Source organism: Tasmannia lanceolata, unplaced genomic scaffold, assembly GCF_043159265.1.
Source record: "Tasmannia lanceolata isolate RefF3 unplaced genomic scaffold, GAP_Taslan_0.1 ptg000044l, whole genome shotgun sequence".
In the NCBI taxonomy this organism is placed as follows: domain Eukaryota; kingdom Viridiplantae; phylum Streptophyta; class Magnoliopsida; order Canellales; family Winteraceae; genus Tasmannia; species Tasmannia lanceolata.
In genome coordinates this window covers 21,506,240-21,650,116 of record NW_027518721.1, presented here as the reverse complement: position 1 = coordinate 21,650,116, position 143,877 = coordinate 21,506,240, and the positions used below count along the sequence as shown (strand labels likewise).

Genomic DNA, 143,877 nt, shown 5'->3' with positions numbered 1-143,877 from the left:
TTCTTACTCTAAGGGCAACCTTTTTCAAGAATATTTTGCTAAGTCCTTCAGAGTTCACTATCATAATCCTTGAACTAGGGGCGTTCCCCTATGCGAATCAGTAATCATGGTCAGTACAATTGTTGAGTCCGGTCTTACATTTCAAGGTCAATGCCTAGTCCAGGCAAGATATCTTCTGCTTCTCTTTTTTATTTAGAGTTGTGAATCCTAAGAATGTTCAGGATAGGTCATCAGATGTAATAGCCATTTCTTTAAATAAAAATTTCAGTTCCAAAAGTTCATTGGTGTCTGTTTCTTAAGTGTGCTTCTGGTCTTAAAATAAGACTCCCTCATCAAATGAGGACAAAATTGACGAAACTCCACTTGAGTCACAACGATTACTTGAACAAGAGGAGGAGCGTCAATCTCAGCCTTTCAAAGATGAAATTAAAGTGGTAAACACTGGCACTGAAACCTTGATCCAGTAAATGCCGATTGAAAATACATTACCCTCTGAAGAGTGTGAAGAATTGGTAAACCCATTTTGAGGATAAAAAGATGGTCCGGTAAGTGTTACCATTAATGCCAAGAGAAATACCCAGATAGAAGGTTCAAGAAAGAATGAAGTGAATATCATATGCTATGCAAGGGGCATGGAGTGGAAACAACTTTCATATTACCAATCAATGACCTTGGTTCTCAAATTCATAACATGAAGCCATCAAATTCGAGATAAGAAGTTCAAGAGCAAGCATTGAAAAGTGATCATCAGATATCAAGAGTTACAAATCCATAGATGGAGGATGTCGAAGAACAAGTTTCGCTCTATGAAAGTCGAAGGCACGTATTAGAATCTTGAAAGAAGAAGATTTATTATCTCTTACCTGGAAATGCCGTCAAACTCCGTAAAAAAAAGAAAAAGAAAATAAAAAAATAAATAATCAGTACCAGAGGGACTCTAGTAAACTAGATCGACTCCCAATCTGAACATCGGAAGGCCTCCTTTGGCCGAATAAATCCCAAAATCAGAACCCAACGTCAAAAGAATACTGGTTTGCAAACCCTTCGAGCCTAAATGAAATTTTCTTGAAAACCCATCAAACTAGGGGCATTCGCCCCGAACTACGCGAGACCTGATCCCTACACTGGGGTACGTAGGCAGCTCGGTTAAACTGAGTTCGGTCAATTCAAAAAAGAAAAGCAATTCAATCAATCCAAAAAAAAAAAGAAATTCAATCCTTTCAGAAAAAAAAAGGGGACAAGTTCCTAAAGAAGAGAAGTCAATCATTCCAGAAAGAAAGAAAAAAAGGGAAAAATCAATTAACCTTCAAGCAATTTATCTTCAAACTAGGGGCATTCGCCCTGAACTACACACGACCTGATTCCTATCTTGGGATATGTAGGCAACCTATTCATAGGTTCGGTCGAAATCTTTGTCGAGCCTTAAGCCATTCTTTGAAAAACCCTATCCTACCTATAAAGTCCTTCCGGTGTTCAGAACTAATGATCTAGGTCCCGAAACACAAAAAGAAAAAAAAAATGATGATGAATAAAAAAAAAATGGAGTTTGAAGATCTGCTAGACTGAAAACCTGAAAGGGCGGTTTAGGCAAAATTTAAGATCATTCCCCTGCTAAGTTGAAAACCCGAAAGGGCGACTTAGGCAAAAGCTAAGGGGATAGCCTGCTGGATCGAAAACCTAGAAAGGTGGTTCAGGCAAAAGTTAAGGCTAGCGCGGTCCGCCAAGTCAAAAACCCTGAAGAGGTGACTTGGTCACGGTAAGAGAATCATTATAAGAAGGCTACAGCCAGTATCAAGACTGAAGATCAACTGAAGTTCAAGCAAATTTATAAGAAGGTTACAGCCGGTATCAGGACTGAAGATCAATTGAAGTTCAAACAAATTCAAGTGACATCCTCAAAACTGGGGGCATTGGAGCTAAGCAATCCTAGGAGTTGTAATTAAATCATTGAGGCATTACTGTTTTAAGGAAAAAGTCCAGTGTTTACCAATTGAAAAAAATATTCCTTGAAAGGATAGACTTACCAAATAAAACGTTAACTAAGTCAGAAGCATTACTGTGTCTGTCAGTGTAGTTAATCAATCGTTGTTATTCTATGTTCACTCTTTTAGAGCTCCTCAATCCTTTGAGTAGTGCCTTTTATCTAAGTTTTCTATTTAAAAAGAGTCAATCGTCATCCATATGTCCAAATGATGCAACTGTCTCGGTGAAGGAGGCCCGGCCTCGTCAGCTCCCTGCGATTGTACCTGAAAAAGTTCGAGAATCTAGTCAAACAGCTATATTTCAAAGATGATCGACCCAGAAGAATTCAGAAGTAGAAACATCAGAAATCCCAGCTTCCGTAAAAAGATCATACCCCAGGAAGGCATCTTAAGCTTGGAAGAGCCTCAGATGCAATGATGGTCGAGCCAATTTCTCAGAAAGATGAACCGTTAAAATTCAGAATTTCCTTCCAGTTAGTTAAATACTTTCCTGGTCAAGAAATGTTTATCTAAACACCTATCAAGAGGCAAGTCCCACTTTTCCATGATTATATCCAAGAGAGCCGTTGTTCTAGATTACCAATTTCAAGTGTCTTGTTCAAGGTTTCAGTCATCCAAATCCCCAAAGACAAGACCAGCAGTCTCTTTGAGAAAAATCTTGTTGAAGTTTCATAAAAGTGTTTCTAATCCATTCTTGTTAGTAATGGTTCTTCGGTTTGCCGTTTCATCATTCGTCAAAGTCCTAGTTTCCGATATCTTTGTCAGGCACGATCTATAACATCCTCGATTTCATTAAGTTCAAAAAAAAATCAAAAATTCATCAAATCCAATCCTATGTCAAATTCAAGTTCATGAAAAATCTCTAAATTCTTCGTTATTGAATTCATCAATCAAAGCTATCTTGTTTCTTTGAGCCTGTTTGTGAACGGTGCCTCTTTTCTCGAGTCCATTTGTAAATGGTCTCGTCTTCTCCTTGAACCCGTTTGTGAACGGTGTCTCATTTTTCTGAGTCCATTTACGGTCTCATGTCCTCCTTGAGCCCGTTTGTGGACGGTGCCTTATTTCTGAAAAATCAAAAATTCATCAAATCCAATCCTATGTCAAATTCAAGTTCATGAAAAAACTCTAAATTCTTCGTTGTTGAATTCATCAATCAAAGCTATCTTGTTTCTTTGAGCCTGTTTGTGAACGGTGCCTCTTTTCTCGAGTCCATTTGTAAATGGTCTCGTCTTCTCCTTGAACCCGTTTGTGAACGGTGTCTCATTTTTCTGAGTCCATTTACGGTCTCATGTCCTCCTTGAGCCCGTTTGTGGACGGTGCCTTATTTCTGAAAAATAAAAAATTCATCAAATCCAATCCTATGTCAAATTCAAGTTCATGAAAAAACTCTAAATTCTTCGTTGTTGAGTTCATCAATCAAAGCTATCTTGTTTCTTTGAGCCCGTTTGTGAACGGTGCCTCATTTCTCGAGTCCATTTGTAAATGGTCCCGTCTTCTCCTTAAGCCCGTTTGTGAACGGTACTTCATTTTCTGAGTCTATTTGTGAATGGTCTCATGTCCTCCTTGAGCCCGTTTGTGGACGCTGCCTTATTTCTGAAAAATTAAAAATTCATCAAATCCAATCCTACGTCAAATTCAAGTTTATGAAAAATCTCTAAATTCTTCGTGGTTGAAGCTATCTTGTTTCTTTGAGCCCATTTGTGAACGGTGCCTCATTTCTCGAGTCCATTTATGAATGGTCTCATGTTTCTTTGAGCCTGTTTGTGAACGGTGCCTCTTTTCTCGAGTCCATTTGTAAATGGTCTCGTCTTCTCCTTGAACCCGTTTGTGAACGGTGTCTCATTTTTCTGAGTCCATTTACGGTCTCATGTCCTCCTTGAGCCCGTTTGTGGACGGTGCCTTATTTCTGAAAAATAAAAAATTCATCAAATCCAATCCTATGTCAAATTCAAGTTCATGAAAAAACTCTAAATTCTTCGTTGTTGAGTTCATCAATCAAAGCTATCTTGTTTCTTTGAGCCCGTTTGTGAACGGTGCCTCATTTCTCGAGTCCATTTGTAAATGGTCCCGTCTTCTCCTTAAGCCCGTTTGTGAACGGTACTTCATTTTCTGAGTCTATTTGTGAATGGTCTCATGTCCTCCTTGAGCCCGTTTGTGGACGCTGCCTTATTTCTGAAAAATTAAAAATTCATCAAATCCAATCCTACGTCAAATTCAAGTTTATGAAAAATCTCTAAATTCTTCGTGGTTGAAGCTATCTTGTTTCTTTGAGCCCATTTGTGAACGGTGCCTCATTTCTCGAGTCCATTTATGAATGGTCTCATGTTTCTTTGAGCCTGTTTGTGAACGGTGCCTCTTTTCTCGAGTCCATTTGTAAATGGTCTCGTCTTCTCCTTGAACCCGTTTGTGAACGGTGTCTCATTTTTCTGAGTCCATTTACGGTCTCATGTCCTCCTTGAGCCCGTTTGTGGACGGTGCCTTATTTCTGAAAAATAAAAAATTCATCAAATCCAATCCTATGTCAAATTCAAGTTCATGAAAAAAACTCTAAATTCTTCGTTGTTGAGTTCATCAATCAAAGCTATCTTGTTTCTTTGAGCCCGTTTGTGAACGGTGCCTCATTTCTCGAGTCCATTTGTAAATGGTCCCGTCTTCTCCTTAAGCCCGTTTGTGAACGGTACTTCATTTTCTGAGTCTATTTGTGAATGGTCTCATGTCCTCCTTGAGCCCGTTTGTGGACGCTGCCTTTTTTCTAAAAAATCAAAAATTCATCAAATCCAATCCTACGTCAAATTCAAGTTTATGAAAAATCTCTAAATTCTTCGTGGTTGAAGCTATCTTGTTTCTTTGAGCCCATTTGTGAACGGTGCCTCATTTCTCGAGTCCATTTATGAATGGTCTCATGTTCTCCTAGAGCCCGTTTGTGAACGGTGCCTCGTTTCTCGAGTCCATTTGTGAATGGTCTCGTCTTCTCCTTAAGCCCGTTTGTGAACGGTACCTCATTTTCTGAGTCTATTTGTGAATGGTCTCATGTTTTCCTTGAGCCCGTTTGTGAACGGTACCTCGTTTCTCGAATCCATTTATGAATGGTCTCGTCTTCTCCTTGAGCCCGTTGGTGAACGGTACCTCATTTTCTGAGCCCATTTGTGAATGGTCTTTTTATTCTCCTTGAGCCCGTTTGTGAACGGTACCTCATTTTCTGAGTCTATTTGTGAATGGTCTCATGTTTTCCTTGAGCCCGTTTGTGAACGGTGCCTCGTTTCTCGAATCCATTTGTGAATGGTCTCGTCTTCTCCTTGAGCCCGTTGGTGAACGGTACCTCATTTTCTGAGCCCATTTGTGAATGGTCTTTTATTCTCCTTGAGCCCGTTTGTGAATGGTACCTCATTTTCTGAGTCCATTTGTGAATGGTCTCATGTTCTCCTTGAGCCCGTTTGTGAACGGTGCCTCGTTTCTCGAGTCCATTTGTGAATGGTCATGTGTTCTCTTTAAGCCCGTTTGTGAATGGTACCTCATTTTCTGAGTCCATTTGTGAATGGTCTCATGTTCTCCTTGAGCCCGTTTGTGAACGGTGCCTCGTTTCTCGAGTCCATTTGTGAATGGTCATGTGTTCTCTTTAAGCCCGTTTGTAAACGGTACCTCATTTTCGAGTCCATTTGTGAATGGTCTCGTCTTCTCCTTGAGCCCGTTTGTGAACGGTACCTCATTTTCTGAATCCATTTGTGAATGGTCTCTTATCCTCCTTGAGCCCGCTTGTGAAAGATGTCTCATTTTCTTTTTTCTTTTTTTAAAAAAAAAAAAAAAAAAAAACCGCTTGAGAACGATCTTTGTTCTTTCTGTTCGGAATCCATTCGAAAGTGGTATCTCATTCTCTCGTTGCCCGTTTGTGAACGGCACCGCATCAGGATTTCTTATTATGTTCTAATTCTAGGATTTAATTTAGGGCCTTGCATTAGGTAGTAAATGTTTGCGTCTAAGTTCCGTTTGTGTAGAGTCTTTTGTCGATTAAAGCTACGCAAAATGGCTCTGTCATTTTGACTTTGGTATTCGATGACTACGTCATCTCTACCAAAGAGGGGCATCTGTAGACACCCCATTTTGCTCTACCTTAATCGATAAAGAAATTAGGGTTTGTTTTCCGTCGGTTTTCCAATGTCTTTCTTTCCCGCATCCGTTTGTTACATTTCTAAATATTTTTGGTCGTTTCCGTCGTGTTTCGTATTTTCCCGCTAAATGTTGAGAATGATTATTCAGAAAAATCTAAACCAGAGAGAATTGGGACCCGTTTGGTGGGCCCGCATTGGGTGCTTCGATTAAATTTGGATCGAGAAAGTTGGACCCATTTGGTGGGGCCGCATGATGCATTTTGATTAAATTTGGACTCGTTTGGTGGGCCCGCATTGAACATTTGTTTAAAATCGAATCAACCGAGGGCCCACATTGTGGGGCCCGCGTTGTGGGGCCTCAGTGGGGCCTCTTGTGAGGCCTCTTATGAAGAGCAATGATGGTAGCTCTCCACTAAGAAACATGATGAGCCCTCCACTAAGAGCAATAATGATGGACTCTCCACTAAGAAACATGATGGGCCCTCCACTAAGAGCAATAATGATGGACTCTCCACTAAGAAACATGATGGGCCCTCCACTAAGAGCAATAATGATGGACTCTCCACTAAGAAACATGATGGGCCCTCCACTAAGAGCAATAATGATGGACTCTCCACTAAGAAACATGATGGGCCCTCCACTAAGAGCAATAATGATGGACTCTCCACTAAGAAACATGATGGGCCCTCCACTAAGAACAATAATGATGGATTCTCCACTAAGAGGGACAACATGATGAGCTCTCCACCAACATATCTCTCTCTCTCTCTTTCTCTCCCTATATATATCTCCCTTCCCATCCATAAGAGAAAAGAAAAAAAAAAAAAAGAAATTTATCTTCCATTATCTCTTTCTCTTCCATTATCTCTTCTAATCACTCCCTCCAATCCCTTTCCTCAATATATTCTTCCATCCCTCTCCCTAATATTCTTCTTCCATTATCTCTTCACTCCCTCAATCACTCCCTCTAAACACTCCAGAGAAAGCGAAAGACGGCGGAGCGGATCGGCAGCGGCAGGATTTTTTATATATTTTTGGATTGGGCGGAGATCTTCACCACAGGTAGGTGCATTGTTCTCAAAATATTTCTGTATTTTTCCGAATTTTTCTGATTTTTTCCGCAAATTGTGTTTTAAAAATGGAAAACTCTTCAAAAAACATCTTTTGACGAAGAAAAATTAAATTATATACCAAACAGATTCTAAAATTAATGAAATTTCGTGGGAAAATAATATGTTACTGATTCATTTTACCATGAATTTATAAAGATTTTTGGAGTTTATTTGGTATATTATTTAATATTTTCTTTGAAACTTATCAGATTTTAGGAAAATTGTTACTAACATCAGATCATCATTAAAATTCATAAAATTTTTACAGTAGTCTTATCTTCCATATTACTTGTTACTGTAAAATTTTCGTGTTATTTGGATCTGTTTTAATATGGGATGTAGTGTTAATTTATAATCTGGTCTGGAAATTGTAAAATCCGAAATTGGTAGTAAATAATTTCTAAAATTCATGAAAATCTCACTGCATGCTATTTTGATTCATATAGTATTTCTGTAGAAATTTCATAGAATTTAGAGTTATATTTCTACTAGTTTATGTGTTAATTGTGCAATCTGGACATTTAATGGTTTAATCAAGATTAAATGTGAATTTAATGTAAAAATATGCAAAACTCATCCTGTAAGCTACATACATTTTCATCTTGCTGCTGTAGAAATTTCAAATCATTTCGAATTTATTTGCAACAATTTCACTTGTAAAACCGCTCATATGCTTAAAATTGATAAAATCCATGGAAAATTCGAAATTAATTGAAAATCATATAAAAATTCCTAAAGAACTTTAAAATTCTGTCACATGTTCACTCCTTAATCCATTGAAACAGAAATTTTAGGATCTTTAGATTTTCCTGGAAAAATGGCCCGTGCATCCATAATCGTATCCCAATTGCAACTTGATCTTTGACAATTTGAATATTTAAGTTATAGCATGTTGTTGGCTCCGAGGTTAGTGTCCACGGAAATCCTGAGATTCTGCCAGGCAATAAGATGCTATAACCTAAGTATTAAATTGCACAAGGAAAGAGCGCACGATTCCCTCCTTTGGATGCCATTCAAGGCCGAAATTGGTGAACCCTAGAACCATTGGTAATCCTTAAATGTCTAGAAACTGAAAATCTTCGAAATCTGAAACTCATTAACCTCGAGAACTTAAATCGATTTATCTTGTGTCTTTCGGAACCATTGGATTATGGTTTCCAATCCAAGAACCATTAGAGCCCAATTTAGGAACACTGGTGTCGTGCCGTGTCCTAGGTTTTAGGGAGTCCTAGAGTTAGGAGTCCAGCCTCATCACGGACGCTTGCTATGAATAGCAACCGTACCATAGGTCTAGTTACACTAGTCCGGACAAGCCTAGTAAACTAGGATGTAGGCAAAACCTGCATTAGTCTAAGGGACAACTTGCATTCAGATAAGAATCATATAGCATCTTAGATGAAATCCTAAGATAATAAAATCCTCAACTTGAATTAAATAATTCCTCTTAAAACTGTTGAAACAGTCAAATCCGTCTAAGTCGGTGTCCTAGTTGAGTTAGGCATATGTAGCTTAGCTTAGGTGCACCGAACTACGTCGACTCTGATCCCAGTGAGGCTTGGGTACGTAGGCAGCTTGGATGTCTGACGGCATACCACCCGCGAGTCGGCACCACAACAAATTGTGGTGTTTTGTATATTAATTTTCTTGTAAATACTTAATCAAATCAGTTAGGGTTTTCCATGAAATTAGAATTCTAGGAGAACTTTCACTTAGAATGAATCCAGACAAATTAATAAATCAAGATACACATCTAGGATTCACATTGAAATTAGATTCTAGGATGCATGTCACTTAGTTCGCACATTAACATAGAGTTGAATGAGCCATTTAAAATAAATTTAAAAGAGTTAGCTTTTGGAATCGAAGACCGATTATCGGACAAGAATGGTGCATGTGGTGGATAACTCCCCATACCTTCCATTCTCGTAACCAGGTAGCGAGTCTAGATTTCTGGTTAATTATGGGTCCTAGATCCCACATCTAGGTGGCGACTCTGTCAGTCTCTTTCGTGTGGAATTCGGATTGCCTTAGTGATCCCAAGTCCACAGGAAAGACGAATTCAAATCAACAAATAAAATGCACACGCCAATCGCGTGGGTACGAGAGACCACGAGAGAGGCGCGGCGGCTCGCGCCCCACGCCCCTCTCGCGGGATCATGTCCCACACATATATGGGCTGATTTGAATCATCAATAAGATCGTCATCATTTTCTTCATCACCAAAGGCTACCACTTGCCTCTTTGGACAATCTTTATAACGATGACCAACTTGACCACACTTGAAACAATTATTTGGATTGTTGGGACGATTGGACTGATTTCCAACTTGATGTGTAGGGGCTGATTTTTAGAATTTTTGTTGAAATATTCGGACCTTGACTTTGCACCTCCACCATGTGAAGATTCACCTTTGGAAGAAGGATAGAGACTACGAACATCCACATAGTTTTTGGCACCACCACGAGACAGCTTAGTCTCTACCTTCAAGGCTAGTTGATATGCATCATTGACACTCAATGATCGATGCATTTCTACCTCATCACGAATAGAAAACTTCAAACCATCAACAGACATTGCCACAAGTTAATCTTCACACTCTTGAATATCATTACGATCCATGAGTTTATAGAATTCTTCGGTGTAGTCCAACACCCTCTTGGATTTTTGGCTTAGGTTGTTGAATTGAGAAAAGATAATTTGGGAAAAACCCAACGGAAGAAATTTCTTCTTAAGCCTTGACTTCATTTTGTCCCAAGAAGAAATCTTACACTTTCCTTTGCGGATTGTCATTTCTTGAACTTTATCCCACCATGTTGAAGCAAATCCACGAAGCCTTGTAGCCACAAGCTCCACACGATGGCTTTCGGGTGTCTCATTGTAATCAAAGAACTTCTCAATGGCACTAATCCATTCAAGAAACTCTTCGGGCTGTAGATGACCATGAAACTCTGGCAAGTCAATCTTGACGGTGTCCGAATCACGATAGAACATTCCCAACCTAGCCTCCTCACGAGTATCGGCGAAGGGATTCACATCGGATTCATCACAAGAACCACCATGGCTTAATTCACCACGCTCACTACGAGCCTCTTGGGGTTCAAGTCGCATGGTAAGTTGCTCAACCTGTCTTCGAAGTGCTTGAAGTTCATCATCTCTTTCATCTCTCAAATCTTCCATCATTTGGTTACCGTCGTGCCGCCATGAAAATCAAATCGAGGCTAGCCTAAGAGAGTAACATTGGCTCTGATACCAGATAATGTGGGTGCTTAAGAGGGAAGAAGAAGAGAAATTAGAAATCAAGAACACAAAAAGAGAAGAAGAGCCAAAATGGGAGCAATGCTCAACCCAATTGATATTCCATCAATTACATAAGTTTATCAACATCCAAAATCCCCCTAAAGATGGATTCTAACCCTTTAAATAAAAGAAAACCAAAAAAAATTTGTTCAACCTTCTCCACTAGCTAACTTAGGGACTTACATAACATTAATTGCATTGAAACTCACTAACTTTGACTGTTTTGGGAACCCACAAACACAGTCCACTAGAACTGCCATAACTTTCTAACCACCTGGCCAATTTTCTAGCAAAAATACTTGTTGGAAAGATCTCAAAGAGACCTACAACTTTTTAGTTTACTACTTTTCATGATTCTGCCATTTAATAGACCAAAAACGTGGTTGAAAATCGGTCACAAGCTTTAATGCGGAAATGAACCTTGGAACTCCACCAAATCCACCTAGGCATGACGTGGCTGCCATGTTGGCACTACATCAATAACTTTCTCAAATAATGTCCAAATTGCATGATCGTGGGCTCATTAGATAGGATGATCAATTCTTAGTTTGCTCTAGATGGATGAATTTGTATTCTGAAGTGTGCCAAAAAGCCCTTGCCCACTCACTGTGAAGGAAATGTAGAAAGAATGAATGATAGTGTGGTATGGAAGCCTCGGTTCAGAAGGAATTTCTTCGATCGTGATTTTACATCCATTGTTAGGCTTTTAGAGTGCTTGAAGAAGGCTACATAAAGCAAGATTGGGAGGGTATTAGGGTTTGGATCTGGAATTTATCAGGAGACTTCTCTGTCAAGTCTTTCTATCAACATCTAATGCCTTGCCTTATGTCTTCCAACGTAGCTAGAGTGTGGTCATTCCAGGCTTCGCCTAAGGTGTGCACCTTTGGTTATGCTGCTATTCTCAAAAGGATTCAGACTGTTGACTTTCTGTGTAAGAGGGAGATGCTCATCATTGACCATTTTGCTCTATGTTTAGAGATGGGGGAAACCGTGGATCACTTATGCATTGCAAAACAGCTAGAAAAATTTCGAGCAGATTATTAAGTAGATTTGCCATTGCTTGGGTATCCCCTGCAAAACGTATTGATCTCCGTATGGAATGGTCTGAGGTCCCGTGGAAGAAGAATAGAAAAGTCTTTTGGAACGTGTCTTTCTTAACTACTATTTGGGTGATTAGGAAAGAAAGATATGCCAAAGTCTCTAAAGGTGTTTCAAAAACCTCCACTTTCCTTTTCATCAAAGTGATTGCTCTGATGATCTCATTGGTGAAGTCTCTCCCATGATTCAAATTTGTATCTACCTATGATTTATTCAGGGGAGGGGCATGTGTTTCAGTGTGGAGTTTAAGTAAAATAAGGCGCAAGAGTGTTCTCCCCCTACGCCTAGATTCTTGAAGCTTAACTTTGACGGTTCTATCTTGGGGAATTCCAGTATGGCTGGTGTTGGAGGTGTCATGAGGTATGAGCTAGGGGAGGTGAGTTGGGCCTTTGCAGTCCCATAGGGATGGTGGATGCTACTAAGGTTGAGGTGAGAGCAATTCATTAATATTTAAAGTTGTTAGATAGAGATCGATTTGATAATGTGGTGGTAGAAGGGGATTCTCTGAATGTCATCCGATGGCTCAATGGTTCGCAAAAACACCCTTAGAGATTTGATCGGCTTTTTGATGAAAAGAAGTATTGGGTGGCATCTTCTTCTATTGTTTTTAGCATATTCATAGATCCGCCAATGTGGTGGCAAATAGTCTAGCTAGACAAGTTTCAAATGAAGCTTTGGCGCTGTTTGCTCTCTTCCGCCTTGATTTCTTTCCATTTGTTGTTCTAATTAGCCTTATTCTGTTATGTTTTTGGTATTCTTGAATATCAACCAACTATGTCCTCTTTGATTGCAATAAAATTCGCTACCATTCAAAAGAAGAAAAAAACACTTAGTTCCATGCCATGCATTCTCCATCAATATCAGTACCTTATTTTATAGTAGCAAAAGTAACAAAGTGTTGCTGTTAGAATATGTGAGATCTCAAAGTCAGATTATGTTGAATTCACACCGTTGGATCACCATGGAGCTAGAATAGGCAAGTGGGTTGAGTGGGGTAACCTAGCTAGATTAGGTAGCTAGCTTAAATTAGCAATTAGGCTAATCTTAGTAGGTAGGATTTCTAGAATTATCTCTTGCCTTGGTTATGTTTATTTCTTACTATGTTTATCTTGTATGCGCTCTATATAAGCACACCTTGAGATCCATTGTAATTTATTCAAGAATAATACAAATTCTCTCAAATTCTTCATGGTATCAAAGCCAAAGGTCTCGAGTTCAAACCTCCCGGATAGCAAAAATCCACATGCGATGGTCGGCCCAAAGTGGGACCACATGTGCCACATGTTTTCCAAGTGGGCCACACGTGCGGGGGAGTGTTAAAGTATAAAAGATAAATAATGCCTTTCTCCAACAACTTAAGCTTTTGGAGAAGTTGGTAAGTTAACATGGTATCAGAGCCATTATTTTTCACAACCACTAATTGTCACTTTTCCTTTCAAATCTTAATTTCCTCTCCTAATTTCATTTTTGATCAATTTCAGTTGAGGTACCTTTCTCAAGGTGAATGCCTGAAATTAATCACTCTACTCAGTTGAGGGGCCTCTGTAAGTGTTCATCATAAAAGGAACACGGGCAACGGATCTTTGGCGGTCCAACTTTGAGAAAATCACAGTTAATCATATGGATTAAAATTGAAATAGTAAAAGAACATACCGGAAGCCATGGATATTGTCTTATTGTCTCTTGAAATGGTTCCACTCCGGTATATCTCCTTGTTCCACAACAGACAGTGATGGGTACTGTTTTCCTCTTTGCTTAGACGTGGATTCACAGAGAATGGAAAAGATTAGTTGTGTACAAGCAGGGACCGGAGGCTTCTCTTATAGACGTTTGATGGAAGGGATGCAACTCCTCATCACGTTGACCCTTCTCTCAAACGTCTCTTTGTTTACACCTGTTCGAAATATACCCTTTCACAATAAAGGGATACATCTTATTCTTTAAACACTTAACTAACTAAAATGATCTCAGTCGTTGATCTTGCTTAGGCCACATCCACCGTTAGGATTAAATCCTAACATTCTCCCACTTGGCCAGCAAGATCTTTGTGCCATACATAAGAATCATACCTTTAAGTCAGTTAAGTAATAAATAAAACATTCTGTTTAGCAAAAACTACTAACAATAAACCATGTAACCATTGGGTCACCAACTCTACCCAATAGCCTACCCCACGATTATATCATTAGTAATACTTACCAACATGAATGTAAACGCATACATGCATAAGATGTAAATATGGTCCAAAACAGTCTACAGACATTCTACCTCTTACTCACAATCCATTTACGTAATCTGCACAAAATGGAGCGATAGAAAATAATATATATCAGAATCATAAAATAAAATGTGATCACAACATTGTATCTCAATACCTAATGCAGACTCTCACTGTCACAGGCAATCAAAAGTGTCAACCAACCTTATGCGCGCTACATGCTCTCTGAAGAGCTTTGGTGACAAGCCCTCAGTCAAAGGATCCGCCAACATAAGTGCGGTGCTTATGTAATCTTCAGATACACACTGATTCTGAACTTCCTCACGACAATATGTCAATATATTAACCCCATTACTTGATTTGTCGTTCTTGGAATTGTAAAACCACAGCGGAATTATCACAATACATTCTCAGTAACTTGTCGACTATCAACAAGATAAAACCCTGAGACAAAATTCCGCGACTTCAAAGCATAATACAAGGCCTTGAAGTACACAATAAACTCTGTACCCAAGGTGAAAACAACTGAGTGTCAATCTGACATTCTTCCACGATTTAGGACTTTCTGCAAAATATACTAGAGCAGAACTCTAGGTGTTCCGACAACAGTCAAAATTAGATTAACCAATCACACTATGGTTTTCTCATTTACTCTATGTGAGTATTAAACCTTTAGTCCCTTACAGACAATGTATAACCTTTTGGCAAATTTTCAATGATCCATACATAAATAACATTGGTACTTTCTAAATTTGCCCACCATATAGGTTATACACAGATAGGTGCAGATTTAAACATTCAATAGATCCCCAATTGCGGAACTATTAGGGAACCTCTTTAACTTGTCCTATAATGAATCGATCATGGGACTTTGGAACTGGCAGAATATATCACCCTTAACTATAGGAACACTACAAATGGAGTAATTTATCCATGTTCAATGCTTAAAGGACTATACCAATATAGGCTTTCTGCAATCTCAGCAATCCTCGAGTCCCAACTAGGTGAACCTAAACTCCTATCATGTAGGATGCTTCACCTGAATTCTTTTGTATGAATATCACTGAACATGGCCAAGTACTACTAGCAAGTAGTATACATCAACACATAACACGAGGAAGATAATATTACTCCCACTGACTTTAAGATATATCCATTATTCTGTGACAATTCCTTACAATCTAACATAGAGTACTAAATAAAACTTTATGTACTATTGTCAAGAAGTCTGCTCTAAACCTTAAGCAGAATCTCTAAGTCTACAGACTATGTGCCTCTTTCCTTAGCCTCAAAACCTTCAGGTTATAGATAACCTCAAATGGGTCACCTTTTATGAAAGTCACTTTTATTATCATTTATTGTAACTCTAGATCACAACGAGTTACAAACTTCATGGCCATTCCAAAAGAATATTTCTTAAAACATGAGAGAAAGTATTCTAATTGTTTCTTTCCGAGTGAAGCCTTTGCAATCAAATTTTCTTTATATCTCTTAATTCCACCTACGGAGTCTTTCCTAGTCGTAAAGACTATACAGCCAAATGGCTTGACTCTTAAGTCTTCGACAAGGTTTAATTGAGAGAAACTCTTCTTTCATGGCTTCGAGCCATTGAGTTTCTTGATTGCTCAGTAGTGCTTGACTGAAAGAATGAAATTACTTAGTCATTTCTCACCCACTCAGAAAGACATATAGTCATCAGCAAAAGTTGACATTCTCACTTAATGTGACCATATCAAGGATTGTTCGGTAGTCGTCACCACCAAAACATCTATAATGTGGGTTGTTAACTTATATGTGCCTTTTGATGTTCCAACGAGCATTGGTACCACCTGCTCTTGGATCACCAGTACCGGCACTACTGTAACACCCAGCCCCAATGCTTGAACTCGTTTTAACTTCTTGAAATGGGTGTCATTACCAAAAATCAAGCTCAGGATTTATTGCTTAGAAATGAGTGTCGTTACCAAATCGAGTATAAGAATAATTACTTGGAAGTGGGTGTCTTTTTCAATTTGAAGCATAATGTTTAGGCAAGAGACATTGAAAATGGTAAAGGGTGCTATTATCATCAATGGAGTAAAGTCCATTTAAACCTTCTTTTTCAAAGGCTGCTCATTTTGGAAAGCACCATAAGATTGACCGAAAATAACATCTCCACTAAAGTTAAAATTGGCTTTGAATACAATCTCTCTTTAGTAGGTAGGATTTTTTTGGAAGCTCTATCATTTCAAGATTCAAGCTTCGTAGGTTTCCTCCTATAGTTTTTCAACTAGTAGAAAATAAGGTAGCTTCTATCCATTCAAAAGGAAAATGACAGGTCAATAATTCCTTGTTAGAAATATTGCTTGCATAACAAAAAAAAAAAAAAAAGGCATGTGAGCCTCATCGTTTTGGACAGTTCCTATGGGGGACATTTTGGGTTATCGTATCTATAGAAAGGAGCTGCTTCATAGGCTTATGGGAGGTCCTTGCTTCCATAGTTAGATGGGATTCCATTCTTATTAGAGGAAGAAAAGAAACGTATTTTGTTTGTGAGAAGAGGTATGGATTTGAAGGAGCAGCAAGTAGTCTATCTAAAGAAGAATACTTGGAGGTGAAGAGACAATTCAAGAATCTCCTCTCATACATCTAGTAGCCAACGAGGTCATTGATATATGTAAGTTCTATATTCCAAACTCTCTTACTGCCATTTTAATTTGACACCAATTAAGACTCCTATGAGAAATATCTATGTAGAATTTTCATCATCCAAGCAGCCCATTTGCAACTAAACTTTAGCCACCTGCTGTCCTTGTTTCAACACTCCCATGGTTTGAAAAACCCACCCATATAAGATACAAAACAAAGTGTGATGACCCTTCGTACACACTTTCCTGATATGCTTAAAACATTGCAATCACAACACCCATCTGAAATTAACAACACAATTAGAGTGACGACTGCACATCATGCCCATAGGATGGTTCTAACCCTTCAGGGAAGAGGGCCCATAGTGCCAGGTCTTTTGGTTGCTACCTTGCAATTGTCTACACATTTTTGTTCTGACACAATCAAGCCAAATAGCCTTGTATCTCTTTGGTGAACCCTTGTAATGCTCGGATCACTAGTGTACTGTACCTTGAGTAACTCCTGGAGGGGGGGCTAGCATATGGCCAGCCCAACCTCTAAGACAGACCATATTAGAACCTATGATGTGTAGTTGTCTGGTAGGATTAGTAGCAATCTAAACAATGGTAGTTTGTTTCAATATTAAAATGGAATAGCAAGCACTTAAATTGCTCAACCTCAACCACATGAACATTACTGGTTGGTATTTGTCAACAACATGAGTGCAACTACTAAAACAGAGATGAATTGAGTGTTGACTTTTGAGTTCCAAAATTAAGGGCACCCACTCTCTAAATTTAAAAAGGATGGTATTAAAACCCTCCTACAGCACTATCAAAATGTTGCCGTGACATCTTTCTCCACATCAAAGCGTCTACTTAAAACTTTATCAAATATAGTAAACTGAACTTCGCAACCGCAACCTTGCAGGCGAAACCTGTACCTCTGGGCACTAACAGGTTGGTCATTTTCATAGGATCTTGATCTTGGGATTTGCGCAAGAGGTAGGTGATCCTACCCTATGTCAGTGTATTACGTATATTTGCATATATTTAGATTTGTTGCAAGCTTTTATTACAGTTCATTTTATGGAATTTGTTTTGAAAAGGTTTCTCACTGATATCTTTTAGCATGTCATACTAAATGGTTGAATTGTCATTGTCCATGAAATGTTTTTTTAGTCTTAACATGCTTCCTTATTTATACAAAAAAAAAAGAGTTTTGTGACTAACTTGTTTTTGGAAACTCAAATTCATGAAACACTATTGAAAAGCATTCTATATATGATATGGTTCCAATGGTTTGAAACGTCTTCAAAATTTATGGCACGGTATTGAAAACCTTAAATTGCTTTTCTCTATATTTGTATACAGTCTTGGTATGGAATGGATTCCGCCAGTAAGGTTGATCTCTGGTGGGGATCTAGTGCCCAACCTGCCAGTGGGTGAGTACACTGGACGTGATCACATTGACCAGTCAAATTTTATCTGCCCGTAAGGTCGATCTCGGGCGGCCAGTAGGGAGTCCTCTGGCTATTGATAATATTAAATTGCGCGCTTTAGGACCTGTGAGTCCTGCGAACGAGTGTTCGCCTTGGGTATGCTACTTGCCAATAAGGTTGGAAATTGGCCACAGAGAAGACTGTTAAGTATTTGATTTCTAAGTGGAAAGATGCAAAATCAAGTGTTTGAAAATATATATTCTTGTCATTGATTTCCAAGTGGAAAACTGCATAACCGAGTGGTTGGAACTGTTTTTGTAAAAACATGTATCTTTCTTATATAGCTTATGTAGAAATGATCTTCTTAATTCTTATCAATTTCTGCATTGGCTAAATTTTATGGCATGTTACTTCTTTTCCGCACCAGCTTTGTTTTCGTTTTCCTATTAGCTGGCTTGGATTTGGAAAACCGGCTGGGCTGTTAGCTCATTATGTGGTTTAACAATTTTCAGACACAGAGGAGCGGCAGTAGACTTGCTGAGATCAGGCACTTGGATTGGAGCTTAGGAAATTTCTTGCTTTCTTTCATTATTCGAGCTAGAGACTTTTATTACGTTATTAAGGTGATTGTCGTCTAATAAGAATTGTTTGGATTTAGACTTATGGACCTAATCTATATTTGTATTTCAATTGAACTCTAATTGAGACTAAAATTTCCGCATTTATTAGTTACTCTGATTGTTGAGAATAGTTGTTGTAAAGGAGCCTTACATGCTTGTGGGGGGCGACCCTATGGGCATGCGGCGGCTGTCACGTGCGCCTTACCTCGAATTCTGGGTTTGGAGCGTGACAACTACAGTCTGGTTCTCCTTAAAGGTGATTTTACTAAAGACACTACAGTCCCACTAAGGTCACCATCATTTAGAAGTCTTGGCACATTTAATCCCGACAATATACGTACTATGGGTCAACCAACAGAACCTAAAACCCTTAAATACTTTAAGATAATCTATGAAATTGCAACTTATGGTCATAGAGCTTAATCACTTTATTTGTGGGTTATAAACTTTTGCCTCATATAAACAACCCAAAGTTGCATGTTTCCCAATTTCAGCTTCCTTATAACCTATAAATCTTAAAGGATCTTAGGCACAGCCTTACTTGGATCACAAAATACACAGGTGTTTTAAGAGTTTTAACCCACAATCTTAGGCAACAGAGAGTTGCATAAATGACCCTCATTGTTTTGATCGTTTATGTCAAGTTTATTCTCGACTCTTACCTTATAGATCACAAACAAAGATAAGGCCTCCTACTTCTGATTAGAGAGACATATTTAACTATGGATAGAAAATTTAACCAAAAGGGTAACACCTTTTGCCACCAACCGTCAGAGTCAAAAGATCCAAGATGTCATTGTGAATAACCTTTAGTAGATCAATACTCTTGGTGACACCCTAAACCGATTAATCTTTATATATTTTTCCTTCAATGTACCCTGTATCATTGTTTAAATCAGTAAAATCAAGTGAATCTAGAATTCTTCTTTTACCCAACTATCCTCAGATATGTGGTTAAAAAACTTAAGCCACTGATTGGATAAATTCTTGTCCACGCGATTTTATTTATTTCTAACAATACCGATTATCTCATTCTAATGCAAGGTGGGCCAAGTCTGACCTTGAGAGAAGTGCAATCCAAGTCAATAAGGATTGCCTTGAAGAGAACCAAACTCACTAAATGGGAAATGGAAAACTAGAGAGAATCCATTATACTTCTAGACCTTGATTCAGAGCCAAATGAATCAAGTTTTTCTAAAATAAGGTTTCTAGTTCATATGAAACCAAAATTTCAGAAAAGAGTGGCGAGTAACAATGGATTCAACAACCACATTTATTCTATTTCTCGATATAATGGTATACTCTCCTCTACTAAGCACCTGACTCGCACGAAGACCTCACATAGAATTCTAAATGTGAATAGTAATGCCTTAATCTATTCACAAATCTTTTCCGAAGTACTTACTAAATAGGAATCATAATATACAAAGATAAGGTATTAATTCCAGTCCATATCGAACTTAAGGGATCCATACTTTATGTGTCATTTATTATTCAAGATAATGGCACTTGATACTAAGTTCACTCTCTTTAATTGATAATGCTAAGGCTAGTCTATATCTTCGGGACTCTAATGTTGCCATTTAGAATAACCAAGAGGTGTGTCATAAAGTAAGCACAACCAAGGTTCTGAATCTAAAGCCTTTAAAAATGTGCTCAAAACTACAACTTTGGTGAATATACTTTAAGGTTATCAAAACACATCATAAAGGTATTTGCAAGTGCTTCAAATGATCCTCTAAAATATTCACTAACTACATTCAAGAGCTCCTTAGAGTGGCGAGTAACAATGGATTTAACAACCACATTTATTCTATTTCCCGATATAATGGTATACTCTCCTCTACTAAGCACCTGACTCGCACGAAGACCTCACATAGAATTCTAAATGTGAATAGTAATGCCTAATCTATTCACAAATCTTTTCCGGAGTACTTACTAAATAGGAATCATAATATACAAAGATAAGGTATTAATTCCAGTCCATATCGAACTTAAGGGATCCATACTTTATGTGTCATTTATTATTCAAGATAATGGCACTTGATACTAAGTTCACTCTCTTTAATTGATAATGCTAAGGCTAGTCTATATCTTCGGGACTCTAATGTTGCCATTTAGAATAACCAAGAGGTGTGTCATAAAGTGAGCACAACCAAGGTTCTGAATCTAAAGCCTTTAAAAATGTGCTCAAAACTACAACTTTGGTGAATATACTTTAAGGTTATCAAAACACATCATAAAGGTATTTGCAAGTGCTTCAAATGATCCTCTAAAATATTCACTAACTACATTCAAGAGCTCCTTTGCATTTTCGAGTCTTAAAAACATCTCGAATTGCATAAAAATGGAGGTCTACCATTACTACTAGATTGATACTAACATTGAACTCCCACTATTCATAAGCATCTTTTAGATGTGGGTTTAGTGAGCCTGTCATTCAATGATGCATAGTCTAGCCTTTTGTAGTCTTGAATTATGGAGATCTATTCCATCACTTGCTAAGGTTTTTGACCCACTAAAGTACTCAACATAATCGGTATCTAGAAACGATCCAACAACTTTACCGTCACGGACACAGACTTGCAGTTCCAAACATGCTCACTTCTTATAACACCTATTCAGTCCACAAATGGAGTTTAATTAACTCATTCCACGATTTCAATCAATCCAACTGAAAAGAATGACTAAAATATATAAAATCATGATGATACATAAATGTGCTTCTAATTAGATACCATACGTGCCATCGTGGGCCGTCCGTTGGGCCGTGCCACGATGCACAATTGGTTTCTACTTTAGAAAACACAATACCATGATTATGAAGAGACACCGGTGTATCACCGTGGGTCGTCCGTTGGGGCTGCCACGGCACACAATTGGTTCTCAAATACAATACACAGTCATTCATCTTTAGGAAAAATAGTTGGATTGCCCAGAACCACAGAAACACATAAATGTGATCCTTGCGAAACATCAGACATGTCATTGTGGGCCGTCCGGTGGGCCGTGCCACAATACACAAACGATTTTCAATTCAGGCAATCACAATATTGTGATTCTGACGAGACACCAGGGGTGTCACCGTGGGCCGTCCGTTGGGCCGTGCCAAGGCACACAATTGGCTCTCCCATGAGACCAACTAGGGCCAAATAACCTAGTACTAGGGGCACACATCACCGTTGGGCAGAAGCACAATCCCAAACCGAGTTATCTAGGCCTAGCCTCCTCACACCGCATATTTGTGCAAAGCAACAGTCATCCGTTGGGCTGAGTGTTGCTCTTGGACAAACAGACGCAACTCAAAGTGGTTTCATAATTCATAAGATGTCACTATATGCGACACATTTCTCAAAATTAACCACTTAACCTTAAGCGATTCCATTTCCCATCTGGAATTGAGGTTCTTTGTTCATTTGTTCATTTGTTCATTCAAATAATGATTAATCATAAGAAGATAACAATCTAAAATCAACTAGAACTAATGAATAATATGTACAAACAAGCGTATGGTCTCACATGTGACTTCAACAATAATTTAAATCACTAAGTTATATGCAAAGCACAACGCATATAAACAATATTAGAGTCTTTTAATAAATTTGAAACCAAACGAGTCAACTGCCTTAATTAGAATAATAAATCAGTAATAAATTCATTAAAAATCAGTGCCCTATGGCATTTGGTTAAGTTCCTTAAGAGTTTGGAATCATAATCAAACTCAAGGCCCACTTAAAAAAATCCAAAAGTTATAAAATTACACTGGAATTTTAAAATCTAGACTCCGAACACCAAAACAGACCTTGGAAACGGGTTTAGAATGGTCTAAAACCATAGGAATGGTCTAACCCAAGTCTAAAACCCCAAAATATTTGACTTAAAATCAAACTTACAAAACCAAAAGTCTTGATTTTACACTGTAACTATATCTTACAATGCTTAAATACCAAAAATGACCACAAAAATAGGTCTAGAACGGTCCGTAAGCTTAGGAACCGGTTTTACCTAAGCCCAAAACCCCAAAATATTTGACTTAAAATCAACTTATAAAGTCAAAAGTTTTGAAAATTATACTGTAATTATGAAAAATAGGCCTCAAATACATAAAAGGACCCCAAAATCGGGTTCAGAAAGGTCCAAAACCCCCAGAACCACTATAATCCGGCAAAAAATATCACAAAAATGGTTCAAACCGAGTCAAACACAGATTTGGGCTGTTTGGGCCTATGGGCTGGTTCGGGTCAGGTTGGACCAAGCGGTCTAGTGGGCTTAGAGGGTCTACTGGGCCCTTTATAATTGAAAAACATGTTGCGGATCCTTGATGGGCCCGCGCGGCCCGCGAAGCCCGACACTATTCATCGTTTTCTTCATTAAAATAGTGAAAATTCCAGCAAAATCCGAAAAAACACTCAAAGTTCGATTTATTATTGCGGCTTCGTTTGAAGTCTGATTGAGGTGCATAATACGCCGTTGGAATCGTCTCTCTACAAACTTCGTAACCACGCCGGAAAATCTCCGGTCGGACAAGCTGGTCACCGGCGGCACACGGTTTTCCTGCAAGGTCCAAAACTTCCCCAAAAGTTAAAATTTTCATCTTTAAATCGCCGCCAAACGCAATCCTGATATCGGATCGACGAACCGTTTGTTGCGTTGGATTCGTGGGAACACAAGCAACGTTTCAGTGCCATTTAATCATTGATCCGACCAGAATTGATGGCGGCACTCAAAATACAAGTTTTCACCAACCCTATTTCAATCACTTTTAATGCGATTTTCTCGCAATTTCTTGCCGGAACCGTGGCTCTGATACCACATATAAGTGTTCATCATAAAAGGAACACGGGCAACGGATCTTTGGCGGTCCAACTTTGAGAAAATCACAGTTAATCATATGGATTGAAATTGAAATAGTAAAAGAACATACCGGAAGCCATGGATATTGTCTTATTGTCTCTTGAAATGGTTCCACTCCGGTATATCTCCTTGTTCCACAACAGACAGTGATGGGGACTGTTTTCCTCTTCGCTTAGAAGTGGATTCACAGAGAATGGAAAAGATTAGTTGTGTACAAGCAGGGACCGGAGGCTTCTCTTATAGACGTTTGAGGGAAGGGATGCAACTCCTCATCACGTTGACCCTTCTCTCAAACGTCTCTTTGTTTACACCTGTTCGAAATATACCCTTTCACAATAAATGGATACATCTTATTCTTTAAATACTTAACTAACTAAAATGATATCGGCCGTTGATCTTGCTTAGGCCACATCCACCGTTAGGATTAAATCCTAAGAGCCTCTATTATTTGAGGTTCGTGCCTAAGAGAGTCAAATTCCATGAGGATCGGTACTTACTGATCCATGATTTCTCGCCCATTCTTGCCCATCGTGGCTCATTTTTGCCCATTCTGGCATTGGTCTATTTTGAGCCATTTCTTGTCCCTTCCGGCATTGGTCCATAGTGACCCATTCATACTCGCCCATCGAGGCTTGAGTATCATCTAGCCCATTGAGGCTATGTCTATTGGCTTTTAAACCCTCTTCACAACACATCAACAAAAGACGTCTTCTTTGGCAATCAGTCTCGAACATCATCAGTTATTCCGCAACAACATCAGGGGGGATATTTATCATCAAACTTTGGCAGTGCGCTTCAAATCAAAAGATTATATTTTCTTATGGGGAGGAAATTTTATTTTCTTATTGGGGAATTTCATTGTAATCAAACGTATGTTGATTTTTCAATCCACATACGTTTGAGGGGGCATGTTAGAATATGTGAGATCTCAAAGTTAGATTATGTTGAATTCACACTGTTGGATCACCATGGTGCTAGAATAGGCAAGTGGGTTGAATGGGGTAACCTAGCTAGATTAGGTAGCTACCTTAAATTAGCAATTAGGCTAATCTTAGAAGGTAGGATTTCTAGAATTATCTCTTGCCTTGGTTATGTTTATCTTGTATGTGCTCTATATAAGCACACCTTGAGATCCATTGTAATTTATTCAAGAATAATAGAAATTCTCTAAAATTCTTCAGTTGCCTCTAGAAAACTAGCTATATTTTATTCCGCACCTAGAGGGTGCAATGATACATCTATTAGCCGTCGTCCTAGGTTTGGTGGTCCAACAAACCACAACATCAATTCCTCCAGTGGTTGGTGGTAATGGTAGAAGCCAACACTTTTTTGTTTGAACCACAAAATACAGGGTTGGCCCCAACATTTTATTAACACGACTATAAACAAAGTCATCGGATCACTTTTTCATTAGTAAATTAGGCTTTATCTTAAAGTTGACACCCACTAGTTAGGCACTTAGGCCCCACCAGTGTCGCTTGATTGGATCCATTGATGTGGTGCTGAGAAACAAGGGCAATCCATTGCCAAAGTGACCTATTAGGCTTTATTCACCCACGAATTGGGTCCCACCAGTGTCGGTGTGAAACCCATTGAGAAAGAGACCTTAGGGGTGTCCTCTTCCCTTAGGAAGTGATATATTCGCCACCTTTTTTGTTCTTAATTTGGGATCATAGATTTAATCGGACTGAAATTTCGGATTTCGGTTGGGTCTACTACCGAATTTCGGCCGAAATTTAGTCCTAAATTTCGAAAAATTGCATTTTTAAAAGAAAATTTATATTATCCCAAAATTTTGGAATTAATAAGAAATTACTTTTTTTCATTACTGGATTTCGGAATTTCGGCTGAAATTTTAGTTTCGGTTTTGGTAGGGCCGAAACGTATACCTAAACCGAAATTTAAAACCATGCTTGGGATAGCCCTTCTAGTGAATATATGACTAGCTACCCTTTTAGAATAGAGGGGGCTGTCCAAAGTAAACAAAAGGGTAGCTAGTCATAAATATACTAAAAGGGCTGTCCCCAGTAAAAAAGAGGGGTGCGAATATATCACTTCCTTAGTACAAACCATTAATTTGCATCTAAATAAATTTTCGTGGTACCTAAAGAACACCAAAACAGAAGAGGAAAAGGTACTGATCTGACGGTCAGAACTCGTTGGATCCATAACCCTGATACGTGTATGGTGGAATTTTATTGGGACCCAATTTGGGGTGTCTCTACTTTCTAAGAACATGTTCTTTGTCCCCATTAAAAGTTTTCCGTTCTGTTCCTTTCTACTGCATTTATTTTCTGTTGCTTGTCCTCTCTGAAGACCCTTTTTGTGGCAACGTGTTGAGGGAAAACCCATTTCTTAAATTCATGGATTAAACACAACCCATGAAAGAAAAAATCCCTTTTCACTGCTCATGATGAAACCCGGAAAATTTCTCGACAACCTCGTAAAACCCTTCAAATCCCGTTCAGATAAAGGTAACCCAGAAAGCCCCCTTCTTCTTTTTTTTTATAGCAATTTTGTCATTTTTTTATTGACAGTTTGTTGTATCAGACTCACAGAGAGAGAGAGAGAGAGAGAGAGAGAGAGAGAGAGAGGACGAGTTAGAGACTATTGTTGCTCAGGAGCAGAAACTTTTCTCTTTCGAAACCCTTGTTAATGCCACCCAAACTTTCAATTTGAAACATAAACTTGGGGAAGGTGGTTTGGGTCCGTATTCAAGGTAATTTTTTTGTTAGCTCTCTCTTTTTCTTTGTCTTCTTTTTTTTTAGAAAAATACTATGCAAGAGTTTGATAAATAAAAATAATACTGTGCAATAGTTTGAGGAATCAAGTTGCTAAAGTTTCTGTTGTGTTGAGTTTCTGCATGCATCATTTTATATTTTCTGATTAGGCCCTCTTTGGATTGCAAGAAAAACATTTCTGACAGAAATTTTTTTCTTTATAATTTTTTTTTCTTTCCGTAATTTAGAGGGAAATGATATGATTATGGTAAATTTAGATAGATAATATCATAAATTGAAGGTTACTCTGAGTAAAATTTGAATCTGATTAGTGCAAATTATGTTTTTCATGTGTAAAAAAAGTAGGGACTGAAAAATATTTTTCCTTTCCAAATTTTTCCATGAAATTTCTGTAATCCAAACAGGGCATTAGTTTATGTGGGTTTCCATAATTTATTTTTTTGGTTGGGTATAGGGAAAGTTGGAAGATGGGAGGGAGATTGCAGTAAAGAAGCTTTCGCATATCTCAAGGCAAGGGAAGGAGGAGTTCATGAATGAGGCAAGGCTTCTGGCTCGAATGCAGCACCGGAACGTGGTGACCCTGCTGGGATACTGCGCCCATGGCACAGAGAAGCTTCTCGTCTATGAGTATGTCGCTAAAGAGAGCCTTGACAAGATTCTCTTCCGTAAGCTTCTTCCCCCTCCATTTCTCTGGAAATACTCTGAAAATTTCTGGAATGTGCTAGCTAAGTGTTTAGTATTATATGGACACCATTGGTTTGCTCACCACTCACTCTGGAAATGCCACTGTTAAATATATTGAAAATTTTGTATTCTTATTTTGTTTTTGAATGGCAAAAATTTGCATTCTTATTAAGTATTTATACCATTACTGACGAAATTTCTCCCACCATTACAGAATGAACTACCGTCTAGCCATGTCTCTCATCTTAGATTTCACATTTGCAAGTACATTCAAATGTTATACAATTGAATTTCGAATTGTTGTAAGAGGCTTTCAATGGGTTTTAATTTTCAAAATTTGGGGGTTCTTGTTTAGAACTGATATGGTGACTTTTTTTTAATGAAAGTGTCAGAATTAAAAGTAAAACCATTCAGATGTCTAGAATACAATATTAGACGAAGAGCAATGTTGCAGACCTCGATTGGCCACGGCTGTTGATCCGTATGGGCTAGATCTTCAATTGTCTCTCTGGATGAACTGATCTTTGATGGGGAAGGTCTTCTTTTGGTCAGTTAGATGGCAGCATAGACCAATCCCCGTATGTATATATTGAAAAACAATTGTTAGTATTCGACGCATAATAGAACTCTAGAAATTGAAGTAACTACTAATCATGATGTAATTAAACTTATTACTACACTAAACATCCATGTATTAATGGAATAACACTACCCCTTATTGATCCAGTAATTTAACTATTGATCTCACTCATCAATATAGACCGTAGATCTAAGATCAATGATTGCCCACCTAAGATCTTGCACGAAGATCTCAGGTTATCCAATATTGCTCGATTGAACAGTCTCTGACTTGATCCATGAAATTTAATTAAACTTATGAGTACTCTAAACATCCTTGTATTAATGGAATAACACTACCCCATGGTCAATGGGTAAATCCAGTAATTTAACGCTTGATCTCACTCATCAATATAGACTGTAGATCTAAGATCAATGATTGCCCACATAAGATCTTGCATGAAGATCTCAGGTTATCCAATATTGCTCGGTTGAACAGTCTCTGACTTAATCCGTGAAATTTCTCCACCTACGAATGTAGTGCAATGAATGGTTCACCCTCTTATTTTGGTGAGAGCCTCTAGTTCCGTCCTATCTATCTAGCTATCTATCTATCCATCATGGAATGTTCTTTATTATTGCAAATAATGAAACTACAGAATATCTTTTTATCTATCTTTTCTTTTTATCTATCTTTTCATGGAATGTTCTTTATTAATGCAAATAATTTCACTTTCTTTTCCACGGACGGTAGGTAACCAAGAGTGAGCCTTAATATTGAAACTGACCAGGAATGAGCATGACCATATACTTCTATCCAGATACTCGAAGCCCTTTTACTGATGCAGCCGTTTGCTAATACGATTTAGGACATTTGCTAATGAGATTCAAGGCAACTCTAATCTCTACTAACATGTCTGAGTGTTGGTCCAACTTAGCACGAGTGCGTTGTTGTGAGTGTTGGTCCAACTTTAGCAAGAGTGTGTTGTTGCCAGGCCATTCGGGGCTGGACTCGTTCTGACCCCTGATGTGGCACAATTGCCCCGCAAACCATGGTTTAAAGTGGATAATTCGGTATAGAGGAGGAGAACCCTTTGGGGAGACTCTAACTCAAACTTTTACCGAACACTTGGGGGTTGGAAATGAATGAACACTCTAAGGGATCTGTGCTCTGATACCAATTTGGTGTAAATTGATAGGTTCACAACAACTTGCATTCCAAGATGACAAATGTTAATTTTCTTGTTTGGCTAAATATCAAGTTTAGTATTTTACGGATTGAGATGGGTTTGATGGTGTGCAGATGCGGAGAGGCGTGGGGAATTGGACTGGAAGAGGCGGTATGACGTGATAGTCGGTGTAGCACGAGGGCTGGTGTACCTGCACGAAGACTCCCACAACTGCATCATTCACCGGGACATCAAGGCCAGCAACATCCTTCTTGATGACAAGTGGATTCCTAAGATAGCCGACTTCGGGATGGCCAAGCTCTTCCCCGATGACCAGACACGTATCAACACAAGAGTTTCCGGCACCAAGTAGGTCCCTCTCCTCTCTTAATTGAGTTTTTGTCTGGTGCCCCATCAACCATTGAGCTATTGGAGGATTCATGTGGTATATGTATCGTCCAAACGCAGGCCCATCTATAGTCCCAACTTAGATGGGGAAAAATCAAACTGATTGGACGATCAATCTAATTTCTCTATGTATTCTGTTGGCCATATTTTTTTCCTAAAAGGAGTTCGAGATCAGCATTTCTGTTTGATCTATCCTATGTCTTGTTTCGAAAATCTGGTGGGTAATTTGGGGCTCCTTTCGCAATGCTTCAGCGCTTCCATGTGATCTCTCCTTTGTCTTGTTTCAAAAATTCAATGGGTATTTTGGGGTCCATTTGGATTCACCAAAAAGTGGGAAAATCAAAGTAAAAGACACATTTTCCATTTCCTAACATTATATGGTTGTCATTTATTATTCACATGGCAGTCCTTGTTGGCAGTAAAATTTTCAAATCCAGCGCTGTTTTTTACTCTTCGACTTTCCTCTTAAATTGGGAGAAAAAAGAAAGTAAAGAAATGGGAATCTATATTCCTTTCTTCCTACTTCTATATTACGGCATCCAAACGGACCTTTGGGGTTCACTTTTCCTTCTACTTCTAAATTACACCATCCAAAAGGAACTTTGGGGCTCATTTTTTCTTCTACTTCTATATTATGCCATCAAATGGACCCTTCTGGCTGTTTTTCCTTATTCTTCTATATTACAACGTCAAAATGTACATTTGGGCTCATTCAGCAAATTCTCATTCCCCCTCTTTTTGAGCAGACGAAATGAGACTGTCCAAATGAGAGAATGAGAATCACTTGAAGCAACTCAGTGCTAGTTTGTCGAATGTGTTCTTCTTGACTCTTTTTTATCATTTTCCCTTTTCTTCCCATAAAAGAGTAGCAAACTGCCGGCAGAGAATGGTTGCTGAATGTCACCTTGATCTCACCTTGATATCACCTTGGTCTGTGAAAATAAGGGTCGAAATGGTCTGCAAATTTTTTTTTGAAAAGGGTGTTTGACATTCTTCAAAATGGTTGTGAAAAAAGTGGTGAAAAACAAGTTCAATATACTTGGAAATGAATGATGAGAAGCGAATTGACATGTCTATCAGATTTTCTTTGAAGATGACGTTTTTGTGTGGATATTTTTGTATGCAAGCGTAGCGGATACATGGCTCCCGAGTACCTCATGCATGGGCACCTTTCGGTGAAGGCTGACGTTTTCAGTTTTGGCATTGTGATACTAGAGTTAGTCAGCGGCAAAACGAATTCTTCCTTCAATTTTGATCCCAATAATCAGAGCCTCCTTGAATGGGTGAGTGTAAAAATCGAGTTAGACTATTTTTACTCATGTTGTGTCAAAAGAGTAGTTATAAATTGTGTTTTGGAAAGGAAAATGTAATGGGTTATGTAAGGGGAATAGTGTTGAAAACTTTTATCTTATAGGGCCCTGGAATTATATCCTAGGCCATCATACGAAGGAACCCATGGGGGACTCCTGATTCCTTTTCATGTAACCTACGTATGAATTATTAATACATCTTCATCACTTTTCAAAAAAAAAAAAAAAAGATTAGTTATAAATACATTAAATGGGTGTCGCAAGGAAAAAAAAAAAAAAAAAGCGACTGAATACATCACTTCCCTAATTTTTATCATAATTTTATTGCCACCCCAACCCAATATCCAATTTTTGAATGTTTTACTATTTTTGCCCCAGGCCTATCCGAACCCTACCCGATCCGATTTGAAAATTTGAGTTAGACAGTTTGGGTTAGGGTTGAGAGATTTAGAGTTGGGTTGGGTTAGGGCTGACCCTCTTCGATCTGGGGCTAAGTTTGGGTCGGGTTAGGGTTGTGGTGATGCTACTTCTGGTTGGGTTGGGGTTGGCCTCAACCCAATCCAACCCTGCCCAAGTTGCACCCCTAGTACTATAGGTTTTTCCATCTCATATATTATAAGAAGAAATCGACTCCTCTGTTGCTGATGAGACTCTGTTTGGCATTGTTACAGGCATACAGGCTTTACAAGAAACAGCAAAGCTTAGAGATTATGGACCCAACTCTGTCGTCCACAAAAGCCATAGATCAAGTTGCAATGTGCATTCAGATCGGGCTTTTGTGCACTCAAGCCGACCCAAAGCTACGGCCCACCATGCAACGTGTGGTTGTGATTCTGTCAAAGAAGGCCAGCACGCTCGACGAACCAATGAGGCCCGGGTGCCCCGGCTCGAGATACAGGCAAAGACACAGCCCTGGAGGCATATCCACATCAGGCGTGCATCAACCTCTTGTACCACCTCCAGGGCGTTCGCCTTGAGGTCGAATACTTAACTTACTCTGTGCCATCAACTCTACTGCTACTTCAAGCCCAAGATCACCTGCTTACCAACAAGGCTAGCTTGGTTAACCATGTGTAATTTTGGCTTATTCATTGTTGTATACTTGTGTCATGAAGAGTGAGCCTCTTTTACAGGTGAGATGTAGTCTTGTTACATGTAAAATACGTGGACGACTCTTGGGAATGTGATAATGCAAAGTGCTTGTTTAAGTTGGGATTTATTTAGGGGTATGATACATTCACACTCCGCATTAAAGTCTGCCACAATTCACGTTAAGAGGGGTTCGTATCATCCTACAGGGGTGCGAATTTATCATCTCCCTTTATTTATTGCAAACTGTGAAAAAACTAAGCATGTCAGTTTCAATATATTCTGCAAAATTTTGGAATAAACTTGATAGTTTATTATAAACGAATTACTGATTCTGTCCCAACCAGAATGGTGTGCCTAATCTGTTTCCTGCCTTAAAAGGTGGTATTCTGATTCCACCCCAATCAGAATGGAATTTTTTTTTTAGAATTTTTTGAATTAAAATTTTTATTTATTTTTTCTTATTCGGAGTATCAGAATAGGCATGAGAATTTTTCTGTGGGTTTTCCATCTACATGGTAAATCCAAGTGACTGAATCGATTTGGTCCATCAGATCAACGGTCCAGATTACACAGACATGTCCCATGTGGGACCCATGTTGATGCAATCAACCTAGTCACTAACCCACTGCTACAATCTCGGGTTCCCTGATTCGAAGAAACCGATTCAGATTCTACAAATCCTCTTAAAATCCCCATAATCTCTCTCTCTCTCTCTCTTAATGTTCTTCTCTTTTTCTTAGTTTTCTCTTTCAAGAAGTGAGTTATCTGATCGAGATAAGCATGGCCCACTATCAGAAAGCACAGATTTTTGAACTTGGTAATGGAAGTATGGCCGTGAAAATCAGCAATTGGGGTGCCACTATCACTTCCGTTCTCGTGCCCGATGCCCAAGGTATCATCCATTTTTCCTTTGTTTCTCATTTCTTCTTCGTATCCTCTTCTTATTACCGAGAGAAATGTTTTTGATTGTGGGTGTTTTTTTCTTTTGTCTTTTTCTGCACTTGGGTCGGTGCAGGAAATCTTGCCGATGTTGTTCTCGGATTCGACTCCCTCGAACCATACCTCGTGAGTTCTCTAAGGACCCATTTCGGTTTTCATTCAATATCTTTGTTCTAGGTCTAGATTATCTGTTTTAGAGATAAGGATATGTTTTTTTTTTCTGTTGTTTTGAATGTTTTTTATTGTGGGGATGATTCTGCGAAATCAATGCTTGTGGAATGAGAAGTTCTTAGAATTGATTAGTCTACTTTGTGGATTGTGGAACTAGTTAGGTAGTTGCTTATTTGCTTCTATGTTTCAAGTGTCTTTGTTTCAAATTGTTAACATTTTTTTTTTTTTTTTTGCAAATTCAATCATGGAAAATATTGATTTTACTTGAGATTTTTGTTGTACGTGGTCTTTTTTCAAATAAGGTTCTGATTTTATTTTATTTTTCTAATCAGCTGTTGATAAGCTATGGATATTCTGTCATTTGTATATAGGTTACATTATAAAATCAAAGTCATTTTTGTTCATTTGTCAGAAATTCTCTAGTAAATCATATTTTCACATGCGATGTTCTTCAGATTTTTCTTTTCTGTCAAATGATAATAATTTATTGGTATGGATTTGATTTTTCTTTTCTAAGCTCTATTCAGATATCCTGGTGTTTGTCTATGGTTTAAGTTAGAGAATAATCAAATCCATACCAATAAATTATTGTAATTTGACAGCTTATTGGAAACTATACTTATAAAGGTTATTCATGTTCTATGGACGTTGGGTTTTCTACTATTTGTTTCTTATGCTGTTTGGAGATACTGGTGTTTGTATATAGGGTAAATTAGAGAAATATCAAATAAGGCATTTCATCATTATGTGAAATGCACTCTTAAATTATGATTGCATATGCTCAAGTTGATTATTTCTTCCCCCTGAATTCTATTTGATCAGAAAGGCACTTCTCCATACTTTGGATGCATTGTTGGCCGAGCTGCTAACCGAATCAAAGATGGGAAGTTTACTCTCAGAGGCATGCAGTATTCTTTACCCATCAACAATCCCCCCAACAGTCTCCATGGTAAGGAGCACAATTTCCTGTAACGGGAAACACTTTCATCCAATCTCATGGAATTGATATTTGAAAGTTATTGATTATGTTTAAAACCTGTGATGCTGGACTCGTATGGTTTGATCTAAATGCATCAATGAATCCTGTATTTTGGTGTTATTGCATGCTTTATAATATATCTATTTGTTAAAGAAACTCGGTAGAAATTTTGATTAGGGGAAATCAAAAAAAAAATTATTGGATGCTGATATCTTCATTGACATAAAATGGTCAAAATTCCTCAATTTCTGGTGCCTACCCCCCACAGCTCAATTTTTTTCTAACACATAGTGGATGGTGCACTCTGTGTGAAGCACAAGTTTGAGATTGTGGATTTGATGGGTTTCATCTCATTTCTTTTCTACTAAGCAAAGTTGAATCCCAAATTACCTTCCAGGAAAAAGAAAAAGAAAAAGGGAGAGAGTAATCCCTATGTTACCAACATAGATACTTTAACTGGGTTTAACAGAAATAACTGACTTCTTTCTTACAAGAAAATAACTGGGTTTATGCAGCTCAATTGGATGTTGATCTCTGGAAATCGCATTTTTGAGGTTGTGGGTTTGATCTCAGCGTTTTTCTAATAAGGAAAGATGAATCCCAGCTTACCTGCCAAAAATAAAAGAGGGAGAGAGCAATCCCAATGTAATTAATTTAAATAACTAACTCAATTCTTTTTTAGCAAGAAAATGACTGGGTTTTACATTGATCCCTTGTTTCAAATCCACTTACTGAAGCACGTTCCAATTGTTTACAAATATATTTAAATTATATGGAATAGAGAAAGGGTTCCTGGGTCATTTTTATGGTCATGGCTAGAAGGGGGGATATATTCATAACCACTTTATTGTTCAGGTATCCTAGAAAAACTTCAAATCAAGCCGTGTACCGTACAAACAGTAAGAAATTGCAAGGATATTTTTTTCATGATTTAGTTGACAATCTTTCATTGTGTGCTCTCTTTTGCAACAATTAGCCCAAATAAGAGAGAGAGAGAACAATCGACGGTAGCCTAGGGAGAGACAAGAGAAAACAACCGATCTTCGGGGGCGAAAAAAAGGCGACAAAAAAGGCGATTTCAAACGCTCCCTCCCTAGGTCAACGGTAGCCTAGGGAGGGAGGGAGGGTCTCTCTCTCTCTCTCTCCCTTCTTCTGTATCTTTTGCGCCTCGCCCTCTCTTTCTAGTCTCTCCCCATTGCTGGCTCTCTCTCGTCTCCCTCTTTTCCTCTGTATCTTTTGAGTCTCGCCATCTCTTTCTCGTCTCTCTCATGGTTGGCAAAAATGAGCCGTGGAGGCCAAATCTGGAGTATGGCTCTTTGTGGTGGCTAGATTTGGGGCCGTGAAGCTGGATTTGGAGCCAAAGAAAACCACGGAGGTTGCCGGAGGCCGTGAAAGGCCGTGGGTTGCTGGATTCGGAGCCGTGAAAGGCTGGCTATAGGCGGAACGAGGCCGTGGAGAATTTGGGAGGTTGTGGGTTGCCGGATTAGGAATAAGGTTGCTAGGTTTGGCTGTAGGAGGTTGTAGTCATCGTAATCAAGATCGTGGGTGGTGGCCTGAGGACGGGCGTGGTGGCCAGTGGCAATGGAGGTTGCCGGATTCTTGATGACGGTGGTGGTGGCTGAGACTCCCCCAGCGGAGATGATTTTTGTGGAGGAGATGGAGGTGGGACTGGAGGTGGTGCCCGCGGTGATTGGTGGTTGTACGGGATGGAGGTCGCCGGAGATCCAACGATGTTATTGGATTGTTGGCTATCGTGCACGGTGAGGGCGCACAATAGCTCTGGGCCTTCGAGCGGGATTTTTGAAAATTGAATTCGGAATGTGGTGGAGAAGTCTGTGTGACGTGGCATGTCACGATCTTGACTGGGTGGGCCCCACAATATGGCATTTTTTGTTGGATTCGATACAATTAAGGCTATTGGATAATGTAAGGGGTAATGGGTTTCCTTTGGGCCAAGGAGAATGTTCCTGGGCAATTCATACTAGGTAAATCTGGTGGGACTACTGGTCCCCATTGTAAATTTGCTGGTATGAATATATTTGTCAATTTTCAAAAAAGAGAGAGAAAACAGCCTTTATGCCTATCATTATGTTTTAGAATCAGATGCATTTAATTATTGAACAAATCTCTGTAAATTTATCATTTGAGAAACTGCATGGTGATTGTTCCAAAATAACTGAAGGTTGACCTGGTCTACGTGTTATCTTCCTATATCAATGTAGCGTCGATTCCTAGTCTAGTTATCTAGTATGCTGATCTATTCAGGTGGGCATAAGGGTTTTGATAAAGTGCTGTGGGAGGTAGCAGAACATAAAGATGGTGAAACCCCATCAATTGCCTTCAAATATCGTAGCCATGATGGCGAGGAAGGTAATTCTCCTCTTCCCTCTGCCGAAAAATAAAAGAAAATGTAAATGTATTTCCATTCACTGACTCTTCAACTTGTACAAACCAGGTTACCCTGGAGATGTTAGTGTAACTGCAACGTACTCTCTCACTTCAAGCACAACATTGAGACTTGACATGGAAGCAGTGCCTGAGAACAAGGCTACACCAATAAACTTAGCTCAACACACATACTGGAATTTATCTGGTCACAACTCTGGAGATGTTCTCGAGCATTCACTTCAGATATCGGCATCTCACATAACTCCTGTCGATCAAAATTTTATCCCAACAGGTAAAATCATGCCAGTTAAAGGTACTCCCTTTGATTTCACAACTGGGAAAACGATTGGTAGCACAATTCATGAGGTCCCTGGTGGGTATGACCACAACTATGTGCTTGACTGCGGGGAAGAGAAATCAGGCTTGAAGCATGTGGCTAAAGTGAAGGATCCTTTGGGCTCGAGGGTTATGAACCTATGGACCAATGCACCTGGTGTTCAGTTTTATACTGCAAACTATGTTGATGGTGTGGTTGGCAAAGGTGGAGCGGTCTATGGAAAGCATTCAGCGTTATGTTTGGAGACTCAGGGATTCCCAAATGCCATTAACCAGCCAAACTTCCCATCTGTTGTGGTTGAACCACGTGAGAAATATAAACACTCTATGTTGTTTGAGTTCTCAGTTGGGGATTGATGATTTTCATCAATATAATAGATGAAGGGTGAATAAGCTGCTTGCCTTTATAGATTTTCCTTGTTCATATGGGATCTGTCATCATTTTAGCTTGGACGATGGTTTTACAAGATTTCAAATAATAGACGAATGTTGCTATAGTACATAAAGTTATGACTTGTATATGTTGCTTATGAAAACAAGATTTGTTCAATGCTATGAAATACCTCCACCATTAAAAAGTTCAGCAAATATGGAGAGTCAAAGAGGGGGGGGGGGTTGGACGACGTAAAAGTTGAGGCTCGGGGGCATGGAAGTCCATTTACATTTTGTTTGAGAGCTTTAACAAGAATTAGTTTTAGGGTATGGGATGGGAAGAGAGTGGGTTTTTGCAGTGATATCTTGTTAGGGTCATGTCATTTTTCCCAGGCCTTTCCAAACCTCTATATAGGATTGGATTGAGAACTTATATGATGAAGGGCCGTATAAACACTTAAAGGTCATATGATAATGGTACCACCCTTGATATTTGATCCAACAGCAGCTCCTAAAAAAGTGAGCTGCTGTTGGATCAAATACCAAGGATGGGATGACTAGTACATGTTAGTGAGCTGCTGTTGGATCAAATACCAAGGATGGGATGACTAGTACATGTTCATAAGACCGTTCATCATATAATTTTTCGGATTGCCAGTAGGGCTGCAACTCGGGTCGGGCTTGGAGAACCCAACCCTACCCGAGAAATATCTCGGGTCGGGTCGGGTCGGGTTTTTTTTCAGAAAACCCACGATTCCCAAACCCGGCCCTACCCATGATAAATCTCGGGTCGGGTCGGGTTTTTTCACATTGATGCAATTTTTTAAGGAAAATTCTTGTTTGGCAAGGCAACTCAACTCATAGAAGCAGAAATTACACTCACATTACACTTGAATCAAACAATGATGTAATTACACTCACATTACACTTGAATCAAACAATGCCGTAATCAAACAATGTTGTAATTACAATCAAACAATGCTGAATCAAACACTTGAATCAACTCAACTCATGGAAGCAGAAATTACACTTACATATAGTAACAGTGGGTGCGTGGGTTTTCATTTTTAACTTTTAACTAACAATAGAAAAAAATGTACATACTATAACTTCTGTAACTCGGGTCGGGTCGGGCCCCTTCAAACCCGGCTCGACCTGAGATTCATGCGGGCTTTTGAATGCTCAACCCAGCTCGACCCGAAACCCATGAAACCTGAACCCAACCCAGGCTATTTTCGGGTCAGGTCGATGCGGGTCGGGTAAAACCCGGCTCGAGTTGCAGCCCTAATTGCCAGAGATAAAAATGCCAGTGATTTTTTAATCTTACATAAAATGATTGGGGGGGTGAGTTGTGTGGGATGTTACCTTTTATATGAACCCCAGAGTTTAATTGTTTTACTATCCTTGTCTGTGCTTTGAAGATGCTTTGAAGATAGATTCATTGCTTAGGCTAAGGAGGATAGAATAATTTGGACTCCTGATTCTAGAGGTTCTTTCTTAGTCAGATCATTTTCAAAAATTTCTCAGAAACCCTTCAGCTCCCCTTTGACTTTCCCAAGGGTCTAGAGCTCACTAGTGCCTTCAAGAATTCAGGCTTTCTGTTGGACGGTTGAGCTCAACAAGATCAACATGTTACCAAACTCAAAAATTTCTCAGAAACCCTTCAGCTCCCCTTTTACTTCCCCAAGGGTCTAGAACTCACTAGTTCCTTCAAGAATTCAGGCTTTCTGTTGGACGGTTGAGCTCAACAAGATCAACATGTTACCAAACAAATGCATTTGTGCTATATGAAGGAAGAATCCATGGATCATCTTTTTCTCCATTACAAAGCATCTCTCTACTCTAGGGAAGACCCAAGTGTTCAATTGGTTAGGCATGGACTTTATGATCAGTTGGTGCACTAGAGGATTCGGTTCTAATAGGATAATTCTGTGGGACCTCATTCGGAACAGGCTAGAGATAACATTTTTATCTGGTTATTAATCCCCAAAATAGGGATTTATTTGTCTTTTGGTCTCCTGTTTTTTCAAGGAAAAAGGTAATCATGTCTTCAATTTCATTCCTTTAAAAAAAATGAAGTAAAAACAAGGGTAGTGCTTCAAAGTGCAACTGGACAGAGACACCCCTTGAATGATGTTGCATAATGTGGATACAACAAACCCCGATTTGAGCCTGTCTGTCGGGCCAATATGGACAATCCGGCCCGCAAAATATGGTTCGATGATAGGATAACCCATCTAATATCAACACTAGATTTAGATCTGTTTTTTGGTGGCTAATAGACTATCTTTTGCCTTCCAGACTTTTGTTATGTTATGGTCCTGAGTGGGGGGTCTCGCCTAGTTATGGGACTGGGTGGGACCCAGCCTGGTATGGACAGGTTTAAAGGGCCTAGCCTAACACGTTCCATCAGTTCTGGAGCTTTTGGCATATTGGTTAGGCACCGAACTTTTTTCCTCTTATACCCCACTTGCCCGGCACAAACCCCAACCCGCTGTGGTTGAATCATGCCGCCGGAGGTTGTTAGGTTTTTCTTCAAAAATTTACTCTTCCAATAAGGGCAATTTGGTCATTCCGCAGAACCCAATTTTGCCTAGCAAATCCCCAAGGCCAATTCATTTAGGCCTGTTCGTTTAAGATTATGACAACCGGTTGTGAGTGCTAAACCGATTAATGGACTCAAATTTAAACATAAGTTTGAGTCCCATAATCAGTTTGGCTCTCACAACTCAAAATTATGTTTGAGTTCAGCAATTGGTTTGGGACTCGCAATCAGTTGTTATAATCTTAAAAGAACAGGGCCTAAATGTAAGAAAAGAAGCCTAACAGCCCTTGGCCTTTTAACAATTTCCTTTTTTAGACTGTCAAATTTGTAAAGCAATTTTTGTTGGCATAGCTTGGGGTTTTGTCATTATGCAAAAGGTTGGAAAGGGAGTGTGTTTACCAATCTATGTATCTCATATGTCTTTTCTGTATTAAGCTTTGTGATTTTAAATAAATTGAGATTCCAATTGCAGACATCTTATCATTAAGATCATGGCCCACCACGTGGCATGATGCCTAACCATCCTTTGAAAGATAGAAAAGGCTGTCCAGTGGGGCCATCCAATGGCCCAGAAGACAGCATCTTTAGATATGAATCCCTGACAATCTTTATCTCATATTATTACAGCAGGAAAATCATTTCTGAAAGGATTTTTTCCTGGGAAAATATTTTCTTTCTTCAATTCTAAATCGTGGAAGAAAAAAAAAAAATTTCCCAAGAGAATTTCTTACATAAAAAATGTTGTTCTTGCAATCCAAACAGGGAATCACTATTCACAATCAAATCAAAAATCACTATACTCAGCCAAACAGACCCTCTCTTTCTCTCCAAATAGCACGTAGCAAAACCAAAAGAGCCAAGCTCCTTAAAATTTGAACCTCTCATGGTCAAGGCCCAGAGAGCATAGGTACACCACTTTAAACAAATCTGCAATATGGCATGAGAAGACTTAGTAGTGCCCAACACATTTAGGACAAATGAGCAAATCTCTTTGGCCATCCTAGAATGAAAATTTATGATATCCATAGTCTCATGGGCCTCTAAACACATAGCACAATGGTTAATGATAATCATATTGCTACTTCCCACCATCAAAATTTTGTTGAGGCTAGCCATCCAGCCGAACACAAACTCTAGAAGGCGGCATGAGTCCCGCCATATCTTATTCTCAAGTGAGGAAGGCTTAACTAGAACAAGTGTTACTATATAGTATGAAACACCGATTCTGGCCAAATAATCATTGACATTGATTCTTTGACTTTAAGATAGAAAAAAAAAAATTTTGAAAATAGCACGCGCTATAGATAGGCAAACATGATTGATGCAAAAAAAAAGAGCTGTTGTGTCTAACTTTTTAGATGGTAAGAGTAAAGATCTTACATTTTTCCACCTTCAGTCTTTTCTAACATGTGTGATCAAGACCATTGATATGGTGGATCCCTATGAGACAACCTACATGGTCCTTGTCTCGTGCCTCATTAACACACGGGGAGTGATAAATCGACTCCCCAAATTGATAAATCGACTCCCCAAATTGATAAATCGACTCCCCATGTGTCTTTCTCTCTCCTCTAGGTTAGAGAAAGAAAGATGAGGGAGATAAAAACATGGGGAGTCGATTTATCACTGCCCATTAACACACCATTTGTGTATGTGTGTGGTGAGAGAGAGGGAGGGGGAGAGGGGAGAGGGGGAGAGGGAGAGAGAACTCACATTTCCCTTGGATTCACATTATCTGGTCGATTTTGGCGAAAATGCAAAAAGGACCCATTTTTCACCACTCAAAAAGAGCCAATAGGGAATCTCAAGCGATAAAATCAGGATTTTACTTTCTAGGCAACCAAACAAACGACCAAGGAAAATGTTACAAAAAAAAAGTACATTATTTTTTACCCACAATCCCAAGGAAACCCTATATTCCTTACAACCAAATAGACTCTCTACTTAATGATATCTTAGTTGCTTTACTTGAGTCTAAGAAGGGTATGTCAATGTAGCAATAGGTCTCATTTTTCCTAAAAAGCTTTGCTTCTACTCCATACCATCATGCGTAATGATAGAATAGATATAATTAGATTGTCTAGTGATCAACATAATGGCTTCCCCAACTAGAACTATGTTCTTTCCAAAATATGATTACTGATGTGAGGAACTTGATGTGATTGACTACAACACTCCTTTTTTAATTGATTTGAGCACCATCAATCTTCATCTAGCTGTGAATAGAATATTTGTAGGATGCTTAAAAAGATCATTTAGCCCATGTTTTTTCAACCCAGAATTTATCTATGAACCCAGGGCAGCACCTGAAATTTTATTGATAGAAATAAAGAAGTAGAAGAGGAGGGCATGTCACCTTACCTCTAAAACCTATACAAAACACTAAAGAAACTACACCACAAATTTTAATTTTTTTTATGACATAGGGTATCCCCACCCCATCTTAGGGCAGGACTAATCCCTATGCATGCCCACAATCACCCGTAAACCACGCGCATTGGGTTTAAGCTACACCACAATATAAAATACTTATCTAATTCGAACATTAGTAATACTGAGCGGATCACATCTAACAGCCCCCTCGTGTCTCTTTGGAGATCCAACCAGTTTCAAAAAGTTTCCTTAAATCTGTAAATATAAAATCGGACAAGATGTGAGTAGTATATATGTAAATATGTACAAGACCGCCATTGAAAATGGCGGTTAGCCCGGAATTTCAAACTCCAAATGTTCCATGGCAATATACAATTTTCAAAAAACCAATTCCATGGAAAACACATATTATTTTTATTCATATCCCAAACTCAGTTACTTTGCCACCTTGGAGACATGATGGCATTATTGAAAGGCAAGAAGACATCAAAGGGATGGGGTAGGGAGTGATAATTTTTGTCGCATTATATAATTGTGCTGAAAGAATAGGAATTGGATTGAGTGTGTGGCAGGAGATGCATGATTCCTCTAAAAAAGAAGGCAAATTTTCTACAAAAGTTTGAAAAGGAAAAACTTTTTTCAGAATTTCCTAATTTTCCATGTTTGAATACACCTAGAAAGATTTCCCTCTAATCCTAAGCTCCTTTCCGTTTCTAATACTAGGAATCATATTTCCAAGGACTAGAGAAGTAATGTCTCATTCCAAGCTCCAATTCTTTTACAAGTCCATATAATCTAAAGTTTAATTTCCACATACTTTGAATATTGAAATTGGCAAGGGAACAAAACTAACATATGGGTATGATGATTTTGACCGTTCATCTGGACCGTCCTAGCTCTGAACTTGAATTGATAGTATATAACATAACCCTTCAACTCATGCATTTGCAGACTTTCAGTTCATTTGATCTAATGGCTAGGATTGTTCGTGCAAGTTTTGGTCTTGGCCATGGTACGACAACAACAGTTCTTTAGCAATTTCTTGCCCAAGTTGCACCCATTCGAATTAGTGGTGCAACTTGGGCCGGGCTAAACCCGATTTCGGCTTAGGTTGGTATTTCCTTGGGTTAGGTTGGGTTAGGGTTGACAAAAGTCAATCCAATTTTATGTCTGGATTAGGGTTGAAGCCCTGCGCAACCCAACCCGACCCATATCCCTGTAATCTTATTGTATTTTTTGTGACTTTCAAAATCTCTGGGTTGTACTTTTTTGTATTTTTTTTATTTTTGCCCCGAGCCAACCCAACTCGATTTGGAAAATCGGGTTAGATGTGCTAATGTTGGATAAATATAGAAGATGAACCGATCTCTGGCTTACTAAAACCCAAATTTGATTACTTCAACTAAACACGGCAAGATTAGGGTTGAGAGATTTAGAGGTGAATTGAGATTGGTTTGACGCTCCTCGGCCTAGGGCTTGGGTTGGGTCGCGTAAGAGTTAAGGAATGCTACCTTGGTTTGGGCTAGGATTGGCCTCAACCTGGCCCAATCCGGCCCAGGTTCACCCCTACTTTGAATTGATCTTTTCTTTTTGTAAGGTGGCACAGTGACTTTCGAAATGACAAGATTACCCTTACGGACCATTCCTATAACATATATTTTTCTAAAGACTGCATGGGCATGTTGGTATCTTTCTTAAGCTTTTTCTTGCTTTCGGCTTTCTTGCTTTCTCAGTTCTTTGGATACCTTGAACAGCCCCTCTCTTTTGAATTTCTCCTTCTTCTTCTTCTTATTTTTTAAGATTTTCCCACAAAAATCACGTTCTTTTTCTTTTAGGTAAATAATTTAAAAACAAGTTATGTATTGATATATTAAATGAAATATAATATTTATTTTCTATTTTATATGGATAAATGGTCTGTGACCCTGTATTCTTCCAAAGAACTTTTCAAAGGAAAGAAGTGGGGAAAAGCGGGTGCAAAAAGCAAAAGAGGGGGGAAGGGAGGAATCCCACTACCTAACTTTACTTATTCCACTTCTCAAATCACTATCATTACAATCCCCATTTCTGCAACCCCCATCTTCTTTATTTCTTTACATTTTTCTTTGTTTCCACCCCTTTCTTATTCCAAACTTGACAGCTATGTTTCATCATTCCCACATTTCCTCTTGAGCAAAAAGAAAAATTCTATTGACAAAAGTAGCAGTGTTTAAATGACAATAATATCCTTATTTGTGTTCATAAGAAACCCCATAATTTTATGTGGGGCGATGATAAATCCGCACCCCTCTAACGTCAAATGACGTTAAAGTCTGCTACATACCCTTCTTTTTTTAACGTTTTTTGACGTCAATTCAAGGTAAAGGGGTGTCAATTATCCTCCGGGTGCGAATTTATCATCTCCTTTTATGTGTCTAGCCAATTTCGCAAAGAATAATGATATGGTAACCGAGGTTAAACATAGTCTAACCAAACAAATAGGATTTTCCCATTTTAGCAATCTTCTCCTCCTTTTTGCGCCTTTTGTTTCCTTGAAATGGCAAAACTACCCTCCTACGCCATGTAGCATAGAGGGATTTCACTCTTTTGCAAAAGTAATTTCTCAGCCCCTCATTTCCAAGAAAGAAGTGACTCTACAATCCAGGATTGTATAATCCCGGATTTTATATGCTAAAACCTTGGTTTTATAAGCTAAAACTTGGATTTTACATTCTTGAATGACATAAAAACAGGTTTTAGAATATAAAATTAAGGTCTTGGCTTGTAAAATCTAAGACTTTACAATCATGGATTATAAATCCGTGTATCCAGATGGCCCCTTAGGTTGCGTTTAGAATGCCAGAATCAGGAATTGACATCGGCATCCTATTCTAATTCCCCGGTAAACAATCCCCTAGAAATGGAATGAAAAAACTTAAAATAAAAAATTTAATTAAAAAATTCTAATAAAAATTCAATTTCTGCCTAAACAAACTCAGAGTACTACTTGGGCAAATTCTGACATTTCTTATCTTTTTTATTAGAATAATAATATGGAGATCGAGAGGGGGACCCAGAGTGGAACCGAACAAATAGCCATTTCCCACCTTCTAATCTTTGGTCCTGATTTTTTTTGGCTTTTTCCCCTTTAAATGGCAAAACTATCCCTTCCATGCCATGTGGCATGTACGGATTCGTGCGGTTGTACTCTTGGTTCCACTCTTGGCCCCCTTAGCAGCACTCTTTTGATTATGTATCCCTTCATTTCTTTTGAGCCAAACATTGAAATCAGAATAGGATGTTGATTCCAGCTCCTGATTCTGGCAATCTAAACGGATTGCCAAAGTTGGGCATTAGAAATGGGGTCTTGTCCTAATTTTGTCTAATTCTGCAGCAGTGTGTTAAAACGTAGTTTAGTCATTACATGTATTGTGAGGGGTATTGTATTGTACACGCGTAACCTTACTTGTGCCTGTATATACATCATATTCATGAGAGGGCTCCTTAGTAGATACTCTTCATCCTCTCCATTCCGTTCCTCTTCTTCTTCCTCTTTAACCTTATCCCCATTTCTAACAAACTCCATGTTTGGAATGAACGAACTAAGGGGAAATAATGGAAGCTTAACTAATTCATCGAAACATGCAAGGTCTTTTAAGTAAATTCATATAGATGCAGCGAATTCTAATCGTTCGAAGATACCGTGGACAGTAGAAAAAAGAATGAAAACAAAAAAGTAGGCCGGGTTATCTTATATTCTTATATAAAGATATTGTCATATTGGCATTCAAGTAGGAGCCATGGATATTTGTGTAAAATCAAATCCTATTAGTTTAAATAGACCGTTTTACCTAAACATTCTACTTTCTACCAACAACAACCTGTTGTTTGGCCATTCCTCTGTCAAACCTTCTACACATCTCTCTCTCTCTCTCTCTCTCTCTCTCTCACACACATTTCCTCTGACTTCAATATTCTCTGTTCTTCTTTGGCTGTCTCTCCTTTCTCCAATTCAAAACCGCCGTTCCTCATCAACCCAATAAAACCCATTTCCAAACCCATCTCTGCAACACCTCTGTCTTTCTCTCTGTAAATAAAACAACCCAATATCAATGGCTACCAACAAGTTTGCAACCATGTTACACAAAAACACCCACAAAATCACTCTAATTCTTGTCTATGCACTCCTTGAATGGATTCTCATAATCCTTCTCCTTCTCAACTCTTTGTTTTCCTATCTGATTATGAAATTCGCCACCTTTTTCGGCCTCAAATCTCCTTGTGTATGGTGTTCTAGGATTGATCATGTACTAGAACCTTCCAAATGTAAGAATTCTTACAGAGATCTTATCTGTGAGACCCATGCCAATGAGATTTCTAGACTGGGTTATTGTTCAAATCATCGAAAATTGGCGGAATCTGGCGATATGTGTGAGGACTGCTCGTCCTCTCAGCCTTCTCAGGGTAGAACTGATCGAAGGATTGCGTTCTTCTCTTTGGTGAAAGAGATGGGGAAGATTTCGAGCGATGGGGAATCGAAAATTGAGAATGGTGAGAATGATTTGAAGTGTTCGTGCTGCGGTGTGAGCTTAAATGGCGGATTTTATTCGCCTTATTTGCTGTTTAAACCATCATGGGATGTTTTGGATTATACCCAGAAAGGGAATTTGATTAAGAATGAAGTAAAGGAGAATTGTGATGGTTTTAGTGATGATGAGTATTTGGATCTTTTAAAATCTGAATGCAAAGGTGAGATCAGAGATGGAGAGTGGGAAGCAGAAAATCAGATTCTTTCTGGTGTTTCTGATGATAAAGTTATTGAAAAAACAGAGGAGGACTATTTGAAGCGTCTACTAAGCTTTCAGTCCGAAGAAATCGGAGATGATTCAAGAATGCCTTTAGAAGGTACTGTTACTCTTCCACCATCTGATGATAATGAAATTCTGACTCAATTATGGGTTAGAGAAGATTCATCTGTCCAAATGTTTAGTACTAATTTGGAAAGATACTCTGCTGATGACCGTTTGGTTCCTATTGAATTGATCGATTCTATGACTGTTAAGATCCAAACGTTGTCTAAAATCAGAGAAGATGAACTGTTGGATACTAAATCAGAATTTCAGAATGAAATTGGGATTGTTGTCCATACAAGGAGCATTTTAGAAGATAAAGTGATTGTACTTTCAACTAATGAAAGAGAGGATGATACAAGAGCTATAGAGATTGGAACCAAGGGTGAGGATGAAAGTGAGGATGATACAAGATCTATAGAGATTGAAACCAAGGGTGAGGATGAAAGTGAGGATGATACAAGATCTATAGAGTTTGAAACCAAGGGTAAGGATGAGTGTTCTTCACTGTTTCCTGCCCAAGAATCCAATGGAGTTTTGGTTGAAGAGGTGTGTGATCAAGTTGCTACTGCTCAAGAAACCCAAATCGCGGCTAGATATGGTGACAATATCGAAGCAGCGCTGAAGGATTATGATGAACCCCCCGGTAAATAGATCACAAAAATACAAATTTTCTCCATTTTTAAGTACTTCCATATGTCCTAAAATATGCATTTCATTGGTATATACAGTATCCGAAGAAGATAGTAAAATGATAGATGCTGAAGATAAATCAGAGATCTTCCATGAAAATCTGATGGACTGTCATCAAATTTATGAACCAATTCCTTCATTAGAATGTCTTCAAAAGGACCAGTCTTCTAAAGATAGTGATGCTGGTGACTGTACTACTTGTGATGAAGTTGTTGCTGATCAAGACCAAGGTACTCTTGCTGCATCATACTCCTAAATTTCCTTCCTTAATTATTGAATTATATGATATGAGAATCATGAATACTAGACTGGGTTTTAGTTTCTAATGTCTGGCTTATATGTACAGGGCCCGAGCCACCGAAGGAATTAGTACTTGAAATTGAACCAGTTAAGATGTTTGGACAAGGCGTAAATCACCATTTATCCACAAGCTCAGAACTTAATGAGGCAGAGGAAGAGAAAGCTCCTGAAACACCAACTTACATGGAGGGCATCCAGACTCTACATAAGAGATTATTGTTCGAGCGAAAAGAATCAGGCACGGAGTCGTTGGATGGGAGTGCCATAAGCGAGATTGATGGTTGCGAGGGCGTGTCCGTAGATCGTTTGAAAACCGCCCTGAAATCTGAACGCAGAGTTCTGACTGCATTATATGCGGAACTCGAAGAAGAGAGGAGCGCCTCAGCAATTGCCGCTAACCAAACGATGGCAATGATAACTAGGCTTCAAGAAGAGAAGGCCGCGATGCAAATGGAGGCATTGCAATATCAGAGGATGATGGAAGAACAGTCTGAGTATGATCAAGAAGCATTGCAACTTCTGAATGAGCTTATGGTTAAGAGGGAGAAAGAAAAGCAAGAGCTTGAGAAGGAGTTAGAAATGTATCGAAAGAAGGTCTTACAATATGAAGCCAAAGAGAAGAGGCTGATGAGGAAGAGGAACGACGAGGGAAGGAACAAAATCTCTTCTTGTTCTTCTAGTGCTGAGGACAGTGATGAGCTGTCTATAGATCTTAATGAAAGGGATGATAGTTTTTATAGCCTAATTCTGGATACTACTCCCGCTGATGAGGTTCTAAGCTTAGGTACGAGGCAAGAAAGTGCGAAGCAATTGGGAACACTTGATGAATCACTAGCTGATTTTGAGGAAGAGAGGCTCTCCATTCTAGAGCAGCTCAAGGCATTGGAGGAGAGGCTCTTCACATTGGGTGATGAAGAAGAGCACTTCGAAGATGTAAAAGCGATCGAAAATTTCTCCGAGTATAATGGCGAAGTGACTAGTGAGAATTTTGTACTCTTCTCTGAAAATGAAAATGGGATTGCAAATGGTTTCTCCGATGAACTGGATACTAATGGAAAGCATCATTATGAGAGGAGAAACATTGCTTCCAAAGCAAAGAGACTCCTTCCTCTTTTCGATGCAATTAGCGTGGAAAATGAAGATGGATTACCTGAAGAACAAGACCCTAAGCACGCTATTGAAGAGGAGGTGGATCATGTATACGAGAGGCTGCAGGCTCTTGAGGCAGATAGAGAGTTTCTGAAACATTGTATCAGCTCTCTAAAGAAAGGAGACAAGGGGATGGACCTTCTTCAAGAGATATTACAACACCTTCGTGATCTGAGGACCGTGGAATTTCGAGTGAAGAACACGAGTGATGCTCTATCATGACTTTCAGCTTGATTAGCACAAGGTAATATAATATGACCGTACTTTATTTCCTTCATTTTGATCTTTAATGCAGTTTTCTACTCTGCTAGTTTCTCAAAATACCAACTTTTAATATATTCTAGTGCTTCATGATAGTTGAATTCTCATTTTTTGACAATGGTGATTGACTATAAATACATTAATCAATTATTGTTAAGCCTAAACATAAAATACTAAAATGCACACCCATATACAGTTTCATGATTCACTTTGTCTTGGAATTTCTATTTATGGACACAAAATTTTGATGAATGATTTGCTTCACGTGTGCAGGTTTCTTGATTGAGCCGAGGCGATCGACGGTCTATGAAAGGCATCTGGGATGAATGCTACAGTGGTGGAGACTCATGAAAGTATTGTAATCCCTTCAGAGAGGGAAAATCATTGTTTGGTTTGGTTTGTCATTGTTGTAGGTGTGTGTGTGAGCAGACTTGAAATGGAGTCTGCTTTGATATTTTTATTCCTAGTTTTTTGTTTGTAGGTGAGCCCAATTTTTTGTGGGTTTTCTATGGGACCCATATCCTCATTTTAGGGGAAAGTGGGTGAATCAGGGATGAGTGGTAGGAAGGCCACTCTGTCATTTTAGTCTGTGGGAGAATTCCTGGTTTGAAAAGCTGGAGAAATCCAACCATGATTCCAGTGCCAAGTATGCCAACAGTTGACAGATAGGATTATCACTTTTTTTTATTTTTTAAGGGGGAGATGGGTAAAGGTGTATCCATTTCCTCTTGCATATGGGTTTTGATCAATTTGTGAGCATTGTTTTTTCTATATGATTTTCTCGACTACTTTGTTTTGTACATTAAGTGTATTCATTTGTATCTATAAATGTGTGTTTATTGTTACTTTTGGAGATTTTGGAATTCAATTTCTGCGGCAACAACTGGTCAAAAAGTTCATTTGGGGCTCTTTCTTCTTTCCCCTTTTGTGTTAGGCTGGTCTCAAAATTAGGAGAGACCACGCCATTGCTTAAAGCTACATTCATCCTTTGAGAGATGAAATGGGTCTTTCAAACATGTCCACATTTGCAAAAATGTTTTACTTTAAGCAAGAGTAATATAACTAAAGTTTACAAGAAAACGTCACCCGCCGCTAAGTGAGAACCCTATTCATATGAAAAAAAAATAAGTGCTATTATGACTAAATTCATATGAGGTAAAATAGGATTAGAGCTTAGAAGGTAAGGTATTTAATGGCTGCAAGACAAAGACAATAAAATTTATAAGGTATTTAATAGTTAAAAAATTCACAATTATAAGGGCATCCAAGTTTTCCCATACTCTATAAATTAGAAGTACAGGTATACCCCCGCTGTCTTCTTATATTTCCTCCTATACTTCTCCAACTTTTATGGGTTTTTTTTTTTTTCCATTCTTCTTTTTCTTCCCCAATTTTATGCCATTTTTATGTTTTTGTTCTTTTTTTTCATATATTTTCTTCTTCATTTTTTGGGTCAAGTAAATAGCGGAATTAGAATTCTTATTTTCTATTTCCTTAGCCTTCGATAGTTGCATCAAACAAAGAAAATATCTTTCTAAGCTTCATATCAATTTCAATCCATTGGCATATCTACTTCATTCCTCTTTCTGCATTATCAAACACAACCTTAGAAGAAAGAATGAAGAGAAGAAAACCTTGGACTTTTCCTCCTCTCCCTCTCTTTCTTCCTCTTCTTATTTAGAAAAACTTTCGATAGCCGTTGGGGGGCTCACTCACTGGTGCCCCCTGTGGCTGCATGCTCACAATGACAAAAAATTGCCATAATCAAAGATTTAGTAGTTATTTTTTCATTATTTAATAAAAAAGAGAAAAATTCCTATTTATCTAATATGACAAGCATGTTTGAGATAAACTACCATTTTACATTATATACGTATTGTCCTCAAAGTAACGGGAATTGTTGGGACTTGGGACCCAGGTAGAACTCACCCTTAAAAGCTAGCCGTTAAGGGGAGGGTGTACAAATCCTTATAAGCCCATTCACATTACCGATGTGGGATCTTTGTTTGCTTTTGCATGGAACCGAACCCCAACAGTGAGTCAAGAAGGCAAGGTATGATCATAAAATCAAATATTAGGCCAGTCGGACGATACTAACATCCAGTTAAATGAATTTATGGTCATTCCAAATATAATCACAAAAATTAAACTATGCATCATCAATGATCCACATTCAATCAACAAAATACATACTTTTGGATAGAGATTGTCTGGTTAATTTTTCAAAAAACCATTTCGCGGCTTACTTTTTCAGGAGAGAACAGTCACCTCCTAACAGATTTTTGTTTTATTCATTTAATTCATCCAATATGTTTCTTTTCTTCTATCAAAATCTGCTGGGAGGTTTGATTTTTCTCTCCTCAAAGAGTGAGCCAACAAATGACTTTTTGTGATATTGCCTAGACAATCCTTATTGGATATTAGGACTATCTAATTGGCATATTTTTGTGCCGTTAGAGAAGATATCATTTAGCATATTAAATGTCTGGGTCAACCAAGGTAGGGCCAACTATGTAACAATATGTCAATATGTACATGTATGTGTTTTCCTTCCTGTACCGACCATATGGATACATGAATTTTACAATCCAGAATTATAAAATCCTAGATTTTACAAGCTAAAAGCTGGATTTTATGAGCTACAATTTGGATTTTATAAGCTAAAACCTGGATTTATAATCGATCGATTATAAAATTATAAAACCTGGATTCTAGATTATAAAATCCTTGTATCCAAAGGGCCCAACAGTGAAACATCCCTCAAAATATATGCGTATGTACATCAGGAGCTTCTAATCTATGTGTAGGTAAAAACTTAAAAGCCTTAAAAAAAATTAGGGTAATGATAATTTCACCCTTTTTTCCATGGGACAGCCACCTCCAATGTGTGTGATAATCAGGCCCGTTGAATCCTTCTCACAGGACGCGAATCCTATTTTGATAATGAGACGAACTCACCTTGTTTTTTTTATCAAGGCTATCTAAAATATCTATTTTGATAATCAGACGAACTTGCCCTGGGAGGTTTCTGAGAAAATATGGGCACGGTCAGCAATATGTGATGACTTATTATGTGGAAAAAGTCTTTTTGTAATTCAAACCTACAATTGGGTGTTTTTAGTCATTTGTGTTTGTCCTTCTTTGGGACTTGCTTTATGCTTTTGGGCTTCCCTCCAAAATGACTAAAGTCATGAGAAATCTTTAATCCTAGATGGGAAGTGTGAGAGGGTGAAAACGGCATATATGTACTTTCACTCTCTTAGCCTTGTGAATAAGCTAGAGGTCATGGGGATCATACGCGCACGGATCGCCCACTTGGATCCGGCGGGCTTTTAGTCTTACAACACACGCGCGCCGCCCGGCCCGGCTCATGGTGTAGTGTTGTTTGAGATTCCTTAATCGTGGTTTAGTGACCGTTTGGGAAACGTCTCTCACACACTGAAAGAGTGCGACGTTTCACCTTAACGTGTCGATTACCTTTCTATAAAATCGGTTTTAGAGAAAACAGAAAGATATCCTTAACGAATTCTTCTTCTGCTCTCTTTCTTCTCTGCCTTTTCTGCTTATTTTTCCCCAACTTTTCTTATCGAGGCTTTTGGCAAATATGAGTGAGTTCTTAGGCATCAGGGCTGCGTGAGTGCACACTCTTGTAGTGAGAGTTGTTATATTCTGGAGGCAGACGCCGAGACGCTCATTTGCACTGTTGATTCGTCATAGTGGGGGCGAGATTTGCCTTAAGGACAGCAAAGATCCTTCGTGCCTCAACTCGATAAGTGGTCTAACTATTTCTCTGTTTGATTACAATTGATTCTTGCAGAATAGTTACTGTTGATTTCTGCCTTCTCAAGTTAAGGTGTTAATCCGTTATAAGGTATTCTCGAATCCTAAATTACAGATTTACACATCATTTTTCTAACAATATGGTGGCGGAATTCCTTTCTGTTCACCTGGGTTTGTTGTTCATGGTTTCTGCATTCCCCGCCATCCTGCTTGGATCAAGTCTAACTCTCTCATTGTGGTGAAAGTGCTCTTGGGTCAATGCTCCATATCTAAAAAATGTTCATCGGCAATTTCAAGAATTAACTGCCTCCTCATTGATCTCCAATAGAAGTTTCTCATATATGTAGACAAGGGAACCATTGCGCAGATTAGTTAGTTTGCTATAAATTCTATGTTTCAAAATGCAGATGCGGGTCAAAACGTAACCAAAACAAATCCTAGTCGACTCAGCATGACATGGTCGAGTACTCGGTTGAAGCAGCTAAGTAACTTGGGAGAGTCAAAGCAATCGTAAGTGACTTTGTAGGAAAAAAACCATATCCGGATAAGAGCACAAGAGCAAGGCCAAAGTAGAAAAGAGTTGACTCCCATTCCGTGTTGTCCTTATAACATGAATCAAAACTCCTTTTGACTCTCTCGAGTTATGACCGCCCAAACTGAGCACTCAACCGCATCAATCGATTGATTACTGGGTCACATCATCCATTAGGATTCGCTTTGACCACATTTTGACCAATACCTACATTTGAAGCATTCTCTTTGCATCTTGATGTAGTTGGTTGTCCAACAATCTTATTTGGTATGGACTAGATCAACGGTCCTGTTCATCACCAGAAGCACGTGCCATATGTCATGTCATTAGGGCCATTAAGGCGTAATGGACCCAACCCTTAGATTAATCTAAACAGCTCATTGTATAGATCTTGGTTTGGATCCCTTATACCAAATAAAGATTGGACACACGCATATGTACATTATTTGCACATTACTATTGCATGATTGAGGTGCTTTTTGGGCCATAGATGATCCTGCCTTTAAAATTTGACGGTTGAGATCAACCTAAGATGGGACCCACTACTATTCCTCCAATAAGAGATAAAAACCATCAAGGATTTTGATTTCAGAAAGTATCAAATCTTTAACAAAAATTGATGAATTTTAAGAGCGAGAGAGAGAAGAGGGAGGAGGCCTAAGCATTTATTTTATCCCTGGGTAATCTGCATCTCATCGCTTTTCTTTTGGTTTGTTTCAGAGACCTCTTTGTCTTTTTTCATCGATATTTATTAGAGAATTAGTATTCCTTTTCTCTCTTCATTTTCAGGTAAAATAAGCTCAACCCATCTCTTGTCTTGTGTAGATTCCTGAACCCTTTTGTCTCTCTATCCTAAAAAACGTTTTGATGCTCAGAAATCTCTGCGTTTGTTGGGATTTTTTCTTTTGTATGGTTGATGGGTTTTGAATATGGTTTTGCTTTATCCGTTATCTATTGAGGAAAAGAGAAAAAAACCCAGAAATTTTTAGCAGAAATAGTGCCTATCTAAGGTTGAAATCTTATGGAAGATAGAGAAGAGGAAAAACCCAGAAAATTTTAACAGAAGAGTAGGTATCTAGGGTTGAAATTTTATGGAAAATAGAAAGATCAGGTCTTTCAATTGAACTATCTATATGTCTTGTATCAATGATAGGGATAAACTCTGAAATATCTGACGTGAAATGAGTCGAGCTTCGTCGTTCTCTTTGAAGCTAGATCCCAATTCTAAGACAGATTTGAACTCTTTTAGGCAATGGGTTTTTGCCTTCTGTATAATTAGGTTTGATCTAGAACAAGGGCAGGTCATTGAGGAGTGTTACCCATCTGGTACTCTGACCCAAGATGAGGAACTCGAAATCGCTTTTAATTCGTTCCCCGATTCGATGTCCCAGCACAATAACCGTTCCAGCATACACGATTGTATGTTCTTTTTTCGGTTCCCAAATCGGGGTACTTATCAGTTAGACAATGTGTCTTTTGAAACAGCCCAAAACAGTAGTGGAAATCAGAATTCAGTGGTCGAAAGATCGAGCAGCCGTTCTAGTCCTAGATATATCTATGGTTATGTTTTCAATAGGCAAAGACAAGATGAGAGACTTAAGAGAGGTGGAGAACAGAAATCCGTGGTTATCTTGTCATATAGCCCTTACTCGAGCGTATTCAAACCTTTACTACAAATCTTGGGTCCGTTGTGTTTCGACATTGGTAAGAAGGCTCTCGAGCATGTAGCGTCTTATGTGTCAATATGGCCTGTCCCTGTGCTTGGTAAGTTAATGGAGCTTCCAATTGGGAATGCTGCAATGAAGGTGTATCTCCCACCTGCACATAGTTTGCTATCTCTGGGTTATAATTCGTCCGATGAATATTTCTCAATGATGGCTCCCTTTCCTCCAACGAATCAGTCAGTCCCACAAGGCCTATTCCATGACGCCGACATTTTTGGAATATTTCGAGGGCTATTATTGCAGCTTTGGATGCTGTGGGAGCTCTTGATTATCGGCGAGCCCCTTCTCATAATTTCACCCACACCTCCCCAGTGTTGTGAAGCTGTTGCTGCCCTTGTTAGTTTGGTGGCACCATTGCCATATAGTGTTGATTTTCGGCCTTACTTCACTATTCATGATCCGGATTTTGCCCGTATTAATTTGCTCAGAGAAGGAGATCCGTTTCCCCCAATGGTTCTAGGTGTTACAAATCTCTTCTTCTTAAAGTCTCTCCGAACAATTCCCCACGTTGTTTCGGTGGGTACCCCTAATTCTAGCAGGTCTAATGTTGCTCCTAGGTCCTCATCCACTGGTAGAACTATTAGGCCAGACCGTTTGAATCTCCAACAACTTTCTTTGAAGAACTTTTCTCCTTCGAGGTTGTTGAATGTTGTGAAAATGAGGAGAGATGGTCCTCTTTGTCTGATGACAGAACACAAGGAAGCCATTTGGAGCACATATGCTGCAACAACGAAACCAGATACTGCTGTTCTCAATAGACTTGTTGACACGGGAATTTCCTCAAGAATTGAGGAGTCAATGTCAGTTGTCAATAATGAGATTTTGCGTCGGCATTTTTTGGAGCTTACGATCAATTTCCTCGCCCCTTTTGGCCCATACCTGAGAGCTACTGCACCTTCGGAAGGGACTTCTCCTTTTGTTAATCCTCCGCCTCTGCTTCCATTTCATGTGGATGAATTCCTTGAAAGCTTATCGGCAAGGGGTCCTGGGAAATTTCTATCTAAAAGGATGAGAAATAACTGGCTAGACCTATACAGGTAATCCATGCTAAGAGCTGATGGATTTCAATTTCGTATGTTTTTATTTAGGATTTTTGTTGGTTCTATGGATTGACCTTATTTCACTTTTTACCTTCATTCAATTATTTGTGGCATTGGTGAGTGCAATTAATGAAATAAACTGTTGAATTTTTATTCAGGCGCTTTTTGAAAGGAAACAATTTTTTGCCTTGGTTCCAAAGAAGGCGTACTCTTGCCGAACAAGAACAACAGAGATTATGGAGGCAGGCACGTGTAAGGACTGATATACAACAATTTATATCAAAGATGTCAGAATTGGAGATTGTTGATTCTTTTAATGCGATTCAGCGGCACCTGCTTGGAGAAATACAGGTAAACTCTTTTTCTGATGTTTTGGTAGTTTTACTTTTATGTGCCCTAATATGCCAAAACATTAATAGTTGAATTTATCACGATTATTCCATGTAAGATTGGCAAAAAAGAAAGGTGATTGGTACTGAAGTAGCCCAAAGATAGATAGTTATTAAGATACTCTTTAACTTTGATATCCTTTGACTTGATCTTTACTTAATAGAACTTGTAGAGAAAGTAATACGGCAGAAAATGGTTTTACCTACTGACTTTCAAGATATTCATCCCTATTCATGTAGCAACACACTAATCTACTTAATTGAATATAACTGACCTGAGCAGTGCCATGCAACATTAAGGGCAAGTGGGTTAGTTTCAGTATTCTTTTCTTCTTTTTTTACAATCATTGAATCTTTTTTTTTTGTTATCGTTGAAAATATTATTAATATATTTCACCGAATCAAATATCATAATGCACATGCCATTTGTTGGTTACTAATTAAATGATTAGTCATGTTGATTATGTCCTTGGAAACAAGTTTTTTTTTTTTTTTTTTTTTTTTTTTTTTTGTGAATGGTGAAGCTTCATTAATTAAAAAACCTTGATTGAGCTATTAGCAAAAAATAGAAAATACATCAAACCCCTCAAGGGGGAAGGTCACCAAACACCTCCAAGGCTAGAATGAGCCAGTTGATCTACCTCACTATTAGCAAAGCGGAGGATATGCTGGAATGACGTCGCATGCCCCTCCACCATATCCAAAACCTCCACAATCGCATCAACGAATCTCCACGGGAGCCCTTTTCTATCCTTCACCCGCTGAACATCATTGAGTGAATTCCCCTCCTCCCCAAATCAAGAAGGATCCGCTAGGCGGATCCCAGTCAAAAGCCCCTGGACTTCTGCCTTGGTCAAATTATCCTCACCGATAAGGCAAAAAAAGGCCCACCTGACCTCACTCTTTGCAATACAAAGGAGGCCCCCAATGCCAGCAGCTTCATGAACCCAGAAATGGGAGGAGGTCATAGGCGTGTCGGATGATCACCGTGGATCATCTTCAACTAGATTGCATCCTAGGAAAAACTTGAACAATCGTCCAATGCACAACGAAGTAGAGAATATGCTGTTGATTACTTTGCACACCCTGAAGTTGAAGATCATGTGATTCCTCTCCTTCCAAACTGACCACAACACCATTGAGAGAGGCTCCAAAGTTTTCTCCCTCTGATGAGCCACAGCGCCAAATCCACAAGCTTAAAAAAGATGCACCACACCAAAGAGGCCAAATATAAGTCTAAGATCTCCTTGACAAAGCCGCAATCAATGAAAATGTGGTCTTCCATCTCCTTGGCTGCAGAGCACATTACATTTGCTAATGATGACCCCGTTCCCGCTACAGAGATGATTGATTGTAAGAATCTTGTCCAAGAAGGCAGTCCATCAAAAGGCATTCACACCCTCCTAGCTAGTGAGAGAGTCGGAGGCGAGACCAACTAGCGAAAGGACCGAGAATTTTTTGTTCGGGTTCCCAGTCTAAACTTGGCTGTCCTCCCTATCTCCTGATGAAGATATAGTCGAATCTGTCCATAAAAGCATCCGCCGCACCGAGCTCTTGGCTAAAGTTTTTTTTTTTTTTTGAATGGTCAAGATTTTTATTAAAGAATGGAGACCGAGATGGTCAAGTACAAAAAGAAGAAGACGTCGGAGACAAATACGGCTACATCATATTGCTCAAGAGCCTCCAGCTGAACTCCCCTTCTGACTAAACCATCTGCAGCACCGTTTACCGATCTTCTAACATGACGATAACAGATAGATGAGGAGCCAACAATATCATGAATTTCCTCAAATTACTGAGCAAAGCGCCAAGGGTATTTTTTAGCGCCCCATAACCACCGGATAACATTGCTGGAGTCTCCTTCCACCACAACCTTGTCAAAGCTCTCACCCACCAAGATTTTAAGACCGAGGAAAGCCGCCCTAACCTTCACTTCAATAGAATCAGCTACACCCAAAGGACCAGCAAAAGCCCATATCACCCTACCCAAATCGTCTCTAAGAACACCCCCTACACTCACCGGCTAAAGATGTTCTTACAAAACTCCACTTCCACCCCACTTTATCATCCTATCATCTGAAAGTCGCTTCCGCACTGACTCACCCGTCTGTCAAAGGCGACTCTATAAAGCTCAGGATAACTTCTAGGTTGGCAACTCAAGCATAAGTGAGTTTGGATAATTGGTTTTTCTCATATGATTATGCCACATTAACATCTGTTGAAGAGTATGTAAGGGTCGTATTATGAATATGATGAGGGGTATTGAAGTCTTTGTACGCATGTTGCCCTAGTTGGGCCTATATATACATCATATCCATGGGAGAGCTCATAACTGGAGACTCTCCATTTATCCATTCCTCTTCTTCTTCGTCTCTAATCCTTATCCACCATTTCTAACAACAGCATTACGGATTCTCCCAAATTTATCTACGTTCAACATGAAATCTTACAAGAGTGATGTGAGACTGATGTAGCCATTTGAAAGTAAAGCGCTTACATGTGTTGAATCAATGATGGATGAAGAACAAATATAGGTATTGCTGACCTTCCAAGTTCTTCAGCAATAAACTTCAAGCAATCAGAGCTGCTTACATTATGAGAAAATTTTAACTTTGTGAAAAGGCTAAACTTCACCTTCCTCTAGAAATTCTGGAGGCGGGATGACTGGTCCTTTACCTATCATCAACCAGTCAGTTAGCCAACATTACTTGTGAGCAAGAGGGAAAATTTTGGAAAAAGGCCTTGTGCTCAAATTATCTTGTCTGATGACAGTGGATAAACCATTATTGGAAAATTACAATCATAGTTACGAACTAACTTTTACGAATTATTATAGGGGAGAGAGATCTCTTTAAAAACTTTTTGGATGTTAGAAGTCCTCTTGGTTCTATCATGAGTCCTATTTTCGGCCATTCTTTATCTGGCTGGTTAAGAAGTCTGTACGGGGGATTTGACAATGTACCTGGTTTGCATGAGCTCACTATGGGCTGGTGGTGTGAGGTGAAGGTGCAAGGGTGGGAAGGATTCAAGTTTTTTGGACATCTCCAGTATGTTATGCTGAAAAATTGGAAGAAGTCCTCTTTTTGTCTACCAATCTAAAGAAAGAAGAGCTTGGCTGTAGAATCAAAGATTTGGATGAAGAGGTTGAATCTGGTAGTAGTCTAGACTCTAGATTTCTTCACTAGGAGACAGGGTATGTTAATGAGCAAATTCTTATATAGGAGGAAGTCAGTTGGAGACAAAAATTCAAAGCTCTTTGGTTAAGGAGACCATAATACTGCTTTTCTTCACTGTGAAACGACCAGTAACTCCACAAGCTTAAGCTAATGGAGATGGCATTATTTAATCTTTTATACTTTAACACTCCCCCTCATGTGTGGCCCCTCTTTTGCTAGGGTTGGCCTACACGTGGCATTATTTAATCTCCATTGCATGTGGATTTTTGCTATCAAGGAGATTTGAACTCCAGACCTTTGGCTCCGATACCATGTGAAACCACCAGTAACTCCATAAGCTTAAGCTAATGGAGATGGCGTTATTTAATCTTTTATACTTCAACATTCACAAAATGACATTGGCTAAACTACACAAGAATGCAATTAATTGCTTATAGATGGGGATCTTGTGGAGGATGAGAAAGTGATTGAGGACGACATTGTCAAATTCTATGTGAATCTTTACAACAGTGAGGAGGGTTGGAGACCCCTTTTAGTGTCTCCTTCAATCAAATTTTGACGGAAGTGAGTAGAGAGGAAATTACAAGGCTCTTGGTTCGGATTGTTTTATTATAGTTTTTTACCAAGATATGTGAGAAAGCATCAGAAGAGACATTATGAGGGTAGTGGAGGAATTTTATGCCTAAGTAAGCTCAATAGTACTATTAATGCTACTTTTCTCTCTTAGTCCTAAGGAGGAGTGAACGAGGTAGATTATGGACTTCAGACCCATTAGCTTTGTTTAGTTGTGTGTACAAAATTATTGCCAAGGCTTTGGCAGACATGTTAAAGAAAATTATGAGATTCATGATCTTTCCTTTTCATGGCATCTTCCTGGAGAGAAGAAAATCTTGGATGGCGTGAATTGTCAATGAGTTCAGAGTTTTGAAAAAAGGATGGATTTGGAAAGGCCGTGTGTAAGGAGGTGGATACAGAGAACACTTATGACCACATGGAGTAGGAGTTTGTGGTCTTTCTTCTTTGGAGGATTGGATTTGGAGAGAAATGGAGATGATCGATGAAGGAATCCATATTGGGGCCCGTCTTCTCCATTGTGATTAATGGTGGGCCTAGAGGCTTCTTTTCAAGTTCTAGAGGCTTCAGGCCCGGTCTCACTTTTCTCTTCACTATTGTTGGGGAGGCCTTCAGTAAAATCATGGGGGTGGCAAAAGTTCTAGGGCTGGTTGAGGGGTTATAATTTAGAGATGTCGCAGATGACACCCATTTTTGTTACAGCTTCGATGGGTCAGGTACAAAAATATCTGTGTTATTCTAAAATGGTTTGAAGTAGTTTTTTGGTTTGAAAGTGAATATGGTGAAAAGCACTATTTTTGGTTGGAACATGGAGATGTCTATGCTCTAACAATTGGCCGGGTTTTTGGTTGCAACACTTCAAAGTTCCTCATGTCTTACTTGAAGCTGCCTTTGGGGTATGATATTTTTTTGGATCTCTTTGAAACCCATCTTTGAGTAAGTGGAAAAGACACTTGTAGGGTGGGAAAGATCTTTTTTGTCCTTGGGTGGGCGATCACTCCTATCAAGGTCTCTTTGTCCAACATTTTGATCTATTTCATCACATGTCACTTTTGAAAACCCATGTTGGTGTAGCATAGAGGATAGAGAAGCTTTAGAGATTCTTTTCGAAGGGAAAGGAGACAAGCATTTGGTGAATTGGGACTAGGTGTTGTTAAAGTATAAATGATTTTGAAGGGTGGGAAAGATCTTTCTTCTCCTTGGCTGTGCGATCACTCCTAACAAGGCCTCTTTGTCCAACATTTTGATCTATTTCATCACTTGTCACTTTTGAAAACCCATGTTGGTGAAGCATAGAGGATAGAGAAGCTTTAGAGATTCTTTTCGAAGGGAAAGGAAGGGAAAGGAGAAAAGCATTTGGTGAATTGGGACTTGGTGTTTTTAAAGTATAAAAGATTAAATAACACCTTCTCCAACAGCTTAAGCTTTTGGAGTAATTGGTTGTTACTTGTTTCACATGGTATCGGAGAAATTGCCCTGAGTTCAAAACTCTGACGTTAAAAATCCACATCTAATGGCCAACCCAAAAGAGGGGCCACATGTGCCACATGTAGGCCAACCCTAAAAAGAGGGGCCACACGTGAGGAGGAGTGTTATAGTATAAAAGCTTAAATAACGTCTTCTTCAACAGCTTAAGCTTTTGGAGTATGCCCATAAAAAAAAGCTTTTGGAGTAATTGGTTGTTTCACGAGTGTGTAAGCCCAAAATTGACAAAGATTTTGGCATAAGGAAATGATGAGGAATAAGGCCTTTTGTTGTAAGTGGTTGTGGAGATACAGAGAAGAGAGGGATGCCCTACGGAGGAAAGTGGTTGCAGATAAGTATGTGGAAGGGAGGAATGGGTGGCATATTCATAAGTTAGGTAGAGGTCGTGACTCGGGTACTTGGAATTCTAGTTGTCCCATTTTGGAGAGTTTTCACCCGGGGATAAGATTTAGGCTAGGTGATGGTGAGAGGGTGTGGTTTTGGCATGATGGTCGCTTAGGTGTTTTCCTGTTGTCCCTAGCCTATATGGGATAGAGAGATTAAAAATGCTCAGATTTTTTAATCTTATGAAAGGTTTTTTTTTTTCTTAGGGGGGGGGGGGGGTGTTATAAGTTTAGAGACCTTAAAGCTTCAGAGTTTGATTATTGCATAACCTTAACCTTCTTAGTTCCCTTGAGGAGAGCTTTTTGTTACTTTATAGTGGTCCATAGGGCCGTCCGAATCTAAGTGCATGTTCTCTATAGATATTTCTTTCAGTGGCTCTTTCATTGTGGACCTTCCTCTTTTTCTTGGAGAAAAGTTTGGTGTGCCCCGACATTGGTCAGAAACTCAGAATTCAAGCCTTCTTGTCTGTGTTGCACGGATTCTTCTCCTTACTGTGCCGAATCGCGTGTCGACACATCTCAACACGGATTCGAACTCGGATACGCGTTGGATTCGGCAAGATGGGTGTCGAAACGTCTCTCCACGGTCAACTTTGAATTTAATGCGAATCCGACACGTCTGCCAACGTTTATAAATACAAATCCCTAGATATTATATGTTTTGCGATTTTTTCCCCAAGATATACACCAAAAAGGATTCTTGGGGAAAAAATCCCGAGATATTAAATGCAAATCAGACAGCGCTGGCAGACAGACCCACAATATTTTATATCTTTGACTATTCTTTTGTTCTCAAGACAGGTCTGGCAGCTTCAACCCACGACCCGTCTGCCAGCTCTTTGACTATTCCATAGAGAGGGCAACGTGCTGAGATTGTATGGTGCATTTAATGCATTCTATATGGGACCCAACAAAGGAGCAGTTTGGATCATCCTATTAAGCGGACCCACTGTTCTTTTTTGAGAGATATAACCTAGTTACATTGTAGCCCAATAAATTAGCAATTTGGATCATCCTATTCAGTGGGCCCACTGTACTTCTTGACAGACATGGGCTTTACGGCCACAAATTTCACAGAATATTCTCATTTACTGGTGGGTAGGATTTTGGTAATTCCACCATGAGAGAGAGGTAGTTTTTCATATGCTTCATACTCTGGTGGAATTACCAAAATCTGGTACTTTTTTCATATGTTTCATTTTTTAATATTTATTTTTATTTTTTAATTAATTTAATAAAAATGTCGAATCCGAATCCTTGATTTTTAGGTTAGCCGAATCTGACACCTCAAATCCGTGTCGGATTCCGACACCCGAATCCGAATCTGAATCCATGCAACATAGCTTCTTGTGGACTGTCATACTTAGATTTTTATATGTCTGCCCGTCTCTTCTTTTTTTTTTTTTTTTTTGAAAATTAACAGTAAATTTATTTGAAAAAATGGGTGGGGACAAGATGTCCCAGTACAATAGCGAAAATGGCTGTACAGTGGGACTATGCCTGCGTAGATGCCATAGAACGGAAAAGATTAAAAAAAACTCGCTAGTGATGTTCACTAATTTCCAAGGACCAAGACTTCTGCAAAACACCAAGCCATGATTTTAGAGGAGTCTCTTTTCGCACAGTCTACCATGCAGCTCACTAAAGAAAATATAGAGGATAATAGCAAAGCTCTTGCTTCAGCTTGATTTGAGTCCTTCGTATGGAGAGGTGATAAGCACTACAACCCCGACCCCGATTTCCCATTGAACTTCACTATAAATTAAGCTTGGTGATATTTGGAGAAGGTGGTCTACAAGTTGCGCTACATTTCTTCCGTGTGCAGCAATCAAGGATGAGGGCCTTTTGCTTTCTATGATGATCTTGGACCAACACCCCTCAAAGCTTTTTTTTACTCACCAATGCCCACTGATGAATTCGTTCTTGATGCCTCTAATGATCTTTGCTCATCGAATTTTTCTTCTCAATTATCCTCCTACCTCTCATTTCAGATTCCAGAAAGAACTACATATATTGATAAGGACCAAAGCTTGCCTCTAATGATTTTTCTCATCGAATTTTTATTCTCAAGTATCCTGCTACCTCTTTCATTTCAAATTCCAAAAAGAACCACATGTTGACAAGGTCCAAAGCATATGACCTTTACCTCCAAGGTGTCCTACTTTCAACTCGTTAATACATCAAGGTAGAGTCCAAGAATATCAATGAAATATCAAACAATTTAAAAAATTGGAACTACATTAATTTCTCCCTTACAATGGACAAAAAGATGCTCACCACTTTCCTCCGTGTTTCTACACAAGATGCACCATTTGCCAAACAAAACCGTTTCTTTTTCAAAACATTTCTCATATGGTCTTGCCTTCATTACCATCCAATAAAAGACTTGCAACATCAACGAAACATGGGCACACCAAATCGCCACATAAGAAGAAGTGAAGCGCAACCAACCATGAAAACATTGTCCAAGTTCTTCAAAACAATATGAGAAAGGGAGTGAATCATTTTGAAGATAGATTGTCATTTTGTAAGGGGACAAGTGTGTTAAAGTAGAAAAGATAAATAACGCCTTTCTCCAACAGCTTAAGCTTTGGAGAAGTTGGTAAGTTAACATGGTATCAGAGCCAAAGGTCTCCAGTTAAAAAACCTCCCGGATAGCAAATCCACATGCGATGGTCGGCCCAAAGTGGGACCACATGTGCCACGTGTTTGCCAAGTGGGCCACACATGCGGGGGAGTGTTAAAGTATAAAAGATAAACAACGCCCTTCTCCAACAGCTTAAGCTTAAGCTTTTGGAGAAGTGGAGAAGTTGGTAAGTTAACAAAGTGTATGATCATCAGTTCGGTGTGGGCGCCCCGCTTGTTCCGGCCAACAATCCAATCCCTAATCCGGTCCATAACAGCAGCAGTGTCTTCTCCACAATGACAGATCCGCTGTCATGTTCCTTCATTTGTGGAAAACCCTATAAATGAGTCTTCCTTTTGGGTTGTGAGGCTTCACCAACTGAGAGTCCTTGTCGCCCTTGGGGCATCCCGCGCCGTGCCGGAAACAAAAGAAATCCCTTTCCGTTTCCCTTTCATAAAGAGTCTAAAGGGAGTGAATCATTTTGAATATAGATTGTCATTTTGTAAGAGGACAAGTGTATGATCATGGGCAGTTTATACTTTATACGTACCTTGGGTTGTTTGATACCCACTAAGAGTCATGGCTTCAACCTCTCTTTCTCTCTCTCTCAAAACAGACACACACATGTTTCTGAGATCCTTTATCCTCCTTAATAGAGGCATTGTGTACCTAACTACCTCAACTCCCTATCATCTTTCTCATGGCCTTCACAAGACAACCCGAACTACTACACTTCCTTCATTTGTGGTTCAATCCATGAAACTACATTCCTCTTGAATCTCATCCTTAGTATGAAGTAGGACGAACTCTATTTGCCTTTCTTTCCTCTATCATGTTCACTTACATTGCATGACTACCTTAGGAATGAGAAACTATTTGTTTGAACCGAATTTGAGCCATTTGAGAGGGACGACATAAAACTTGACTCCCTTGCAAAAGAAAGTTGCATTTCCCTGATCAAAATTGAAAAGCCTCACTTTATGATAAACAACCAACATTATTTCTTGGAGGTCACCTTCCCTGCTATTATGAGAAGCCTGAAGTAGGTTGAAGACATTTTTAAATTTTATCAGGACATATGATAGTTGATGTCTGTGTTTTAACATGATTATCATGTGAAAATGTTTTCATGCTTTTGCAATCCTTTCATCTTGGAAGTTGTGACTTCTCATATTACATCATACTGTAAATGAACAAGGAGATTCTCGTAAATCCTCTGTGTCCTTGTTTTCTTTCGAATAGATGTCTATACTAGCTAATGACTCCTATGAACCTGTAGATAGCTAGTTATTCTTTGCGGAGTTGCAATTATTAAGGATTTATTTGTGTCCCGAACAATCTTAACAAATTTCATCCTTTGAAACAAAACACTTGCTACCAAGTGGTTGTGACAGTTTGTGTAAGAAATGGAAGCTTTGTGGAGGAAACTAATGTAACTAGTGAGAAATATGGGGAGCGATGTGGTGGATGAGAGTGATGTTAGAGGCGTGGCTGGAGAAAGAGGCTCAGTGACATAGAGGTTTATATCTCAAGTTAAAAATGGGTTTGTGATGAGCATTGTGCTTAGGGTGGGTGGGGGAAGATTTATTGTTTGGTAGTTTCCCTCTTTGAAGTGCCTATCTGAGCTTCTATATAATGTCTAGGACAGAGGGGCGAGTATTATTGAGCGTGGCTGTGTGGGTATGGATTGTTTAATATATAATTTGAATGTTTTCCTAATCTTCTTTGTAGGCTCAAAGAGGTGTTTATGTCTCAAGGGAGAAAGGATTGGAGAGTGTAGACGGCAGTGTTTGTGTCTGAAGGGGGGGAAAGATTGGAGAGTTTAGACAGCATGCTCTGGATTGAATTTTATTGGAGTCTTGGTTTGCCGTTCTTGCAGTGCGATAACCTGGAAAAGTAACTTAGGTTGGGGAATATATTTTTATTTTTGGGAAGAAACAGAGGATTAATGGAGCTATATTTTATTTATTGCAAGGTGACAAGAAGGATTTGGTGTGCTGTTTTAAAATTGTTGAAAGTGTATTATTAGGTTTTTTACGGGACCAATTGGCATTAAGGGGGATCTCATGAAGCCGGGGCAAAGAACCCTCCTTATGTGGCTGCTTGTTTTCCATAATGGAGTTGTGTGGGAAGCTATGACATTTCAAATGTGATTGCTTGGGCAGTCTGTCGTCTCTTGATAATTTTGAAAATAAAATCGTAAAAAGTAGAATAATGGATTCAAAAGTGCGCCCTTTACAAAGTAAACAAATTATGTTAAGGTACTAGAAAATTCACTTGTGAAATATACAATATATCTAATGTGGTTTAATTTGAAAATCATGAGGTTTTCCAGGCCTTTCTTGATCTTTCCCTGAAATTTTCAAACATATGCCTCCTTGAATTATTCCTTGACGAGAACTTGGAAACTATGGCAGAGGGAAGGAATTCTCCTTTGTGCACGTGCTTAGGGCCTTAGAGAGGCTAATTCACTAAGGGTCCATTTGGATGCACCAAAAAGTGGGATAGTAAAAGTATACATTTCCCATTTCCTAGCGTCATTTGGTTGTCATTTACTATTCACATGGCAGTCCTTGTCGGCTGTAAATTTTCCAAATATAAGCCGTTTTGCACTGTTTGACATTCCTCTTCAAGTCCGGAGAAAAGGTAAAGTACAGAAATGGGAATCCATATTCCTTTCCTTCTACTTCGATACCAGGTGCATCCAAACAGACCCTAAGGAGGGACTTCCAAGAGATGTTTTCGCTTTGGAGCAAGCTGTGCCCTTATTATAAATTTCCTTCAATAAATGTTCATTATTGTTGAGGGAAGAAAAAGGCTTTGTTTTTTGTGACTTATTAAGCCATATATCAACATTGCATTTGCAATTCAATTCACTTCTGTTAAACTACCAATTACTCCAAGAGCTTAAGCTGTTGGAGAAAGGCGTTATTAATCTTTTATACTTTAACACTCCCCCGCACGTGTGGCCCACTTGGCAAACACGTGGCACATGTGGTCCCACTTTGGGCCGACCATCGCATGTGGATTTTTGTTATCCGGGAGGTTTGAACTCGAGACCTTTGGCTCTGATACCATGTTAACTAACCAACTTCTCCAAAAGCTTAAGCTATAGGAGAAAGGTGTTATTTATCGTTTATACTTTAACAACTTCCATGACATGGGCTATGTTACTAAAGGGACTCTTTTCTTTGATATCTCAATGTTACCATCACATCCACTGTTTTGAATTCAGGTCATTTCTGCAACAAAGGCTATGTTAAGATAGATTCAGTCTGCTATTGGAATGCTTGCCAAAGTTTTCCTCCTTATTGAACTGTGTCGCATATATGCGTAGTTGAGTTGAGTTGAGTTGAGTTGAGTTGAGTCAATACTAAATATCAATTCTTACAACGTTTTGAATTCAGCCCTTGAATTAGTCATTCATACAATCTGAATCCAGTTTTAATAATTTTATTATTTCAGATTGAACATCTCATCTTCCTTATATGATTTTGATATGCCCGTATGGCTTACCTCACGCGTTAGTTTAATTGGCTTACCTCACGCGTTAGTGTAATTATTTGTTTAATCCCATTTTGCAGTTACAGCAGTCGGGAAAAGGGAATGCTGACTCTATGTTAACATGCCAAAAACTGAAGGGAAATCTGCAAACAGTGTTCAATGTGCTTCCCAAGGACATGCAACAACTCCTACTTTTCAACCCACAAACGGCCGCCCTTCTACAAGGCGGCCTGGAACTGGCAAAGCTTCCTGGCCACCCTTCTATGCATATTGGGGTAGTTTCTGAGATGGGCTCTTCTGCCTCACCCCGGTAAAATCCGACCACTTTTACCATTAAGACTATCTTTTGTCATGCTTTATTTCATTGTTCATGCACAATCGATTAGCGGGGTTCTCAAGTTCGAATGCATTATTTTTCTGTTTTAATTTTTTGTCTTTTTGAATTGGCATGACAATCATTATCTTAAATACGTTGGGGGTGTAACGGAGGAACGGATTTATCTTTTTCCTCTTCAAATTTAGATCAAAGAAGGGAAGAATTAGGTTAGGAATCTGCATAGGAACTTGGTAATCGCAATGTTGCGGACCCAGGTGAGTGTGAATTTACTGCTTTTGCAGAGGCTATGTACCTTGAATTTGGATTAACTTATGTAGCCAGAAACCAGACCACCCTTGTTCAGTACATGAACGGAATCTATAAGATTGTTTTTTCTTTTTCCATTGCACAGTCAGTCATTAGTCATTTTCTTTTGATATTCTAGCCCAGTTTGTAAATCTTTACTTTAGCTTAGTACAAACAAATTTTCTGCATCTTTTATGCTCATCTTGAGAACATGGACACAGTTAAGAGATGCAGGATTAACACAATCAGATGTTATGTAAATACCATAGCAATTTTGCATATCTAGTATGTGGGCATTTGGGGAATAAATGGCTGAATATTTGCAAACCATTGAATGGCTAATTACATTGGATTGAAATTATAATGCCATAGATTTCTTCCCTTGAGTTCAAGCTTTCAATTTGAATGGTGAAGTCACTATGTAGCAAAAGAACACCAACACAAATGATAGATTTCTTCCATTAAAGGGTGGCTTTGGTTGAAATAGGTGGTGCATTTATCACCAGCCCAAACAAATTACTATAATATGTACCAAATTGGCAAACATTAGTTATTAGTGAGCTTGGAATTTGCAGAGATACTTTTTAAAATTTTGAGAAAAGGGATTTTCTTAGTTCTCAGATGATGTATAATTCTGATTTGGAAAACGATATCAAGAAAAGCTTTTGAGTCATGTTGGCCCCAAACATCCCTGATAATTTGTCCAGGTGTATCAATGTAAGCTTATGAAGAGTAAGAAAAAGTCTACATTCATATTTGATTAGTGCTAAGATTGGATGATTAAGGTCATTGCATCAATGCGATATTTGGGCTGTGACTACCCAAATTAGACCCATATCTGATAGCTTGGGAAGCTAATATTCCGTGAAATAAATTTTCAAGGCTGCCAAACATGGCAAGTCCTTGAAAAGAACATAACATAAAGATTGCAAGACAAATCTCAGTGAAAAAATGGTGAGCATAAGCCCCTCATGTAGGTTGACTTTGGGGAATTCATGTTGAGCTTTTACAGGCCGGGTTCGGATTGACCCCAATTCAATTTTTAGCCAAAATTCAAGTTGATTACAATTGATTTTTTAGCAAAAGCTCAACCCGAACCGACCCAAGTTGCACCCCTGATTAGACATAAAGGTTGCTAGCATTCCACATGATTATAGATGGAAAATATACCCTTTACCATTGGTCCATTGCTAGCATTCCACACTAGAGATCAATGGTCTTGACTTCACGCACATGCCCACCCTAAGACCAAAAATATAACCTTTACCATGGGTTGTAAAAGTGACTTTCTGCATAGTTTTATTTTAGACTGATACGGAACCTTCATATGGTACGAAAGGATAGTGGTTGGGAAGAAAGCTGTGTTTGGCAATCACGAATTGGCTTTTTTCATGGAATATTAGCTTCCCATGCGTTGAGATATGGGTAGGGAGAGTGGGAGAGTAGGAGAGGGGGAGAATTGAGAGGGCATGAGTGAGGAGATGGTTCAAATGGGGCTCAAAAATAAGCAAAACAAGACTTTTTTTTAGTAGACTTTCTTTTGCCTGATTTTCAATACTTATCATCCTCTCCTAGTGTACTTTCAATTCTCTCCCTCCCCCACTCTCCTACCCTCCTTGCTCCTCTCCCACCGCTTGATAAACTAATATTCCATGGAAAAAACTTTCATGGCTGCCAAACATGGCCTAAAACAGAAATCAATCAGCATTGCCAGTGAAGAGAAAATCAGAAGTGATTTTTTACTCTTAAAAGAGTAGACAATCTGCAGTGATAGGTGCCCCTTACAATGAGAGTTATATATTGGCCCTTAGCAATTTTGATGATGAACACAAACCTATCCAATATCAGCTGCTGCTCTCAAGTAGTAGCCAATATGTGTTACCATGATGAGGCAGTAAAGCTATTGATAAGCATTGGAAAATTGAATCCATGATTTGAAATTTCTTAGTTTAAACTTAGAAAAAGCAACAACAGAAGTGATAACAAGATAACATCCGAGTAGGAGCATGTTAAGAAACCCACCTACTCCACTTCAGCCAGGTAGTCTTCGATTTCAGCCGGGCTCAGTACTCTGCAACCAAACGTGAATTAGAATGCAAATTGAGATATTACAGCACACAAATACAGGTTGAAATCCACAGTTAATGTGTTAAGAGGGGGCTTCCATACTCACAACTATATTAAAAGAGCAAAAAGAAAACTTGCCTGAAAGTACGATCAGCACCGATTATTCCAATCTCAATGTTTTTGCCTGAAATTTGGCCTTCAAACCTAAATACATGCAAAAGAAGTAATCAAATAAATATTCAAATAGATATGGTTAGTGTGCAAATAACTCCCAGAAAGAAAAGAGTTATATACCCCTCTTTTAGGGTCAAAATAGCAGTGTGGACAGCATCATCAAGCTCCATATCGTCAGTGTACCTACAGAGGTAAGGGAACTTATTAACATCCTTCTGCTTAGCCAAAAGAAGAATGAGAACATGAACGTGACAAAAAAATGAACGTGACAAACAAATATCATTAAGTAAATTACAACATACAAAGTAAAAAAATGGGCAAACAGATGCCATCATGGGCAATTTTCTTTTTGGCCGCATGGGAAAATCATCCACATGAATACCAGATTTGAACACATGAAAGGATAACTGGGATTTCTCAAAAAAAATCAGGAAGCAAGAGACACCAGGAATCATCACCATCATCACAAATAATGTAAGAAAATAAATGGGTTTGTCTCATTAATCCAGAACAGCGTATGGAGGCATACTACCAATACCCCTGATCGGCACCATAAAGAGGGAACCTGCACATGGCATCAGCTGTTTTGGTAGGCTTGTGCAGGGCACTGTATCATCTTTCATGTACTGTTATTATCTTCATTCCCAAGATGCCGAAATCTCCACTATCAAGAAGGTCCCTAACGGTGTGTTCGGTTGCACAGAAGTCAGGATGGCTTAGGAGTTTTGCTTGGCATTTGGGTGCCACATCAGAAAAACTCTTTTTTCTGTTGGCAATCTAGCAGTGAAATCCCTGAAGACTAGCAGAGGGATGTCTCACGGTTAATCATTGCATGTCTGCTGATGTGTCACCCTTGGCCCCTCCCTATAAACTCCAAGCCAAATTCCACAAAAAAAAATTGGAATTTTGCCTGGATTTCTTGGGAATGATGCCTCTCTCTCTCTCTCTCTCTCTCTCTCTCTCTCTCTCTCTCTCTCTCTCTCTCTCTCTATATATATATATATATATATATATATATATATATATATAATGATACCCCCCACCACTACAAGTTTGACAACCAAACCCTACTTACCACTATTCTTCAAGGTAAGTTCCAGGAAAATCCAATGATTGTCTCCTCCCTGTTGACTCTTAGACCACTAATTCTCAACTCAACACAACAAAGCCTTTGTCCCAAACTAGTTTGGGGTCGGCTACTTAGACCACTAATCTACGAGGTAAATACCTGCAACCAAACATGGCCTCAAGATATAGGGAAAACCCGCAAAAGTCAAAACCAACTCCACTTATGCACAACACTCAATATTCTATTAAGCTAACTTGCAATGAATAAAGATGCGGTCATTAATTCTTCCTCCATCTCTATTAGCTAGCCTTATCTTAATCTTGAACCTGTCATGTTTTGATCTTTCCCAGCACTGTCATTCAAACAAAACATTTAACTCTATATGGAACTGAAGCTTTCTTTACCCAATACCAATTATCTGCCGAGCAAGTTCTTTTATCCGCCTCAATCTGTGACACAAAGATCCGCCAACTAAAAAAAGATTCGCCAACTAAAATGTAGGTTGCAATTAGCATCAAACTCCGCATCCACAAGGTTCCTATATAAAACCCACCACCAAATCACACTCCCCAACCATTCTCACGGCACTAATTAGTTCTTCTTTAATTGAATGATAGCACGCATTAATCTCACAACCTTGTCTCTAACTATCCAATGAAGTTTTGGATAAATGTGACAAAAAGGTGATTGCCCTAACCAATCAACTTCCCACAGATACAGATACAGAAATGAGGACGCTGGTACGATAAAATAGTCTTGTAAAATAAAGGACACAGTTACAACTTACAAGTAATATTTTTTTAGATTGGAAAGTTCAGTTACAAGCAATATAATAATAATAATAATGATGATGATGATGATAATAATAATAATAATACATTTATTAGATGTGAATATATCTCACAAATTATAAAATCATAAAAGGTTACCATGTTATAGCAATTGTCTTGGAATTGTAGATAGATGATAGTGACACATTTTTCTAGTTTGATGAAGTAAATAGTCAAATAAAAACCTCTTTATGATGGGGTTGTATCTCTTTCTCATATCCAGTTCAAGTACCTAGGTATCCCAATATCATGGTCCTCACCACCCCCACCCTAAACATAATCCAATGAATGTACTCCTCCCTGACCTGACAAATAGACCACCAAGCTCCCAAGCCTCGACCTATACCTAACTTCCTACATTCCCAAAACCCCAACACTCACCATATATCCCTGTATTGACCTTTCTCCATAAGGTTTCTTTATCTGGTCCGAGGTACAAGAGGATTGCTAGGGTCACAATCATTTGAAAATCGATTACAAAAGTAAGTTATGGTGTATTAATTCACTAATGGCAGTCTTGTAATTAAAGATGATACCAAACAAAAGTACATTATGGTGTAATAATTCACTAGTGACAGTCTTGTAATTAAAGATGATATCAAGTTGAAGTATTTCTAAACATTGACCCAGCCTTCTAAAAATTGAATTAGACAATCCCCACGTGAGAGGCACCTTTCAACTGAAAATGTGCAGTTAGGATGAGAATTTAAACATGCCATATTGATCCCTCACTAAGGCCCTGTTCGTCTGGGATTATGACAACCAATTGAGGCCCCCGATCCAATTATTGGACTCAAAATTACATTAATTTTGAGTCCAATAATCGGATTGGGGGGTCTCAATTGGTTGCCACAATCTCAAACGAACAGGGCCTAAACAGTTCTCACTCAAGTACTCAGACCACTCTTACATATCCCTTGCTATTTCATATGATTACCATGCCTCATAATTCAATGGCTTACCACAATTTGAGGCACGACTCGATGAAAATGTTCTTTACAGTGGAACTGTGTGATCTGTTTAACATGTGATCTCTGGAAAGATTTATCTGAAACACTTGTTAAAAAAAAACTGCTCCAATGTGTCAATGTCCAAAGTCCAAGCAACAGTTGAACCCAGGAAAAAAAAAGAGTGTTCACAATTTTGTTCGCATCGGGCAATTGTGAAATTTCAACTGTCAAGCCATGTGTTTTTAAACAGAAAAGATACTAATGCAGCACTAGTTATGGTGTTATTTGAAAGCACATCATAATTCTACCAAACCGGATCACCAGATACAACATAGGAAGTTCCTCTTTTTCGGTCCATGCCTAGAGAAATTTATTTTGAAAGCACATCATATTTCTACCAAACCGGATCACCAGATATAACATAGGAAGTTCCTCTTTTTCGGTCCATGCCTAGAGAAATTTCTTTCTAAATCTTTCAGTCTACTAGTAACTCTTTAAGACAATTTAAAAACTATATTGATGCATGTAGAAACTTGGAAGTAAGAAAACAACTGTTTCATAAAGTGCAAATAAAATGTTGGCACCCGCAACAACTTTAAATACCTCTTCTCGAGAAATGTCTTTGCATTAGAAACGTTTTTCCCCATTGCCGAAGCTTTCCAGGAGAAATATGATCCTGAAGGATCCACCTGGAATTATTATTCATAAAAAAAACCACTCAGGAATTGCTTATACTCAATAAGGAAAACCACAAAGAGAAATAATGTCAATTCTAAAACAGGAATTACCTGATACAACTGTGGACCATTGTCATCATATCCAGCAACCAGCAGGGAAACTCCAAAAGGCCTTACACCTCTGCCAGAGAGAAATTCTCAAATTATAATTTAAATTATCATGAAAAACAATGCAATTGACAAGGACAGAGCACACACTGTTTGAAAGAATTACCAAGACAACCATTTGGCCCCTATAAGTATCCGTGAAGTATCCAGGCATCGTGTGGTGCCGGGCATACTATGTTGGGCCTCTAGAAGTATCTGAGTATCATGGGGCTCCACAAGAGGCAAAGAGGAAAGACACTTAGGACACAAACAAAACAAAGTTTAAGAAGTTGAAACCCAACTCAGACTCAATGAAGACTGGAGTATGAGTCGACTAGAAATAGCTGAATAATTGCTCAGCTTTTGAGTTTAAAAATTATCCTGTTGCCTGATTTTTGTGTTAGTCGGATTAGGAAGTAATCAATAGGAAACGGTCGTCACAATTGAAAAACCAAAGCCAAATACCGCACAGGAAGAGGAGCTAGCAACAAGGTTAATACCAAAGGCACTAAACGGATGGAGTTTAAGCTTTAATAATGGGATTAAAAAATAGAAATTTTGGCGTTCTCAGAAAACTAGAAAATTTGCTAAATACACCCAAGACTCTCCAAAGGACTTTGGTACAACGATGAGAAAGAACCCAAACAAACAGCTTAGAGCATTTTAGACTATATTCTTCTTTAAGAAAGGATGCAAACTTTTGACCTCCCATGATGGCTAAGCATTTTCTGCTTTATTTAAAAATCACATGTGGTCACAGGTTCGAGCCTTGGCGCAACGGTAAGGTTGCTCCATTGTGACCTGGTGGTCATGGGTTCGAGTCACGGAGACAGCCTCTCTGCAAAGCAGGGGTAAGGCTGCGTACATCTAGCCCTCCCCCAGACCCCGCAATGGCAGGAGCCTCGTGCACTAGGCCGCCTTTAAGAATCACATGTGTTCACAAGAAATAATAATAAATTCCACGACAGAGATTATTACCCAGACTGAGTGAACTCCTGCATAACAGCCGCTGTTTCCCTTACAAGTTGCGTAACAGGAATTGGCTCCTATAAACATGAAATAGAGATGTAAATTAAAATGTCCTCTATGCAAGATTTAGCAACTGGTAGCAACAAAACGTATTGAGTTGAAGGATCGAACTTGATCATTACTAGCTAAACAGGGAAGAAAAAACAAGAGAAATTATGCCTCTGCAAGCTTAACAATGTATCACTACATATATAGATCAATGAAAACCTAAACAAGAATAAAGAACAACAAAGCTAGACACCAAGGAAGTCTAACTTGAACGCCTGCAAAACATGGTTCCAAAAGGTACAATTTCTATGCTGACCCCATTGATTCTGACAGCACCCAATGTTTTCTTCCATCAATGGAACTCAAATTCCGACACAATGCATAACTTCTATGCTGATCTCATTGGTGTCGCGGGAGCACCAATGTCTTTTTTCCATCAATAGAACTTGATGAAAGAATTGAAATTTGAAAGATTTCTTCAGACATTCCTTCAAAATCGACTCACATAACATGTGGCCTATATAAATTAAAATCGAACACAAGTGTCATGTAGAGATGTCAGATACGAAGACCATAAAAAACCCAAAACACTGATAAGTCCATACGGTAATATGATGATACTGAGAGACATACTAGTATGTATGGGTCCATAGACGATACCCTTGGAGAGAACTCAATGTTGAAAGTTAGAGATGTAGCTGTGAATTAAGAGCAATGACGCAAGTCCGAAAAGACCTTCGCGTCCATAATGAAGCAGAAAACATTTAACCAGATGCAGAAAGCCCCGCAACAAGAAAAAAAGGGGAATGGAGAAAAATAAGTACTATTTAATTTACCTATAAGAATAGTAGAGAGACATTGTCAAAGATACAAAAATGCAGAAGTGACGGATCCCATGAAATTAAGCTATTCCAAATGATATTCAAAGATCTTGCACCAAAAACCTCTAAATCTACAACTTATCCGCTAGAATAGAAAAAACAAACATCAAGACACAGAACAATTGAAGGTAGAGAACTATTACTAATGCGTAGGATGAGGAAAAGAATAGGAAGTCAAAACAATACCTTGTATAGTCTGTAATACTGTTGTGCCTGCTTCCTACTTTTCCGAACCAAAACTCGAGCATCAGGACCCATCCCACTGCACCATAACAAGCAGATAAGAACATTATCTCTCAGTGATGAGCCTGAAACAGAAAGCAAGCAGAGAAACAACAACAACAACAACAACAAAAAAAACTTGGAGATTACATGCGCGTGAACGAGCGTGTGTGTGTAAAACAATAAGAGATGTGGCTTCATAAACAAAAAAGTGAGTTCACAGGATCTATTGACTAAATAAATCTTTCTGAACTTGAAATTCATTGAACTTAATTAGTAAGACTTCGTGTCCAGAATAAGCAACCAAGTAGATACATAACACTCCAAGTCCAACAGGCATCACTTTCTACATTTAAGCATCATCCAATACATTGCCCCAATATCTATTGGTTTTTTTAATGAGCCAAATCGAAGAAGAATGTGTATTGTCTGACACATGTTGTATCATCAGTTGCAATTTTTACATTGCAAGATCTGAATTTTAAAACCTTGTTAGTAACCAATTGGTACAAACGAACTAAAAGACACAAGAACTAATGAATGAGACAGATAATGCAAAAGAGAATGTAGTTTTAGGTCGCTTGTACCAATTGGTTACTAACAAGGTTTTAAATTTCAGTTTCAGTTACCACAGAAATGGAATCGTTTTGGTTTCGGTTGAGAATTTTGGTGGAAATCATGTAAAACCACGAAACCATATGGAAATATATGCAAATGATAGAATTTTAAGATGAAACTTCAGGAAATGCTAAAATAATCACAAAAACACACTTGGAAACTAATAAATAAGCAAGACAGCTATCCATAATGGTTTAACAGCATTGAACACCTACTTGTACATATAAATAGTTATATGTGAATTGCATTTCACACGTTATTCATATAAATAGTTATACATAATACATAACGGTCATTTCACTATTTTCAAAAAAAAAAGGTCATTTCACATGCAATTCATATAAATATAATTATGTAACACATACCGAAGAGAATGTAATTTTAGGTTTCATTCCATTAAACTCACAAGGACTAATGAAAGAGGCAGAAAATGCAAAAAAGAATGTAATTTTAGGTTGTGTGTACCAATTGGCAACCAATCACATAGTTATATAATCCTGTCTCAGTTATGGTGATGTCTGCAGCTGTATTATCATAAGTTTTGTCCTTTTGATTCCTAACAGATTCTGCTACTAATCAAATGATAATAATCAAAACCTAACGATAAATATTATATGAATCACCCACAATGTCCTACATTCATCATTCGGAAAGTTAAAGCACACTTAATGTCATCGGCAAAAATACTACAGGAAGACATGCAATATAATTCTGCATGTGTAGCTCAATTTGGAAGTAAATCAGAACTCGTCATAGATAGAAGTGAAATTTAGCATCAATAATGTAAGGTTAAGATCCTAAGGCCGTGTCTGGCCACCAGGAATTTGTTTTCATGATAAATCGGTAGTCTCCAAGTGGAGATTAGGGTAAAGTTGCTAAAAATCAAAACCAAAATCCCGGAATGGGGCATTTCCAGGGATGAGATGCAGCTAAATATCGGGAGACTATCGATTTATCATCAAAACAAATTACTGGTAGCCAAGCGTGCCCTAAATAGAAACAAATAACGGTGAAAACAACCTGTATACAACTCCAATATTTGTCGTCAAAAGCTGAATCTTTTGTACCTGCAATTAAACAACATCCAACGTCACATACAATTCCCAACAACAAGTACAGTAGAAGAAAAGCTATGACACCATGGTTTCCAAGAAGATGATGGTGAGTTTCAGATGAAGGTACTTTGGTGCAAGAAATTCCAAGGAATGCAAAACTTGGAAAAGCAAATAAAGATGTCCAATCGACAAAATAAAAGCAATTCTCCACGAACAAAAGCATTAATAAAGAGAAAGATAGCCTGATACAATATTAGATGATCTTTCTTCTTTTTCCTTTCGGTGAATAGTAATAGCAGACATAGAGAACTTAAAAAAATCTATTAGCCTATGATTTGTGGACACGGACATGGAGTGTCCACAAACTCCCAAAATTTAAAAACGGGGACACAGCTAAAATAGAAGTACATATAATCATGATTTGTGGACACAGATTTGTGTGGCCGAGTTTCAACACGGATACGAGGTATCTGACATGACAATGCCTAAAAATTTAGAAATAGTGGCACACTCATACACGAACATACATATAAGTTAGTTACAAGTTACACTTCTAGCTATACATTTAAAATTGTCGAAAGGAATGTCGACGCATGTGGATACGAGTGTCAGAAATAAATTCCAAGTGCCAGCTAAATCATAGCTATTAGCTCAGACAGACCAATAGACAATTGGGATTGTTTGCACATGCTACCCAAAAATATCGGACTGAACAAATTGATGGAACAACCGATTGAATGATAAAGCTTAGTTGTAGCAATGTGGAACTTTAAGTTGTACAGTATTGCGAATGACAACATTAAGTTTGAAGATCTAGAAGAAGAAGAAATCATGAACTTACCGAAGTCTCATCGACTAAAATGGATGGTAGTTTCTTCTCAGTCGCAATCACAACACCATTAGCAGCTGCAGCCATCACAAAACAGCTTTCAGAAATTAACACACAACAGTTTCATTTGAACAAAAAAACAATTATGACATTACTAAATAGAAGTAGAGAAGATTAGAACTAAATTAATATAACATTTTGATGGGTTTTGGTTAACAAGACGATTGGAACCAAAATTAGAGCAGATTCCAGAGACCCATTAAGGTGTAAAAGCAGATCAAATCCAAAATAAGCATATATGGGGGATGATATCAGCACAACCCTGTTTTGATAATTGCACTAACTTATCTTGTCTTTTTATTATTTAAAGAGCTGTCAGAGGCTATTACAGTACCCAAAAGCTCCCATAATCCAATTAAAAAAGTAAAGACGAGCTAAGTTTGTGCAATTATTAAAAATGGTTGTGCTAATATCATTTCCCTAAAAAGAGATAATTAGATGGAGAAACAAATAATAAAGTTAGGTCTAAAAAAGAGAATGAAAAACATAACAATAAGAAGAATAAAAGAGAATATATGAAGAGGAAAGAGGAGATCACCTTTAATGCCTAGAGAAGTTTGACCTGATCCAACGGCCATTAGAGCGTGCTCGATCTGAACAAGTTTTCCTGAAGGACTGAGGAGATAGGAAAAGAAAAAAAGTTAGAAGATCTGAAAATGGAAAGTGGGTTAGAAAATACGAGGGATATTTTATTGTTACCTGAAAGTAGTGAGAGAGAAAGAATACTGACTGTCTCCCATGGTAATCTGATTGGAAGAAAAGAGATGAGGAAAATAGAGCAGAGAAGAAGGGAAGATCGAGTTTAAGAGAGAGAGGAAAAACCCTTGCACAAGAAAAGAGCCAGGAAGGGGGCAGAACATACGTATATAGTCCCAGAATTTGATGGAATTACGGTAGTACCCTTCTCTTGTGTTTTTAACTTTATACACGGTCAGTCGAGATTTTATATGAGCCCTTGTAGTCCCAGATTTGGGAAATGATATTCACGCCTCAAGGCGGCAAACGTGCCGTGCCGGGAGATTTTATATGAGCACTTGTTGTCCCATATCTAGCAAACGTGACTGGCACAACCAAATGAGGCCCGGATAGGCCCGTCCTCGAGGCTAGTGCCGTGCCAGCCCGTGTAATTTTTTTATTTTGAATTAAAACTTTTCTGAGAACTCCATGGGGTCTACGGAGTTTCAAGAAAAAAAAAATTTGAAACAAAACATTTCTCAGAACTCAGTGGGATCCCCACGGAATTCCGAGAAATGTTCTGTTTAAAAAAAAATACTCTTTTTTTTTCAAATTTTGTGAACAATTTTCTTGGTCACCTTTTTGTCAATTTTTGTTTACAATTTTCGTAGTCCCTCTTTTGTTAATTTCATTTACAATTACTTTACAATAGTAATTTAGAAACAAATATCGATTGTGCCCGGAATATTTATCCAGGAACCCGGACGCACCTTTAAATTTTATTAATATCAAATATTATAACAAAAAAATAGGTGTTGAGCAGGACATAGAACATTGCCTCTAACCAACCAACATTAAAGGAAAGAAAAGAGAAAAAATAAATACAACTTCTAAAATAAAAGTTTTCATCAATCTTCAGATGATGAGCTTGAGCCATCCAGTCCTTGTATCCTAGCATCTGCATCAAGCCAGTCCTTCAAGCAAACACATACCTCCAATGTTTTTTATGACATTTTGGTTCTTTTGTCTTCTAAAACCATGTTACATGCACTAAAAGCGGACTCCGATACTACTGTAGACACCGGGGGATTAGTAGATCACGGGCCATGACGGATAGCACTGGATATGTGATGCAGGTGCACCTCTGCGTCAATATATTTTCTCATATGCTTTCCACCGCGGAAAATTTCAAAAGTTTCTCATTCTTCGGGATTGATATAATGTTCATTTTTCAAATAGAATGATAACTCATTACAAGATGCTTCACCAACACTACTAGGTTTTGCTCTTTTTATGCTTATTAAAGTAGAAATTGGATAATTTTAGGCCCCGAGCTCGTAGAAGAACTGAGTCTTGTTTGTCCATGTTCCACCTCATATATATATATATATATATATATATATATATATATATATATATATATATATATATATATAGCGACCTTAATAATGATTTAATTTTATTTATATTATTCCCTGAATCTTCATGATCATTACTGAGGTTGTTATTGTACTCTTTTAACAAAACTTCTAAACCTTGTAACTTAAACATATGGTCCATTACTGTACTGAAGGAGTATAAAAGTAGAATTTCATTAAAATATTTTTTAAATTTAGCATCCATGACTTCAATTATTTGTTCATGTCTTTTAGGTCTATTTTTCTTAAAAGTAAGCGTGATGTTATATAACTTACTCATAATTATGTTTGGGGTTGGTTTGTAAACAACAGAAAAAGCATTAGTTGCAGTATAAAAAACTTCAAGAAAACTCATGAAACCCTCACAAGTGTTCCAATCTGGGAGACCTACAGTGTAACGGAGAGGTTGAGGTACATTTTCATTACAAAATGATTGAATTAAAGGTTTATATGGGAGGCAATGTTTGAACATTAAATAAGTTGAATTCCACCTATGTCTACACATTTAATTTGAATTTAGAAAATTCTTTTCCATAGGTGTTGCATAATTTTGCAAGTTCTTGTCTTCTAGACATTGAAGAATTGATAAATATAATATAAGTTTTAATATTTTCTATTTATGAGTTAATAAGAGCTAAACCATCCTGCACAACCAAATTTAAAATATGGCGTGCACATCTAATATGAAAAAGTTGTCCACTTAAAATAGGTTTCAATCCAGTTTTTAATAACTCTACTGCAGAAGTATTATTACCAGCATTATCTAGAGTTATAAAAAAAAATTGTAATATTATATTCACGATCAGTATTTAAAATATATATTGATATAACATTTCCAGTATGTGGATAATCAATAAGACTAAAGCTAATAATTATTTTTTCTAAAAGCCAATTAGAGTTGATATAGTGTGCGGTTACACAAATATATGAATAACGCTTTTTGGTACTCCAAATATTAGAAGTGCAATTTTCTCATTAAATCCTTCAAAATATGAAATCAGTTGTTGTTTACGTTCATTAAAAAGTTTACAACTGTCTGATTTTAGAGTGTTTATAGGTACCTTTTAAAAGCAGGATTTAAAGCTTGTTTAGCATATTTTTCAAAACGTTTATCTTCTCAAAAAACAAATAGTTGTTCATAGTGTATAACGTATGCAGCTAGTTCTCTTCTATTATTATCATGATAGTAGGAAAATATTCCTATGAACTAGACTTGCATCTTAGTTGAGTTTGCTTAGGGTCTAACGGGCCATGCTTTTTACCACAAGCGTCGGCATGCCTTTTTAAGTGGCCCGTTCTACCCGAAACATTATAACTAAGATCCCTTTTACAATGTTTACAAATTGTCCTAACTTCTACTTTCCCATCGGGACGTCTTATCTCTTCACGAGTGAAGGTAGAGCAAATAGTTGAAGTTCTACCCCTTTTAACTTTAGAGCCAGAAGGAGCTTGGCTCCCACAAGTACTAAGGTTGGGTTCATTTTGGACTTTAAATTCAACATCGTCTTCACTCCACTGACCTCCAAAACAAGCTTCTATTAACTCATCATTGCCCATGACTTGATTGTTATCATGACCAATGGTGGGGTAGAAAACTTCTTTCGAATCGGCCATTAAGAGATGTTTAAAAAAAAAAATAGTGAAAGGAGAATTAGAATTAAATATTTAAATGGGTACCAACCTCAACCTATTTGAGCAAAATCTCACCCTCTTGTTGATTGACAATCGTCGCCCTCTTCATGAGTAGTTAGTGCTACTAACTAAAGAGAGAAGTAGATTGGAGAGAGGGAGAAGTTGAACGAGAGAGAGGGAGAACTTGATTAGGGAGAGAGAGAACTTGATTAGGGAGAGAGAAGTTAATTGGGGAGTTTAGATAATAGAGAGAGAGAGAGAGAGTGAAGGGGGTGGAAAGTTGTATTTATAGGATTGCGTGGGTTATTTTTTGACTTCCCAAAATACCCCCCAAAACTAGTTGTTGGGGGGGGGGGTTAATTTGGTAAAAGACATGAAATGACTTAAATATCCACAAAAAGAGTTATTGGAGGGTATTTAGGGAAGGTAAAACATTTAAACAATAAAAATCCAAAATACCCCCAAAACTAGTTGTTGGGGGGTTAATTTGGTAAAAGACATGAAATGACTTAAATATTCAAAAAATAGAGTTGTTTGGGAGGGTATTTAGGGAAGGTAAAATATTTAAACAATAAAAATAAAAAACTACCCCCAAAACTAGTTGTTGGGGGGGTTAATTTGGTAAAAGACATGAAATGCCTTAAATATTCAAAAAATAGAGTTGTTTGGGAGGGTATTTAGGGAAGGTAAAATATTTAAACAATAAAAATAAAAAACTACCCCCAAAACTAGTTGTTGCGGGGGGGGGGTTAATTTGGTAAAAGACATGAAATGACTTAAATATCCAAAAAAAAGAGTTGTTGGGGAGGGTAATTTAGCGAAGGTAAAAGATTTAAACAATGAAAATCCAAAATAACCCTAGGGAGGGTTTTTTTTTTGGGGGGGGTGTAATTTGGTAAAAAGCTTTTAACTTCCCAAAATACCCCCCAAAAAGAGTTGCTGGGGGGGTGTTTTCAGGATTTCATGAAAATATATGTTTTGGAAGAAAATACCCCCCAAACTAGCCGTTTGAAACAACTTTTGGGGGGTATTTTCGGATTTTTCAAAAAAAAAAAAACAATTACATTTTCTAAAGGGGGGAACCGGGCTCGCGGGCCGTTCCGTGCCGGCCTGACGGGCCACCCAACCAAGCCCGGCACGGCCTGTTTCATTGTAGCTTTTCGGGCCGTGCCAGCACGGCCCGTTTGCCACCTTGATTTACGCCCCCTTCGATCACTAGGGACACCCATTGACCGTGTACGTTGCAATCAAAGCCCCTAGATTTTTCTGACATCAAGTACATCAGGCCCATTTTTGTCATTGATACACTGACACTGGGTGTCCCTGGTGATCGAAAGGGGTGTAAATATCACTTTCCCCATATTTTTGAAAAAAGTACTGTATGGGACCACATTATAGGATGATCCAAACCATCCATGTGATGGGCCACATCGTAAATAGGTTGTTCCCCAAAAATCATGATTTTTTGCCTCCAATATGTATAGGTTTCCATAATATGCAGTTCCTCTATAGATCGGAGGGTTGGGGTAATCCTATAGAAATGATTCTTTCGGCACAACTTATTTACGGTGTGGCCCATCACATGGACAGTTTGGATCATCCTATGGTGTAGTTTGGATCATCCTATGGTGTGGTCCGTACAGTACTTTTTGAAAAATACGGGACTATAAGGGCTTACACCATATAAAAACTCGGGGTTTTCTTGTGATCCTTATGTATGTTAATCCAGACCGTTTATCTTAATCATTTTTAGAGGAATGATAGATGGAAGGACGCCCTTGCATAAAGAGCCAGAAAAGGGCCCTTGATTGAATCCACATCATTTTCGGAAATCGGTTTTATGCAATCAAGGGCTCTTTTCCGGCTCTTTATGCAAGGGCGCCCTTCAATCTATCATTCCTCTCATTTTTTTAAATTTCCATCATTTAGAGATATAAGAAAATAACTTTGATAGGGGTGCATAACTTGGGTCTAACCCAACCCTAACCTTTCAAAATGGATTAAAATGGGTTGGGATGGTAAAATCAGTTGCACATAATGACGTGGATCCAATCAAGGTCCCTTTCCCTGCTCTTTATTCAAGGTCGCTCTTGCATCTATCATTCCTCAACCCTAGAAATATTACTCCTTAAACCCTCAAAACCCTTTCCTCCTCCTGAAAAACCATTTTGCTCTATTGCTTCATTCCATGGCCGCTTCAAGGCTTTTACTCTTCAGGACCTCCTCCTTCTTCCATATTTGCAGAAAATACCCCTCTTCAGCCTCAACCCCTCCTTCTCCTCTACCTTCTCTCCCCATCTTTCCCACACTACAATATCGTTCTTGTGCGTCTTCCTCAGCTATATCCATTGATAACCCCACCACCACTGATACCTTTGTGGGACCCACCTCTCACCCATGGCTCGAATGGCCCACCTTTCTTGATTGCTTGAAGAGCAAGGGCTACTTCGAAGAAGCTTCTCCACCGCCGGCAGAGAAAGACGATGCCGGAATATCTTCCGGCGATAACTCCGGCGATGCCGGGCGTACGTACTTGAATAGCGTGAAGAGCGCTTGCCTGAGCTTTGGTCGGGACCGGTCTGATATCCTCAGGTATCATCTTTTTTTTCTTTTGGGTGATTTCTAGGTGTACGAATGAATTGGGTTTTTTTTTTGGATGAATTTTGTTATTAGAATTCTTCAATTTGATGATCCCAAGGTGGGAAAATCATGGGAGAAGTATCTCAAAAAAATGACTTTTTTCTTTGGTGAATTGGTAAGCTACTTTGATGTGTTTAGTGTAGGCATGAAATTGAGGATTTGCTGCAAGTTTGATTGTGTTCTACAGTTCTATTTTTTTATGGAACTTGGGAAAAATGTGGCAATTTTTGGTAGATTGTAATGTTTCAGGTCACTGTAAGTCTATGGTGCCGCTAATGGCGGCCTCTTCGTGTCTTTGGTTTTGATCTTGTAACAAGTTGTTATGTCAACTTGAGCGAGGGAGTTCAAGTGTAGCATGATGCATGAAGCTACTTACCTGTTTGAGAGATGGCAACTCAACTCAACTAAGCCTTTGTCCCAAACTAGTTGGGATCTGCTAATGAATCCTTTAGAAAAAAAATATGAAGAAGGTGAAAGGATCTACCTGCCTCAAATTGACTAAGTCTAATCCAGACACTTGTTGGGGTCGTCTACATGGGTCACTTTCTTCCATTCTCTCCTATCCAAGGTCATGTTTTTTGTTATGTTCCTAGCCCTCAAGTCTTTCCTCACTGTCTCTACCCAAGTTGTTTTCGGTCCGCCCCTACCTCTTTTTACTCCATCAACTTAGCATGAGTCACTTCTTCTCACTGGAGCATCCAAAGGCCTACGTTGGGCCATCCATCTAAGCAAATCGCATCTCCGCTACACTCATCTTATGCACATGCTGTTTGAGAGATGACAGAAAATATCTCAACTCAACTCAACTAAGCCGTTGTCCCAAATTAATATATAGATGACCGAAAATTTATTAAACGGAAAAAAGATACAAAGCAGGGTCAATCTGACCCAAAAACCATGACAGAAAAACAAGAAAGAAACTCTCTGTATAGGCATCAATGCTATGCAAATGATCAATAACTCTCTATCAACACCACCCTTTGCGCCACAATCTGCCATGTCATTAGCACTTCCATGCACTTGTGGCTGGTTTTAATGAAACATTCTTAAGCTTTTGGATAATTCTTCTTCCTACTTGAGGTTCCAATGAGTAATTTTTTTTCATACTCATGGTATTTATTCTCCTAGAAATCCCAGCAAAATAAGGGCAAATAAATGCCTAACCAAGTAACCCTGCCTGAACGAATGTGTACTTTACCCATTTAAAAAAAATGAATGCATACTTTATCTTATGTTTTTAATTCTTTATTGGTTTTATTTCAGATCGTTATCTAAAAAAGACATTCAAGCTGTTGTTGAGTGCGGGTGTCCTAATCTATTTCGAAAAGCTGTTAGTTCTGCAAAAAGATTGAGGGCATATGTTAAACTTGATGAAGGAAACGTAAGTTTGTCACTTCTATCTATCCTTTATTTTGAATGGTTTTTCTCTTCTATCTTTATTCGTCTGTTGTCTGCTTCATTTGTAAAAAAAATGTAAATCAGAATGAGAACAGCAGTTGTAAAAGCTACTTCTTTCTATAAAATTATTTTAGAAAAGGAGGCCGTTTTTACCATATAAATCCTTCAGAATTACGATGTTTGATCAATTGAAAAATCTTATTCCTGTAGGTATGTAGTGCCTGCAATCTACGGGGATCCTGCGATAAAGCATATGCAACACTGAAGGATGATGAAGGAGCCCGTACTGTTGATATTGTGCGTATTTTGCTGAACTATGCAATAGAACCACTTATTCTTTCAGAGGGTGTGAAATCTCAAGTTAGAGGGAATGTAGAAGCATCTTCGCGTAAACTTCTTTCTGAGTTGATTGAACTGAGTGACACATCCCCTGATCCTTCCCTCCCTAAGGATTTGGCAAATCCTTCCCATAAAAAGGAACAGCTGCAAAAGGTCACTAAGAATGATAAACAGTCTCAAAATGTTGAAATGAAGAGAGGAGATTGGATATGTTCCAAGTAAGTTTCTAGAACCTCTTCTTTTGTTAGATATAGTTATGAAATTTGTCTTCAGTTTTTTCGCCTCATTGTGATGCGACGGTACAGAAAAAATGCATATATTTTTTGGCATTGATGTGTTTCTGGCTACTTCTTTCGATAAATAGAAGATGCCATGATTAGAGAATTCAAATTATAAACTTAACTGTGTAAACTTGAAGGTACTCTATTTTCTTTGAATCTTATTAATATTTATGCTAGATAGACCACTGTTTAAAAACTCACCCGGTCAATCATCTAATCACTTCACTTGACTCTATTTTACTTTGGCTGAGTTCTCGTATGAGTTTTTCGCTACCAAGTCAACCAAAACACTCTTTTGACTTGTCTGTTTTAATTAAAAATCGACAGCATCAATCATTGACTCGTTCGACTCAACTCGTTTTTGCCTTGGCCAAATCTGCATCCAAGTTCAAGTTTTTAAGCACGGTACAAATGTATCATCAGAACTATATGTCTAGGACTTCTTTGATCACTCACTCTGATCCCATACTCATAAAATGCATATGCCACATGTGATGTAGAAGATAAAACCCAAACCCTCAAGAGTCAAGAAAACAATATGTAGCAAAATTTTCGTGAACTACAAACGGATTTTACAGCTGCTAAAATTTTGTCATTCAAAACTGATATATAACTCCAAAAATAATTTCAAGAACTCTCAAAAATCAAGTATCAATAAGTAGCTGTAATTTTCGTGTAACCGAAACTGATATTCAACTGTGATTATGTAAATTCAAGATATCTGTGTCTGTGTGTGTGTGTGTCAATATTCACAATCCAATTCAGATCTTGAAACAAAATGTGTGTGGATGAATTATTACAGAGAAATAGTCACAGCCACTACCCTCTGTACTGAGAAAAGTAAATCTATGCGCTGAAATTTGTATTCAAAAGATCCGTCCTAGGTTGACTACAACCGGAGGTTGGGTCTTCCATATCTTGTAGAGAGCAAGTAGCAAAGATCTTCAATAATAGAAGCTTCTTCCTCCAAAATCTCTACCAAAAAGAGGCAACAAAGCTGCACAGCAAGGAAACTCACAAAACATTTCTTCTTATTAGCGTCCAAAAAAACTGCCCCAAAGTGGGTTTTTATTGGTATTTATAACCCCTTTCACATTGACACCCTCTAAACCCTAATCGTAATGAAAATAAAAATCTTAAACCCCTTACAAACTTGACTATTACACATGCTGTAGCTCTTGCAATCTCTTGACTGTGTTAAGAGAGCAGTTATCTGTATGCTGTTTCGTTTAAAGTGAAGAGCACCATGTTAGCATCTGTTCGTAACAATATTGAGCATGTCTTGTGGAAATTTATGCTACATGTATTTTCTAATGTGTTCGGTCCTCAACATAAGACCATAGCTTTGCTTGGCAGATGCAGTGAATTAGAAGAAATCAGTATTTGGTTGTTGTGCTAAATTGTGTCAGATAGTCCTGAAAGATTTACAAAAAATTGTATTAAAATTAAAAAAAAATTAAGATTAGATCTAAGATTTTCGTCATACAAGATGCAGAAAAACTCCCAAATGCTCAAAAGGAACATATTTTGAAGAAAAAAAAACGTGAAGGAAATTACTGTTTTGAAGAAGTGAAGGAAATCTGGAGTAGCTCTTAAAGAATGGTTTAGGGATCTTCTTTCTTTTCTTTTTCTTTTTTTCGAGAAACACATTCTCAACGTTTCTGTCCTTTGACTTTAGGTCTAAACGGCCTGATTTTGTTCCTTTTACTTTCAAATAGTCTGGCCAGTCTTGACACTATGATGTGGTCAAGATCTATTATATGTTTAAGAGCAAGAGATCTCAGTTCACGATAGAGAAGTTCATACATTATTTACTGGCGGGGCAAGGAGATCACATCTTTATAACAGACGGGACCCGGAGGTGGGTCAGTCAAGCGGTTCGGAAAGATAAAAAAGAGAAGAGCTCTTTCATCCGGCGTACGGCTTACGGCGACAGGTGCACGATCGACTTTGCACGCTCCATCCTTTGGCCCTTTCTCAGAGAAAGAATCTATCTTTCCTGGGAATTTTTTTTTCTCCTGTGGTGATGATGACTTGGGAGACCACTGAACTGAATGGCTTGCTGCATCTCCATGCGTGCATGCAAATGGAGTTGGTGGCAGGTAGGTTAGAGTTGCCTACTGTTTCATGCGTTTTCTTGTCTGTAATCTCTCTCTCTCTCTCTCTCTCTCTCTCTCTCTCTCAATATATATATATAGAGAGGACGATGGGGATCAAGACTTAGGATTTCGAGTGCACCAGCAACAGAGGAGACAGAGACAGATAGATGACTTTGATCTGGATGGACGACCAGATCTTTGATCTAGATGTTTCGGGTCGACGATCCGACGGCGCAGATATTGTAGACATATTTCAGATGCCCGACGTGTCCACATACTTTCAGAGATGATTCAACTATCATACGAGAGATGATTCAACTATCATACGGGCCCTTTTGGATTTCATATGTTCTTTAGAATTTTTATTTTAGTTATACAGTTTTAAAAGAGTCTTTTATGATCAAGTCTTTGTTCATAAAAGAGTCTTTTTATTGGTATTGGGCCTCTAGCTCAATGGTCAAAGCTTTGTTCTTTGACCTAGAGGTCAGACGTTCAATACTAGCTTACCTATAAAAAAAAACTCTTTTATGAGTCTTTTTAAGATATATGGGGCAATAGGGCCCTTTGTACTTCAAAATAGCTTAAGTTATTTGAGTTATGGCTGTTTTAAATAGGCCCTGCATGTATTACGGGATTTTAAGTGGGAGCAAGTCTTGTAAGTCCTTAGAAAGGGGTCGTTTAGTCCTTAAGGTTTTTTATGGGTTTAATATCAATACTTTATGCTGTGTTTGTAAAAAGAGAACACTACATTCACATATTCACTTGCTGTTGATATTGAGAGCTTCTCGAAGAAAAAAGCTTCTTCTTCATCTTCTTTGGTGAGATGCCAAAGAAACTGTTGGTGTGAAGCCTTGAGATAAGTAGCATACTTCTCATTACTTGTCATTTATTGTTTTACTATTCGTTTTCTGTCTTCCGTAAACCACCTTCCTGAGAAACCTAAACCCCATTAATCTCACCTAAAACTTCTCGTGTTACTTTTTCACCTATCTTCGACTCAAAACTCCTAAAATACCCATCAAAAAATTTGTCCAACCTTAGAATCACCATCCAAACCCATTCGTGCCCTATACCCCTTTCATTCTGTCCAAAAACTAATTTTACCCCTTCCCGACATCCTTTGACAACTTCCCGAGATATGTCTGCAGCCCTCCAAACCTATCATAAATCTTGTAGTTGTAGGAATATCTTCCCAACCTAGTCACTTGTTTTAGGACCCAAACCCTTAATTTTTCACACATCTGTTTCACTCATATTCCTTACAACCATAGTCTACACCATCCTGGCATCCTTCGTCAACTTCACGGCTTGTGTCTGCATCATACTTGTAAACCTTTTATTTTTTGACTGGTGCCGTACTTGTAAACCTATGCAAAAGTTCTCTTTGAGAGGCATATTGCTATTGTATTGAGACCTTGTTACATTTTGCACGTGAGATTGGAATACATTTTTGTGGGCTGCTGAAATTTCATGATCGTGAGAACTGCGACTTATTGGAATTCTTGCTATTTGCTGCTTATGTGTAGATGGATGATATAATTAAATTTACTCAAAGATAATCTTTAAATCTCTATTGATTAACCATATATTCATGGTCGAATCCTAAGAGTTTCATGCTGTCCAGATTTGTGGTACTTTTGTTACTATCGTTCTCATATTCTTGGATGCCCTAAACTTGATAGCATGTCACCCTCGTTCGAGTTTTTAGATAACCCATCTTGTCACTTTGATCTGATGATGCAGATGACCCCCTTTAGGATGTGTGTAAGAAGGACCGTTGATCTGGTTTATCATCTAATCAAGGCGAGGCAATGACAGTGTGCATGACTTGGGTTCATCTGTCAGATCAACGAACACTGTTATATTCATAGGCACACATTGGACCCAAAGAGTGGTAGTTAGGAAAAAGCCTGATGGCGATTGTCTTTTTAGCAGTTTCCACTTCTATTTTGCTAGTCCAGCTATGCGGATGATAGTTAGGAAAGAGCCTGATGGCGATTGTCTTTTTAGCAGTTTCCACTTCTATTTTGTAAGTCCAGCTATGCGGATGACCATCATGAGGCAACCCACATGGTCCTAGTCCCATACCGAATAGACATCCCATTCGTAACATTAAGGCCTACAAAGATCAACAATTTAGCCTCTCTTGGTAGAGACATACCCGAGGCCTAATAGATCAACGGGCTAGATTCATCTGATCAAGGCATGGGCTAGACTTGTGTTCACCAGTCGGATCAACGAACCTGATCATGTTCATGTAGGACATGTGAGGCACAAAAATGATCATTAGGAATCCTCGTAATGTGTCCTTTTAGCATTTTCCTTTCTACCTGTCTTTTTTATTCTAGCCTTCTAGGGCTTACATGGTTTTAGAGCGGGTTTTGACAGTATAAAGTTCTCTTGCCCGTGGATTTGAGGAATCCTAAATCTCGGATCACTATAAATCATCAGGCTTTAGCTAAATATTTATATAAATATAACTAAAGTGGAACAGCAGAGATTTTTATTCCTTTTTAGTGCTTTAGATAATCTGCCTTGTTGTTCAGGACCTAAGGTTTGTGTCCTTGTAATTTATCTGTAGTATTACTGTAGTGGACATATAATTCTGTCTTAATCATTATGTTTCTTGATTGCAGGGGATCTCTAGTACATCATTTTATTTTCATTTTTTTGAATGGTGGGATCTCTAGTACATCATAAGGTTGAGAGTTAGCTCAATTCCTTTTGGATCCTTGTGCACAATGCATTTGTAGGGGTTTATTTTAAGACGAGGGACTGAAAGTTCGGGTGAAACCACAGAAAATGCATTTTTCTTCTTTATCTCATCACTGTTGGACTGGTTAAACTTTTAGTATGCTTGCATCAGCTTCAGTTTGGTCCAATTTTCTGAAAACATATCACCTTTTATCCTTTATTGGTTTAGAAATGCTATTTAATGTATTTGATCTTGAACCGGTTTAAGGTTTAAATTAAATTTTGGTTAAAATAGGGGCTTAATATCCTTCGAGGAAATATAGAGGGATGAATGTAAACTCCAATGCAAGCAACGATCTATCGAAAAATTAATCTTCCTACTAATCATTTGTCAATTATCTTATATTAGAACCATGACTGTTGTCTGATTGTTGGATTAGAAAATGTATCCCCAATCACACCAGCTTTGATCGCCTTCTTTTTCTTTCTATATTTTATTTTAAAAGGTTGCATGCTTAAGGATGCGGTCTGGTTTCAGGTGCAATTTTATGAACTTTTCGAGAAATATTAGATGTCTAGAGTGCAAAGAAGATGGGCCTAAGAGAGTGAGTTTTGATGATTCTGAAATGAAGAAAGGGGATTGGACTTGCCCAAAGTAAGTCTTTTATCTTCCCTCTACTCACCATACTTGTAGGAACTGTATTTATTAAGTGTGTAGATGTGAGCAGCATGCATTAATTTGTTCTTCTTTGCTTGAATTTACAGGTGCCAGTTTATGAATTTCTCTCGTAATGCAAAGTGCCTGCGTTGCCAAGAAGCAAGGCCCAGGAGGCAGCTGAATCCAGGGGAATGGGAATGCCCATCGTAAGAATCCTAACTCTGCATTTGTTAGCAACTCAGGTCGATTTTTTGAGATTTCGGGAAATTGGGTCCGGTTCGGGCTGTTTCAAATTCATTTGTTAGCAAAAGCTCAACCCCGACGCGACCCAAGTTGCACCACTTGTACCTGCATGTTTGTATATTGCAATTGCAAAGCTGATAATTTGATTCAAACATAAACACGGTTTTTGTAGATGTGACTTTGTGAATTTTAGAAGAAACATGACCTGCAAGAAGTGTAACTGCAAACGTCCCAAGGACGGAGATACAGAATATGAAGATCAGATGCAGAGAAAACCAAAAGTGCATTCTCATTCAATAGATTTCGTGGATGATGTCGAGGTATCCGATGATGAAATTTCCTCTCTGAAAGAAAAGAAAAGATTTGCAGTCGGCAAACGAAAAACGCCTTCGGAGACTGCTAAGAAATGGAACTAGTCTTCTCAGCGTTGAAATGGAAACTGCCTCAACTTTAGCAGTATGAAGTGGCCTATCTGCAAATGTGATTGTTTTCATCTAACAAGTTTCACCATTGCTATTCATATGGGTTACAGTTCCAGAGCTTGAAAAGAAGTGGCCTATCTCCAATTTTGAAAGATCATAGAACTGCCTGTATTATGCTTATTATCTTCACTTTCAATTCCATGTACGCCTGTCAGGAGCTTGTTAACATGGTCACAAGGGCATTTGTAGAAAAAGCAAATGAAACCATTAAGCAAATATGCTCAGAAAGTTTTACCAGCATCACATCAATATTGAGAAGAAATTAGCAAATCCCATATGTAGACAACATCCCTAGAGTCTAAATTCATACATAGGACCAGAAAGACACAACAAGAAAGAAGACCGACGGCCAGAGACTTTCTTCAAAGGAGAAGGTGGACCGCGAAAGAAACTGAGCAAAACGTGAGACCCAGCAATCCCAGAGTATAGAATCTCCTGCAAAAGAAAAAGAAACAAAGGAAATGCCAATCAAGAACTTGTTGGGCATTAAATGCTCCTCTTTTGATGCAATTCACGATTTTAGAACTTAGTAGATTAGATATATAAGAAAGGGAGGCGAAGAAGGGCTTTACACAATCTTCAATCTATTGGCCGGAATGCCGGTTGAGTATTCCTTGAAGTAGAAATAGCGAGACACCAAATAGAAGACCCCAAATCCTGCAGAAATGAGAGGATGCTGAATACCCCCGAGCAGCAGCAGCCCAGAGAAAAATGGCATCATCTCCAATGAGTTCTGGTGCCCTCTCTGCCCAAAACCCAAAACCCAAAACCATAAAATGTTTGTATAAATGATTAAATAACAACTCTAACAGCTTAAGCTTTTGGAGTAATTGGTTATTTCACATGATATCAGAGCTATTGCCATACGTCCTAGGTTCAGAAATCAGAACCCAACAACTCCTTAATAGTAAAACCATAAAATGTCGAAGTATAAATGACTAAGTAACACCGCCAACTCTAACAGCTTAAGCTTTTGAAGTAATTGGTTGTTTCACAATCGCAGCTCAATCTAGATAAAAGAAGCAAAATTGAAACTGAGAAGATAGAATTTAGATTGGTTTAATCTGTCAAGAGCAAACCTGGATGCAATTAAAGAGCTTGGCATCCTTGTTTTCAGATTCTAAGGCGTAGAGGGTCGGGTAAAAGACATTATACCTGCAATTCAATGGAGAGATGGAAAAAAAGAAGTAAACATGGGTTGTTCATTTCTTTTCTACAACAAAGAGGAGAGAAATTAAAAACCAAGAAGAGGGTAAGGGGATTTTTACTTTTTCCTTGCTTTGCCAACTTGAAAGGCCATCCAGAAGTTGAGAAAGCCATACAAGACAAAGACCAGCACCACATATCCGTACTCATTCGGCAATTCTACACTTGCCATTTTCTTCTCCTCTCAGTAGCTTGTCTTTCTCTTAGTATTTGCAAGAACAGATTCCTTTCCTCTCCAACTTCTTATATAATGTTATTATAGGGGTTTTACTTCTTCTTTTTTTAATATTTTCCCTTCGTTCCTGGAAAGATATTAAAGATTTTCCACAGCTTCATTCCCAAGGCAAAAATATATAAATATCAATTGTTTTGACTTCAATATTGCTAATGGTTTTGGCTTATAAAATCCTTATCAGTTTCTTTGACCAGTAAGCATTTGGCTCTAGGGGTGTAAACGAGCCGAGCCCGGCTCGGCTTGGCTCGTTAAGCTCAAAAGCTCAGCTCGGTCAGGCTCGGCCAGGCTCGCGAGCCTTACCGAGCTCGGGTTATATTATGTTCTTACCCCTCATCTTCCCTGGACAGCCCTACTAGTATAATTTGACTACTTTTTTTACACTATCGGGGGTGGTCCTAGTAACAAATGGGGTTCCAAAAATGAAGTGACATATTTTGCCCCCACTTTCACTCCCTGGACAACCCTTTTAATGTATAAATTAATATATAATATATAATATATATATTTAAATATATTAAATTCTTAACGAGCCTTAACGAGCCGAGCCTGGCCTAAATTGGGCTCGGCTCGTTAAGGATTCGAGCCGAGCTCGAGCGAGCTTCCGAGCCCGAGCCAAAATTGACACCCTTATTTGGCTCTTTGTCAGCTTAATTGGTTCTTATTTGCAAACAAGATTATTTTTTTGCGTAGGTAAGCTGGGATTGAACCTCTGATAAGGTTATAGAACAAAGTCTTATCCAATCGAGCTAGAGGTTCAACCCTGCAAACAAGATTATGTTAATCTTTCGCAACGAGATGCGTTTAGGAAATAAAAAAGATGGTTAAAATGATGAATATACCCTCACATATGGGGTAAATTTTAAAGTAAAATGCCACCATCACAAAAGCCAACCAGTAAGTGGTCTCTGAAAAGTATGATCGAATGGAAAAGGAGAAATTACAGATAGTGGACACAGGAATTGGGGGTCTTACTGTTGATCAGAATAAGAAAGTTCCAATTTCAAATGAAGAATCTGTTCTTGCAAATCAGAACGGTGATGACGATCCAAAGGATTTAGATTCAGCCACTACTTCGATGCTCGATGCCTTGACCTGTGGGGCCAAGACCCATACTGGAAAAATACCCCATTGCTCTTAGCATTCTTGGCACGATGGTATTTTATCCACAGGGTGGAGAAATATATGATGGGAGATGATAAATTCGAACTCGCTGGAGGATAATTCGCACCCCTTTACCCTAAATTGATGACAAAAAGCATAAACAAATGAAGGCTATGTGGCAGAGTTTAATGTTGTTTGACGTCATTTGATGTTAAAGGGGTGTGAACATCCTGCAGGGGTGCGAATTTATCATCGCCCTTGCATAAGTTTGCTTGGAGGACTTTAGTCCACATTATATGCATCTAATCATCCGATGTGGAGAGATATTATTGGAAAATTTTTCCACCAGAGTAGGAGTCTCTTGGTTATTTCTTCCTAAGTTAATCATAGGAAAACACTATCAAAATGGAACCCCAAATGGTATCAGAGCCGAGTTAATCTATCTTCCCGATGAAAAAAAGTTGGCTGCGTTGCGCGGGAGGTTCCTGTGCAATGCATTAAAATACACTAAAAGCTGGTAATTTACTGCATTTTTGGTGGTTTCTTGAGATCCAAGGCGATTGACACCAGAGCAAACTCACCTTGCTGTAGATGTTTTAACCCTCTGTCAAAGGTTGCTGATATCAGTTGCCTTAATCTATCAATTACAAAACTATATTGCACATTATCATATTCAACTTTGAAACCATGTATACGTAGACTACAAATAATTTTTAAGCAATACAAGGTAGACATTTAGACACTACTGTATAAACTAGACTGCCTCAGAATCGCCGAAGTTAGAACTAGTTTTCTCCAATAAATCATGAATATGAATGTTTCTAAGACAGAATTAAAGGTCTCGTCGGACATTTACAGCAGCTTTGCTAGACGAGAAAAGAGAAAAAAGAGGACATGTATGAGTGGCATAAGATCTACCATTGGACCTTGAATCATATATTCCTTTCGATTTTCGACAGTAAGAAATAGAATCCAGTGTAAAACACAGATGAAAATAAGTATCTTTTATCGTTTCGTTATTAGGTGGGATGAGAATATAGATCAAAGTTGAATACAAAAAAAATGGTAGTGTCATTCAATGTATGCCCATCCCTCTCCACTCATTCAGAAGAGTTGGTCACTCGTAGAACCCGAAAGAAAAAGGAGGATCAGGACAAACTAGTTTAGTATCTAGGTTAGAACTTAGGTTTGTTCATCTCAGAGTATTCTTTTATATATATATATATATATATATATATATATATATATTGGAGGTTTCCAATAGTGATAAGATCATTTTGAAATCAATTAGCATTAAAAAAATCAAGTCTTGATATGATTTTAAGGAGAAAACAATGGTCTTGAATGCCCACAGCCTTTAGAGTCAAACACAAAAAAAATAGCCATACAGTTCTGGATTTTGTCAGTTGGGGAACATTGAAGCAGATTGTTTCTGGAGAATGATTGTTACCATTCCAAAAAAAAAAAGTTTGCAGTCAGCTTATAGAGTTGGCAGGTGTTAGCCTACCTCGCCCGATCATCGCTTGGTCTCTAGTTAGAATCAAAGTTTCTATATCAAATAAGTACTCAAATTTAAAGAGTTAAATTTCTTCAGACATGCTCTAATCACTTAAGGAATTAGAAAATCACTGAGAAGAATCTTGAAACGATTTTATTGATTCAATGAATGGGACCAAATAGCTACGAAAAATCACGTGTCGTTTTGGTAATCGAATAGTTTAGTTCTTTACAAGAAATAACCAAATGATTATATGTGAATATGATTTCGAAAAATTATAAAATCTTCGATTTCACTTCCAGTTCTTAGAATTTTCAGGATTCCTCCATTTGAATGAAGGAAAAGACATATTTACTCAATTAAGCACCATGCAATCATCACGCAATAGTAAAAATGGACTTCAATCAAATACATTCAATTTAGATTGTAAATTTCTGCTATAAGACAAACTTGAACCTTCTTCTACGCAAAAAAAAATCTCCAAATTTTGAGTTTATCTCATATATGAAAATTGAAAACTTACTCACATGCCAGGATCATGCCTCAGATCTACAACATAATTATATAAATTAGATGGAAATGCACAAATGATACTACATGCTGTTATGGAAAAAAAAGAATTTGAAATCCCTAAAATCTACAAGTCGAAATGAGAATGGAAACAGCTTATAATAAAAATTCAAGTTGAACCAATAGAGAAATGCTGTCATTCCAAAAAAAGAAAAAGAAAAACAAACAAACAAAACAAAAACAACAGAGAAATGCCAGATATGTTTTACTTTTATCTTATATGCTAGATCAAAATTGAAATTTGTGAATTTCAAAGTAAATCTAAGCTATTATGAAGAAAATTACAAGAGTTTATGAAAATTAAAAGGATAAATACCTCAATTAGGAAGGTTGAAGCCCGAATATTAGAGTGGATCCTTAGCTTCTCCTCAAAAGCTTGGCAACTATAGAAATTCCAGTCATTTTTATAAAACAGACCTAAAAATTTCCCTTTTTAGAATTCTCTTCAGATTTTCTCTCCGCCCCCCACCCCCGCCCCCCCAAAAATAAAATAAAATAAAAATAAAAAAATAAAAAAATTGGAGAGAAAAGTATCTCATGTAGTTTGAATATACCCTTTAATACAGGGCTCGGAATTCATGATCAAATTGTTTTTGGCTGATGTGGTACTAAAACCCAGCTAGAAACTACTAAATTTTTTTTATAAGAATGATTAAAATTTAATTTGAAAAAATCAAGGGAACCTATCCCATGGAATAAGGTTTTGAAATGAACCATATGGCTCCAAAAATTGGCACATGGTTGCAATTTGGTGCAGCTAGCTGACATTTTGTCTTTGGTTTTTCAAGTGATGGCTGGGCTAATTCTGCAAATTGCTTTGGCAAGATAGTTTGAAACAAGTTATAAAACAATTTTTAATCAAGGTTTTGAATGTGTTTTCACTGTTTTGGAAGAATTTAAAATATCCCTTTAAAAAAGCACACAGAAAGATGTATATCAAAAATATTCCCAAATATTCCTAAATATTCCCAATATAACAGCATTTCTGATCCCCTCCTATACCGGGCCGACATATGGCAATATTTAAATTGCTCCCACCAATCAAAATAGCGGAGTACAACAGTGTGGAAGTTGTGATCCACCATCTCCATTTATTAAGAAGAGAAATTTTTTCTTCCCCACCTATATTTAATATTTCCATTAGAAAAGGAACTGCATAAATAAGATTAGATGATTCTACATTAAAAAAATATTCTACATAATTCTATTAGTGTAGTAGTAGCAAAAACATATGTTAACACTTCAGTCTTAAAATACATATATCACGGCATAACCATAGAACCGAAAGATGAAAGGAGAAAGACCACCAGAGACTACTCGTTTTTTCGACCGAAGCTCGGCCCAGCCCTGTGGGGGCGACGGGGCATTGGCACCTTTAGAAGAAGCTGGATCCCGGAAGAAACCGTGCATGATAAAAGACCCAGCAATGCTAGAAGATTCCATTCACTGGAAAAAAAAGGCAGAAAAAATCACATCCAACATTCGCAGCAGATCAGAATGTTAGGTTTCATTTGGATTATCAGTTTATTTTATTTTATCTTTTAGTGAGTTGGTAGAATCCTATTGGTAGTTGATTGTTATCAGGTATGTTTATAAGAGCTTTGAGTCATCTAGGACTCTAGTTTGAGTCAGATTATTTAGGGCCTGTTTGTTTTAGATTATGACAACCGATTGTGGAGTCCCCAACTGATTATTGCACCAAAAGTCATTTAGGACTCTAGTTTGAGTCAGATTATTTAGGGCCTGTTTGTTTTAGATTATGACAACCGATTGTGAAGTCCCCAACCGATTATTGCAACAAAAATTAGTGCAAATCAGTTGGGGACTCCACAATATGTTGTCATAATCTAAAACAGACGGGGCCTTAATTGTTATGGACGGTTCTGCAGAAATAAGAGAAGATTGATATTTTTCAGAGTATTTTCTCTCTAAAAGGAAGCTTTTTCTGATTTCTTTTGTGGGATTCCTCGCAATTGGTATCAGAGCAGTTCCCGGTCATGCCTAGGAAGCAACGACAATCGAAAAACATGGATGGAAAGAACGTTGAACCCAAGGACCCAATCGAGAGAATGGATATAGTGGAGGAGAAGTTGCAGCAGCATGGCAAAGGTTGCAGGACACGCTCAATGCCCTCTCGCTGACCGTTGATTGTTTGGATGGTCATTCTACTACAATTAGCGAGGGAACGAGTAATACTTCGGGCTGAGTTGATATGGAAAACCATGGAGGAAGAACAAGGGTGCATGATAGAGATCATAGATTCCTACCTTGTTTTGCTAAGATTGACTTCTCATTTTGATTGAAGGGATCCTACCGAGTGGAGAACAATTTTTCACATAAGAAAATACCAGAAGATCGACGGATCCCATTGGCCTCATTCCACATGGATGGTGTTGCATCCAGTGGTTCCAATGATACCAAAGAATTCATAAAACCCCTTCATGGCACGAGTTTGGGGAAGCCTTATGAGCCATATTCAGACCACTTGAATATGAGAGCTTCGATGGGGCTCAGGCAAATATACGACAACAAGGATCCGTCACAGATTACCACCAAGAATTGGAATGTCTTGCTAATAGAGTCGAAGGATGGTATGAAGAAGCAATGCTAAAAAGTTTCATCATAGGCCTGCAAGATGAAATCGGTTCAGAGGTGATAGTGTTCAATCCTACGACTTGCACGACGCCAGGAGGAAAAGCTTGCAGGTCAAAGATGAGTTGACAAACTAGTGGTACCCGTCCTACGCCACCAACACCAAGCACAGGTTCTGGGAACGATGGTGCAGGCCTCAAACTTGTGGCCGGTTCATCTATGCCTACGAAACGACATGTTGATGTCTGTCTTATGCTAAGATAAAGGAGTGCAGAGACAAGGGTCTTTGTTATAATTGTGATGAGCAGTTTATGTTAGTCTAAAACATTACTTTTGTGATCCCTTTGGATTTTTGGCAATGAAATCAAAGAAAAATTCAAATTCAAGTGAGATGGGTTTGTAGTACCTTGTGCCATGGCTTCTCCTTGAAAGTGTGTAATCCGACGAACCTCGTAGCTTTTCTCAGCACGGCGAAGGCCAAGAAACACCTCTGTCTTTGCACACCACTCGGTCTATGGAAAACATTTATTTGAGCAAACTTTCAGTCTCTTAATTGCTGTCAAGTTTGTAGTGTGTAGAAAGAGGGACCAAGAGTCTCCTTTTATAGGCAAAGCTCTCATAATGCCCAATTCAATTAGAGCTCCTGAGATTCCTCACAAACGAGGGAAAATTCAATTAGAAGCTCTTCCTGATTAAACCCCAACTATGAGAAAAGAGATAAATAATCAAATAAATTGATAGATTAGATAAATAAAAAGGGAGTAAAGAAGAGATTACCCAATCTTCAACCTATTGTCTGGATCCCCAGTCGAGTATCCCGTGAAATTGAAATATCGATTCACCAAATAAAAGACGCCAAGTCCCTTAGAAATCAGAGGATGATGAAACCCACCGAGCAAAAGCAGGACGAAGAAAATCGGCATCTGATGCCCTCTCTGCTCAAAACACAATACCCAAAAAACCCATCTCGAATCAAATTGTTACACAAAAAATTACATAAAAAAAGGGGTAAAAAAAATGAACATTTACCTGGATGCAATTGAAGAGACTGGTGTTATTGTTTTCAGATTCTTGGGCATAGAGGGTCAGGTAAGGGACGTTATATCTGCAGTTCAAGTCAAATGGGTCATTGAATTAATGAATTGTTCTCTCTGCTATGAGAAAAAATGAAAAGAAAAAGGAAAGGGGAAATGGGAAATGGGGTTTTTTTTTACTTTAGCCTGGCCTGGTAGACTTGGGTGATTATCCAGGTGTTGAGGAGGACATATAAGATGAGTTTCAGCACCATGTATCCCAACTCTCTCAGCAATCTCACGGAGGCCATTTACTTTTCTCAGAACCAAGTTTTGTCTCAAGCCTTGGATGCTCGTTTCTTATTCTTCTACTCTCTCTTCTAAGAAACAAAGTTAAATACCCCAAATCTCTAAATCTCTCTCTCTCTCTTCTAAGTACTAAAAGTTTAGGTTACTGATATTGGCACGACTAAGTTTTGATAATTTTACTTAAGCATCTTTTCTTTTATCTTTTAGAGGAATGATAATCTCACAGGAGCCCTTGGAGAAACCACACACATGGGCTTCTCCATTGGATCCACATCACACTTAGTGCATCTATAATGGCACTGATAACGTAAAAGCAGGTGACCTGGATCCAAGGGAGAAGCCCTCGTGTCCGGTTTCTCCAAGGGCTCCTTTGAGTTTTGCATTTCTCTTTATTATTTAAAGAGCTATCAAAGTGGCGCTGATTAAAGAAAAGAAACAATGAGTTAGAGATTATCCGACAATAAAAAATTGTAATAATTGCATGCCTAGTGACGTGGCATCACTTATTTCCCATGTGATATATCTCAGAAAAGACAAGATTTCATAGGTAAACCTCCTCTCCTCTCTCTCTAACCTTTTCTCTCTCTATCTCTCCCCCTCTTCTCATTAACTTGCATCCAAACATGATAAAGCTCACGGTTTTCCTAAGGTTCACATAAGGCACGTTTGGCTGATAGGAATTTGTTTTCATGATAAATCGGGCATCTTCAAGTGTGAAGACCCTGAAAATCAGGAAACAATCATTGAATTTCTTTAGATGTTCATGCTATAACTATAATTGGCTGTTGAGATGTTATCAAAAGGAAAAAAACAAGTATAATAGGTTGTAATGACGCTCATGAGTACAACACCACATGATAAGAAAAAATATGACAAACAAAATGCATTTACATTTAAGCAAAGAAATTAGACTGACAACAGAAAGCCCACCAAAGCAACAAACTTTTACAAAACAGGAGCCAAGTACAGTAAAGGCACTCTGCAACATGTTTACATTTTGGACTTCTTTTTCAATATAAAATATATAAAAGAAAAGGAAGACAAGATTTACATATTGGAGTTTTCATGCTCTCTTCATCCACTTTGAAGAAAGTTCCAGGAAGGGCTGACGTTGCACCGAAGATAAGGTCATCGAGAGAAGCAGATTGAACATTCTAATGGACTGTAAATAAGTTACAGGCTTCTAGCAACACCAACCAAACAATGAGGCAATTCAATCATGATATTGAGGCCGAAGAGAAATCATCAAGTTATTCCCAATGAATTGCAGTTAAACAATTAAACAGTTAAACCTGTTAGGGCCTTGAACAAAAACTGGAAACTAAGGGGCAGTTTGGATAAGCGGATTTTAGAATCTTGGATTTCCTCAAAATCATGGATGGGAGACAAGAGAAGAAAGAGACCGTCCGTTTTGCTTCTCTTTAGAATCTTGGATTTTAAGTAAGAAGTCCAGGTTTTAGAAATCTCTCCCTCATCCTGAGATTTCTAAAACCTGGAAACATAGGATGATCTCCTACGCTCTTGCTAACGGAGAGAGGGGCGAGAAATAAGAAAACAACGCCTCTTGTCTCCCATCTACGATTTTGAGGAAATCCAAGATTCTGAAATCCACATATCCAAACGTCCCCTAACAGAAGTACAAGATAGATTTTGGAATGCCTCTAGCTCCTATAGGAAAGAAATAAACAAGTCATGTATGCAACACATTTGTCTGGATTTCAAGAACAGAACAGTTTAGAAAACAAATACCCATGACAACCCTGTACTGTATCAAGCAAAGGAGCTGTCTGGCATGCTTCCTCAGCAGGACGGTCCATCCATTTCTGAACAATTTCTTCAGCAACAAAAGCAATCTGGTGCTGCAATACTGATGCACCGAGAGGTCCAACCAAATTCAGCCTCGTCGCTGCAGAAATAACATCTCTCATTGTCATGAACAAGTAAGCACGCTGAGTCGTCCCACAGTCAAACCCAAGACGTCCACATATAAGGCCAAAAATGGGTGCATGGTGGAAATAGACCTTCCCTGAACCTAATAATGTCTCTCTCATTTTCTTAAGAGATGGAACCTCCAAAAACACTGATGCAGCTACCCTCAAAAGTGCCGAGCCTTGTGAAATGGATGCCTTTCTACTTACTTCGTTTGTTAGTGTCGCCTCTAGCATTTTATCAAGTCTGGACCATGTTTCCATGTTAGGAGACTTGTTTGCACTAAATACAAAGGGAAGAAGTAGGCTTCCAGTGTTTTCCAACACATGGATCACATGGGTTTTAAGATCTTCTGGCCCTGTGATAATGCGAGCTTGGATGGCAGCCTCGAGACCATAAGAATGGGCAAATCCACCAGTGGGGAGAATGGAATCCAGCAGTTGCCATTGGGACCATTGTAGAAGGCGGTCTGGAGATGTAGGATGTCTACAAATTTTGCTCGATTCCAGCTCACACTCCATTGGAGATTGAATACTCTGATAACAAGAAAATGATGCATTGGTCAAAGGATCAAACAAACATGAATGGAAAAAGGAATAATGTTTAAAAAGGAAAAAGCCATACATCAAATTCAAAACATCCCCAAAACAATCCAGCACTAACTAATCCTAAATATAAAAAAATAACGTTTAAAAAGGAAAAAGCAACAGAAAAAAACAATATTGGAGGATCCATACGAATGGAAAGTGAAATATAGATTATAGGATATAATAGAAGTAGAATAAGACATGAAAAGCGGTTGTCCTAGATCTCAAGATTTTAGAAAAAGTACAAAATTGGGAAAGACAACACAGTTTCTAATCAAAACCTTAAGAAAGATCAATATAACTCCCAAGCTAATTCCCATTTAACATGTACACTGCAAGCTTGAAAATATGAGGAAAAGGCCTCATGGTTATCGAAACTGAAACAAAGGCAACTTCAGACCTAAGGCCCTGATTGGATTGCATTAATTATCTGGAAAAGTTTGGAAAGCAAAAAGATTCTTAAAATTTTCTACTTTTTAACTCACAAAAAAACATATAACTTGAACGAACCCTATTCAAACATATAACTTGAATGAAGCCTTCGATTTATGATCATATCTCACTAAATTAACCTTGATCATATTATTTTCCTCTAAATTATGGAAAAGAAAAAAAAATCCTAGGAAGACATTTTCCATCAGAAATGTTTTTCGTGAAATCCAAATAGAGCCTAAGTTGTTAGAGTAATTAGGTCAAGCAAGAGGTTGCTTGAAGCATTACACTCAAGGTATCTAATTTGGAATACCAAGTTTGTTGCCTCCAACCCTTATATATAGAGATACACCAGGGTTTTAATAGGTTAGTGGGCTCTAGCCCAAAAAGGCCCACTACACCGGTCCATTATCTTGTTGAGCTTATATTAGAACATACATGGGTTATATTATATACCCAACAATCTCTTCCTATGTTCTACATATAGCACAATCCAATAGATAGTTAATGTGATGTCCAAACAAAATTATTGAATCATCCATATCACCATATCACCATATCAATAAAGATCTGTAATCCAACTGAAAACAAGAATACTTTATGATTAACCAAGAGTTTGAGATACAATCTAAACTCAACCAAAGGTAGTTTCACATATAAGTGAACCCCACTGATCTTAGAAGAATTCATTCATGGGGTATGATTCTCATCGAGATCCAAAATAAAGTTCCACAAAAAAGTGAACTCGGTACATACTGAAATGAAAGCATAGTCTTTATGACTTTAGAAGATTTACTCATCAAGTAAGTCATCCTCATCAAAGTCCAAATCAAGACAAGCTCCTCCTTTTCGCCAATCCCTGTGAATTATAAAATATGGATTTCATAAAAATGAATCCAACCAATGTTATAAACATGAAAGTATCTAGTTCTACCTAAAGAAGAACTTAGTACAATTACATAATCCACGAAAGTATCCAGTTCTACCTGAAGAAGAACTTTCTAAAATTGCTGAAAAAGTATTAGTATCACTCTCACCATAAGAATCATTGTCAAGTTTCATTAAAGAACAAGACCTAAATAGCTTCTTTTGCAAAGAACCATTACTAATTGTCAAGTTTCAATAAAGAACAAGACCAAATAGTGTTTTTTGCAAAGAACCATTTCATGTTTCTTTTTGGAATGTCACAGTCATCTTATCCATATTTGAGTTAAGATGTATCATCAAGTTTGGAATGTACAACCTTTCCCAAAAAGGACATGTCATCAAATGTGGAATGACATACAACAACTGTAACCATCATTGAAACATATCAAGTGCCTATCTTGGCCAAGAGAGGGAGATTCGAAAATTTCAAAATAACATGGATGTAAGTTAAGACATGTCTACACGGTCTTTAACCCCATGGTCCCCATCTCCCCCACAATTTTGAATAGTCGATCTTTGGTCAGTCCCTTTTGTGAGAGCTTCGACCTATTATCCTTCGATTTCGTATCAATCAAAGTGACAATCCTGTGTTCTTGAGATAATTCAGCATATGGCCTGGTTCAGCCTAAGATGTCTCCTCTTACCATTAAAGAGTGAGTTCTTCACAACCATTTTTATAGCTTGATTATCACAGAACACACATAAGGAACTAATCCTTAACCCACTAAAGAACTTATCTTTAACCGGGTCAGTGGAATGCCATAACCATAATCAGATTCTTTATCCCTTAGCTTTCATCAATAGCTGACGTTAGAGCATAAAGTTCTGATTCCATAGCTGACAGAGCAATGCAAGTCTGTCTCTTCGACTTCCATGCAGCAGCAGCTCCACCCAAGATAAACACATAACTACTGGTAGACTTACCGACTCTTAATTCTGAGCCCCATGATTCATCAGAATATTCTTCCACGATAAGTGGATGGCCACCATAGTTTTGAGCATACTCTTGAGTACACGAAAGGTATCTCATCAGCCTTATAAGAGCATTTCTATGCTCATGGCCAGGATGACTAGTAAAACGACTCAGCATGCCAACTATAAAGGCTATGTCTGGCCTAGTGCAACACAAATCATACATGAGACTACCAATCAGTTTAGAATAATCTAACTGACTCACTCTGTCTCTTCCTTAGAGATCAGCTTCTTGGTATAATTAAAATGGTGTCTCAATCGGTTTGCACTCACTGCATCCTCAAAAGGAAAGTAGTTTTTCATATAATGCGCTAGGCCAAGGGTGATTTCTTGCCTTTCAAAAACTTACTTTCATACCAAGAATGATGTTAACAACACCCAGGTCTTTTCATGTCGAATTCTGTACCCAAGGTTAGTTTCACATTACTCATCACAAAGAGAGATTGGAAACAAGAATCAACATCGACATACAAGTAAATAATCATGACCTTATTCGACACAAAACGATAAGAAAGACATTTATCCGAGTAATTTGTCAGAAACCCAAAGCTCTTTACAAATTTGTCAAATTCTGATGTCACAATATAGGTGCTTGATTAAGACCAAAATAAACTTTGTATAATCACATACAAATATCTACTTACAGCCCATAGTCTTAGCCCTTTTTGGCAAATCGACTAGCTGCCAAGTTAGATTTTCTAACAGAGAGCTCATTTCATCATGAAAGGCTTCTGCCCACAATATAGAGTCCCTAGATCTCATCACGTCCTGATAGGATGATGGATCATTCTCCAATTGGTAGGTCACAAAGTCCTCACCAAATTCTTGGGTACTCTATCACATGGAGGAGCATATAGAGATTTAGGATGTGATTTGCAGTCAAAGCTGCCTCTCCCCAAATGCAACTAGGCATGTCAGCTGACATTAACATAGAGTTTAACACTTAAGTTAACGTCATGTTCTTACACTCAGCTATGCCATTTGATTGAGGCGAGAGATGAGCAGTAGTTTCATGGATTACGCCCTGAGAGGCACAGAATTCCTTCAACCCAGTCAATGTGTATCTTCTCTTTCTCTATCACTCCTAACACTCACACTTGTCAAATGTAATTGACATATATAATGGTATCTTATGAATATTAGTAAATTAGACCATTTTCTGATAGTACACATGTCCCAATCGGTTGTGTAACAACTTAGGAGCAATTAGCGATGAACTATCCTAACTAACAATCTCATTATCTAAACTCAAATCAAACATACCACCTATCAAATATGCACAATCAAAATAGTATGAGTTAACAATTAAAGTTACTCTACCACACATAAATGAATTCCATATGCCAGCATAGTCTAAAAGACTAATAGAAATTAAATTCTTTTGAAGAGCAAGAACTACTTTATCAATGTTTAAAGTTAGTATTTGTCCTGAAGAAAGGACCAAGTTCGCAGTACCAGTGTGAGTAATCTCTGCCTCTGCTCCACTAGCCACTGTAACAGTCTCTTTCGTGGCAACAAGTGGCTCCTGTATCTAACCACCAATCTGAAGAAGGACTGGCCTTACCGTTGCCCAACATAGCAACAAAACTCTTAGGCTCAATCTTACCCACCATCATATGAGCTTCCTTCTGTGGTGTGTCAGATTTAGACTGGTTAGGTAGCCTACAATCTGCCGCAAAGTGATCACATTTTCCACAGTTGTGGCACTTGCCCTTCTTTTTTTGGAAGATAGGCTTTTTAGCCTCCAACTTGGGATTGTCACTTTTAGGTGACTTGGATTTTCAAGGAAATTTCTTAGGATTTGTTACCGCGTTAGCAGCAGACTGTTGCTGTCTAACTATCTCCAAGTTATTCCTGGCTCGAGTCTCATTTTCGATTCGAATGAATCGTTTGAGATCATTCAGTCCCACTTGCACCTTTTTCCTATACATTTCATTTTTAAAAGAATGTCATTGAGATTCATCAACTTGTTCATTCGTGTCAGTAAAGGTACTCAAAACGGCGTAAAAACAATTCATATATTTTAGACCGAATTGAGTCTTTCACTTCCATGAATTAAACTCAGATCCACCAAAGGATTGAAGTTTGACTATCTCAAAGGGAATAATAGTCTTTTCCATTTTAGACTAACTATAAAAGTAAATATGGAAAGAGTGCACCTGATTTGTGTATCGCGAAAGCCGAAGCCAAATGAATGAACCAAATCACGTACCAAATCCAAATCCAACAGCCAAGGTGAAGCCCTTCAGCAACAGATAACCACCAAGGTAATAACCCAAACCCAACTGACAACTATTGGGATTTACAAGGGGTGAACCAAAGGATAAAGAAACAGCCAAGGCCAAACCCGAGGCATTTAGGCTCATGCAAGAACTGGTGGCGAACCAAACAAATACAAAAGAACCCAAACTGTCAACAAAACTGGTTGTAGAGAACTGGTCTAAAACCAGTTTCACAAACTGAACCAGTTGTAAAGTCTGAGAAAACTAGTTCAAAAAAAAAAAACCGGCCACAAATGCCGCGAAGGTAACCAGTTAGAAGCCGGCGGCTTGCATCAGAAGAGGATTCGTTTTCAAACAGCGTGAACCCGGTGCAAGAGAGAACCCGAACACGACAGCAAGAGAAGTCCGGCGAGAAAGAAAACTTGAACCCAACGAATTTGCACCAAGGGGATTCGTTTTCAAATTTGCACCAACAAAATCGGTACTAAATTGGCACCTTTGGTGTCAAATAAAAATAGCCAAGAAGATTTTGGCACCAGAAAAGCACCAACCAATGTCTGTGGATGAGAATCCCACGCCCAAACGAGATGTTTGTGGGATAGAAACCAGCCAAACAAGATCTGTGGGAGAATAATTCACGACCAAAATCGTGAGAGGAGAAAGCCACGACCAAATTATGAGAGGAGAAACCCAAACCGATTTCCACTTTCAATCCATTGTCGTGTGAAACCCCAACATGATCGGTTTCATAGAGAAGGCCCAAAATTTCTTGGTCAACAAGATTTATTCTACAAATAGGTTGTTCGGTCAACAGATATTGTTCACCACCAACAAAAGCCCTATGGCCAATGCAATTCCTGTGGGAGAAGAGAACCCACTTACAAAAAAAAAAGGTTTCAGCCAAAGAAAATCCACCTACCAAAGAGTATACTGTGGGTGAATAATACCACCCAGTTTTGAGACGAATGAAGAGAGAGAAGGTAAGGGCCAATTGTTTTCTTTAATTCACATATTGAACGTGAATAAACCCTTTTTGGCAAACAGATAATTGTTGCAAATCACCTCGTCAATTCGGTGTTTGTATCAACAGATCGTCAACGACGCAACAGATCGTCAACGACGAAGGATCTACGCACCAAAAAATCTCGGACAAAACAATAAACGTTTTGTTTCAACCAACAAGATAATTATCTGGTTGCTTCCTTGCTGGGAAGAAACCCACATTTTGTTTGGGAGAAGAAACCCACCAAAAATTCCAATGGCTGGAGAGAGAGAGGCAGACGTATTGTGCGTTCTTGGTGGGGAAGGAGAAATAACAAAAAACGTTAGAGAGATTGGCAGACGTCCTCTTTTTTGACTTATTCCAACGCGTGGAGAGAGGATGAATCGTTCCTTTTTCCTCTGGTTGATTCCAACGATGGTCCAGACATGAAATCCCACTTCAAAATTAACGATGGAATAAAATCAATTCAAGAAATAACGATTCTGTGGGAGAATAATCCCACGCCCAAAACCGATTGAGGGTTTGAGAACGAATTGGAAAATCACGCCCAAATCGAATTTTCGAGGGATAAAACCCACGCCCAAAACTAGGGTTTTTAAACCTAATGCTTTGAGACTGTTAGAGTAATTAGGTCAAGCAAGAGGTTGCTTGAAGCATTACACCCAAGGTATCTAATTTGGAATACCAAGTTTGTTGCCTCCAGACCCTATATATAGAGATACACTAGGGTTTTAATAGGTTAGTGGGCTCTGGCCCAAATAGGCCCACTACACCGGTCCATTATCTTGTTGGGCTTATATTAGAACATACATGGGTATATTATATACCCAACATAAGTGACAAGCTAAAGATCCAATAAAGCCTAAAAATTCAAACAGATTCTCCCAATTCTGAAACCTAGAAATCCTACATAGAGGGTCATAATCTGCTTAGCACTAGCAGCAAAAGAAAAACAACTGTAATCATAAATCACCATACTGTAAACAATCCAAGAAAGGAAACACACTACAAGAAAAGTGACATTCACCGACGGTCATGACCGTCGGTGTATATGCCAATGAATGTCGGTGTAACTTATACCGATGCTTTTAGTGAACATCGCTGATGCTACCGTGCCTAAAGGTATTTATCGACGTTTCTTGCAAACCGTCGGTGCTATCATTTATACCGGCGTTTATGAACGTCATTAAAAAACCAAAAAAAACGTTGGTGTTTGATATAATCACCGACGTTTTAAGTAAATCATTGGTGTATGTAAATTACATCGACGGTCAGGACCGTCATTAAAAGATCCACATGGCCTTTGGATACGTGTATTTACCAACGTTTTGTGAACGTCGGTAACTACGCCGACGCTCAAGACCATTGGTGTATAGCTCATTTAGCGACGTTTTGTGAGCGTCGGTGTATTCACCGACGGTTAGGGACCATCGGTGAATATCCCCATCCAGCGACGTTTTCTGAGCGTTGGTATAAACACCGACGCTAACAAGACCGTTGCTGAAAATGTATGGCCGTAGTATGATTGTTAGAATCACCGACGGTCTGACCGTCGGTAAATATAGATATAATTTTTTTTTAAATCCCTTTATTCTGAATGAGTCCATCATATTGGGATACAACCAGTAACAATGGCATTCAAACAACCTCATACTACAATGGCATTCAATCTCACTACAATGGGATACAATCTTATTATATAAACAACATGTAATACCTGTAATATGGGATACAATCTTTAGCTACAGGCATTCAAACAAAATCTTGAAAGTGAATTCACATAAAGAGTAGTGCCAGTGCATTCTTTGATATATACATGCATTCTTGCTCCAAAAAAATGGAAGTTTTATGAGCACACTGATGTGATTAAGAACATAATCTAAAGAGGAGTTCAAACAAAATTGTATGTCAGTTTGAGATCAAGATCCTTAGGTTCACTCTGATGAAACCTAGAGTTGTAGATTCTGTACTCTATCTCAGAAACCACAGGATCATGAAAGCCGAAATCAGCAACAGACAAATGGTCTTCAAATGATCTAAGAATCAAAAGTGAATACCTATGCGGCATAAAACATTTAACATTTGAACAAAAGTTCAATCCTCAATGCAGCACATTCCATGTCATTAGCCGCATCACATAATATCATGTTACATAGAACAAAGTAAATAAACAAGAAGAAAATGGTTAATATGACATAATAACTCACTTCAGTCCTCAATGTAGCAGAAGCAGTTTGATGTTCAGCCAGATCAACTATGACTTATTTCAATATCCTTCTGAAGGAGAGCCACAAAGCTTGAAAATCATGTGTAGCTATTGCACCTGATACATAAAAAACTGGTTACAATTATTCATCATTAGAAATATATGTATTATCAATGTTAAAAAGATAGTTGTTTCCACTAGTCAACGAGATACAATGCATCATAAATCTGGAAAGAACCATAATTAACCTCAATTTGCTAGGCAAAGATAAATGGATTTTGGTTTCATTTGCAAAATAGCAAACAATTAGAGGCAAATAAGTAGACTATCTATTATAACATGTAGTACAAGACAGTGATAAGTGGAAGTACACACCGGTGACATTCTTGCAAAATAATACAAATATGATGATCATTTCTTGAAACTATAGATGCAACTCTAAAACCAATTATTGGAGCCTACCAACCAAAATGCCACCCTACAAGCACATTCATTTTGAGATGGGGATAAACCTAAAGAAACTGATAAAATTCTTTCAAAACTAGTATTGTATAGTCATTGTAACCAATTAGATAGATGTCTGAGTGTATATGACCTCTATTCCTTCGAATGGGTGAAGGTTCCCTTGAGCTGTTCTCAAGTTGGAAATAAAATCATGATGCTTTCACTAATATTTGGGTGTCGAAACCTCAATTTGAAGGCCAAAAAGGACTTGTCAAGGGGCCTTCTTACTGTCATATTCAATATTACATCATTTTTCTGGACTTAGGAAGATGGTTTCTCAATAGAGAGAATAGTGATGCTAATCATTAAAAAAAGAAGTTCCGGGAACTATGCAAGTTCTGATATGAATTTAGAGATAAATGGTATTAAAGATATTGCCTCATGGCAGGTACTGTCAAAACCCAACCTGTCCTTGATATTAAAAATCCACATGCACAGCCAACCTAAAAAACAAAGAACGGCCACATGTGAGGGGGAGTGTCGAAGTACAAATGATTAGATAACACCAACTCCAACAGCTTAAGCTTTTGGAGTAATTGGTTGGTTCACAGCGATCAACATAACACAAGTTTTTCTAAGAATTTGATTGTTAGGATTGCTCCACATGGATATGCCTAATTTTCAAAATCAATGATCTATGTAACACAAAACCAACCCGCCGTGTGGCCCAAAGTTGAATGTTAGGATTGCTCTATTGATCTGCCAAGTTGGATCTCGATCATGTTAGGATTGCTCTATAGATCTCCTAAGAACTCTGGTATCTACACAAATTAGGAATGGCTCATGACTCATATGCCAGTTGGTCCAAATTGTAATAAAGAAAAGAAAATCAAATAAGACAACCTTGTACAAAATGCCTGAAGTTATAGGTGCCAATATGGCAATACCATAGTACTTAAACTAGAGACACTGCGAAGTATGAGCGGGACTTCTTGTCCCCTGCTGTAATCATTTTTATTAGTAATACAATTTCTGTTATCTATAAAAAAATAATAATGATATGAATGTTGATGAACTGATCTCAAACACAAAAAATTCAGAAGCATGCATAATGCCAATCATTGATTTTGCTACCATAGAAAAATCCATATCTTCAGATGCACTGGCCTTTCATTCGACCTTCAACTTTGATTGGAGAATTTAACATTGATAATGCCAATCATTGATTTTTCCACCGTATAAAAAATCAATATTCTTAGATAATTTAGTAGGATATCCATTTAGTGTGATGAAAACAAGCCAAGTAAATCATCAACTGGTTAAGAGAAATCAACTCACAATTAACTAAATATGCTTTTAAGAGAAATCAAACTGCTAGTGAATCACAAAGCCATTATAGTAAGTCTCTACTTCCGTGACATTCACGCCATACACATCTGTAAGACCAAGTATGGGACAAACACCAAGATAAGGAGTTCAGCTATAAGTTCTCGATATTATTTATGACAACGTCTGGATCGAGGAAAGATAGCACTAATATACTTTTTGAGGACGGTTTCACAAGCAAAGAACTTGTCAAAAGAACTAGGTGTTTATCTCTACACATTCTTAGGCAACACGGTCTTTTTAACTATTGAATCTCAATTTTCTAACAAAAAATGGTTCTATGCAAGTTCTGATATGAATTTACCTTGTAGGAAATTCTATCCAATCCTCCATTAGCAAAACTGATTGCAAACGAGCTGCGAAAGTAAAAACTCAATATTATCAATAGAGACGAAAAAAATTCAGGTCATACAATAACTCTAGACGTTCAGAATTATTGAGTCTCAGCCCTTGCCATCCAACGCATAATGCTCAAATGAAAGGGGTTCCTTTACAAGTTTAAACACATTCAGTTTGTTAATGGTAATAATTCTAAACCAAATGAATTACTAATGGAAGCCTGGAGCTATATTGAATGTAACAATCGTATTTTTCTTTTTTCCTCCTTAAACAATGAATACTGCTTGTCAACAAACCAACCAACCCAACCAATGAACCAACCAAGAACCAACCGAGAACCAACAACTAACTACAACCAACAAACACCAACCAAACACTAACCAATGACCAACAACAAGCCAACCAACGATGATCACAACCTGCATGTGCTTTATGGTCATGAACCCCAAAATTTAGCTGGAAAAAGTACAACCACTGTGTCGTTGAGTTGTCATCCAGATCAATAGAAGCCATCAGATGCCAAGTCCCACTAAATGTAGAGTTTGGAGAATTGTTTGTATTCTATAGATGAAGTGTTATTCTACTTTAATGCAGATATTGGGCTCATGAAGCAACATACTCTAGATAGTGTTTGGAATTCATCTTTGGGCTGAGTTGTCATATAAATGAGGAGCAGCTCTCAAAATCTACTAGAAATAATATCAAAATCTAAATGGGTTCCTTTGGTAAGTGAGATTCTAACCTGAATAAACAAATAAGCAAGTATCAGTATTCATCAATGAAATTGTTAGAGTCATCACCACAAGTGTATAACTGATGTATTGTAACTTGGGACTCCCTGTACTTCCACGTAGCCAGGTTCATGGTCACAACAGCCATCTTGTATATCTATACTACAGTACACACTTTGTGTGCTTATGCTTAGCATGTGATAATCAATCTCCACATCCACAACAATGGGAGAAATCACTAATATTGATGATCCATGATCATGATAATGTTGAAATAGTACTATGATACACCTGAAGAACCCATCATCCATCTCCGGCAGAGAACATCTCTAACTTCTAAGGATTAATAATCAAGCTTTTATTTTCGAATCCAACAAATACCAAAACTTCCAAAACTAATTAAACCTAAGAAATTACATTTAACACTCAGCCTTATTGCCAACTGAAAGCTGACATCTCCAACCCAATTCATTTAAAGCAACAATTTGTTAGAGAAATCTCCAATGCGGTATAAAGGATGTGTTGTGACTTGGGTATTCACTTGGGTATCCACAAACTGAAAATGTAAAAATAATCAACACTCGGACCCAAAAGAAACTATAACAAGGGCAGGGTAATCATGGTAAAAGATATGGGTAGGTGGAGGGCTGGTCAAAAGGAAAAGGGCAGCAAATACAAGTGTCTATGGGGTAGCTGATAATACAAGAATAATCTCACCGATCGTGTAGGCTCCGACCTTGAATCCTATAGAGAAGGAGATCCAAAGAGGAGCTTGAGCAACACCAGTAGCCACAATTCGTCAAAGAGTTGTACCTGCTACCGGTGATGAGTGAATTGGCAGGAATAGTGAAGGACAATGCGAGAAGGCAGTAGGGCGGCCAAGGTGATGAAGATGAAAGTGAAACTGCTATGGCAACTAGCAAATCAAGTATGGAAAAAATCAAACAACTATTAGATTAACTAAGCAACTAACAAGTTGGTCACAACATGAAACCTATCGTGAGTCTGGCCCCCAAACTATGGAATCACATCCATGCAAACTGCATAACAGAAATGTATGTAAACTTCATAATTGAGTTTCGAGAAGAAATTGATAAGAAGGTGACGTCTTTTGCTTACACCTGACATATTAAGTGCAAAACTCATGGATTTGAGGGTTTTGGGAAAGAGAAGCACACTGAAATTTCTTTCTGCTACTAAGCTTTAATAAAGATGGGTATAGCGATTTTAGTAGCAAATAGGTGCACACAGTTTTGAAGAAATTGAGATAAGTCGAACTTAAGACTCATGAAATTGTGAAGTTTCATAATGTACCTGAAGCTTATAGGCATCCACAAATAAACTTGCCTCAAGGCAGAGAAGTACACCTATTCAAACTGATGCTTAAGCCTGAGCTAATATGAACTAAATAACTGAAAAGAATAACAGTTGCAGATTATAGCATGTAAAAAGAAAACAAGACCCGGAAAAAAAATATATCCGCAGATAGCCAACAGATAATTGAGCTCATGAATATTTAAATTCTTACAAGAAATTTGTATTTTTTTGGAGTAGATTATCAAATGAATCCTGGTGGAGCCAGTATTGGAAAATGAGGAGATCAAAATTGGGATGGGACCTAATGCAACACTGTATTGGACAATGAGCTACATCCTATTGAATGAATACTAAATATTAGGAGGGGATAATTGAAAGACACAAAAAATTTCACCAACTGCCTTGTGCAAAATAAAACAGATATGCCAAAGTAATATAATGATACTCTTTGATCTAGAGAGGTGTTATAAAAGAATTTCCAAGTGGAATTCTCTTTGAAACCCAAGGCATTAAATCAAATGTATCAAACAACACTACTTTGGCTTGTTTGACTTTGATTTCCTGAAGCTGGGAATTCATGTAATGCTCACATTTAAAAAAGGAATCCATGATTGTTGCTATATGAGAAGAACTGTCACCATGTGTATTAAGCTTCCTATGTTGTTGGCCGCGTTGAGACCAATTAGACAGACAAGCTACAATTGTCACAGATGGCTTCTTTGGAAACAATTTCTCTTTGTGATTGGACCTATCTGTTGTGAGACTTTTGAATTAGATTTGAAGAGATTTAATCCTCTCTTGTTCAGGCTAGTGAACTCTGGTTTCTAAATTTGTGTACTACTATTACTCTCAACTGAGAGCATAGTTTCCACCTATGAAATTGAGCCAAAGTGACTACAGGATACATCCAAAGAATTCGGGTATTGAGGGCATCAGCTGCACTTTGGGCTTGTGGAACTTGCAGTGCATTAAATTGGACCGAGCCAACAAATTTTGGGTGAAATACAGGTCTTGTAATCAAGAGCAGAACAGGGATGTTGAAGCTGGGTGGTTTGTCACAATATATCTAAATCTCAAATAGGAGGTTGGTTCTCCCAAAACCTATCCATTTCATTGAGGGTACAGACTTGACTTAATTGGGGAAGAATATCTTCAACCAAGAGCCCCTTCTTCTTAGTTTACACATTGGAACTTGTCCCATTTCAAATTAATGAGATAAAAATATTGATTTTATTAGCTGAAAAATGAGATGGAAATATAGATTTCGGACATGAATAAAAAAGAAAAAATCAGGGACAAATTAATGAAAATGGAGATGATAGAATGGTGGAGAACAATACCTTATGGTTGAGAAAGAAATCTGATCTTCTTTTTTGCAACCAACTTCTTCCTCTTCTATTCCTTTTAAAACCTAATCACTCTCCTCTCCAAAGACCCTAAATGCTCCTCCTCTCTTCTTCTCTTCTGGCAGTTTCTGAAATTCCCCAAACCCTCTTTCCTTCTTTTCCTCGAAACCCTAATCGGGCCCTACTTTTCCACAGATCAGAGAAAGAGGGAGAGCTGAGATGAGAAGAAGGGAAAGAGAAGATGGTGGTGGCCGTGGATTTCGATGGTGGGGGTGGTGGGATTTCATGGAGCCCTGATGCGTCTGGCCTGTATGTCAGCCGATCCTTCTTCTTCTCCTTCTCCCAACCTTTGAAAACAGGGGTTTTCACCGGGGAATTTTAGAAAGCGCGATTTAGTCTTTTTCGATTCACTGATGTTCCGGGAAAATGCTGGTGGTTCTTATATGCAGTGACGCCCATGATTGGCGCTTAATATCAAAGCAAATACACATTTAGTGACGTTTTTAAAATGTTGGTAAATAAATACGGTGTATTTTGGAGGCTTGGTAAGCTACTAGCGCACTCACCGTCGTTCTATTTTACAAACATCGGTGCATATATAGTATTAGGGACGTTTTTACCGAACGTTGGCAGGCTAATGTCGGTGAAAACTATTTTTCTTGTAGTGACATGACAAGAAAAGAATTTGAAGAATACAATTAAAGGATAACAGATTAGTATTCCGAAAAGAAAAATTAAAAATACCCTGAATCAGATCATAAACCCTAACTCCACCACTCTTTGGAGAATCAAATCCCACACCCCTGAGAAAACCTAGTTCTAATACTAATATCAGAGATCAGCTACAGAAGGCCAAAAAGAGAAGCATAAAAATAAAAACAAGTATTTGAAAAAGAGGAGCATAAAAGAAAATTGTAAACCAGAAACAATGAAATTGAAGAGAATTAAAGCCACAAACCCCAAATTCAAGCCCCAGATCATAAACTAAAAATCAATTGATCAACCAAGAAAAATATTTACCCTAGACCCAATAAATGAAGGAACCCAGAGCCATTGAACTATAATATCCTAATCGAGGGAATCACGTATAGATAGAGAGAGAAGGCGTGAGTTTCAGAAACACTAACCCTAGGCCAGATAGATAGAGAGAGATTAGAGATAGAGAGAGATTAGAGAGAGAGAGAGAGAACGAGCGATTTTTCCTAATCTGAGGCGGAGCCCATGGTTGAGGGCAGAGACCCGATCAAAGGACCCATTTTCTCTTTCTTCTAAGAATTCTCCCATTTTCTCTTCTTATTATCTCCCTCAAGATGATAAATTCGCACCCGTTGTAGGATTATTCGCACCACTTATTACTTTTTTTTTTTTGGTAGGCAAGCTGGACATTTATTACTTGATTTGGTGTCAAAAAGCTTTAAAGTTTGCCAGAGAGTGGTGTGAATTATCCTACAGGGAGTGTGAATTTATCATCTCCTGGATATCATATCATCAGAGAAAAAAGGGCAGAAGAAGATGACGTGGAAATATTCCACGAGGATGTGTTGACAATTCTCTGACGAACAAAGTGCGGTGAATGAAAGAACAGGAGAGAATAAGGACGTTGAGATCATGCGCGCGGGATTGTAAAGTTTTATCTTACGCACCTCCACAACGGGAAAAGAAGGATGTGGAGATGCAAGGCGGACTCTGATTGATCTGAGCCGTCGCCTTGTTTCGGATTTCTATCTGTCTTTGGTTCTAACATCCAATTATTTGGCAGTCATAAATTTACCCCCTTGTAGGATAAATTCACCCTCTTTACTGGTTGTTAAGCCACAACACGAGAGGTAGTGTTAATTGTATTGAGAGTGTAGCGGTAGATGGTGTCGCCGTCCCATGAGGACTAGGGACATGTAAACCTGACTCATCTCTGGTGTTGGTGTCCCACAAGGACTAGGGACATGTAAACCACTCCTTTGATCGAGTCGTATTAAGCTAGAAATGATGACTCGGTTGCTTTAGGATGGTCCATTGGATTCTATCCAATTGGAACCCTATGCAACATATGGACCGTGTCTGCAAGCTAACATGACCATGATTTCCTTATGGGCAAGTGTGGAAGGATAGAGAATTTGTTGGGATTGATTCGCACTTACGTGTGTGGACTATTTTCCATCTGTAGAGAGGTAGGTTTCTCTATTTCGTGGTTTACACGGGTTATTCCAAGTACAGTTACATATACATGAACAGATCCATGTCGGAGACCTTGAAAAGTTCAAGGACATCAGAACGAAGTAGAGAAACAAGTTGGTAAGTTAAGGTTTTTCCTTGGTTGAAGGAAGAGAGAACCTTTCGGATGAATCCCGGGACTACTTACAAACAACTGGAATTTTCTCTCACTGGAGTCCTCTTTGTAGAGAGGGGAAGCCGGACCTTGTTGGACTTGGTTCGATGACGAGCTTCTCCTATGTACCAACATTTCTTTGGAGGCTACGCCTTATAAATGACACTCTAAGTTTTAAACCTAGTCTCAACTAAGGGTGTGTTTGGCGTACCGTTTGAAATAGCGTTTGAAACGTTGTTTTGCAAAACGGCATTTTGGTTCAAAATGGCATTTGAGGTATTGTGTGTTTGGTTGCAAATGCCCCAAACAGAGTTTTAGTGGTAAAATGACCAAAAAGGGCATTGTTTGGTTTGCCTCAATGTAACTCAACTACTCTCTTATTAGGCCCAATATTAAAAGGTCATTAGGATCTCATTCAAACACAATTAAAATTAAACATCATTGCCATAAATAGTTATACTATTATTGTTCACAAAAAATAAATTTAAAAAAGTGGCACAATGAGTAATTTACATAGCACATAATTCATCACGAATGCGGTCCCAAACCGAACCCATGAAAGCATCATCATGTGCATAGTCAAATGTGTCATTCTGATCCATAGCATGTTCATAACCCAAACCAACATCAACAGTAGGCATATATGTACCATCATGGTCAGCTTTATCGAACTCCTCATCACAACTTGCATGCTTTCTGATGTAGTTGTGCAGTGACATTGATGCTACAATTAGTTGTATCTGGGTCTTTAAATCGAATTTAGGCATTCGGGATAGCAAGGCCCATCTATTTTTCCATACACCAAATGTGCGCTCTATATTGTTCCTAAGAGAGGCGTGTGCTTGATTAAATTTCTCATTTGAACTACTTATTGGTTGAGTACCATGTCGAAAAGCTGGAACATGTGACCTTTCTCCCTTGTACGGGGCCAAGTATCCCTTCATATTGGGGTAGCCGGCATCAACCACATAATATTTATCTACATCAAAATTTGGAAAAAAATTATGTAAGATATTATATATTATAATATATTAAATTTACAGTATTATTTGTGTACTTACCTCCCCTTGGGTGAGGAAAATTAAGATCCGGCGTACGCAGTGCCTCTGAAAAAATCCTTGTGTTATGAGCAGCACCTTCCCATCCTACCCATGTAAAGGTGAAGCACATGTCAAAGTCACAGCATGCCATGACATTTGTTGAGGTGTAACTTTTCCTTCCTCGATATGGAATTTGCTCTGCTTGAGGCCCAATCACTGGAATGTGGGTGCCATCAATAGCTCCAGTACAATCTTTGAAGCATGAGAAACAGCTATTTCCATGATGAGAAGTAGACCTGGCAAAAAAGTGACCCAGATCCTCGGGTCGACCCGGCCTGCCCGTAATTTCCAGGTCCAGGTCTAATAGAAGTGACCCGTTTAATGTTGACTTGCGGGTCCACCCGGCCCGTCAAAACTGGTCCGGGCCGGGTGGACCCGCGGGTGCCCGTGAAAAGAGAAACTTTTTTTTTAGTGTTTTTGTCGTAAATTCGTTTGTCAGTCGTTTTTCTCTCCTAGATGAGAAAGTGGAAAACTGTGCAATAAAATTTGTTTTCGAAACCCAGCAATCACAAAACGTCAATTTTTCTTTGACATGCGTCAGTTCACTTTCTCCCTTTCTCCCTCTTCTAAATAAAAAAGTAAGAATTGTCAACTGGTGACACAAAAATGCCAAAATAGTGAATGGGTGACACCCTTTTGAAAGTTTGTGAACGGAGGTCATTTCACTTTTTCTGACATGGCCTTTTACATAAATACCCTTCAGGAAGGAAAACCCATTGTTTTTACTTGTCTTCGTTTTTAACTGTACAGAGGCTTCTTCTTTTTTACTTTTACTCTCTCCATTTTCATTTTAACCACCTGAAACCCATCTTCTCCGGCGTGAGGTGTGACCGGCGTGAAGATCTCTCCTTTTTCTCTGGAGTGGGGCGGTTTCCTGCACTATTCCGAACTTCTCTCCTCTGTTATCAACTGTATTCCGACGGGGGCTTCATTTTTTCCGGCGAGGGCTTCATTATTCCGGCGAGGGCTTCATTTTCCGGTGAGGGCTTCATTTTTTCCGACGAGGGCTTCATTTCTCGGGCGAGGCATTCATTTTTTCTGGCGTGGGCTTCAAAACAGAATATGATGTGTGTTTGTGTTTGTGAACAGAATATGATGTGTGTTAGAAGTTGAAATATGTATTTTTACAGGTTAAGTACACAGCTTTCTATGGTCCTATGTTGTGTTTCTGAGAGCAGAACCTTTATCTCTCCTGAAAAATGGTTGTTGACCCTTTTTTTGGGTTGGTAACTGTGGACCCCGATCCGAGGACGAGTGCCGAGGGACGCGAGATCCCACCTGCAATCCTCTAAGATCTCCACAACGGAAGAGAGCTCTGCCAAGGAACTCTCGAAACGGATGCCACCATCACAGCATAGCATGAGTGGCGATATAAAAAGAAAGAGATACATCCTGATCCGGAGCCAGGGCTTGAAACCAAGATATATCTGAAAAATAACTCAGAGTCGCCATCCATGGATGCGCCATGGAACCAAAACAAATGCTCTGTTTGCAATGAATAACCAGAGATACAAAAGGTCCGTGCCTGATGACGAATGGAGAAGGTCTGAAGAGCGCCCCCAATTCGCCCGAGTGCGAACACTTGGTCTCTTATGCCATTTATTATTAACCTCGAAGAGTTTTGGGCAAAATCATGTGAAATGGGAACAAAATATCCCCGGGAAGACGTCTACCTAATCATGCATGACCAGGGGATAAAATAATAAGCACACACAAAATAAAGTAAAAGATGTGTCACCTAATGAGAGCTAGGTTATGAGTGACATGCCTAACTGGTGTCTAAGTTCTGGTGAACAAGCACATACATGCTACAGCTAAAGGTATAGGTCTGCACAGGAAAGTAAGAAAACACAACAAAATATAAAATATACAATATAACACAACAAATCCTAAAACTCTAAACGATTTAGCCCGAGTCCTCGGATGGTCTGGTATTCATCCAAAGAAGCCTACGTATCCCCGCCTCCATGACAATCAAGGCAACGTAGTTCTTCGCACCTATTCTAAGCTAGGATGCCTAAGACACCTAGACCTCTATCTTAGACTCGATCTAACAGACCGGACTAGTTATTAAAAGCTTCTTGTACGATTATTTAAATTCTAGTGAATTGTGAATTTTAGGACACCCTATATGCCCTAACTAAATGCGAGTTAGCCCTAAGCTAATGCAGGTGATTCCTACAACCTATGTGTAACTAGGCTGTGCGTCCTAAGGAAAACAATGGGATCGCTAACGCATCTTAGACCTAGTCATCAGTCGGCGATGTGAATCGCCAACTGACCGGACGGAGGCGCTCCTAGCTAGGACAAACTCCTAACTCTAATACAAACACACAACAAGCACACAACAAATCAAAGACAAACCCTAACTCTAAAACCCTCTATCTAAGACGAAGTCCTAACTCTAGAGGAAGATCTTGTTGAAAACAAGGTTTTGAAGGCTTTTGAAGAATGTTTTTAAAATATTATTTACAAAAGTTTGGCTGGACTTGGGATAAGAATCCCAAGCTGCACTACGTACCTCGTGGAAGAGGATCAAGCCAACGTAGTTCGAAACGAACTCTCAAACTACGCTTCTAAAAGAAACACTCACACTTCAGATTTTTCAAGGTTTTTTATATTTTCAAATGTTTTTGATATTTTTAAAGTTTTCAAATGTTTTTGAGTTTTAAATTTCTAATGTTTTTGGATTTTAAAGTTTTTCCAATGCTCAGGACCTTTAGATGAATTCACTCTTACAGAGAACAAACAAGCATAACCATAAACTAGGGCAAAGCCCTAAAGCAAAAAGGGGAAACCCCAAACAAGCAACTAACGCCTCAAAGAGACGAACCACAACAAGAAAGATAGCGTCCCAAGAAGAGAGAAAACGATCCAAGATCCCAAACAAGCAAAGCTCTAATAAGACTGAGTTAGCCTCTAATCAAAGCGAAGTAATCAACAACTCTAAAGGAGAAACTCCGAACTAACAACACTAAAGAGGGGAACAAATGAGTCAGAGACTCTCTAATAACACTACCGAGTCAAAGACTCACTCTAAAAGAGGAGGCCACTCTAACATGAGGCTAGGTAAGCCTCCTAAAGGGGAAACTCTCTACACGAGACAAGGCTTGTCTCCGAGACACAAATGACGTAAAAAAAGGAATAAGAGACCCTGTGCGTATTTGGCAAAGGTAAAACACCCAGCCGGGCCGGACAGCTGCCTAGCCCTAGGGTGCAACAAATGTGCAACCCAATACCCATAAGAGTAGGGGTATGCTGCCAAGCCGAGTAGGGTGTTCTCCCAAAACCAAACGACGCACAAAGAGGAGGTTTAGCAAGAGAATGAGACTGGGCAAGTCTCCTATATACAAAGGAGGGGTATGCTACTCGGACTGGGCAAGTCCCCTAAGGATGGGCTTGGGCTAGCGCCTTCATCGCCCTCGCAATGAGAGGGGATTCTAGTATCTAAAGAAATTTAACAGAAATCTATAAGACTGTGTTAGTCTATCAAAGAGAGAAGAAAAGGCTACCAGATAATTGCAAATTCCATTCTATTCTTAAAAAAAAAATCAAGTGCTAAGCAAAGAAGAATTTTCAATAGCAAAATACACAACCTATAGCAATCATAAAATGATAAACAACATTAATTAGTCCAGATCAGCCGCTGGATAGCCTAATAAAGTAAAAAAACAATATCAAACACTTCTATATCCAACCACAAACACCACCTCAATATGAGGATGAAATCAGATGATGCTAAAGTAATCATCTGATATCATAATACACATGATAATATTTCTAATCCCGCCTTGAGATCAGACAGTACTCATGTCGATAATATCGAATAGAGTAGTCATCTGATCTCCTTCTTCCCTAAACAATTTAAAATAGAAAGGAATGAGTATAATAAGCTTTGAGATAATCTCACATGAACACCATTTATTACCGTCTTCAAACCCTAACTCAAAGCTTAGTACAAGAGAAGAAAATTAAAATTTTTAACAGATTATACAAATGCATGCAATGATATTTCTGATTTTTATAAATTTTGGTGCATAACAGGTGGCATCAACTTGTGCGGATTCAAGTGCAAAAAAACGGTGAGCCACAAAACACAAAGATGGGCTCCAAGTAACCTTATCATTGCCCAGGGAAGGGTTCTTTAAAAAAATGGTTAAAAGAAATCCAAAAGGTTGGGTAGGCCTACTAAACAAAAGAGGGGAGCGCTACTTGGATTGAGCGAGTCCCCTAAAGATGGGCTTGGGCTATCGCCTTCATCGCCCTACGCAATGATAAAGGGATAAGGAAACCAAAAGACTAAATTAATCCTTAATAAAGATACAGTAGAAACTATAAAGGATTAAAACTATCCTTGTCTAAGATTAACAATTTACACCGTTAATAGCAAAAAAATGCAAATACTCGAAGAAAAGATATTTTGAAAATAAATTTTTGTAACCATCCTTCAAATCAATAAACATTAACAAACAATAACATATAGCTCTAATCACCTCAACAAAATCGTATTAGCCATGAAGATAACCGTGACATTTCATACCATGGCCAATACGAGAAAAACCAATGAAAACCTAATGCCCATACAACACAGTACTAACATTATTTTAAAAAACATATCCAAATAATAAAGAAAAATAAACTGCTTGACCCTGCCCCTTTACTCAAAACATTCACAATATGAATAAATCGATCACAAAATGATGGATGCATCACAAATATGATATTGTATTTACTAAGAGAAGAACAAGTGACCTTCATATGCAAGCCGATTACAAATATTCAACAAGTAATGAATCACAAAGGGAATAATATATTAAGTAAGCATTTCCTAACTTTAATAGCTGCTCGAAACTCATCCTGCCTCTTTTGTTTGGTATAATTTTCTTAGCAGCTATCATTTTCACTAACAGCAGAAGATGGTATAGTTAATGCATTTTCAATGGCACAATTCCAACACCAACAGGTTCGGTTAATCTTATTAAACTCATAGGTGCTAATCTCATAAGCCTAAGGATAATGGTATGGAGAGAGATGAAGGGAACTTCAATGCGGCCGCCAAAACAAGATTATAGAAGTTGTCATTATCAAGGATGTGGGGATGCAATGTGCTTACAAACAAAACTGCACTGGGGTAATAACAGGGCTTTTATGGGGTAATAATAGGGGCTGTATGGGGTAATAACAGGGCCATAACCGCGGGTTGACCTTGTGCAAAACAAAGGCTGAATTGTGGACTCGAATTATGCATGACAGGAGCTGAAACATGGGCTATCATATACCATATAGCATTGACAATTCTACCTGCGACCATGACTCATTTAAGCACATAAATTACAAGCGAAATCACAGATCGATGACCATGCTTTTATAATTCTACATCTATCATTCACATGCCCAATCATAAGAACTAACCATGATTTTTACTGTGCCCTTTCTAAAATAAGTACTTAGTTGCAAGCTTTTTCATTATACTCATTGAATTCAGAGATTGCAACTGCAAAAAATAAAGGAATGCTTACAGAAACATTATCAGAAAAAGATATTTAGCATGACAGTTCACAAGATCCGACTTGATTTCCAGCAATACACACCCAATTAGCTTGCAGAGCTAGGCTTGGTTAAAGTAACCAAAATAGTAGATAACTAACCTGAAATTTCTCAAATGGGATATAAATCTCTCTTTCTCAGATCCAAGAGATTGATCTCAGCCCTCCTCCTTCTTCTACTTTCCTCGATCTCTCTCTCTGTTTTATGGTGATGGGTACGGCCAGTAAAGAGCTTTGGGGCTGCTGTTGTGGTGGTGGTTGATGGTGAAAATAGTGGTGGTGCTGATTTGGTAGGAGAGGAGATGGGGTTTAGGATAGTGAAGAGTGTTTGAAAAGGGGTGGTAAATTGGGGTTGGGATTTAATGGGATTTGGTCGGATTCCGGCAAGGATGGCCGGAATCAATGGAGGTGGGTTTAGAACGGTGGTGGGTTTTGGGGTAGAAATGTAGGTCTAGGAGTTATGAGAAAGAAATGAAGATATGGGTGGTTTGGCCCTTTAATGGAGGCGAAGGTGTGGCGGGGGAGATTGGATCGGATTTAATGGAGGTTGTGTGGCTGATGGTGGGTTTGATGGAGATGGGCTTTGGGTGGTCGGAACCGGCCGGATTCCGGCCAGGATTGCAGAAATGGTCGAAATGGGTTTGGGTAATGGGTTTGAGGCTGGATTCCGGCAAGGATGGCCGGAGCAGATGGGGTTTAAGAAGAGGGTTTTGGTGTGGCTTTGACGGAGGTGGCCGGACGGAGTTGCAGAGAAGGTGGAGATGCGGAGATGGTAGTGGTGGAGATGGAGTGGAAATGGGGGTAAGGATTAGGGATCTGTGAAGAAGGAGGTGGAGATGGTCTGATGGTGGCAGAGGTCAGCAATGGAGGTTCCTTGCTGGGATTCCGGCAAACCCACCGGAAAATCCGTCGGTGGTTGATCGAAGGAGATGATGGAGGAGGTGGGTGGTGGAAGAAGGGAGGGCTTGCCGGATTTGCAGAGGTGGGTTGAGATAGAGATGGGTTTAGGGGAAAAAGATCGGCCGGATTTGGGTTTTGGGTTAAAAGGGGTTCGGTGGTAAAAATAGAAGAAGAAGAAGAAGAAGAAGAAGAAAAAAGGGTGGTGCTGCTCGGCTGGGGGAGATGGGGGTCGCCGGCCGGAGATTAGGGGTTTGCCGGAGAAGATGGGGAGAAGGAAAAAGAGAAAAAAGAAGAAGAAAGGTTCAAGCCTTTCTCTGCGAAAATTTTCTTTACGAGAATGGGTTTTGCTCTTTTAAATACAAGGGAAAATGATATATTCATACCCCCCTTTTCCTCCGAGACAGCCCCTCTAATGTATTTTTCATACCCTTCAACCAGCAGGGGGGTGCCCAAGAAGAAAAACAGAAATGATATATTTGCTACCCCCAAACCTTCCCGGACACCCCCCTTGGCAAATTTAGGACAACTACCATTCTATAAGAGGCGGCCCAAGCAGAAAACAGGGGGAAAAAATTTACAAAAATATCTTCTTTGAAAAAATGATCTCAACCGTTAAAATCACCTTTTCGTTCAATGGCTGAGATCAAAAGAAACATAACCAACTAAGATTCCCTCTAACTAATCCTAGTCCTAATCACTCACTAACCTAGCTTAGGGCTTAATGGTGACTTGGAGAAGAAGAAAAGCATCTTCGCAAATTACGAAATTGCCCTGGTTCAGGATAATACACCCCTCAATTAAGTTGTACACTAATCTGCATACCCCTATATCTCCTCGGACAGCCCGCCATGGCTAATTTGAACTGGTTTTTGAGATTCCAGCACAACCCCTTTTCTGGCTAAATCGCCACTCTTCTGAACTTGCCCCACGACACTGTCTTAGCTTGTTTGCTAGGCAAACGGGCTCGGATCGCGATGAAATTTTACAGGGACCTTGGTGGGACCCTAAGCTAACCTAGGGCACAATTTGGGACCTTAGAACATTAATTTATTAGGACAATTATTTAAAACAAGACATGAAAGGGTTCGGTCAAAATGGGGTGTCTACAGATGCCCCTCTTTGTCAGAGTGTGCTTGTCACACGAATGGCGAAGCCGATAAGACAACGCATTTTGGCCGACCTGGCTTTAAAAGATTAAATTTTGAATTTTTGGTTTTGAAAAAGGTTTACACAAAAGCAAATTGGCGAAATAGCTTGTCACCGGACTCTAACTCTGCAAATGTACTCGTGAGATAGTCCCTCACCGACTCTTAACTCGGTGCTCGCATCAAAAATTGAAGATTTTGATTGATAAATTAAACCAGGAATCACTCAACTAATTACTGGGAGCTAAAACGGGTAAAGATTATTTGAGAAGACTCAAATTTTCGATACTGGATTACAAAACGGGTAGAGAATGTTTGAGAAGACTCAAACTTTAAATACCGGATTTCAAAACGGGTAAAGAATGTTTGAGAAGACTCAAACTTTCGATACCGGATTATAAAACGGGTAGAGAATGTTTGAGAAGACTCAAACTATCAATACCGGATACAAAACGGGTAGAGAATGTTTGAGAAGACTCAAACTATCAATACCGGATACATCGAGTTTTTATCCTGGAATCGAGAGCCAGATCATTCAAAACGGGTAAAGATTATTTGAGAAGACTCAAATTTTCGATACCGGATTACAAAACGGGTAGAGAATGTTTGAGAAGACTCAAACTTTCGATACCGGATTATAAAACGGGTAGAGAATGTTTTAGAAGACTCAAACTATCAATCCGGATACAAAACGGGTAGAGAATGTTTGAGAAGACTCAAACTATCAATACCGGATACAAAACGGGTAGAGAATGTTTGAGAAGACTCAAACTATCAATACCGAATACATCGAGTTTTTATCCTGGAATCGAGAGCCAGATCATTCAAAACGGGTAAAGATTATTTGAGAAGACTCAAATTTTCGATACCGGATTACAAAACGGGTAGAGAATGTTTGAGAAGACTCAAACTTTCGATACCGGATTATAAAACGGGTAGAGAATGTTTGAGAAGACTCAAACTATCAATACCGGATACAAAACGGGTAGAGAATGTTTGAGAAGACTCAAACTATCAATACCGGATACAAAACGGGTAGAGAATGTTTGAGAAGACTCAAACTATCAATACCGGATACATCGAGTTTTTATCCTGGAATCGAGAGCCAGATCATTCAAAACGGGTAAAGATTATTTGAGAAGACTCAAATTTTCGATACCGAATTACAAGACGGGTAGAGAATATTTGAGAAGACTCAAATTTTCAATACCGGATTATAAAACGGGTAGAGAATATTTGAGAAGACTCAAATTTTCAATACCGGATTTCAAAACGGGTAAAGAATGTTTGAGAAGACTCAAACTTTCAATACCGGAGAGGATGATATCTCAAGCTTTTTATTCTAAAAAATGACGGTCAGGTCGCTCCTAACATAACCTCCTAGAGATCAGAGGGGAGGAAAGATAGCTAAAACATAGCACAGCTGGAATAGATCTGGAAATCATAACCTTTACCACAGGTATAACTCAAAGGCATTTGACGAAATCTCGCGGGCATTGGCCCCTTTAAACAAATAAACCAAAACTCAGCCTATATTTTGAAAAATGCAAAACTCAATTTTAAATTCCAACGAGGATTGGATTTTTCTGAAGAAACTGATCAAGGAGCCTAGCTCGAAAAGGGATGTTTGAGCTTCTCTTATCTTTATTTGACAAGAATAGCCATCTCAACTCTAAAGTTTTGTTCGACGTCTTTTATGACTTGGGAAACCAAGTCATAAAAGATGCCCCTAGTATGATTTTATTTCCATTACAAGATTCATAAGAGAGCCAAACGCAAGGGTTCAACTGAAAGGCTTTCATTTCAAAGAAATGCTTGAGGTTACAAAGCTTTTACAAATACAGGAAAATGGGCTCTGCTCAAAGCATTCTTCCTCCTGCACTTCGTGATAACATTCCGAATAAACTTGAAAAGTTGCCGCTTCTGAACTCTGCTCTGTTCGACTCTGTCCGCAGGAGATGCAACTTCTTGCTTTTAAAGCTTATCACCCCAGCCTCAAGAGAAGTAAAGGCTAAACTTGACCTTAAAGACCTGACTTTGACCTGACAATGAAAGATTTGACACACGATAAATGAGACTTTGACAAATGACAGACGAAAACTTTGACAAATGCACAACATAGACTCTAAAAGAGACTGAATCTGCTTCTTAATTTGATAAATGTTTAAGGTGGTAACAGTCTACCGCTCTTAGGATCTTTTGAACACCGCATCTAAAAGTGTTTCATTCCTCTTTTCGGTATTTCAGTCATGATTATTACCTCCTTTGGATTACTTAGCTTTAACCACTTTAACTTGAAGAAGTATCGAAAGAAATTATGCTGGCGCTTACTCAGACTCTGAAGTAATGCCCAAAACGGAAGCACAATCGGCTTTCAAAAGCCATCCTCTGCGAAATCACTGCCGTACCGAATTGCCCCTTCTAGGGTTTCGATTCAGCAGACCGCACGCCTTAATTTTTGCCTGGACTGTCTGCCCTTGCAGCTTTTTCCATCCAGCAGGCTCAGCACCCTGATTTTTGCCTAAGCCGCCCTTTCGGGTTTTCAACTTAGCGGGTGAATGACCCTAACTTTTGCCTAGAACGCCCTTGCGGGTTTTCAGTCTAGCGGTGTGGTACCCGGATCCCGCGAGAGGGGTGGGGCGCGAGCCGCCACGACTCTCTCTTGGTCTCTCGTACCCACGCGATTGGCGTGTGCATTTTATTATTGATTCGTCTTTCCTGTGAACTTGGGATCACTAAGGCAATCCGAATTCCACACGAAAGAGACTGACAGAGTCGCCACCTAGATGTGGGATCTAGGACCCATCATTAACCAGAAATCTAGACTCGCTACCTGGTTACAAGAATGGAAGGTATGGGGAGTTATCCACCATATGCACCATTCCTGCCCGACAATCGGTCTTCAATTCCAAAAGCTAACTCTTTTAAATTTATTTTAAATGGCTCATTCAACTCTATATGCGAACTAAGTGACATGCATCCTAAAATCTAATTTCAATGTGAATCCTAGATGTGTATCTTGATTTCTTAATTTGTCTGGATTCAATCTAAGTGACAGTTCTCCTAGAATTCTAATTTCATGAAAAGTCCTAAGTGATTTGATTAAGCATTTACAAGAAAATTAATATCCAAAACACCACAATTTGTTGTGGTGCCGACTCGCGGGTGGTATGCCATTAGACATCCAAGCTGCCTACGTACCCAAGCCTCACTGGGATCAGAGTCGACGTAGTTCGGTGCACCTAAGCTAAGCTACATATGCCTAACTCAACTAGGACACCGACCTAGACGGATTTGACTGTTTCAACAGTTTTAAGAGGAATTATTTAATTCAAGTTGAGGATTTTATTATCTTAGGATTTCATCTAAGATGCTATATGATTCTTATCTGAATGCAAGTTGTCCCTTAGACTAATGCAGGTTTGCCTACATCCTAGTTTACTAGGCTTGTCCTAGGGAAAGATCGGGTGACTAGTGCAACTAGACCTATGGCACGGTTGCTATACATAGCAAGCGTCCGTGATGAGGCTGGACTCATAACTCTAGGACTCCCTAAAACTTAGGACACGACACGACACCAGTGTTCCTAAATTGGACTCTCAGGGTTCCTAAAAGAATTTTGAATCCACCGGCTCTTAGGAATCTCGAATTCTTTTGGGTTTGTGGAAACTTTTAGAGTTTTCTTGAAGCTTTTATTATCTGAAGGTATTTAGTGTGTTTGGTAACTTTTAAAGTTGTTTATTTACAAGGTTTTAGTTTTACTTGAGATTTTTAGTGGTCTTTTGCTTAATGGCTTTTAACGGATTTAGAGCAATGGTTTTTTACATGGGTAAAGTTTAGATTTGTGACTTTAAGGTTAGGTATATTTTAAATTAATGTCTTTTAACTTTGGTTTAGAGAATGATATTAACACAAAAATGTTTGACGATTGCACAAATTCGACAAAACCTTAACCATTTAAAGATTTAGCAAATCCAGCCCACTAAAACTGTCATAACTCTTTAACCACTTAGCCAAATCTAACACACGAATATGCGTTGGAAAGATATTTTAAAGGGCTTCAACTTTATAGTTTACCATTTTCTATGAATCTGTGGTTTCGAGGTTCGAAATTGGGTCGCAAGACGGGCAACCAGCATTATAGCGGGAATGATATTGGCATCACCAAGTTTTGTCTTATTATTTTGTCTTTTTGTGATTAAAGGTTTGTTATTATCTAAAGGGGCTGGAATGGGCTGTTGCTAAAATTGGAGAAGGGGTTGTGGTTATCAATCGGAGAAGGTGAGTTCGTGATTGTCAATTAGGAAGGTAGGCTTTGTTGGATGGAAAAGTTGATTGGATTGTTTTGGGTGAAAAAGTTAAAGGAGTATTGTGGTGGCAAAATTAGATTTTTGTTTTGTAAATTTAGGTTCTTTGGGCTGCATAGTTTGATTCCATGGGCTGCCAAATTGGACTGTTTGGGTGCAAAACCTGATTTTTGGGTTTATACTTGTGGCTGTGAAAGTGGGTTTTCTGCAAAGTTGGGTGAGTGGGCTACAAAATTGGAGTGTTAGTATTGTAAGTGGGGGCTGCGAATGTCAATTGAAGGAATAGTGAGTTTTGAACATCGAATTGAAAAGGGTTTGATTAATTAGATTTTACCCGGCTGTGTTGAATTGGGTTTTGAAAATTTATGGAAAATTCGAGCTTTTTATTCATATGTCTAGATTTTATTATAGTTAAATTGTTTTCTCAAAATAAATCCGAAATTCCTAACAAGCCTGTGATTTCAAAATCTTACTCTAAATGGGTTCTAATAACCCTATAGATTTAATTATATTCGGCATAAATGAAAACATGACAAGAAACATAGCATGCAACTTGAAAATACCTCTTTTAGACGACGAAATTCGGCCAAGCTTCGATCCAATAAGTCTCCTTCAAAATTTCGGGTACCAATTTGATTCCGATCACCAAGTTGGAAGATAAATTCGTCCACAAACACCAAGCCCTCCTCGCCCCAAAAAACACGTGTACTCCTCCAGAAAGAGAGTTCCCTCCCCCTCTCTTTGCTGTTGCTTCTCCTTTTTTTTTCTTTGGTTCTCTCTCCCCCTCTTAAAGATCGAGCTTCTTCTCCTTTTAAGCTGCTGTGGCCACCCACCCCCAAAGAAACCGAGCCTTCCCTCTTCTCTACACTTGCTATCTTTTCTTAAAATATTCCCTCTTTTCTTTCTCCATGCATGTGCAACCAAGAAAATATCAAAATCACTTGTTATCTTTTCTTAAAATATTCCCTCTTTTCTTTCTCCATGCATGTGCAACCAAGAAAATATCAAAATCACTTGCTATCTTTTCTTAAAATATTCCCTCTTTTCCTTCTCCATGCATGTGCAACAGAATAAGGGGGCTTAAAAGTCAAACAAAGGGGAACAAGCTCCCCAAGGCACGGAGAAAAGAAGGAGGACTTCAATTTAAACAATTAAAAATTACTTTCTTAATTTGAGGATCCTTGTCTCTTTTTCTTTCCATTATCTAATCCATGCAAAAGTCACAAATCGTGCAACTCGTATAAAATTAATAACAACACCCAATAAAGGCCGGACGTGCATAGATGGGATGATCAACACCATTCAATTGTTAGGTAACAGTACAAATGGGTTGCGCCTCCTAAATTATTTCCGTTGGATGATCCAAGCTGTCCAATTGATAGGCCAAAATGCAAATTGGTTGCACCCTTCAGAACATTTCCATGGGCTGATCCGATCCGTCCGAATAAGGGACCAAAATGTGAATATGTTACCCCATTTTTAAATTACTCCCATTTGGTGATCCGAACCATTCATTTGATGGGTGACAATTGATGATCTTGACCGTTCAAATAGTGGGCTGCGATGTGATTTAATTTGTGCTCCGCTAATCAATCATATGGGCTGATCCAAACCATCCAATGGATTAACCATGCTCTATAGATCTTCTTCATTAGATGATCCAAACCATCCAATTGGCGGGCCGCAATGTAAATTAGTTGTACCCTTGAAATTATCTCCGTAGAATGATCCACCTTGTCCAATTGATGGGCTGCCATCTTAAGATTTTTATTTTTCATAATAATGGGCCCATGCCAGACGAAATACACTATGCCCTCTATGGATATTGGTTTCGTTTATGCCTTTTATAAAAACAATATGCGGACCCCCCCTGTTTGATCCATATTTAAACAAATGCTCAATGCGGGCCCACTGACAGGTCCAAACTCTCCCTTGCTCGGATTCTTGTGAATAACCCCTCTCAACACTTAGCGGAAAAATGCGAACATGGCGGAAATGATTGAAAAGATCAAGAAAGCATGAGAGACGGACACAGGAATGGAAAACACTAGAAAACACTAGAACCTGACAACGACACACTAACTTCTTTGTTGATTAAAGTGGGGAAAAATGGGGTGTCTACAGATGCCCCTCTTTGGTAGAGATGACGTAGTCATTGAATACCAAAGTTAAAAATGACAGAACCATTTTGCGTAGCTTTAATCGACAAAGGACTCTCTAGACACAACGCACCTTATCATAATGCAAGACCTTAGATGAAACCCTAGAACTTGAACATATATCAAAAATCTTTTATTCTAAACCACTGGAGGACTCGATTATCAGAGGATTAGAGGCCTAATCGCTTGAGAACTGGAGAACTGAATAATCTAACAAAGGATGGACCGGAGAATTGGAAGACTAGATGACTTGGAACTGGAGAATTGAAGATTGGATGAACTGAAAAATTGGAAAACTGGAGAAGTAGAAAATTTAGGGACTGGATATTTACAGAGCTAAAAATTGAGAGAACTGGATGATTAAGAGACTCAATAGTCAAGTAACCGGAGAATCCAAGAACTGAGAAGTTAAGGAGCCAGTTCACTGGGAATTGTAGAACTTGATTACTGGAAAACTGGAGAGTCAAAAATTGATAATTGGTGAACTGGGGATTAGATTGGATTGACATTTTGATTGATTCAATTGGGATTGGAATTTGATCACTGGATGTTAGGACTAGAAACTGGAGACTGGAATCTTAATCTAAATATCGGGAACCGGAACTCGAGAACGAAGACATACCGGATACTAGAATTAGAGTATTGAAACACTGGATTTTCGGACACTGGAACTGGATGTTGGAATTGGAGTGCCGAAATACTGGGAACAAGAATACAAGTACTGGAAAATTGAACACTGGAATATTGGTGATAGAGATACTGGAGACTAGAACTGGCATAGTGACACACTGGAGACTAGAAATGGCATAGTGACACACTGGAATACTGGAATCGAAATTGGATACTTAATGCTGGAACTGGAATTTTTGGAATACTGGATACTAGAACTGGAACTGGAATTGGAATTTTGGAATACTAGATACTGGAACTGGAACTGGAATTGGAATTTTGGAATACTGGATACTGGAACTGGAACTGGAATTGGAATTTGGAATACTGGATACTGGAACTGGAACTGGAGTTGGAATTTTGGAATACTGGATACTTGGAAGTGGAACTGGAATTTTTGGAATACTGGATACTTGGAACTGGAACTGGAATTTTTGGAATACTGGATACTGGAACTAGAACTGGAATTTTTGGAATACTGGATACTGGAACTGGAACTGGAACTTTTGGAATACTGGATACTGGAACTGGAACTGGAATTGGAATTTTTGGAATACTGGATACTGGAACTGGAACTGGAATTTTTGGAATTTTGGAATACTGGATACTGGAACTGGAACTGGAGTTGGAATTTTGGAATACTGGATACTTGGAACTGGAACTGGAATTTTTGGAATACTGGATACTTGGAACTGGAACTGGAATTTTTGGAATACTGGATACTGGAACTAGAACTGGAATTTTTGGAATACTGGATACTGGAACTGGAACTGGAACTTTTGGAATACTGGATACTGGAACTGGAACTGGAATTGGAATTTTTGGAATACTGGATACTGGAACTGGAACTGGAATTTTTGGAATACTGGATACTGGAACTGGAACTGGAATTGGAATTTTTGGAATACTGGATACTGGAACTGGAACTGGAATTTTTGGAATACTAGATACTAGAACTGGAATTGGAATACTGGAATACTGGAATTGAAACTTGATATTGGCAAATCAGGAATTGGTAATTGATGAACTAGTAAACTGGTTTTTACACAAGTTTATTCGCATTTTGAATTGTTTACTAGGGATGAACAAGAAAGTCTCACAGGGCTTGAAATTTCTTAGATTAAGATCTTCTTTACTGGGGATATAAACTGGGACCTTGGAATATTTGGACACTGGTACAGAGGATTCTTCTTTTGACAAGCATTCAGACAAATATTCAACTGACTGGAAGGAGATTCCGATTTTTAATAGTTCATCTTTATGAGAAACTGGCTCAACCACCATTGCATCCAAGGCTCTTCCAAGCTCAAAGTGCCTTCCTGGGGTATGATCTTCTTAGGGGAACTGGGTTTTGTGATGTTTCTACTTCTGAATTCTTCTGAGCTGATCTTCTTTGAAATGAAGCTGCTTGACTAGATTACCGAGCTCTTTCATACGATCGCAGGGAGCTGCCGAGGCCGGGCCTCCTTCACCAAGACAGTTGCATCATTTGGACATAAGAACGACGATTGACTCTTTCTAAAGAGAAAACTTAGATAAAAGGCACTACTCAAAGGATTGAGCAGCTCTGAAGGATTGAACGACAAAGATTGACTAACTATACTGACAGACATAGTAATGCTTCTGACGTAGTTAACATTTTATTTGGTAAGTCTATCCTTTCGAGGAATGTTTTTTTTTTTTAATTGGTAAACACTGGACTTCTTCCTTAAAACAGTAATGCCTCAAAGATTTAATTACGACCCTTAAGATTGCTTAGCTTCAATGCCCCCAGTTTTGAGGATGTCACTTGAATTTGCTTGAACTTCAGTTGATCCTCAGTCTTGATACCGGCTGTAGCCTTCTTATACTGATTCTCTTACCGTGACCAAGTCACCTCTTCAGGGTATTTAACTTGGCGGACCGCGCTAGCCTTAACTTTTGCCTGAACCACCATTCTAGGTTTTCGATCCAGCAGGCTATCCCCTTAGCTTTTGCCTAAGCCGCCCTTTCGGGTTTTCAACTTAGCAGGGGAATGATCTTAAATTTTGCCTAGACCGCCCTTTCAGGTTTTCAGTCTAGCAGATCTTCAAACTCCGTTCTTTTTCTTATTCATCATTTTTTTTATTTTTTTTATTGTGTCTCGGGACCTAGCTCATTAGTTCTGAACACCAGAAGGACTTTTATAGGTAGGATAGGGCTCTTCAAAGAATGGCTTAAGGCTCAACAAAGATTTCGACCGAACCTGTGAACAGGTTGCCTATATATCCCAAGATAGGAATCAGGTCGTGTGTAGTTCAGGGCGAATGCCCCTATTTTGATGGGTTTTCAAGGAAATTTTATTCAGGCTCGAAGGGTTTGCAAACCGGTATTCTTTTGACATTGGGTTCTGATTTTGGGATTTATTCGGCCAAAGGGGGCCTTCCGATGTTCAGATTGAGAATCGATCTAGGTTACTAGAGTCCCTCTGGTACTGATTATTATTTTTTTTTCTTTTTTTCTTTTTCTTTTTTTTCCATGGAGTTTGACGGCATTTCCAGGTAAGATAATGGATCTTCTTCTTTCAAGATTCTAATGCGTGCTTTAGACTTTCATAGAGCGAAACTTGTTCTTTGACATCCTCCATCTATGGATTCGTACTCTTGATATCTGATGATTACTTTTCAATTCTTGCTCTTGAACTTCTTATCTTGAATTTGTTGGCTTTATGTTATGAAGAAAGTGAGAAGATATACGTGCTTTAGACTTTCAATGTCGCCAGCAGAGTCGCCAAACTGTGGTACCCGGATCCCGCGAGAGGGGTGGGGCGCGAGCCGCCACGACTCTCTCTTGGTCTCTCGTACCCACGCGATTGGCGTGTGCATTTTATTATTGATTCGTCTTTCCTGTGAACTTGGGATCACTAAGGCAATCCGAATTCCACACGAAAGAGACTGACAGAGTCGCCACCTAGATGTGGGATCTAGGACCCATCATTAACCAGAAATCTAGACTCGCTACCTGGTTACAAGAATGGAAGGTATGGGGAGTTATCCACCATATGCACCATTCCTGCCCGACAATCGGTCTTCAATTCCAAAAGCTAACTCTTTTAAATTTATTTTAAATGGCTCATTCAACTCTATATGCGAACTAAGTGACATGCATCCTAAAATCTAATTTCAATGTGAATCCTAGATGTGTATCTTGATTTCTTAATTTGTCTGGATTCAATCTAAGTGACAGTTCTCCTAGAATTCTAATTTCATGAAAAGTCCTAAGTGATTTGATTAAGCATTTACAAGAAAATTAATATCCAAAACACCACAATTTGTTGTGGTGCCGACTCGCGGGTGGTATGCCATTAGACATCCAAGCTGCCTACATACCCAAGCCTCACTGGGATCAGAGTCGACGTAGTTCGGTGCACCTAAGCTAAGCTACATATGCCTAACTCAACTAGGACACCGACCTAGACGGATTTGACTGTTTCAACAGTTTTAAGAGGAATTATTTAATTCAAGTTGAGGATTTTATTATCTTAGGATTTCATCTAAGATGCTATATGATTCTTATCTGAATGCAAGTTGTCCCTTAGACTAATGCAGGTTTGCCTACATCCTAGTTTACTAGGCTTGTCCTAGGGAAAGATCGGGTGACTAGTGCAACTAGACCTATGGCACGGTTGCTATACATAGCAAGCGTCCGTGATGAGGCTGGACTCATAACTCTAGGACTCCCTAAAACTTAGGACACGACACGACACCAGTGTTCCTAAATTGGACTCTCAGGGTTCCTAAAAGAATTTTGAATCCACCGGCTCTTAGGAATCTCGAATTCTTTTGGGTTTGTGGAAACTTTAAGAGTTTTCTTGAAGCTTTTATTATCTGAAGGTATTTAGTGTGTTTGGTAACTTTTAAAGTTGTTTATTTACAAGGTTTTAGTTTTACTTGAGATTTTTAGTGGTCTTTTGCTTAATGGCTTTTAACGGATTTAGAGCAATGGTTTTTTACATGGGTAAAGTTTAGATTTGTGACTTTAAGGTTAGGTATATTTTAAATTAATGTCTTTTAACTTTGGTTTAGAGAATGATATTAACACAAAAATGTTTGACGATTGCACAAATTCGACAAAACCTTAACCATTTAAAGATTTAGCAAATCCAGCCCACTAAAACTGTCATAACTCTTTAACCACTTAGCCAAATCTAACACACGAATATGCGTTGGAAAGATATTTTAAAGGGCTTCAACTTTATAGTTTACCATTTTCTATGAATCTGTGGTTTCGAGGTTCGAAATTGGGTCGCAAGACGGGCAGCCAGCATTATAGCGGGAATGATATTGGCATCACCAAGTTTTGTCTTATTATTTTGTCTTTTTGTGATTAAAGGTTTGTTATTATCTAAAGGGGCTGGAATGGGCTGTTGCTAAAATTGGAGAAGGGGTTGTGGTTATCAATCGGAGAAGGTGAGTTCGTGATTGTCAATTAGGAAGGTAGGCTTTGTTGGATGGAAAAGTTGATTGGATTGTTTTGGGTGAAAAAGTTAAAGGAGTATTGTGGTGGCAAAATTAGATTTTTGTTTTGTAAATTTAGGTTCTTTGGGCTGCATAGTTTGATTCCATGGGCTGCCAAATTGGACTGTTTGGGTGCAAAACCTGATTTTTGGGTTTATACTTGTGGCTGTGAAAGTGGGTTTTCTGCAAAGTTGGGTGAGTGGGCTACAAAATTGGAGTGTTAGTATTGTAAGTGGGGGCTGCGAATGTCAATTGAAGGAATAGTGAGTTTTGAACATCGAATTGAAAAGGGTTTGATTAATTAGATTTTACCCGGCTGTGTTGAATTGGGTTTTGAAAATTTATGGAAAATTCGAGCTTTTTATTCATATGTCTAGATTTTATTATAGTTAAATTGTTTTCTCAAAATAAATCCGAAATTCCTAACAAGCCTGTGATTTCAAAATCTTACTCTAAATGGGTTCTAATAACCCTATAGATTTAATTATATTCGGCATAAATGAAAACATGACAAGAAACATAGCATGCAACTTGAAAATACCTCTTTTAGACGACGAAATTCGGCCAAGCTTCGATCCAATAAGTCTCCTTCAAAATTTCGGGTACCAATTTGATTCCGATCACCAAGTTGGAAGATAAATTCGTCCACAAACACCAAGCCCTCCTCGCCCCAAAAAACACGTGTACTCCTCCAGAAAGAGAGTTCCCTCCCCCTCTCTTTGCTGTTGCTTCTCCTTTTTTTTTCTTTGGTTCTCTCTCCCCCTCTTAAAGATCGAGCTTCTTCTCCTTTTAAGCTGCTGTGGCCACCCACCCCCAAAGAAACCGAGCCTTCCCTCTTCTCTACACTTGCTATCTTTTCTTAAAATATTCCCTCTTTTCTTTCTCCATGCATGTGCAACCAAGAAAATATCAAAATCACTTGTTATCTTTTCTTAAAATATTCCCTCTTTTCTTTCTCCATGCATGTGCAACCAAGAAAATATCAAAATCACTTGCTATCTTTTCTTAAAATATTCCCTCTTTTCCTTCTCCATGCATGTGCAACAGAATAAGGGGGCTTAAAAGTCAAACAAAGGGGAACAAGCTCCCCAAGGCACGGAGAAAAGAAGGAGGACTTCAATTTAAACAATTAAAAATTACTTTCTTAATTTGAGGATCCTTGTCTCTTTTTCTTTCCATTATCTAATCCATGCAAAAGTCACAAATCGTGCAACTCGTATAAAATTAATAACAACACCCAATAAAGGCCGGACGTGCATAGATGGGATGATCAACACCATTCAATTGTTAGGTAACAGTACAAATGGGTTGCGCCTCCTAAATTATTTCCGTTGGATGATCCAAGCTGTCCAATTGATAGGCCAAAATGCAAATTGGTTGCACCCTTCAGAACATTTCCATGGGCTGATCCGATCCGTCCGAATAAGGGACCAAAATGTGAATATGTTACCCCATTTTTAAATTACTCCCATTTGGTGATCCGAACCATTCATTTGATGGGTGACAATTGATGATCTTGACCGTTCAAATAGTGGGCTGCGATGTGATTTAATTTGTGCTCCGCTAATCAATCATATGGGCTGATCCAAACCATCCAATGGATTAACCATGCTCTATAGATCTTCTTCATTAGATGATCCAAACCATCCAATTGGCGGGCCGCAATGTAAATTAGTTGTACCCTTGAAATTATCTCCGTAGAATGATCCACCTTGTCCAATTGATGGGCTGCCATCTTAAGATTTTTATTTTTCATAATAATGGGCCCATGCCAGACGAAATACACTATGCCCTCTATGGATATTGGTTTCGTTTATGCCTTTTATAAAAACAATATGCGGACCCCCCCTGTTTGATCCATATTTAAACAAATGCTCAATGCGGGCCCACTGACAGGTCCAAACTCTCCCTTGCTCGGATTCTTGTGAATAACCCCTCTCAACACTTAGCGGAAAAATGCGAACATGGCGGAAATGATTGAAAAGATCAAGAAAGCATGAGAGACGGACACAGGAATGGAAAACACTAGAAAACACTAGAACCTGACAACGACACACTAACTTCTTTGTTGATTAAAGTGGGGAAAAATGGGGTGTCTACAGATGCCCCTCTTTGGTAGAGATGACGTAGTCATTGAATACCAAAGTTAAAAATGACAGAACCATTTTGCGTAGCTTTAATCGACAAAGGACTCTCTAGACACAACGCACCTTATCATAATGCAAGACCTTAGATGAAACCCTAGAACTTGAACATATATCAAAAATCTTTTATTCTAAACCACTGGAGGACTCGATTATCAGAGGATTAGAGGCCTAATCGCTTGAGAACTGGAGAACTGAATAATCTAACAAAGGATGGACCGGAGAATTGGAAGACTAGATGACTTGGAACTGGAGAATTGAAGATTGGATGAACTGAAAAATTGGAAAACTGGAGAAGTAGAAAATTTAGGGACTGGATATTTACAGAGCTAAAAATTGAGAGAACTGGATGATTAAGAGACTCAATAGTCAAGTAACCGGAGAATCCAAGAACTGAGAAGTTAAGGAGCCAGTTCACTGGGAATTGTAGAACTTGATTACTGGAAAACTGGAGAGTCAAAAATTGATAATTGGTGAACTGGGGATTAGATTGGATTGACATTTTGATTGATTCAATTGGGATTGGAATTTGATCACTGGATGTTAGGACTAGAAACTGGAGACTGGAATCTTAATCTAAATATCGGGAACCGGAACTCGAGAACGAAGACATACCGGATACTAGAATTAGAGTATTGAAACACTGGATTTTCGGACACTGGAACTGGATGTTGGAATTGGAGTGCCGAAATACTGGGAACAAGAATACAAGTACTGGAAAATTGAACACTGGAATATTGGTGATAGAGATACTGGAGACTAGAACTGGCATAGTGACACACTGGAGACTAGAAATGGCATAGTGACACACTGGAATACTGGAATCGAAATTGGATACTTAATGCTGGAACTGGAATTTTTGGAATACTGGATACTAGAACTGGAACTGGAATTGGAATTTTGGAATACTAGATACTGGAACTGGAACTGGAATTGGAATTTTGGAATACTGGATACTGGAACTGGAACTGGAATTGGAATTTGGAATACTGGATACTGGAACTGGAACTGGAGTTGGAATTTTGGAATACTGGATACTTGGAAGTGGAACTGGAATTTTTGGAATACTGGATACTTGGAACTGGAACTGGAATTTTTGGAATACTGGATACTGGAACTAGAA

The 143,877-nt window shown here is 38.6% G+C and overlaps 9 protein-coding genes and 1 pseudogene across 11 annotated transcripts; 5 read left to right on the top strand and 5 right to left on the bottom strand.

The window, feature by feature from the left end:
• The first annotated feature begins 25,609 nt into the window (after positions 1-25,609).
• LOC143863485 (cysteine-rich receptor-like protein kinase 43) lies at positions 25,610-31,424 on the top strand. Its single transcript, XM_077374156.1, has 6 exons — positions 25,610-25,809; positions 25,886-26,054; positions 26,531-26,741; positions 28,622-28,856; positions 30,028-30,178; positions 30,877-31,424. The coding sequence occupies exons 3-6, from the start codon at positions 26,606-26,608 to the stop codon at positions 31,180-31,182; spliced, it is 828 nt and encodes a 275-aa protein (XP_077230271.1). The 5' UTR covers positions 25,610-25,809; positions 25,886-26,054; positions 26,531-26,605; the 3' UTR covers positions 31,183-31,424.
• A 376-nt stretch (positions 31,425-31,800) lies between these two features.
• Positions 31,801-36,616, top strand: LOC143863484 (uncharacterized). The gene is made up of 5 exons (XM_077374155.1): positions 31,801-32,189; positions 32,313-32,362; positions 33,230-33,356; positions 35,652-35,756; positions 35,842-36,616. The coding sequence occupies exons 1-5, from the start codon at positions 32,078-32,080 to the stop codon at positions 36,465-36,467; spliced, it is 1,020 nt and encodes a 339-aa protein (XP_077230270.1). The 5' UTR covers positions 31,801-32,077; the 3' UTR covers positions 36,468-36,616.
• An 8,643-nt stretch (positions 36,617-45,259) lies between these two features.
• LOC143863687 (myosin-binding protein 3-like) lies at positions 45,260-49,477 on the top strand. The gene is made up of 4 exons (XM_077374438.1): positions 45,260-46,875; positions 46,961-47,152; positions 47,269-48,615; positions 48,906-49,477. Exons 1-3 carry the CDS (start codon positions 45,492-45,494, stop codon positions 48,591-48,593), a joined length of 2,901 nt encoding a protein of 966 aa, XP_077230553.1. The 5' UTR covers positions 45,260-45,491; the 3' UTR covers positions 48,594-48,615; positions 48,906-49,477.
• Positions 49,478-53,541: 4,064 nt separating this feature from the next.
• Positions 53,542-68,564, top strand: LOC143863850 (polarity axis stabilization protein). 2 transcript variants are annotated; one of them, XM_077374630.1, is made up of 3 exons: positions 53,542-55,705; positions 55,867-56,059; positions 67,925-68,564. In XM_077374630.1, the coding sequence occupies exons 1-3, from the start codon at positions 54,126-54,128 to the stop codon at positions 68,156-68,158; spliced, it is 2,007 nt and encodes a 668-aa protein (XP_077230745.1). In that variant the 5' UTR covers positions 53,542-54,125; the 3' UTR covers positions 68,159-68,564. The 2 variants fall into 2 exon arrangements, with proteins under 2 accessions (XP_077230745.1, XP_077230746.1); XM_077374631.1 differs by lacking the exon at positions 67,925-68,564 and adding an exon at positions 66,072-66,386.
• Positions 68,565-70,234: 1,670 nt separating this feature from the next.
• On the bottom strand, positions 70,235-79,921 carry LOC143863766 (proteasome subunit alpha type-2). Its single transcript, XM_077374523.1, has 11 exons — positions 79,762-79,921; positions 79,601-79,677; positions 79,015-79,079; positions 78,139-78,185; positions 76,465-76,540; positions 75,359-75,426; positions 74,345-74,414; positions 74,160-74,245; positions 70,828-70,890; positions 70,672-70,737; positions 70,235-70,537 (listed from the first exon to the last, which is right to left on the bottom strand). Exons 1-11 carry the CDS (start codon positions 79,800-79,802, stop codon positions 70,489-70,491), a joined length of 708 nt encoding a protein of 235 aa, XP_077230638.1. The 5' UTR covers positions 79,803-79,921; the 3' UTR covers positions 70,235-70,488.
• A 4,963-nt stretch (positions 79,922-84,884) lies between these two features.
• Positions 84,885-93,713, top strand: LOC143863852 (uncharacterized). Its single transcript, XM_077374632.1, has 6 exons — positions 84,885-85,379; positions 86,691-86,808; positions 87,036-87,382; positions 92,777-92,893; positions 93,004-93,102; positions 93,312-93,713. The coding sequence occupies exons 1-6, from the start codon at positions 84,976-84,978 to the stop codon at positions 93,553-93,555; spliced, it is 1,329 nt and encodes a 442-aa protein (XP_077230747.1). The 5' UTR covers positions 84,885-84,975; the 3' UTR covers positions 93,556-93,713.
• LOC143863853 (uncharacterized) lies at positions 93,410-95,181 on the bottom strand. Its single transcript, XM_077374633.1, has 4 exons — positions 94,890-95,181; positions 94,701-94,776; positions 94,194-94,366; positions 93,410-94,056 (listed from the first exon to the last, which is right to left on the bottom strand). The coding sequence occupies exons 1-4, from the start codon at positions 94,997-94,999 to the stop codon at positions 93,984-93,986; spliced, it is 432 nt and encodes a 143-aa protein (XP_077230748.1). The 5' UTR covers positions 95,000-95,181; the 3' UTR covers positions 93,410-93,983.
• Positions 95,182-99,384: 4,203 nt separating this feature from the next.
• Positions 99,385-103,167, bottom strand: LOC143863544 (uncharacterized). Its single transcript, XM_077374246.1, has 5 exons — positions 102,038-103,167; positions 101,853-101,928; positions 101,601-101,758; positions 101,230-101,466; positions 99,385-99,677 (listed from the first exon to the last, which is right to left on the bottom strand). The coding sequence occupies exons 1-4, from the start codon at positions 102,145-102,147 to the stop codon at positions 101,454-101,456; spliced, it is 357 nt and encodes a 118-aa protein (XP_077230361.1). The 5' UTR covers positions 102,148-103,167; the 3' UTR covers positions 99,385-99,677; positions 101,230-101,453.
• A 673-nt stretch (positions 103,168-103,840) lies between these two features.
• Positions 103,841-119,209, bottom strand: LOC143863543 (urease accessory protein F pseudogene; annotated as a pseudogene). The gene is made up of 4 exons (XR_013240897.1): positions 117,981-119,209; positions 114,558-114,609; positions 112,425-112,540; positions 103,841-104,610 (listed from the first exon to the last, which is right to left on the bottom strand). The product of XR_013240897.1 is annotated as an urease accessory protein F pseudogene (transcript).
• A 1,609-nt stretch (positions 119,210-120,818) lies between these two features.
• Positions 120,819-121,500, bottom strand: LOC143863421 (uncharacterized). The gene is made up of 2 exons (XM_077374085.1): positions 121,371-121,500; positions 120,819-121,288 (listed from the first exon to the last, which is right to left on the bottom strand). Exons 1-2 carry the CDS (start codon positions 121,498-121,500, stop codon positions 120,819-120,821), a joined length of 600 nt encoding a protein of 199 aa, XP_077230200.1.
• Positions 121,501-143,877: the final 22,377 nt, after the last annotated feature.

Bases quoted from the DNA above. Each gene is read 5' to 3' on its own strand.
- LOC143863485 (XM_077374156.1), top strand. From the start codon at position 26,606: ATGAATGAGGCAAGGCTTCTGGCTCGAATGCAGCACCGGAACGTGGTG. The intron at 28,857-30,027 runs GTAGGTCCCTCT...ATGCAAGCGTAG, and splicing joins ACAAGAGTTTCCGGCACCAA to CGGATACATGGCTCCCGAGT. The intron at 30,179-30,876 runs GTGAGTGTAAAA...GCATTGTTACAG, and splicing joins ATCAGAGCCTCCTTGAATGG to GCATACAGGCTTTACAAGAA.
- LOC143863484 (XM_077374155.1), top strand. From the start codon at position 32,078: ATGGCCCACTATCAGAAAGCACAGATTTTTGAACTTGGTAATGGAAGT. The intron at 32,190-32,312 runs GTATCATCCATT...GGGTCGGTGCAG, and splicing joins TCTCGTGCCCGATGCCCAAG to GAAATCTTGCCGATGTTGTT. The intron at 35,757-35,841 runs GTAATTCTCCTC...TGTACAAACCAG, and splicing joins TAGCCATGATGGCGAGGAAG to GTTACCCTGGAGATGTTAGT.
- LOC143863687 (XM_077374438.1), top strand. From the start codon at position 45,492: ATGGCTACCAACAAGTTTGCAACCATGTTACACAAAAACACCCACAAA. The intron at 46,876-46,960 runs GTAAATAGATCA...TGGTATATACAG, and splicing joins GGATTATGATGAACCCCCCG to TATCCGAAGAAGATAGTAAA. The intron at 47,153-47,268 runs GTACTCTTGCTG...TTATATGTACAG, and splicing joins TGTTGCTGATCAAGACCAAG to GGCCCGAGCCACCGAAGGAA.
- LOC143863850 (XM_077374630.1), top strand. From the start codon at position 54,126: ATGAGTCGAGCTTCGTCGTTCTCTTTGAAGCTAGATCCCAATTCTAAG. The intron at 55,706-55,866 runs GTAATCCATGCT...ATTTTTATTCAG, and splicing joins AACTGGCTAGACCTATACAG to GCGCTTTTTGAAAGGAAACA. The intron at 56,060-67,924 runs GTAAACTCTTTT...CCCATTTTGCAG, and splicing joins ACCTGCTTGGAGAAATACAG to TTACAGCAGTCGGGAAAAGG.
- LOC143863766 (XM_077374523.1), bottom strand. From the start codon at position 79,802: ATGGGAGACAGTCAGTATTCTTTCTCTCTCACTACTTTCAG. The intron at 79,678-79,761 runs GTAACAATAAAA...CTATCTCCTCAG, and splicing joins TTCTCTCTCACTACTTTCAG to TCCTTCAGGAAAACTTGTTC. The intron at 79,080-79,600 runs GTGATCTCCTCT...TGATGGCTGCAG, and splicing joins AACTTCTCTAGGCATTAAAG to CTGCTAATGGTGTTGTGATT.
- LOC143863852 (XM_077374632.1), top strand. From the start codon at position 84,976: ATGGCCGCTTCAAGGCTTTTACTCTTCAGGACCTCCTCCTTCTTCCAT. The intron at 86,809-87,035 runs GTAAGTTTGTCA...TTATTCCTGTAG, and splicing joins TTAAACTTGATGAAGGAAAC to GTATGTAGTGCCTGCAATCT. The intron at 93,103-93,311 runs GTAAGAATCCTA...CGGTTTTTGTAG, and splicing joins GGGGAATGGGAATGCCCATC to ATGTGACTTTGTGAATTTTA.
- LOC143863853 (XM_077374633.1), bottom strand. From the start codon at position 94,999: ATGGCAAGTGTAGAATTGCCGAATGAGTACGGATATGTGGTGCTGGTC. The intron at 94,367-94,700 runs GTTTGCTCTTGA...GGTTTTGGGCAG, and splicing joins AGCTCTTTAATTGCATCCAG to AGAGGGCACCAGAACTCATT. The intron at 94,057-94,193 runs GTAAAGCCCTTC...TTTCTTTTGCAG, and splicing joins GCCAATAGATTGAAGATTGT to GAGATTCTATACTCTGGGAT.
- LOC143863544 (XM_077374246.1), bottom strand. From the start codon at position 102,147: ATGGCCTCCGTGAGATTGCTGAGAGAGTTGGGATACATGGTGCTGAAA. The intron at 101,929-102,037 runs GTAAAAAAAAAC...CTTGAACTGCAG, and splicing joins GTCTACCAGGCCAGGCTAAA to ATATAACGTCCCTTACCTGA. The intron at 101,759-101,852 runs GTAAATGTTCAT...TGTTTTGAGCAG, and splicing joins GTCTCTTCAATTGCATCCAG to AGAGGGCATCAGATGCCGAT.
- LOC143863421 (XM_077374085.1), bottom strand. From the start codon at position 121,500: ATGGCATGCTGTGACTTTGACATGTGCTTCACCTTTACATGGGTAGGA. The intron at 121,289-121,370 runs GTAAGTACACAA...ATTTTGATGTAG, and splicing joins TTTTCCTCACCCAAGGGGAG to ATAAATATTATGTGGTTGAT.